Here is a 139,576-nt window from a genome sequence, read left to right on the forward strand (position 1 = left end):
CTGCCCCCGCTCACCTTCCCCTCTTCTTCCCCCTCCTCCCCCTGTTTTTCCCTGGTGACGATGGCGGCGTGGCTTCACGGAGGCGGCCATGGTTATCGGTTTGGCGGCGTGGCCGGTGAGGTCCGGCCTTCTTAGGTGAAGCCAGTGGCCACCCTACCTATGGTATGCCCTAGACGTTTCCTGCGCAGGGCGCGCATTGAGTGTAGGCAGGCTATTATAGCTAAATGATGAAGTACATGGAGGATATACTATACTGGACTGTACTATTCAGGTTATGAAGGGTTCGGGTTGCAGTTTGGGCACTCGGCCTCTGAACGGTTCGCCACCACTGATCTATTGTGTTAGTAAGTCTGGGCCAGCCTCCTTGCTCTCTACATCACTGGTTTCCTTGCAGTCAGAAATCTATTATTAAAAGTATATATGGCAGGTAATCTCCATTCATGTAATTGCTACTCAAGCAATTCCCTGATACAGTCTTCACAGGTGGCTGTACTCTGTGCCCATAAACCGAGGATATAGATAATATGAGAACTGTGGCCTCAGAGTGGAAATCCTTACTGGAGTACAAGCTAGAACCGCAAATTTGAGCAGTAATGCTGTCAGCTTCCCTTATCAAAGATGGCGGCCGTAGCTTCCTGTGTGGGAGGGGCTGCAATCTTCCGGGAAGAGAAGGGGCAGATAGAGTTGTACAGAGGAGGAAGCTTCTGGCAGTGTGAATGGAGGGAAAAGTAAAAGTAAAGCCGCAGCTTCTATCGTCCAGACTCAGGTAAGTGATCTAATTAATGGCGGGCGCTACCATGTAGAGCAGAGGAGGGGGGAGTCCAGTATGTGACTGACAAGGCTGTGTACATTGGATGCCACCTTCCAGGATTTATACTGTAGAGATGCCCAGACTTGTCCCTGCTGTCTCTGTGTATTGTCAGTTTGGCAGGTGTTTTATACCAGCGCTTTGCAAGCTGGCACCCTCCAGTTGTTGTGAAACTACAACTCCCAGCATACCCTAAGCTGCAAATGTCAGTGCATGCTGGGACTTGTAGTTTCACATCAGCTTAAGGGAGGCGGGTTGCAGCCACTGATACGTTATTGTTATCTGTGTATGAAGGACACTAAATTGCAGCTGTGGAGCATCACAGACTTAGGGCTTGTTCACACAAACGTATTTTGCGTTCCGTATACAGGCTGTTTTTTGCGTTCCGCATACGGAACCATTAATTTCAATGGGTCCGCAAAAGATGCGGCAGCACTATGTGTGCTGTCCGCATCCGTTGCTCTGTTCCGTGTTCCGGCAAAAATTATGAGTCCTGTCTTATTCTTGGCCATTTTGCGGACAAGAATAGGCATTTCTATAATGGGCCTCCTGTTCCGTTCTGCAAACTGCGGAAGGCACACGGGTGGCATCTGTTTTTTGTGGATCCGCAATTTGCGGACCGCAAAAAACGTCACGGTCGTAAGAACAAGCCCTTAGGGCTCATGCACACGGCAGTTGTTTCCGCTTCCTTTCCGTTATTCCACGAAACATATCCACCTGGTTTCCGTATTTGATCATTTTTTTTACAAATCGGAAAGAAACATAACTTATTAATCACCAAACACATGAGCAATATGGGCTGGGCATAGCATTTCTACACTATGGGTCCATGAAATACGGATGACATGAAATCAGTTTTTTATTGTGTCCGAGAAAACGGATCCGTCCCCATTGACTTACATTGTGTGTCAGAACGGATCCGTCTTGGTCCGCACCACATTGCGGACAGAAAAACACTGCTTGCAGCGTTATTCTGTCCGTGATGGGGACACAACCAAACAGAACGGAATGCATTCTGGTGCACTCCGTTTTGTTCAGTTTGGTCCCCATTGACAATGAATGGGGACCAAACTGAAGCATTTTCTTCTAGTATTGAGACCCTATGACTAATTTCATACTTGTATTGCGAACAGGCAGAGGATCTCAATACCGGAATTAAACGGATCCGTTTTGATTTTGCACATCTGGATCCATCCGTTCCATTAGTGTGCGGTTGTGTGAAATCAAAACAGGGGAAAAAAAAGGATCCATCACTAAATACATTGAAAGTCAAAGGGCTCTTTCACACGAGCGGATGCCGTGCGTGGAATCTGCTGCGTGAAAGACACCCAAGCCCCGCTCCGGACAGCAGAGACATGACTGATAATGCTCCGTGCCTCTCTGTGATCTTTTTACTACAAAATCAAGGTGACAACTTTTATCTTACTGTAATTTTGTAGTAAAAAGGTCACAGAGAGACAAGGGAGCATTATCAGTCATGTTAATGCTCGGTGTCTCTACTGTCCGGAACGGGGCTTGGCTGTCTTTCACGCAGCGGATTCCACGCACGGGATCCAGTTGTGTGAAAAAGCCCAAAGTGTGACGGATCCGTTTTTTTATTTTTTTTCAATAGCCGGAAAGTAGCAGCCATCCAAAAATAGGACATGTTCTATTTTGGGACGTTTTAACGAACCAGGCGGACACCATTCAACGGGACCGCTTTTAACGGCCGCTTAGACAGGAGTGCACCCATCTAGCGGCTGTTAATAACGTGTACACTAGTGCAATATGGTCTTTTGGGGGTTGAGTAAAAAAATTTCCTCATCCGCTTGCGCAAGCACAGGCAGTCGCTCCTCTCTTGATTGCGAAGAACCTGCCGAAGGACCTGCACTCAGCGTGAAGGCCTAAGGCCTCTTCACACGAACCAAACGGATTGTGTCAGGATCTGTTCAGTCTTGGCCGCCATTGATTCAGTGTTTAAGTTTTTTCCACGCAAGTGCAGTCAGTTTTTGATGCGTTTTTCACAAATGTGAAAAAACCCCGAAGAATAAACATCTGCATCCCCTAGTAACAATCAGTGAAAAACACATTGCATCCGAATGCAATCCGTTTTTCACTGAAGCCCCATTCACGTCTATGGAGCCAGAGCTGCGTGAAAAATGCTGAATATAGTACATGCTGTGATTTTATATTTAATTTTTTTTTCTGAACGCAGAAATGATACGTGAACACAGATCCATTGAAATCAATGGGTCAGGATTCAGTCCGGATGCTATGCGTTTGCTTTATGCATCGCACCCTGACAGAAAACTCGCTCATGTGAAAGAGGCCCAAGGCTGGGTTCAGAGGTGTCTACCAATCCAGTGGAAAAATCAGCTGCGTTTCTCCAGGAAAAAATGCAACACAACCGCCTGTATTAGGCCTCATGCACACGATTGTTGTTCTGGTCCGCAAAAACTGCGGCTCGGGTGTGGACCCATTCACTTCAATGGGGCCGCCAAAAAAGCGGACAGCATTCTGTGCGCTGTCCGCATCCGTTGCTCCATTCCGTGGCCCCGCAAAAAAAAATATAACGCGTCCTATTCTTGTCCGTTTTACGGACAAGAATAGGCATTTCAACAATGGGCTGCCTGTTCCGTTCCGCAAATTGCGGAAGGCACACGGGCGGCTTCTGTGTTTTGCGGATCTGCAATTTGCAGAAAACGGAACGATCGTGTGCATGAGGCCTTAGGGGGAGTTCACATCACCATTATTTTTCCGTTCTTCTGACCCATCAGAAAAATAAAAATGAATGAAAAAAACGGATCCTGAGCATCAGTTATCAACATTTGGCTGATCTGTTATTTCAGATGGAAAAACGAAGTCCTGCATGCAGGATCTCTGATGGAAATGGCTTTCTGATAACTGTCTATAACTGATGCTCAGGATCCGTTTTTTTTTTCTTCTTTTTTTTTCTGGTCTTCTGATGAATCAAAAGAACAGAAAAATAATGGTGATGTGAACTCCCCCCTTAAAGGGGTTATCCAACTTCTCAAACAGCCCCCCCCCCCCATGTGCCGGGCCACTCACAGGTAATATACTTACCCCGCTCCCTGCGCCGCTCCTTGTCCCCCCATACTAGGGAGGCTTGTCCCCCCCCCCCCATTGGCTGCCCCCCCGACACCAGATGTGGCGGTGTGGGGACCAGGAGCGGCGCTGGGAGCAGATGTTTTCATCCATGTACAGGGAGTAGCAGTGGCGCAGGGTGAGTATATTACCTGTGAGGAGCCCGGCACATGGAGGGGGGCTGTTTGAGAACTTGGATAACCCCTTTAAATGCCTTGGAAAAGCCAGCAGACCTCTCCCTCTCCAGCAGCATAAATTGACATGCTCTAGTTTGCAAATCTGCACTGCAGGTCAATTTACACTGCACCGGTAACTCCACAGGTAATCAGTCATGTGTGAACCCAGCCCAAGGAAATTTGATACACTTTTAGGCTACATTCACACTACTAGTGTTTTGTGGATCCGCAGAACACGGATATCGGCCCTGTGCGTTCCACAATTTGCGTACTGCATATGGCCGCAACCATAATAGAAAATGCCTATTCTTGTCCACAATTGTGGACAAGAATAAGACGAGCTCTATTTTTTGCGGGGCCGCGGAACGGAACTACGGATGCAGACAGCACATGGTGTGCTGTCCACATCTTTTGCGGCCCCATTGAAAAGGGATGCGGACTCGTTCATACAGTCGTGCGAATGCAGCCTTACAACAACTTGCACGTTATAAAATGTTCATATTATCTAATTCACACAGTGAATGACGTAAAGAATCAATATAAACAACCGTTGCGGGATCGCTCTGTGTCTCCGTGGATCTGAATTACTGCACTAAAAAAACAGAATAAAATGCAATCAAAAAGTTGTGTGTGTTCTAAAATGGTAACAATGAAAACATGAAGGCAATAAGCCACAACAGCAAAAAAAAATTATTTCAGAATAAGGCCTCATGCACACGACCGTTTTTTTTTAAGGTCAGGAAAAACGGGGTCCGTAGGTCCGTGATCCGTGACCGTTTTTTCGTCCGTGGGTCTTCCTTGTTTTTTGGAGGATCCACGGACATGAAAAATGAAAAAAAAAATCAAGTCAAGTTTGCCATTGAAATGATAGGAAAAAACGGACACGGATCACGGACACGGATGACAATCTTGTGTGGGTCCGTGAACCGTTGGCCGTGAAAAAAATAGGACAGGTCCTATTTTTTTCACGGCCAGGAAACACGGATCACGGATGCGGCTGCCAAACGGTGCATTTTCCGATTTTTCCACGAACCCATTGAAAGTCAATGGGTCCGTGAAAAAAAACGGAAAACGGCACAACGGCCACGGATGCACACAACGGTCGTGTGCATGAGGCCTAAGAGAAAATATAAAAGTTATTCGGATATTGAATTTTTGTGTGTGAAAAACATAAAAAAAAGTACACATATTTGACATCTCATGATCATACTGATTCACACAGTAAGGTTACCGTGCTTGATAATGTACAGTGAATTCCTCCAATTAATTTCAATGGGACTTCTGAGACCAGCCGAGCCCACTCGCACACCCATAGAAATGAGTGGAGACCACGCCGTACTTTGCTGTTCTATGGATAGGAGCAGGCACCAGAGGTGGGACCCGCACCTTTCTGACATTGGTGGCATATCTTAGAGATCTGCCACCAATGTCTGAGGTGACACAACCCCTTTAATAAATAAATTCTATTTACCTCAAAATGATGCCATAAAAATGCAGCTCATCCCACAGAAAGCAGGCCCTTATACAGCTATATGACGGGAGAAATAAGGCTATTGGAATGCGATGGTGAAAATCTGGATAAGTTCATTCCTTGCGACAACCTCTTAAGAGGAGTTGTCTGACAATTTTTAACCCCTTCAAGACACTGGGTTTTTCCTTTTTTGTGTTTTCATGTTTTTACTCTCTACCTTCCCGGAGCCACAACTTTTTTTATTTTTCTGTTCACATAGGGCTTGTTTTTTGCAGAAGTTGTACATTCTAATGGCACCATTTAATATTGCATATGATATAGTGGGAAGCTGGGAAAAAATTCTAAATGGAGTGGATTAAAACTGACGATTAGTCAGTACGATTACAGTGATACCAAATTTATATAATTTTTCTTGTGTTTTAATTCTAAAAAATATAAAAACTTTAAAAAAAGTTTTTTTTCTTTGCATCGCCATATCCTGACTCCCATAACTTTGTAGAGTTTCTGCGTGAGAGTTCATTGATCTGAAATTTTTATTGATAAAATTTTGGAATGTGTATGACCTTTTTTATTCTTATTTTTGAGCAGACGAGAAACGATTGTAAAATCAGTCATTTTAATTATTATATTTTTTGTCATTTCTGCGTCCACCATAGGGGATTAATACACTTATGCATTTATATTTTAAGAAAATCTGTGATCTGAATTTTTATATATTTTTAAGAATTCCTAGGGGACTTGAACATGCTAGATTGTTTGTCCCATAGACCATTACCATTGCAGCCAATTGGAGTTCCGTTACTGTGACAGGGCTCCATAACAACTATAAGGCCTCTTACACATGGGCGAGTTTTCCACGCGGGTGCATTGCACCTGCACTGAATCCGGACCCATTCATTTCTATAGGGCTGTGCACATGAGCAGTGATTTTCACGCATCACTTGTGCGTTGCGTGAAAATCGCAGCAAACTCTATATTGTGTGTTTTTCACGCAACACAGGCCCCATAGAAGTGAATGGGGCTGCGTGAAAATCGCAAGCAAGTGCAGATGCGGTGCGATTTTCGCGCATGGTTGCTAGGTGATAATCGGGATGGGGACCCAATCTTTATTATTTTCCCTTATGGTTATAAGGGAAAATAATTGCATTCTTAATACAGAATGTTAAGTATATTAGGGATAAAAAAATAAAATTAAAATAATAAAACTCACCTTATCCACTTGTTTGCGCTGCCCGGCTCGTCTTCATTCTTCTTCTTTGAGGACCTGGGAGGAAAAGGAACTTTTGGTGACGTCACTGCGCTCATCACCATGGTCCCTCACCATGGTGATGGACCATGGTGATGAGCGCAGTGACGTCACCAAAAGTTCCTTTTCCTCCCAGGTCCTCAAAGAAAAAGAATGAAGACGAGCCGGGCAGCGCAAACAAGTGGATAAGGTGAGTTTTTTATTATTTTAATTTTATTTTTTTAACCCCTCCATCCCTAATTTACTTAGGGCTCTTTCACACCTGCGTTCTTTTCTTCCGGCATAGAGTTCCGTCGTCGGGGCTCTATGCCGGAAGAATCCTGGTCAGTTTTATCCTAATGCATTCTGAATGGAGTGAAATCCGTTCAGGATGCATCAGGATGTCTTCAGTTCAGGACCGGAACGTTTTTTGGCCGGAGAAAATACTGCAGCATGCTGCGCTTTTTGCTCCAGCCAAAAATCCTGAACACTTGCCGCAAGGCCGGATCCGGAATTAATGCCCATTGAAAGGCATTGATCCGGATCCGGCCTTAAGCTAAACGTCGTTTCGGCGCATTGCCGGATCCAACGTTTAGCTCCTTCTGAATGGTTACCATGGCTGCCAGGACGCTAAAGTCCTGGCAGCCATGGTAAAGTGTAGTGGGAAGCGGGGAGCAGCATACTTACCGTCCGTGCGGCTCCCGGGGCGCTCCAGAGGGACGTCAGGGCGCCCCAAGCGCATGGATCACGTGATCACATGGCACGTCATCCATGCGCATGGGGCGCTTTGACGTCATTCTGGAGCGCCCCGGGAGCTGCACGGACTGTAAGTATACCGCTCCCCACTACTACTATGGCAACCAGGACTTTAATAGCGTCCTGGCTGCCATAGTGACACTAAAAGCATTTTGAAGACGGATCCGTCTTCAAATGCTTTCAGTTCACTTGCGTTTTTCTGTATCCGGCGTGTAATTCCGGCAAGTGGAGTACACGCCGGATCCGGACAACGCAAGTGTGAAAGAGGCCTTAGCATTCTGTATTAAGAATGCTATTATTTTCCCTTATAACTATGTTATAAGGGAAAATAATAAAATTTACACAACACCTAACCGAAACCCAAACTTCTGTGAAGAAGTTCGGGTCTGGGTACCAAACATGCCGGTTTTTCTCTCACCCGTGCAAAACGCATTAAAACACTCTACACTCGCGTGGAAAAATCGTGCATTTTCCCGCGACGCACCCGCATACTATCCAGCCCTCACACGCGACGCCCGTGTGAAAGAGGCCTTACTGTGTAGCCTTGGATCCTTCAGAGAGACCGAGGCTACCACAGCAAATAAAGGGCTTCCCTGATCTCAGCCGGGGAAGCCATTCTGGACCCGTGAGCACAGTGCTCGCAAGAAAAACCGTCTCGGACACTGTGGTCATAATTGAGCGGTTAAATGTATGTTATTGGCGTTATCGCTGATCACAGACATTAGCCCTGGGTGTCGGATATTTAAAACAGGAGAAAACCAGCTGCTATGACTGCTTTTGCGCTTTGGAGAGGTGTCCTCTTTGAAGACTCGACTTCCTCCATACATGTATGGTAGCGGTCAGGAAGTGGTTAAAATTGTCAGTGTCGCAGACAGGTTTAAAAAAATAAAAAAAAGTTATCTGCTAAAGGTCCCTCCCTTCCAGAGTAAGCGGTGATGTCACTCCTATCATTCATGTGACTGCTCAGCCACTCCCTGACATCATCGTTTATGTGCCCTTGACTGCTGAGGCCAGTGATTGGCTGAGCAGTCATGTGAACAATTGACATGACCTCATCTGCTTCGACATGGCTGCTTCCATTTCAGGTCTGTCAGGGAGGGGGCAAACCCTTTTATAAATGATCAGTAACTTCTTGCACAACTTTCCATATTCCATAAATCAATAGCACAAACAACCTCAAGAAGCAGTTGTAAAATATGTCTTATCAGTGAAGAATGTCTTGTTCTCAGGTTATCAGCTGTTTACCTCCCCCACCTTGCTAAGTGCTTTTCCCTTTGAAAAATTCCTTAAAGGGAATGTCTCACTTCAGCAAATGGCATTTATTATGTAGAGAAAGTTACTACAAGGTACTTACTAATGTATTATGATTGCCCATATTTCCTCCTTTGCGGGCACATTTTCCATCACATTATGCACTGCTCATATCCAGGGGTTACCACCACAACTGCAGCCAGGAGGGAGCTGCCGCTCATGCGTGCCTATGTGCACTCCCACGGTCCCGGCAAACAGAGAGGCCAGCTCCTTTTCCTATAGTGTGTAAGCACGGCCACTGCTGCTGGATTGCAGGTCAGAAGCCCTGGATATGAACAGTGTATTCTTTGATGGAAAAATGACACAAGCCAGCAAAGGAGGCAATATAGACAATCACAATACATTAGTACGTGCCTTGTATTAACTTTTCATGATAAATGCTATTTGCTGAAGTGAGACAACCCTCTTTAAACTGGTCCAGGACAGGAGCAGTTCACTGAAGGATCAGATTACACATGTCAAGACAAGTCTATGGGGGGAGGAGTGAGCAGGAACAGAGTGAAACAGGACTCCAAGAGAAAAAACAGAGACTGCTGCAGCAACCTAGGGAGTTTATATCTCAGCACAAGTGCTTTATACACAGCCATATAGGTCAGTACTTCTCTGTAATGTTCTCCATGATCCCAGGGCTGCTTCTCTGTGAGTAAGAGGTTAGAAGCAGATTCTCCTCTAGTTTCTATGTGCACTGAATGGCAGCTAGTCTCCACCCATCGGATCTAGGAGAACTGAAACTAGACGCATCCACAGGGGAAAACAACTAAAAGAATGCCAGATAGAAGTCATAAAGTGACCAGAAATTGTGTTCTTCCTCATGTAGAAGGATAAGGGAGTGATTCTACATGAAAGCTGGTTGATGGACTATATTTTGAATCCACACCTCTGGATATTATATTATCTGTATTACAAACCGGATTCCAAAAAAGTTGGGACACTATACAAATCGTGAATAAAAACTGAATGCAATGATGTGGAGGTGCCAACTTCTAATATTGTATTCAGAATAGAACATAAATCACGGAACAAAAGTTTAAACTGAGAAAATGTACCATTTTAAGGGAAAAATATGTTGAATCAGAATTTCATGGTGTCAACAAATCCCCAAAAAGTTGGGACAAGGCCATTTTCACCACTGTGTGGCATCTCCCCTTCTTCTTGCAACACTCAACAGACGTCTGGGGACCGAGGAGACCAGTTTCTCAAGTTTAGAAATAGGAATGCTCTCCCATTCTTGTCTAATACAAGCCTCTAACTGTTCAATCGTCTTGGGCCTTCTTTGTTGCACCTTCCCCTTTATGATGCGCCAAATGTTCTCTATAGGTGAAAGATCTGGACTGCAGACCGGCCATTTCAGTACCCGGATCCTTCTCCTACGCAGCCATGATGTTGTGATTGATGCAGAATGTGGTCTGGCATTATCTTGTTGAAAAATGCAGGGTCTTCCCTGAAAGAGATGACGTCTGGATGGGAGCATATGTTGTTCTAGAACCTGAATATATTTTTATGCATTGATGGTGCCTTTCCAGACATGCAAGCTGCCCATGCCACACGCACTCATGCAACCCCATACCATCAGAGATGCAGGCTTCTGAACTGGTCGTTGATAACAACTTGGGTTGTCCTTGTCCTCTTTGGTCCGGATGACATGGCGTCCCAGATTTCCAAAAAGAACTTCGAATCGTGACTCGTCTGACCACAGAACAGTCTTCCATTTTGCCACACTCCATTTTAAATGATCCCTGGCCAGTGAAAACGACTGAGCTTGTGGATCTTGCTTAGAAATGGCTTCTTCTTTGCACTGTAGAGTTTCAGCTGGCAACGGCGGATGGCACGGTGGATTGTGTTCACTGACAATGGTTTCTGGAAGTATTCCTGAGCCCATTCTGTGATTTCCTTTACAGTAGCATTCCTGTTTGTGGTGCAGTGTCGTTTAAGGGCCCGGAGATCACGGGCTTCCAGTATGGTTTTACGGCCTTGACCCTTACGCACAGAGATTGTTCCAGATTCTCTGAATCTTCGGATGATGATAGATGCAAAGTCTTTGCAATTTTTCGCTGGGTAACACCTTTCTGATATTGCTCCACTATCTTTCTGCGCAACATTGTGGGAATTGGTGATCCTCTACCCATCTTGGCTTCTGAGAGACACTGCCACTCTGAGAAGCTCTTTTTATACCCAATCATGTTGCCAATTGACCTAATTAGTGTTAATTGGTCTTCCAGCTCTTCGTTATGCTCAAATTTACTTTTTCCAGCCTCTTATTGCTACTTGTCCCAACTTTTTTGGGATTTGTTGACACAGTGAAAATTTGAATCAACGTATTTTTCCTTTTAAAAAGATACATTTACTCTGATTAAACGTTTGATCTGTCATCTACGTTCTATTACAAATAAAATATTGACATTTGCCATCTCCACATCATTGCATTCAGTTTTTATTCACAATTTGTTTAGTGTCCCAACTTTTTGGGAATCCGGTTTGTCTTTGCATTGTTTACTGCAGTGGTCCCCATCTTCAGTACTGTCACCTTTTTCAATATATGATGATGTTACATACTTACTTACCCTCACTACTACTTTTATGCATACCCATAATTAAATATTTGTTCATTTTATCATTTTTTTCTGACCTTGAGACACATTGGTATTCTTGTTTTTATATGAATTATATTCATTACCCTCATGTATATCCCTTGTATATTATAATTGTGTGTGTGTGTGTGTGTGTGTGTGTGTACAGTACAGACCAAAAGTTTGGACACACCTTCTCATTCAAAGAGTTTTCTTTATTTTCATGACTATGAAAATTGTAGATTCACACTGAAGGCATCAAAACTATGAATTAACACATGTGGAATTATATACATAACAAAGTGTGAAACAACTGAAAATATGTCACATTCTAGGTTCTTCAAAGTAGCCACCTTTTGCTTTGATTACTGCTTTGCACACTCTTGGCATTCTCTTGATGAGCTTCAAGAGGTAGTCATCTAAAATGGTCTTCCAACAGTCTTGAAGGAGTTCCCAGAGATGCTTAGCACTTGTTGGCCCTTTTGCCTTCACTCTGTGGTCCAGCTCACCCCAAACCATCTCGATTGGGTTTAGGTCCGGTGACTGTGGAGGCCAGGTCATCTGGCGCAGCACCCCATCACTCTCCTTCATGGTCAAATAGCCCTTACACAGCCTGGAGGTGTGTTTGGGGTCATTGTCCTGTTAAAAAATAAATGATGGTCCAACTAAACGCAAACCGGGTGGAATAGTATGCCGCTGCAAGATGCTGTGGTAGCCATGCTGGTTCAGTATGCCTTCAATTTTGAATAAATCCCCAACAGTGTCACCAGCAAAGCACCCCCACACCATCGCACCTCCTCCTCCATGCTTCACGGTGGGAACCAGGCATGTAGAGTCCATCCGTTCACCTTTTCTGCGTCGCACAAAGACACGGTGGTTGGAACCAAAGCTCTCAAATTTGGACTCATCAGACCAAAGCACAGATTTCCACTGGTCTAATGTCCATTCCTTGTGTTCTTTAGCCCAAACAAGTCTCTTCTGCTTGTTGCCTGTCCTTAGCAGTGGTTTCCTAGCAGATATTCTACCATGAAGGCCTGATTCACACAGTCTCCTCTTAACAGTTGTTCTAGAGATGTGTCTGCTGCTAGAACTCTGTGTGGCATTGACCTGGTCTCTAATCTGAGCTGCTGTTAACCTGCGATTTCTGAGGCTGGTGATTCGAATGAACTTATCCTCCGCAGCAGAGGTGACTCTTGGTCTTCCTTTCCTGGGGCGGTCCGCATGTGAGCCAGTTTCCCAATTTTTCGGACTGACCGACCTTCATTTCTTAAAGTAATGATGGCCACTCGTTTTTCTTTACTTAGCTGCTTTTTTCTTGCCATAATACAAATTCTAACAGTCTATTCAGTAGGACTATCAGCTGTGTATCCACCTGACTTCTCCACAACGCAACCTGATGGTCCCAACCCCATTTATAAGGCAATAAATCCCACTTATTAAACCTGACAGGGCACACCTGTGAAGTGAAAACCATTTCAGGTGACTACCTCTTGAAGCTCATCAAGAGAATGCCAAGAGTGTGCAAAGCAGTAATCAAAGCAAAAGATGGCTACTTTGAAGAACCTAGAATATGACATATTTTCAGTTGTTTCACACTTTTTTGTTATGTATCTAATTCCATATGTGTTAATTCATAGTTTTGATGCCTTCAGTGTGAATCTACAATTTTCATAGTCATGAAAATAAAGAAAACTCTTTGAATGAGAAGGTGTGTCCAAACAAAACACCGAAGGATCAGGCACTACTCAGGAAACAGACAGAGGTCTGGGCAGAAGAGTATGTGCGAATCCATAAAACAGTCCAGAGGTCCGAGCAGGTAGCATAGGACAGAACGGAAAACGGGCATGGGTTAGGTCAGGTGGTGACTAGTCAGAAGCCAGGAATCGGACAAAAGTTGGTACATAGGCAGACAATCGTATTATAGCTCTTTTGCACGGCCTAGCAAGCTAGAGAAACCTAAGGAATTCCTCTGGCAAAGTTTGGGACAAACAGACCAGCATATGTAGGAGAGCTGATTAGCTCATTAGACAAGCAAATGTATAAAATAAAAACTTTCCAGTTATCTTTGTTCCTTATGTATAGTGTCTTTTTGTGAAGCCTTTTCCCTCAGAGTTTAGGTATTGGTGCTACAGACCCCTCCTTCCTAATTCACTATTAGTAAATTGTTACAGATATAGTGGAGCAGCTGCCCGATCACGGTCCATCTACCTGCTCCACCAGCTAAGGCTAGTTTCACACTTGCGGCAGGACAGATCCTGCAGGCTGGTCCTAAGGCTACTTTCACACAGGCGTTTTGGTTTCCGTTTGTGAGATCCGTTTCGGGGCTCTCACAAGCGGTCCAAAATGGATCAGTTTTGTATGCATTCTGAATGGATAAGGATTCGTTCAGAATGCATCAGTTCACATCAGTTCAGTCTCCATTCCGCCTGACGATGCGGAGGCAAACGGATCCGTCCTGACACACAATGTAAGTCAATGGGGACGGATCCATTTTAGAGTCAATAATTTTTATTAAGATATTTCAATAAATGTCAAACAATGCAGCTACTACATAGTCGCAAGTGGTTACAATCAAGTGTGAGTCATAGATGTACATGGACAGCCCCCAAACAGGGGGACTTAAAATATAAATCAACAACATGTATAACAAAAGAGGTAAAATTGTCAACAATTCCTCACGGTGTACCAATAGGAGGGAGAGGAAGGAAGGGAACATGTGAATAGAGGGTTCTGCCGCTACTCAGCGGGGGAAATTAGGAGGACATATATTTTGAGGTCTTCCACACTCGCCAGGCCATAATTTGTTCATAAAGACAGGTCTTATTTACCCTTTTGGGTTACATCGAGCAGTGTGTGCGGGGTGGGGGGTGCAGAGATTTCCACTTTGAAATAATAGCTAATTTAGCTGAGAAAAGGATATGGCAGACTATCCCCCTGTAGACCAGGGGTATATCTGTGATTCCAATCATCAGCAATGCCATTGAGGGGGAGGGAATAAACAAAACGGACATTAAATCCAAGATCAGGGAAAACACCTCAGACCAAAATGGTTTAACGATCGGGCAGTTCCATAATACGTGAAACAACGGGCCTCTGTGGCCACAATTCCGCCAGCATAGGGGGGAGACAGACGGATATATCATGTGGAGCCTTTCAGGGGTGAAATACCACCTTAGGGTGGTTTTAATAAATGACTCATATTGGGTCACACAGGTGATGTACTTAGAGATATGCCTAAAAGCTGATTGCCATTGTGAAGGCGTGTATTTAGACTTTAAATCTCGCTCCCATGATATAAGTGGCGCGGACTTAACAAAAGTGTCCTTGCAATTGAGCAGGGAATATAAGGGATGAAGGGTTTTTGAAGGAGGCCTAGGTAGTGACCATAGTGCTAACATCTGTTTGTTAGCAACTGGCAGAGTGGGGTTTTCAGCTAGAAAATGCCTCATTGGGGACCTTAAAGGTGCGGTGTAGATACTCAAAGGGGGATAGGCGATCTCCTTGAGATAACTGGAGAATCTCTGTTATACCACATTTACTCCAATTTTCCACTCCTAGATCAGGGATAAGATAGTCAAGAATGGCTAGCGGGAGAGGACCTGAAATGGGGTGAGATTCTTTGGAGGTGAGAGTGTGGTAGCTAATCCAGCAATCTAAGGCAGTTGAGGCAAGGAAGGACAAGTTGGGTCTTATGCAGGACTTAGATAACGAGGCTATCAGTAAAGCTTTCAAATTGCCCCCGGGGACCCCTGTGGAATCAATATGGGCCCACTGTTTAGTGAAGTCCATCTTCCACCAGCTCTCCAATTGGGCTATTTGCGTTGCTAGATAGTAATCATGAATATTAGGTAAACTGATGCCACCAAATTGTCTTCTAGTGTGCAATATTTTTGATGCTATTCTGGGTTTCCTGCCATGCCACAAGAAGGCATTTAATAACTTATTACACTGTGTGAAAAAGGATGCGGGAAGTTTTATGGGAAGAACCCTAAAGAGGTAGAGGAGTTTAGGTAAGGCAAACATTTGGAATGTGGCCAGCCTACCCAACCAGGATATTTCAAATTTGCTATATTGCTGTAGGTCCTTTTTTAGTCCAGATAGAAGGGAGGGGTAATTGGCCGGGTATAGACGGTGGATTGAGGAGGTGAGATTGATGCCCAAATATTGAATTTGGTCAGGTTGCCAATCTAGGTTAAACTTTTCTTTAAGGGTTTTGACCGTTTGAGAGTCCAGATTGAGGGGTAGGGCCTGAGATTTGGATGAGTTCAATTTGTAAAAGGAAAGTCTGCCGAAGTGGGAAATAATATCTAGGGCTGAGGATAAGGAGGATTCAGGATCAGTAAGCGTGAGTATCACATCATCTGCGTATAAACTCAGCGTATGAGTGCGGTCTTTGATCTGGACCTCTGACACTTTAGTTTCCATCCTCAGCTCTTGGGCAAGGGGTTCTATAGATAGGATAAACATGAGAGGGGAGAAGGGGCAGCCCTGTCTGGTCCCATTGGAAATAACGAAGGGTCTGGAAAGGGATGGGGACGGATCCGTTTTCTATGACACAATCTGGCACAATAAAAAACGTTTTGGCTATGTTACAGGTAATACAAACGGATCTGTTCTGAACGGATGAATGCGGTTGTATTATTGTAACTGAAGCGTTTGTGCAGATCCATGACGGATCCACAGTAAATGCGAGTGTGGAAGTAGCCTAACCTCAGCAGATAGGAAGTAAAAGGCTGATGTAATTCATAGCTATAGCAAACCTCATGGGGCAGTAAGAACTTGTGTTTACACACTGATGTCCATATTCTAAGTGGTTTTTTAAGTACATCATTGAAGGTATGCTTTAAATACTTTTACTGTGTTGACCTGTACCAATTGTTCATATAAGAAGCAGAATTGAAAAATGATACAGCTGAAGTTATTGTTGCTGAATTGCTTGTGATATTCTATTACTAAATCATTGAATTGTCTTGCCGCACTTTGATCTGTATTGATGGTTTTGGTCCATCATTAATATTATTGGAATCCAGCCTCATTCACAAGCCCTTTTCCTGTAAAGACTTATAGACATCTAACTGAAAACGTATAGATTTACTATCAAGATTTTAGCAATGCTGGAAGAAGCTTCCGGCAGTGGTCTAGTCATGTTTAAAAGTAGAAACTAAATATCATTAGAGTCTAGAGACACATTGTAGCTGCAAAATATTTAGTTTGACTTTTTACCAGGCATTTGAAAATAGAAATAAGGGCAACCATTAAAAAAATAAAAAAATAAATCCAATCCCATAGATAAATGTTAAAGAGCATCTGTCACCATGATGGGGTTATCCCATGATTGATGTAAAAAATGAAAACCAGACATCACATAGTACATGTCAGTCTCTATGTAACAAATCTAGAACCAGCCCCGTACCTCACATAGATCCAGAGATCTCCCCAATGGCTCCAATTGTTCTCTTAGATTTATTTCAGTGTGTCTTTTCTCAAGGTACATTCCCTTTCTGCTGCAGCTTTTGCCCTGTAAATGCCACAACTTCTAAAAGAACATAAGACTGGTGACGGTTAAAGATTTAAACTGAGCGCGAGCGGCCACCTCACTGGGGTGGACAAGAAAAAGGGAAAAGAACCAACAGCAGGTGGCGCTATACAGATACGCTTTACTGAATAGCTCAGTGGCTACACTAAATTTGAAATTACATGCAATTGCCAAACTATTCAGATTCATGTGCTGGTTTGAGAAGTGTTGAATATTTTTTTGCGGTACAACCCCTTTAAACCAAGCGTAGTGCCTGGTAGGTTTGCATAAAATGAGCCCTGTATTGCTGCAAATAAATGGTTTATAGCAGGGGTACTCAACTGGCGGACCGCGGTCCAAATCCGGACTCGGTTGCCAGCTGTCCGGACCCCTACACAGTGGCATGCTAAGTGGAAGGTGGTCTGCCCCGGGTGATGGCTCTCACCGGGTGCCAGAGCCCAGAAGCAATGAGCGCTTTCATCAATACAGATGTAAGCGCTCACTGCTGGAGCGCAGGGAGCTAGGTCCTGTCACTCACCGCTCTTCTCCCCGTGCTTCTCCCCCTCCTTCAGGCCGGCAGGGCTCTGGTGAAGCAGCAAGACCTCTCCCTGCTCCACAATTCAGCCTGCAGGCACGGATCGCGCTGCCGGACTGTGTGGGCAGAGCCTGCAGCCCAGAAATCTGCATAAGCTCCGCCCACACAGTGCTGCAGCGCGATCTGTTTCCTGCAGGGGTGAGAGGACTGTGAGCTTCAGGAATGGGACAAGGTGAGTAGTTACTGAGTTTTTGGGCATTTGTACTCTGGAGGGGTCACAATGGGGAGTATTACTGTGAAGGGGGCACAATGGGGATTATTACTGTGAAGGGGGCACAATGGGGATTATTACTGTGAAGGGTGCGCAATGGGGATTATTACTGTGAAGGGTGCGCAATGGGGTTTAATACTACTGTGAAGGGTGCGCAATGGGGTTTAATACTACTGTGAAGGGTGCGCAATGGGGTTTAATACTACTGTGAAGGGTGCGCAATGGGGTTTAATACTACTGTGAAGGGTGCGCAATGGGGTTTAATACTACTGTGAAGGGTGCGCAATGGGGTTTAATACTACTGTGAAGGGTGCGCAATGGGGTTTAATACTACTGTGAAGGGTGCGCAATGGGGTTTAATACTACTGTGAAGGGTGCGCAATGGGGTTTAATACTACTGTGAAGGGTGCGCAATGGGGTTTAATACTACTGTGAAGGGTGCGCAATGGGGTTTAATACTACTGTGAAGGGTGCGCAATGGGGTTTAATACTACTGTGAAGGGTGCGCAATGGGGTTTAATACTACTGTGAAGGGTGCGCAATGGGGTTTAATACTACTGTGAAGGGTGCGCAATGGGGTTTAATACTACTGTGAAGGGTGCGCAATGGGGTTTAATACTACTGTGAAGGGGGCGCAATGGGGTTTAATACTACTGTGAAGGGTGCGCAATGGGGTTTAATACTACTGTGAAGGGGGCGCAATGGGGTTTAATACTACTGTGAAGGGGGCGCAATGGGGTTTAATACTACTGTGAAGGGGGCGCAATGGGGTTTAATACTACTGTGAAGGGGGCGCAATGGGGTTTAATACTACTGTGAAGGGGGCGCAATTGTGCCTCCAGTAGTCCACAGCAGGCTTTAGGGGGCCTGTTTCCCCAGCATGTGGCTCTCAGCCCTCCAGCACGGAACAAAGCCTCAGATACCAAAAACAGAGACATCTCTGCTGAGCCCAGCTGCCTATTTAAGGACAGCCAGGTGTTGCCAAAACCCGGGCCAGCACTTAAACTCCGGTCCAGTATTTGACCTCACCTGGCTGGAAACCAGCCCAGCCGCACATGCTGGGAGGAAAATGCCTGCCTTGCCAGACACAACCCCTCACTGTGTCACACAACTTGCATGTAATGTATATGGCACCTTCATGTTCCGTACAGATTACATTCAGGAGATCTGCTTTCCTGTAGATTTTGAGGATTAGATTTAGACATAAGTGAAAAGTAAAAGATTACCAAAGGATGCAACCGTGTAACATGTGTGCCTCAAGTGACCGCCATCACTATACCAAACAAACTCTCCTTTCAAAACACCCTTCATTCCAGCTCCATGGTTCCCAGAAATTTGCATTGAGCTGTTCTTGGTCATGAAACCGCTGCAGCCGTTCAGTGGTCACTTGTGCAAGAACGGCACATCGCTCTCAAATGTTGCCGTCATTTTAGTCAGTTTATTTTTAAACACGATCCTTCCGGCCCATAATTTTTTTTTATTGGAATGGACAACCCCTTTAATTACTTTTTGTGCAAAGGGGCATTTCTCTTTTGGATAACAGGAAAGAGTAACACGGTAGTTTGGAGTGGTTATTTGCTTTTTAGTAAATGGATGGTCTGAAACTCTTGAATTTTAAGTTGACCATTAATCTTCTAGAACTATTCATGGGCATAATGTGTATTAAAAATTTCTACTAAATACTAAATGAGCACTTCCAGTTTCAGCTAATATCGACATCTGGTATGGTACTCATTGCTATGGTAATATTCTTAAGGTTAAAGGGCATCGGTCAGCCGATTTGTACCTGTTGCATGTGCACTTGGCAACTGAAGGGATCTGTGTTGGTCCCATGTTCATATGTGTCCGCATTGCTGAGAAAAATGTTTTAATGTATGCAAATGATCCTCTAGGTACAAATCTGTTGACAGATGCCCGTTATAGGTAAGATATTAGGTTTTTGTTTAAAAAAATAAAATTGATTTCTTATTTAAATCCTGTGTCAAGATAAAGTGCGGAAAAATTAATACTTTAAAATGAGGGGGGGGGGGGGGGTGCTTTTGTGCTTATCGCCATCCCCGGCTGAATACTCCGTATGAAGACGAACAGGGGAAGGAAATCGCTGTTGCTCTCAGGACATGTTGGAGGAGGGATTGTCACTTGTATTGATATATGTGACATTTGGCCCAGAGAGAACCGCTTGGCAGTAGCAGTGCACAGCGCTGGAGCTGGTGATGTGTAGGATGTGCCCCAAAACCCCTTCATCAGACATAGACACATTTCGGACATGATGTAGTCTGTCCCATCCAAAACATCTTGGGCACCATGTACTTGTAGATCACTTTTAAGTTCCCCCTCTCTGTCCGATAAGAGCCTCGGTCAGCCTTGGCGTGATCTGCTGTATCGCCAGGGTAGCATGTTTTTTTTTTGACCAGAGAGTTGGATCACTTTCATGGTTTTTTATCCTTCTGTTTGAGTTTCTGAGATAAACATTGTCATGTATTTTGATATTTCATCTCATGCTCCAAAAAAGCCTCCAAGGCCGGAGTTCATGGAGTCAGGCAGAGCTCCTGTAGGAGTAGAGTCACTTTCCTGGCATTGAAACATAGGATATGTCTGTTTACTAAAACGCGTAGGGAAGCACTTACCACGAACGGATTGTTTAAATCTCCTGCTCAGGTTGGCTTTTCTTCAACTAGATATTTTATGGCTTTGTTTTTGTGTAGTGACTCAGGAATCCTATTTTTGTGATTTGTCTTTGGTTCCCATCTGTTATTTAGTGCCTAACCTTGTGTGCATTCTCCTTTACATGTCTATGGAACACTTATAAGCTATTTCTGTAGATACCTGCTACATTCCATTCTTGATCTGGTGTTGTGATCAGGGCCCGCTTTGAAGTTAAAGGGAAACAGGTTGTGAAAACTGGAATCTTTCAGTCCCTTAAAGGGAGTGTGCAAGAATGGGGGGGGTTCAGGCCCTACTACCCACTACCTGGGTGTTACAGAATAGCTTAGGCCAAGTAGGGACAATTAGAGTAGGACACCTGGCTCTGTGGTTTGGGACCCCCAAGTACTGTGTATCATTGAGGTAGTAAGACCATTTCCCTTTATTGAGGGTAGGTTTGCATGGAGGGTTTTGGGCACAAGTTTCAGCATGGATTCGGTGCCAAAAATCACTCTGAATCTGCTTTGAAACCACCTCCCATTGTTTGCAAGGGGAGGCAGCGACACAGTTCATGGGATTTTGCTACACGGTTTTTAAGACCGGGTTAAGAGTGTAAGAGGTCTATTCTTGATGTGGTTACCGCGTGGACCCCTCGCAAAGCCGCAGCTGGAGCATGCTCGCGGGTTAGCTACACATAATGGAGCTAAACCAAGAGCGGGTCCACATAAAAACCCACCTTTAGAAACCAAACCAAACCACGGCACTTTTTGCCGTGGGGTACGCGGAGGTTTTTGTGGCGGGCAAAATTCTCCTTGTGATCCTACTCCTAAACCACAAGCAGGCTCCATCTGTGGCTTTGCAAGGCTGGAGAGCCACATCAAAAATGTATAAACTGCAAATTTCAAATCTGCACAGCTGGTTCATTTACGCTGCAGAGTTGTTGGTGGTACTGTGCCATTCTGTGGATTTAGCGCCTGAAAATCCGCAGCGTCTGTCGTGTGATTGTGGGGAGGTTCCAGTACTGAATCAATTATCTCCTGGGTTTTTCAACAGTCCTGTGTTGAAGGTTAGCAGAGAACTTTGTGACATAACAGTGGTCTGACCTTAGGCTCTTTTCACATTTGCATTTGTGACAACCCTTCATTGGAAATTCTGTGAGATTGAATGGGAAGAATAGTATTGCAGAATGCTGGACTCCACAACAGACCCCATGGACCTCATTTGAAGTCAGTGGGGGTCATTTACTGTGACGCCCTACATCGGGATCTGGTGTTTACAAAGTCACAAACCATGATTTAGTGACTTTAAATGCCATTGCACCTAAATGTAGATGCTGGTGGCATTTCTATGATGCTCTTGCCACTTTCCAAAAAGTGAGCAAATGACTGAAAACTATGCAGTTGATAGTTAGCATGGATTTTAGTAAGGTGCACACCGTGCTGGCTAATTGGTTTAATTTATGACTAGGCTAGAGACACATCATAAATTGAAGCTTACCTGAGTTAAAAAAAAATTGGCATATTGGCTGTGCTTCTTTGTACAATCATAATTGTGAAGGAACAGTTATGTTTATGTTTCCCTAAAGTCTTGTTCAGCCATATTATTTCCTGTTTCTGTAACAGCGCTGTTCTCCTGCCTGCCTCCGCGGTCCTGGGCGTTGTGTTCAGTGGTAATCTGCTGCCTGTGCTTCCCCATTCACTGCTGCAGTCCTGAACTCTGTCCTTGCAGGTACTGTTTGTTCTGGGATCCGCTCCACGGTTTTCTCTCAGCCCTGGCGACTGCATGCTTGCTGCTTCTTCCTTAAGGGACGGCGCGCGTCACTTCCTGTGCTTTATGGGTTAGATCATGTGACCTCACTGACCAATCCTAGCCCTCCTGCATGTATAGAAGTGGCTCAGCCCACTTCTCAGATGCCTGAGTGTCAAGGTCTTTGTGTCCTACAAAGGTTGCTGATTTCGCTGCTTGTGTTTCTGGACACTGCTACCTGTTTTATCCCTGCTTGCTTGCTTTGAGACTCCTGTTGCCGATCCGGACTGCCTGACCTGTACCTGTGCCGCCTGCCCTGACCTATTGCTTGTTTGAATTCGCCTCTGGCTCATCCTTTGGTCTTGCACTGTTGCTCCTGGTTACGACTGTATCTATGGTACCTTGCTCTGGTACCCCCTGGTCTGCCTGGACCAGCTGCCTTGTGTGCCAATTCTTCTCAAGAGGTAGTGACCTGGTGTTCCTTTCGGGAAAAGCCTATACCCGCCATCAGAGGTACTGTGAAGAACGAGGGGTTCACTTAGACAACGCCCTTAGAGGAGGTAGGATGCGTGGCACAGTGGGTTCACACCCGCTGGTTCATGACAGTTTCAGTTGCACAGCTAGATGCATTTTACTCAGAAGCAAGGGCGTATCCCTTCTGAGAAATCTGCCAAAGCTGTTCTGTTGTGACTATCTTTCCCTTACTTCCCACTATGTTTGGTTTCAACTCAGGGGCTCACAGAACAGATAAAGAGAGGGAGATCAGACTTACAGACACACGGATGGTACATTACCCTCAGTAACCATTGATGGAAAGTATGAGCATCTCCTCCTTGCCACAGTCTCTTGGTTGAGGAAATCGGGGGACTAGGATCTTCGGTTCTAGCAGTGGGCGGAAGTCCAGTGTTCGGACCTCACTGATCTAGCATTTATCACCTCTCCCAGGTAAATAATGTCTTTTTTTCTGGGATGCCCCTTTAAATAATAAATCCTCTTTGACCCACTGAGCCGTCGTCTCCTAAGGCTCACAAGGCTTTATAGTCTGTCACGGGATGGCCCGGCTAAGATTCTTATCACTACAGTATTATTATACTGTTATTATGTACGTGGAGATCAGATTAAAGGATATTATCAATTCAAGGCTATGAGATACATAGATACATGGAATATTGGGATTGAAAAAATATACAGTATATAATAGCGCCATTAAATGGATAATTCATACTGCGCTCAGTCTTGTTTCTCAAAGATTGCCTGCCTGATGCCTGTTAAAAACGTGATAGCATATGGCATGCCAAGGGATCAAGGTATGCACTGCTGCAATGTAGTAAAAAATTTTTTTTGCCTTTTAGTAACTTTGCATTCCCCATATCATAATAATTAGGGAGCATCTATTATGACTTTACCTTATGACTATTATCTATTACGCCTGCTAGAAGTTAAGAATAAAATGCAAGCAGTTGGCAGTGAAGCTCCAGATGGGTGTTATCAGCTGGTGTGTGTGTGTGTCTGCACAGTCTGAGGCCTCTTGCACACGGCTGTTGTGGTTCCATTCTTTGCATTGGGGACTGCAATTTGCGGCAATTTCCATGCGTCGGCCGGGATGGATCCAGGCCCATTCAACTTGAATGGGTCCGTGATCCGTCTATCCTGCTGCAAAAATAACAAGTTCTATTTTTTTTGCAGAACGGAAGCACGGATCGGAACCCCACCGAAGCACTCCGTGGGGTTCCGTTACGTGCTTCCGCACCGCATCCTCGGATTTGCGGACCCATTCAAGTGAATGGGTCCGCATCCGTGATGCGGAATGCACACAACCGGTGCCCCGTGTATTGCGGAACCGCTGCATGCAGCCCACAATACGGCCACGGGAGAACAACAGCCGTGTGCAAGAGGCCTGACACTATCCAATTAGTGATGCCAGTGTCAGACTGTGCAGGGACACCACCCCTCAACTGGTAACACCCATCTGGACCGTCATAGTAAACTGCTAACACTTCATTCATAACTTCTAGCAGGAATAATAAAGGAATGGCGCAACATGGGGGCATAAGGATAGATGCTCCAGAATTGTTATTACAAGGACAATGCAAGTAGCTGTAAAAACGGTCATGTCAGGAAGTGTTGCGTGAACTTGTGTTTTTAAGTTCGATGTACCAGGTTCGGGTTATCTTAGAATTCCGTTATGGATTCCGCTACCACGAACCATATAAGTTATGGTCTGTGGTAGCAGAATCCATTACGGAATTCTTAGATAACCTGAACCTTGTACACCGAACTTGAAAACACAAGTTCGCTCAACACTAGTAAGAAGGTCTTTTTGAGGGTACTTTCACACTAGCGTTTTGTTTTCCGGTATTGAGTTCTGTCACAGAAGCTCAATACCGGAAAAAAAACCTGATCAGTTTTATCCTAATGCATTCTGAATAGAGAGCAGCGTGGATTTCATTCTAGGTGCACGGAGTGCCGGAGGATGCCCTTAATTTTTGACAAGTTATCGTCCCCATTGACTTCTGTTAGTGCCATGTGACACTCCTCAAGATTGACTCTGCAACATCAAGAGGGAAAGGTGGTGGAATTATGGAAATCACAGGATCGATAGACATGCTAATGATATGCAAATGATATAGAAAAAATGTATATAAAATATTCAATGCTCAATAAAGCAGGACACGTAGACATACATGCACTTAAATGCTTGGCATGCTATCAATAAGGTTATTAATGGTTGTCTGAGCAGTGTTCTGCCACGCTAAATGCACTTTGCACGCAAATCGTCAAGATCCACTGCTGGAAGGTTCCTTTACATTTACCGACCAATGACTTCTTCAATGGAGGACAAGTCTGGGGACACTGTAGCATGGTAGCTTATTTAGGCTACACGGGCTGCTCACAGTAGCTCAAGCAACATTCTGCATTGGTTGAAAAACAGCTTCTGGGACACTTAGGAGTAATGGCCATACCACTGGTTTCATGACCAAATCAATGTAATACTGAGCTGTTAGTGTACTGGAAATAAAGACTTGGGTGGGGGTCTGGCTGCAGAACAGAGTATTATGTCAGCTCACACCCTGATCTATGGAGTAGGACTAGTGTGACCTTCCCTTGTGAAGGCCTCTTCATGGCTTTGCCCACGTGGTCTGCAGACCAATCCCCGGATATCATTGCGTCTGAGACAAAAGCACGACTCATGACTGAAGAGGATAGACCTCCATTGCCATCTTGCTCTGCACCATGATAGCCTTTGAGAGCGGCGGTGTGAGATTAATGGAGCACCTGAGGCTGGACGTCTGGCTCGTAACTCAGTGTTGTGCCAATGCCTTCTGATGGTTTGTGTAGAAACTGTTTGCCATCCTAGGCAATTTCACTGAATGGATCACTACACGTCATTCTCCTAATAGGATGATCCGTCCGTGCAGAGGTTAGCCTCTGTGCACATCTTGCTGTCATTCCAGATGTTCCATGTCGTCGTTCTCCCAACCACTAGGACACACAACATTGAACAGTGCTGACATCTCTGGCTAGGCTCATAATGATCTTCTGGGGTGATAAACCAAGGCCTGTCAGTTCAAGGATTCTGTCCCTCTCCATTTGAGACGATAAGTGGCACCTATCAAACAGGAGGCATTGCACAATCATCCCATGATTTGATCCAATTTTTAAGGTTTTATACAGCTAAAAAACCTTTGCTTTCAATCTCTCTTTTATGCCCGTACCACTTGCCACAGATTGGAGCTAGGTGCTTGAACTTTTGATCATCTGCAGATCTTAGTGACACCTGCTACTTCCTCGATTTGCTTAACCTTACGGCTTGTCCTTCTTTGTGTTACACGCCTCAACATTGAAATTGCATTTCAGCTCCATACAACTAGGCGCTGTGTGCATTAACCCCTGTCAATCCCTATCCTTTTTTTTTATAGTTTTACAGTTTTTTAACGTAAACTTTGATGTATGGTCCTAGGAGGTAGTCCCCCACCTGGGAACCACTTAATTTGTCAGAGTGGAGAAGCGCTCTACAAGAGTGTCATCTTACTCTGGCAGATTCAAAGACAACCCCTTGTTCATTTTATAGACTTGACATTTTTAATGATGTTTATAAACAATGTCTAATAAATATCTATTATTTGAACACTAGTATCTTATCTAAATCACTTTGTGTTTTACTATTGACTCTTTTTTTGGGGTTTTATGAATTGTCGTCCCTTTGTGCTGTAAATTTGCTCTTCGGTGATTACAAGCTTCGAGGAAGCGAATTAACTACCTGTCAATAGGTATCATCTTAAATCTTTTTTCTTGGTGCTTTAAAATGATCTTTTTTCTGGATGCTGACTTGGGGAATGCTGGGGTGGGGTTAGACTTTATTGTGCTTATTTGTCTTTTCTTCACGGATGAGGGCTATGTATATAAGATGACAATTCACTAGACGTAAGTAATCGCCTTCCTGCCCCCATCCTATTCTGTAGCCCCTGAGATCTCTGCTCTGGTGGTGAAATATTACAGATATTAGTCTTATCTTTAGTTGTTTGTATGTCTTTAAGGAAAATATTACCTGTTCCTAGAATACTGACCGTATAGCTGCCATCATGTACTAAAACTCAGCTCCAGGGAAGATTTTATCTCATAATAGGAGGTTTGTGTGGGGTTAATGGAAGGCTGAGAAATAACCTATTACTATAATGAGCTATTGAAACAATCAGGAGCTTGGTGGTGACCGCCTCAGGACAGGCCTCTCCATGTAATTGATATTATACTCCATGTAGTTACAATATCTTAATTTACGATCAGGACTGGACAAATCTTAGGAGTTAAGGCGGCTGTGCACGTTCAGTAACGGCTATCTCTCCTGACTCTTCCATACACGTACACCTTTGGTTTGGCTGAACATGCATGTGTAGTCAATGAGGAAAGAGGAGAAGGCTGCTGTCCGACACCTCTGGTGGTGGCTTATCTCCCATGAGAACAAAAGGGATCAGGATTCACTTCGCCCAAACCTTCTCTCCCCCAACATCTTTTCTCAGGGGAGAGTCGGGAGCTCCCCACCCACATTAGACTGACTGCCGATCCCATACTTATCAACGTTTAGGTTGGTAAAATCAGGGCACCTGAAACCCTGCCCCTGGGAACGCTAGACTCCGCCCGGAAATGACCACTTATGGGCGAGATTATAATTGACCCTGCCTATTTTTGGTACTGGGACAGCCAGAATTTGCCGGGACTGTTTCTGAAAATCGGCGGCAGTCCCTGCAAATTTGGGACAGTTGGCAATTGTGCGTTACCGCCGTTGTCAGCGAGTTTAGCTGATTCACAGGGTAGGTTTGCGGACGACAGCACACGTTGGTGAAAAATGGAAATGAGAACGAGGCCTAAGTTGGTATGTTGTGCAACCTACATATTGTAGGTGGCACTGGGTACATTATCTATCCCGAATGTGAGGTCCCTTCATTAATTAAGATACAATTTTCATTTCACTGTTAGGGTCCATTCACACGTCCGTTGTTTCTTTCCTGATCTGTTCCGTTTTTTGCGGAACAGATCTGGGCCAGATCTGGACCCATTCATTTTCAATGGGTCCTGAAAAAAATCGGACAGCACAATGTCAGATTTTTTTTTCAGGACCCATTGAAAATGAATGGGTCCAGATCTGTTCCGCAAAAAACGGAACAGATCAGGAAAGAAACAACGGACGTGTGAATGGACCCTTACTGGTGGCAGCCAACTTGTTGCCAGTAGCAATATAAGGACAGGTTTTACACCTTTTAGCAATGAAATGTAATGGGGTGGTGCTACCATATTACCTAAAGATAAGCTTTTTTTGCCACATATTGACAGCCCTAGTTAAATGAGCCATCACATGATTGATTTAAAAAAATGAAAATCAAACATCATATAGTACATGGCAATCTCTTTCTAACAAAACCCTGTACTTCACATGGATCCAGAGATCTCCACATTCATTGCTTCAATTACTCTGCTAGATTTATATAAAGCTTGGAGCTCAAGGGGAGTGTCCTTTCTGCTGCAGCTAAGTGTGTCCATTCTGCTGGTGCTCTGTCCCTATTGCAGCTCAGGAGGCAGTTGAAAGATGAAACGGAGCATGTGCGGCCATCTCAGTGAGCCCGACAAAGAAATAAGAAAGAAACAAACAGCAGGTGGCGCTATACTGAATAACTCGATGGCTATACTAAATGTTTAATTACATGCAATTACAAAAGTATTTAGATTCAGGTGCTGGTTTGAAAACTGTAATATATTTTTAGTGGGACAACCCCATTAAAGGGGTTTTGTCACAGCAACAAAATAGCATTTATTATGTAGAGGAAGTTAATATAAGCCACTTACTATTGTATTGTGATTATCCATATTGCTTCTTTTGCTGGCTAGATACATTTTTCCATCACATTATACAGCACTCGTTTCCATGGTTATGACCACCCTGCAACCCATCAGCGGTGGTCGAGCTTGAACACTATAGAAAAAAGCACCAGCCTATGTGAGTTCCAACGGTCCTGGCCACCAGAGACTCCTATAGTGTGCAAGCATGACCACCGCTGATGGATTGCGGGGTGGTTGTAACCCCTGGATATAAGCAGTGTATAATGTGATGGAAAAATAAATCCAACCAGTAAAAGAAGCAATATGGACAATCACAATACATTAGTAAGTGCCTTGTATTAACTTCCTCTACATAATAAATGCCACTTGCTGAAGTGAGACGACCACTTTAAGGATCTGTTTAAGTATGTGATCTTGGTTCAAAAGAGGAAGATATTCCAATATTTTAATTATTTTACTGATCTCGTGATATTCCAGAGAGAATTGTATAGAAAAATAACAGTCTGAGTAAATTGTGACCTAAAAACAATGGAACATCTGGAGATCCATTCTGTTATTAGTAAGTACTTTAGTCCTGGCTTTTCTGTTTAAATTAGCATTGTACCCTTGTTGTCTTAATCTGGCATCTAAACCTAGGCCCTCAATTTCAAAGTCCAGGGACTTAGAGCAGGTATGAAGGACCTCAGTAAGCAACAGAGATGCTATTTGGTGTATGATGGGGATGACAGCTTGTGGCGTGGAGTATGGTATTTTTTTGCAGATAAGGTGCAATACAGTGTAGTGGAGATAATTATAATTTTTTTAATCAACATTACCCCCCATCGGTCAGAGAACACCGCACTCCTGTGAGCGCTGCGTTCTCTTCACAGTCAACCTCTGACGAGCAGTATAATTACAACTCGCCTTTAGCCCATTCACTTGAATGGTACAGAGTATAGCTACAAATGCTCCTTCCTATTCAAGTGAATGGGGCGGAGGAGCTGTAACTACACATGAAATACACTGTACTATGAAAAAACGTGAAGTGCAAATTTCAAGGATTAGCACTCAAATATTCCACAAAGAGTGGTATGGCAGCCACATCACCCTTCCAGATAATCAGGAGGTCGTCGATGTAGCGTCTAAGCTGGTCCCCATTATAGTTAATGGAGCCGGGACAGCATTCATACAGATCCAGCAGGTTGTTCCCTCCCAGATCTCCCAAACACTAGTGCGAAACTAGCCTAAGGTTTCCGACAATGCTCTCTAAAACACTGACTGTTTTTCATGGCCATTGACACGAATGTGTGAATAAGACCTCACTTTTAGGGGGTCATTTACTATGTTGAAATATGCCTAAATTAGGCGTATTTCAGGTGCAGATAGCGGCGCAGTGGTTAGTTGCGCCGCTATCTGCGTCTTTGTCCTGCTCTCGCCAGGCCTAAAATTGTGGGTGGGGAAGGGGACAGGCCGATAGACCCATCTCATTCACCATGTTCTTCGCCTGTTTTAGACATAGAAACAGGTCTGAAAGTAAGGCTCAGAAGCTGTCTTACATTTAGAACTGGTGGATCCACCGCCAGTTTAGGGCTTTAAGACTGGCGTCTAAAACCCCGGTCTTAATAAATGTGCCCCTTAGTCCTTTAATATGACATGTGTACATAGATCAAAAAAAAAGTTCAGGAGTGGCTTTTCCCATTGATGTATATGGAATAGGGGTAGCTAAGTTAGGAGGAGAGACATATCTGGAGTCTATTTGGTGGCATTTACGCTGCCAAGAATGACCTGTTTTCAGCTGCTGATTTCGTTACTGATCTGTCACAGATTTTTCTGCTGTGTGAACATAGCCTCATACCACACATGCAGTTTCCTAAAACTCTTCTCCATCATCGCCTTTGTCCTGTATGTGAGAGGCCTATCTGCTCGGATTATATAAGCATGTTATACACGTCCGTTATTTTTTTGTCTTTTTCTTTTTTCCCTATACGTGCTCACTAATTGTTAAACCGATTATGTTGATTGGAATAAATCGAATTATCTGATTGTTATCATGGTTAATACTAAAATGAAGATAACCTGCAAGTATATAAATAGCTGGGACCTTTAGGAAATCACGCTTCTGCTTCTTAAGCAGTATAATCTCCCTGTTACATATTATCTTAGTCGTCGTTGGCACCAGACTGTCTAAACACTAAACCCAGAATTGACTATTTAGTTTTAATATAATCTAGGAATGACTTGTCCTCAATTATGAAGGTCTTGTAAAGGACTCCTCTAAATCAAGACTATTATGGCTTCAGACATACAACCAGGTGGACCCGTCACCTCTCCTGACATTTCTGTTGCACCAACTACTTGCATTAACAATTCTAGAGCATCTATTCTTATGACTGTGTTGTGCCATTCCTCTGTTATTCCTAGTAAAAGTTATGAATGAATTGCCTGCAGTGAAGGTCTAGCTGGGTGTTACCAATTGTGGGTGTGTCCCTGCACAGTCTGCCACAGACAGCACTGATTGAATAGTGTCAGACGGTGCAGGAACCTCCCCCCCCCCCCCCTCTTCAACCTTGCTAGCAATTCATTCATACATTTCAAGTAAGAATAATAGAGAAATGACCTAGCAAAGAGTTATATGAAAAGTTGCTTCAGAATTGTTGCTCCTCTTGGGCCGAGACTGTGACATCCCCTCCGTGGTCCCATGCACTGCTACAGCCGTTCACTGGCCTCAGCAGTGATGTGTTCCCAAGCATCATGTGATCCAGTATATGGCCAAACCCACCACCAGACATCTGAGAAGCTCTGTCAGACGTTCTTCGTAACCTCCTGCTTGAGGTTCCTTTTTGTTTTGCTTTCGTTTTCTCATCTCGTTAGCCTCTCTCAGCTGTCATGTAGTTGCACTGATTGCATCCCTTTAAATCCCTTCCCATACTGCATCACTTTGCGGTTTATACAACTTCCTGGAGTGTGTGCATGCTGGATGCTACTACTGAGTCTTCTACAGATAAGTTTTGTTCATTCATTTGTGTTTTCCTGTTTGCTGGATCCCAGGTGACCCTGACTCCCTCCGTATCAAGTGTAGGGAGCCGGTGGTCGTGTCCCCTTACTATTATAGGGTGTTCAGGTGTCATACAGTCGAGGAACGAGGATATGCGATCATCTACCATTGAGATTTTTGCATAGGCTGAGCAGTTAGGGAGAGAGCCAGGTCTGTTGCAGGGCTTTCCCTTTGGTTCCTTAGTTTTGGATCCAGTCAGTCGGATCTTCATCTTGTGCCTTCTAGTTTTCTGTACACCTTCCGTGACATTATAAACCGCCGAAACCATCTTAAGCATGAATCCGGTTTCAACCTTGATTGACCGCATGCAGGGTCTTTCACTTGAGGTAGCAGATCTACGGAAAACTGTCTCTCAGTTTGAGGTGACCGTTTCTGCTTACGTTCATGGAATTTGTTCTGAGCCTAAAATCTCGCTTCCGGATACTTTCTCCGGGGGTAGTGAGAATTTTGTTTGTTTTAGAGAGGCTTGCAAACTCAATTTTCGCCTACTTCCCCATTCCTCTGGTGATGAGGAGCGGAGGGTGGGGATCATCATCTCGCTGCTCAGGGATAACGCTCAGTCCTGGGCCTTTTCGCTGCCGGTGGGGGCACGGCCCCTCTGTTCAGTGGATGAATTTTTTTTAGCCCTGGGTCAGATATATGATCTGGATCGTATTGCTCTGGCTGAGTCTAGACTACGTCTTTTATGCCAGGGTAAACAGTCCGCAGAGATATACTGTTCAGAATTTCGGAGTTGGGCAGCTGATACTGATACAATTTTGCCATGGTCTTTCAGAGGGATTGAAAGATGCATTTGCCTTTCATGAGAGACCTACCTCCTTGGACACTGCCATGTCTCGGGCCGTTCGTATTGACAGGCGTCTTAGAGAGAGAGGAGAGATCACTCCTTCCTGTCATACTCAGTCCAAGGACAGTGCGGCGGTCTCATTCAGTGCACAGGGGTCTCAGTCGCTCTCAATCCCTTCTGAGCAGGAGCCCATGCAGCTGGGTTTGCTTGCCTCTGACAATAGAAGATTCAGCTCTCATAGGAAGGTTTGTTTCTGTTGTGGAGGTATAAATCATTTGGCAAATGTTTGTCCCTCTAGGAGATTCAGGCAGTTTTTTGAGAGTAATAAAGAAACAAAAAGAAAAAAAATCCTCTAAAAACGTTCCATCTGTTATTATTGGCAAGGTTGATGCGGAAATTGAAGGTTTTCCGTTTGCTTGTAGTTCCCGTTTTGTCCTACCTGCCAGGGTGGCGCTAGAGAGCAAGAACATTTTTTTGTGAGATTTTTATAGATGGTGGAGCAGCTGTCAATCTCATTGATAATCAATTTGCTATAACTTATGGTTTCCAGGTCTGCATTTTGGGAAAGGATATACCTGTTTTTGCTATTGATTCCGTTCCACTTTCTCAGAAATCGTTAAAGGGCGTAGTTCACAATATCCGTTTGAGTTAGTGATACTCATGTTGAGGATGTCATGTTTCGTCCTAAGCGGGTTGCCTACTCTTCTGGTGTTGGGGCTACCATGGCTCACTAAACATAACCCCACCATTGATTGGCAAGCGAGGCAAATAAATGGTTGGAGTGACTTTTGCAGAGAGAATTGCCTCACGACATCTGTTTCTGAGGTTGCTACTAAGACTGTACCATCTTTTCTCTCTGAATTTTCGGATGTGTTTTCTGAGAGTGGTGTTCAAGGATTGCCCTATTAATCTCGCCCCAGGCGCCAAGCTGCCTAAATCTCGTTTATACAATCTCTCCCAACCTGAAAGGGTCGCTATGCGTGCTTATATCTCTGAGAGTCTGAGAAAGGGACACATACGACCCTCAAAGTCACCTGTTGCTGTTGGTTTTTTCTTTAAGAAAAAAGATGGTTCTTTAAGACCATGTCTGGATTTCAGGGAGCTGAACAGTATCACTATTCGTGACCCTTATCCGCTTCCTCTGATCCCGGACCTGTTTAAGCAGATTGTTGGGGCTAAAGTTTTTTCCAAGTTGGATCTAAGAGGGGCATACAACCTGGTCAGGGTCAGAGAAGGAAACGAATGGAAGACGGCCTTCAATACCCCTGAGGGCCATTTGGAGAATTTGGTTATGCCTTTTGGTTTGATGAATGCTCCAGCCGTCTTTCAGCATTTTGTGAACAGCATTTTTTATCATTTAATGGGGAAATTTGTATTAGTGTATCTAGATGACATTTAGATTTTTTTTCTCCTGATTTCAAAACTCATAAGGAACACTTACGTCAGGTCTTGCTCATCCTGCGGGAGAATAAATTGTACGCTAAACTGGAAAAATGTGTGTTTGCTGTTCCAGAAATTCAATTTCTGGGGTTTCTTCTCTCCGCTTCTGGTTTTCGCATGGATCCCGAGAAGGTCCGCGCTGTGCTTGAGTGGGAGCTTCCTGAGAATCAGAAGGCGCTGATGCGTTTTTGGGGTTTTGCCAATTACAGGAAGTTTATTTTGAATTATTCCTCTGTTGTTAAACCACTCACTGATATGACTAGAAAGGGGGTAGATTTTTCCTCCTGGTCGGTAGAGGCGCGCAAGGCCTTTTCTAGTATCAAGGAGAGTTTTGCTTCCGCTCCCATCTTGGTACAACCTGATATTTCTCTGTCCTTCATAGTTGAGGTGGACACTTCTGAGGTGGGTGTGGGTGCGGTCTTGTCTCAGGGTCCCTCTCCTGCCAAATGGCGACAGTGTGCCTTTTTCTCGAAGAAACTCTCCTCTGCAGAGAGAAATTACGATGTGGGAGATAGGGAGTTGTTGGCCATCAAGTCTGCTTTTGAGGAATGGCGCGATCGGCTAGAGGGAGCCAGACACCCTATTACCGTGTTTACTGACCATAAGAATCTGGCCTACTTGGAGTCAGCCAAGCGTCTGAACCCGAGACAGGCCAGATGGTCTTTGTTCTTTTCAAGGTTTAATTTTGTTGTTACGTTCCGCCCTGGGGTTAAGAATGTGAAGGCGGATGCCCTGTCACGTTGTTTTCCGGGAGGTGGGAATTTTGAAGACCCGGGTCCCATTTTGGCTGAAGGGGTGGTGGTCTCTGCTCTTTATCCTGAATTGGAGGCAGAGGTTCAGGTAGCCCAGTCAGAGGCTCCTGATCTTTGTCCTCCTGGGAGGTTGTTTGTGCCTCTCGCTTTAAGACACACAAGATTTTTAAGGAGCACCACGATACTGTCCTTGCTGGGCACCCGGGGGCAAGAGCCACAGTGGATCTCATCGCTCGGAGATTCTGGTGGCCGGCGCTTTGTAAGTCGGTTGAGGGTTTTGTGGCAGCCTGCGAGACCTGCGCTCGTGCCAAAGTCCCTCATTCACGGCCATCAGGTCCTCTCCTTCCGTTACCCATTCCTTCCCGTCCTTGGACACATCTGTCCATGGACTTCATTACGGACCTGTCTCGTTCCTTGGGGAAGACTGTGATTCTGGTGGTGGTGGACCGTTTTAGCAAAATGGTGCATTTCATTCCTTTTCCTGGCTTGCCCAATGCTAAGACGCTGGTGCAGGCATTTATTGATCACATTGTCAAATTGCATGGTATTCCTTCAGACATAGTCTCTGATAGGGGCACGCAGGTTGTTTTCAGATTCTGAAATGCTTTCTGTTCTCGCTTGGGGGTTCGGTTGTCATTCTCTTCTGCTTTCCACCCGCAGTCGAATGGCCAGACAGAGCGCATCAATCAGAATCTGGAGACATACCTGCGCTGTTTTGTGGCGGAGAATCAGGAGGATTGGTGTTCTTTTTTTGTCCCTTGCTGAGTTTGCTTTAAATAACAGTCGTCAGGAGTCCTCTGATAAGTCACCATTTTTTGGTGCATATGGGTTTCATCCGCAGTTTGGGACATTCTCTGGAGAGGGGTCTTCTTGTTTACCTGATGAGGACAGATTCTCCTCGTCTTTGTCATCTATTTGGCAAAAGATTCAGGATAATCTAAAGAGCATGAGTGAGAGATATAAGCGTGTGGCGGATAAGAGACGTGTGCCTGGTCCGGACCTGAATGTTGGTGATCTGGTGTGGTTGTCTACTGAGAATATCAAATGGAAGTTGGGTCCTAAGTTTATTGGGCCTTACAAAATCTTGTCTGTCATCAATCCTGTTGCCTACCGTCTTGATCTTCCTCAGACTTGGAAGATCCATAATGTTTTTCATAAGTCCTTATTAAAACCTTATGTCCAACCCATTGTACCCTCGTCTTTGCCTCCTCCTCCGATTGTGGTTTATGGTAATCTTGAATTTCAGGTCTCTAGGATTGTGGATTCTCGTGTTGTCCGCGGTTCTCTCCAGTACCTCGTTCATTGGGAGGGTTATGGTCCTAAGGGGAGAGGATGTGGGTCCCAGTGACGGACATTAAGGCCACTCGTCTCATCAGGGTTTTCCATAGGTCCCATCCTGAGCGGGTGGGCTCTGAGTGTCCGGAGTCCACTCGTAGAAGGAGGGGTACTGTCCCCACCAGACATCTGAGAAGCTCTGTCAGATGTTTTTCAGAACCTCCTGCTTTAGGTTCCTTTTTGTTTTGCTTTCGTTTTCTCATCTCGTTAGCCTCTCTCAGCTGTCATGTAGTTGCACTGATTGCATCCCTTTAAATCCCTTCCTATACTGCATCACTTTGCGGTTTATACAACTTCCTGGAGTGTGTGCATGCTGGATGCTACTACTGAGTCTTCTACAGATAAGTTTTGTTCATTCATTTGTGTTTTCCTGTTTGCTGGATCCCAGGTGACCCTGACTCCCTCCGTATCAAGTGTAGGGAGCCGGTGGTTGTGTCCCCTCACTATTATAGGGTGTTCAGGTGTCATACAGTCGAGGAACGAGGATATGCGATCATCTACCATTGAGATTTTTGCATAGGCTGGGCAGTTGGGGAGAGAGCCAGGTCTGTTGCAGGGCTTTCCCTTTGGTTCCTTAGTTTTGGATCCAGTCAGTCGGATCTTCATTTTCTGCCTTCTAGTTTTCTGTACACCTTCCGTATGTGTGTGTGTATATATATAGCTGTGCCCCCAGCTGTGTTAAAAGCCTACACCAATTAGCTGCATGGAACAGCTGATTGGTGTATGTTAGGGATGAGCGAATCGACTTCGGATGAAACATAGTCGGAGCTGAAACTTTGTTTCAATACTGTACAGAGCGAGCGCTTCATACAGTATTAGAATGTATTGGCTCCAATGAGACAAAGTTATTACTTTGCGAAGACTCGTGAGACTTTGCGTAATAACTTCATAAATTTGATTTCTACTGTAGAAAAAAAAAAATATCCTGAATTCGGGTTCAATTCCAAGTAGTTTTACTCCGCAGCTGGAGTTCCGAAGGTTAGCCATCACAGCCCTATGGTAATCTATATTGGGTTCCATAGATCTGGGGGTAAAGACAGAGTTGTTCATGTGCCGTGGCCGTAATACCAGTGGCGTAGCGTGGGTTGCCAGCACCCGGGGCAAAACAAGTATTGCCCCCCCCCCCCCCCCCCAACCTGTGGCCACACTCCTCCTTTTTACAAATAATGTAGTAGATATCACTTGCAGTCATACATAACGCCACAGATAACACAGTGGTAACTCTCTGAGTAAAGGTAATGTAGTAGATGGGTGTGAGCCCCCAGAATTCAGAACACGCACAGTGTGACCTGAAGTCTGGGGCCAGGCTGCTGCAGTGTGGGCCAAATTCTATATCCAACCTCCCATCCCTACAGAACATACAGGGTAATACAGCGCCCCATACCTCTTACATCCAGTGACTTCTCCTTTGATGTAGATCTTTCCTCCTCTTCTCCTTTCTGAACAGACCACCATTTTTCAGCCATTTCTCGTCTCTGCAGTTTGACAAAAAAAATAAAAAATCTTAGTTTACTACTTTTCCATCATCATCTTCTGGACAAATCATCCTACCACCCCCAATACTGTGCCACTGTGCTTTCTATTATTATACTGCAGAAACAGATAAACCCCCTGATAATACTAGTACCATGCAGATAATGCCCCATCAATAATTATTGGCACACAGTGCCCTAAAATAACTGCGCCCAGCAAATAGTGCCCCTGACACTAATAGTGTAAAAATTACGTCCCCCAAAAATAATTGCGGTAAGCTGATACTGTGCCAAGGTGCCGCCACAGTAATAGTCCTCCCAAAAGTCCCACTAATAGTAATAATTCTCTGTTAAAGCACACATGGTAGTAATAGTGCTCCTACAGTGCCCCAACATATCCCCACTGTGCCCCAGAAGTAATAATGCTCTCATAGTGCCCATAATAGTAATCATGTGCCCCATAGACCCCCAGTAGTAATAAAGCCCACCATAATGCCCCCCAGTAGTAATAATTCTCCTTATAATGTGACAGTACAAAAAATGCCCGCTTATAATGTGTGCCAGTGCCAAAAATACCCCCTTTTAATGCCCCCAGTTTAGCTAATGTCCCAATAATGTGACAGTATAAAATACCCCTATATAGTGCCCCCAGTAAATGCCCCTATAGCGCTTCTCTCCTGCCTTCCTCCTAGTGCCCCCCATAATGTACCAGTATAAAAAATCCCCTATATTTAGTGCCCCAGTAGATGCCCTCAGTGTCCCCCATAATTTGCAAGTATAAAATACTCCTAAGATTCCCCCCAATAATGTGCCAGTAAGTGCTCCCATAGATGCCCCATAGTGCCACCCAATAATGTGCCAGTAAGAAGTGTCCCCATAGATGCCCCCCAATCATGTGCCAGTAACAAGTGTCCCCCCCCGTAGATGCCCCCCCAATCATGTGCCAGTAACAAGTGTCCCCACAGCGCTCCTCTCCTGTATTGTACCACATAAAAAAAATAAACACTTATACTTACCTCCATCAGGCTGGCAGCGATGCAATGCAGGCCTCTTTCGGCCTGTGTCCTGCGCTGTACGGCTCAGGTGCCGCGATAATGTCATTGCGCTGCCTGCATCGGCCTCTATTAGGTTGCAGGCACTAGTGCCTGCAGCCTGTCAGAGGAACAGGGAAGGGAGACGCCTCTCCCCTGCCTCGCAGCATCCATCTATATCGCTGTCCTGAGGGCGGCGATACAGATGACTATGGATATGAGCGCTTCCACAATGGAAGAGCTCATCTCCCTGTGCCCTGCCACTGCTGCGCCCCACTTGTTACCAGGTGCGGCTTTGCTTGCGCTCCCTGCAATTTTGCCCCCGGAGCAATGCCCCCCCTGCCCCATGCTACGCCACTGCGTAATACAGACACTAAAATGTGAGGTTTTCCGGCTCTTTCAATTGGACCTCACTATTTAACTACTTTTATGCAGCAGATTTCTAAAATACTCCATAAAATATTATAAAATTAAATATGGCACCCACATTAAGAAATAAGTTTTGTACGTAAAATCTGACTAAGATAGGACTTGATTGCTAAGTTTCGGTTTGCTGACAGTCTCCTCTTGAGAAGTGCATCTTGTGTGGAGGATGAAGTGTGTCTAAATTGTTCTCGACATGTAACTCTGCTGCGAAGACTCGTTCCCCGCAGTGCCGAGACAGGTTTCAGACAAATCTCTTCCCTCATTCAAAGAGCAATCGTTGACAGACACATGAATACCCCCTAGAGACAATATGGAACATTCATTTTTATCAAGTCACTGCTAAAAACTTGATTCAACTTTTCGATAAATCCGGAAAAACAGATCCAGTATTTTTTCCTTTTCCAAAATCATAAATCAAGCTGTAAAGCTGGCCATAAACCTAAGTAAATAAGTTTTTAAAATGGATCTCCTCATGGCATAAAGCTAGAATGTACCTTAAAGGGGTTGCCCAGCTGATCTTATATTTATATAGCCTTTTTTAAGGATTAGGGGGAGATTTATCAAAGCTGGTGTAAAGGAAAACTGGCTTAGTTGTCCATAGCAACCATTCAGATTCCACCTTTCATTTTCCAAAGGAGCTCTGAAAAATGGAAGGTGGAATCTGATTGGTTGCTAGGGGCAACTGAGACAGTTCTACTTTACACTAGCTTTCATACATCTTCCCTTTAGAGCAGCATCACAAAATAAAGTCCTACTCAGCTCCGATCATTCCCTGTTGCACCCATTCCGATTCCCTGTGTATCCCCATTGGAGGTTACTTCCCTGACACCACAGGAAATACTGCTCAGCCAATCGCTGGCCTCGGTGGCAATCTGGCAGCCATTGATTGGCCAAGTGGACATTTCCTGTACTTCAAGGAACACCAGGAAGCAGAGACTAGCAGGGACTGGGGGACATCGAAACAGGAATGGTGGCGGGAGGATTGGTGGTGATTTTGATTGTTTTTTATTTTTATGCCACTCTGAGCCATTAGAAAAGATCATCCAGACAACCCCTTTAACATTAAAATTTAAGGGTTCAAAACAGGCAATCCCTTTTAAATCTTTCTATATCTGCTCTGTAGAAGTGTGATTACAGGCAATCTGTGTTCTCCACTGACAGATATTTACTGGGATATTCCCACAGGATATACAGTTAGTGTCTGATAGACGTGGGCCCCATGCTGGCTTGGCTGTTTCCTTACAGGGATTTTCCGAGATTTTGATATCTATGATCTATCGTCAGGATAGATGTGATGACGTCTACGTTGCCTAGACCTGTCAAAGTGGAGAGGGCACGGCAATTAGAAAAAGAGCTGAGCCTCCAGGTGTAATGGCAACGCCCCTGTTGCTCCTAGAGGCTCATTTGCATATATTATGCGGGCAGATATGAACATGGAACCAACACAGATGTCTTCAGCTGCCAAGCACACATGTAACAGGTCAGCCAGCTTCATAGGTACAAATCTGCTGACAGATGCCTTTTAAAATATTAGAGTTAGATTTTTTATTAAAGCGTGGTCCATCCAAAAAATAGGGTTTTCTGCTCTGAATTGCTTGTACCTGTACTGTATGTACGTGCATATTCAGGGTCTGATGATCGAAATGGGGAGACAGATTTATCTCAATGTTTAGATGTAATGGAAACGAGTAGAATATTTAACCAGGATTTAATTTGGAGATGGCAATCAGCTGGCGAAGGCCATAAAACCCTGCAGTGCTTGGGCAGATCCTGCTGAGGTGCTGAATGAGGCAGTTTATTCCTCGGGCTGTATTGTGGAGTAATAATGGAGGACAAATGATTATAAGCTTTTAATATGCTAGTAATGTAGCAGGATAACAGCGTTCTCCTCCTGGAGATAAAGGAAGAGAACTGAGTGCTCTGGACAACCTGCTTTGCCCAGACTTTTGGACATCGCGTGGAGTCGTAACCCAGCACCCATAGTAGTCTTTGTGGCAAGGTGTACCCCGTATGCCTATCATAAATGGAGTCCTACAAAGGTTTTTATGGCATTGTATAACGGGGAAAGATTGGCAACTGGTGACAGAGACGTTGGTCCAGTCGTTTTCTTAACGGGGCATTCCAGGATTTTGTTGTTGATCGTCTGTTCTCAGTATAGGCCATCAATGTATGATCAGTGGGGATCTAATCCACGAACCCCTTCAGATTTGCTGTTTTGTGTATCTCCAAAGTCAGAACTCGGCACAGGAAGTTCACAGCTCCTTCTATGGTGTAGTGGACAGTCGATCACTGCTGCACTGCTCCACAGACTTCAATGGGAGCAGCGCTGCAGTAATTAGCTCAGTATATTTCCCTGCTGGAGCTAGACTGAGACAGCTGATCGGTAGGGGTATGGAGGGTCGGAAACAAACCGATTTTAGATGTTGATGGCTTATCCAATAGCAAATTTCTGTTGAGAACTTCCAGCACAAGCTGAGCACTGGTGTCCAGATATTCATGAAATGCAGCTGCCACTGCTGTCCTGCGGATGATTGACAGATCTCCTCCCATGCTGTGTATAAGAGAAAAGCTTCCATTCAATGGTAGGGGCGAGGTGAGGCAGGAGCGCATGAATATGAGGACTAGAGCTAGAGCTACTAGCGCAGTAGACAGTTTAATAAAATGGGTCAAATAATAAAAAAAAGTGACCCAGTTTTTTTATCTATACTGCCCTCAAAGCAATATAAAACTGGTGACTGATTCTGAAAAATATTCAACATTTTTCAAACTAGCACCTGGATCTGAATTGTTCTGTAATTAAAAATTTAGCATAGCCAGTGCGTTATTCAATAAAATGTTTCTGTATAGCGCCACCTGCTGTTTATTTTTTCTTATTTCTTTGTCCGGCTCACTAAGATGGCCACACATGCTCAGTTTCATCCTTTAACTGCCTCCTAAGCTGTGATAGGGAGAGCTGAGACACGCCCCTTTTAGCTAGAGCAGAATAGACACTCCCCTTCAGCTTTCAGCGTGATATAAATCTAGCAGATCAATAAATGGGGAGATCTCTGGATCCATGTGAGGGCCAGGGCTGCTTCTAACTTTTTTACAAAGGGATTGTTATGGACTACATGATGTCTGGTATTCATTTTTACATTAGTCATGGGATAACCCCTTTAACAAATGTTATGAGTGGTAATTAGGGTTTATCACTTTTTTTTTTTTTTCTTTTGCACCAACTGTCCTGTTTACTCTTTTATCATTCTAGATAAAACTTTGCCCATTTTCTTCTTTTTTATTTTTTATTTTTTTTCCTGCTAGACTCACATGCTAGACTATTCTTGCCATCAAATCTGACTGAGCTTCTGACGGGTGTGCCCATGTTTTGTGGTATGGAGTTGGTAGTCTGAATGATCACTTTTTATTTTTTCGCCAGTGTTTAGCATTTTATTTTTATTTTACACTTGAAAAATTTGCTCTTTCTATTTTAAAACTAAACTGGTGTAATATGCTATTTTTTTGTTTCCTACCTCCATTTCAGGTAGTGAAATAAACAAACAAAAATTCTAAGAATGGATCATCAAGAAGAACAAGAGATTGCACCAAGCAATGAGGGCTTTCAATTCAGAATGGGCCTTAACGACAACAAAGCTGGAATGGAAGGTCTGGATAAGGAGAAGATCAATAAGATCATAATGGAAGCCACAAAAGTGAGTGAAAATGCATGTTGTACATTGTTAATTATCACTTTACAGCAGCATCCTGTAATTGGTTTCACATAGGCTTCTCCGGTAAACATGCCAACTTTTAATCGCATTCTCTACAGGACTGTGAGATGGAAAGTGTTTCAAAAATGAGAAGCACATTTCCTTTCTTTGCAATTACTCTAATGTACTATCATATTGTGTACTACTAGCATTATATGTAATATGTAACTTCATGGGTGCACAAATTACTGGAGGCCCTAGGAGCCACTTTAATTTTTTGTTTTGTTTTCTGGCCACGCCATAAGGCTAATTTCAAACGAGCATGTTCAGTCTGGGAAACACGTTCCATGTGATGGCTGAATTTCCTGGACTGAACACTACTCTAACCCAAACTCGCATAGTGATCCATGATGCTGTGAGTTTGGTCAAAACTTCCAGCCATGGGTTATAGATGTAAAGCTCCTTGTTCTATTATAAGCAGCAAGCCTAAAAAAATTTTTCCATAGTATCATCACGACGGCATACAAGGAGATTGACCCATGACCTCTGTAGGGGCAGGAACAGAGAAAGGTTAAATACCCCCCTCCCACCACCAACACCAGTGTTTCCTGTCCCTACAGAGGACAGGGCAGAGAAAGGTCTCCATGTATGCAGGGAGATGAAACTAAGGAAACTGGATTCCTCTCTATTTTATTTATTTTCAGTTACCTTGGGAAAATCGCCGGCATCTTGCAGGCGTCCCCCTGCCCTCCCACGGTCCAGTACTAACGCTGGGCAGGGGGTGTGGGGTTTTGTCTCGTCCCGGTAAATCCGGGGCCTGTTCCCTCGGCGTCGACTCCCTCCTGGCCTACTGAAGCTCCAGCTGGGTTGCGCGCCGGCATAGTGATGACGTCACGGCCGGCGTCCCGGAAGTGACGTGGGAAAGTGGCCCTGTCCTGGATGCTTCTGAGGATCGGCAACGGAACCCTTACCTGCCGGGAAAAGGACGAAGCATCCGGCTACAATGTCTGGGACAGAGCGGTCCCCTAGAGAGCCTGAACCGACGCTGCCTCCATCCGTGTCTAAAGAAACCCCAAAAATGATCAAGAGATCCCTCAAATGTATCTCCTGTAGTGGCAGACTTCCTGACAACTATCCCAAGAAATTGCGCAAACATTGTATATCAAATATTGTACGGGACGAAGCACCCTCTCTAAAAGAGGAATTAAAATCTATGATACAGGAAGAGATCCGTTCATCTTTGGCCCACCTGTCAACTAATCCCCCTGATTTGCCGCAACCTAAGAGAAAGCGGGTTAGATCACCGTCCCCTTCTGACTTGGAGGCTATAGCAGACGAGAGTGTCCACTCCGCCAGATCATGGGAAGAGGGGGAAAGAGTCTCTGATTCGGACTCAGTGGATAGTGGTCGTAGATATTATTTTTCTACTGAGGATATGTCCGACCTATTAAGGGTGGTCAGGTCTACCATGGGAGTGGAGGAGGTACAACGAACCCATTCCGTACAAGAGGAAATGTTTGGGGGTTTGAGAGTTAAAAAAACGTGTTTCCCATAAACAAGAGTATTAAGAATATGGTCCTTGATGAATGGGCAGACCCGGAAAGACGACTGGGAGTCTCAGCTTCGTTTAAAAATAGATTATTTGATTCTGAAGAGTCCAAAATTTTCAATGAGATCCCCAAAATTGATGTTCAAGTTGCTAAAGTGAACAAATAAACATCCCTTCCTTTTGAGGATGCCTCCCAACTCAAGGATTCTATGGATCGTAAAGCTGACAGCCTTCTCAGGAAGTCTTGGGAAGCTGCCATGTTTAATATTAAAACCAATATTGCGGCTACCTCAGTCGCCAGATCCATGTATCTTTGGTTGGGAGAATTAGAAGCCCATATAAAGGATAAAACATCTAGAGAAGAGATCCTCAATTCTCTCCCTCTTTTAAAATCTGCCACGGCCTTTCTGGCAGATGCATCGGCCGAGTCGGTCAGATTCTCCGCCAGAGATGCAGCACTTTCCAATTCGGCCAGACGAGCCCTTTGGATGAAGTGCTGGTCTGGGGACTCCTTTTCTGGAGAATATGTGTTTCGCCCGGTCCTAGATAAAATTCTAGAGAAGGCCGCAGACAAAAAGAAGGGGTTTCCAGAAGATCGTCCCTTCAGGCGCCGGTTTCCTTTTCGCTCCTCCTCGAATCAAGAGAAATGCTACAGGGGGAGAGGGAAATCGGGGCGCTGGAGTTATCCAAAAGGCGGAAGAGGCCAATCCTCCTCCCACCAAAAATCCTCCGATAAGCAATGACGCCGGAGTGGGGGGAAGACTCTCAGAATTCCTGGGGACATGAGAATCTATTTGCCAAAATCCCTGGATCTCCAAAGTAGTCGGCTCAGGCTATCAAATAGAGTGGTCTTCAAAACCCCCAAAAAAATTTTCACTGACACGGTTCCAAACCAACCTTTGGCAGGGAGTCCAGAAACTTCATCAGATGAATGTAATCTCCCCAGTTCCACCTCCAGAAAGAGGCAGGGGCTACTATTTAACATTATTTCTAATAAAGAAAAAAGAAGGCACGTTTCGAACTATCATAAACCTGAAACCATTAAACAAGTTTATTCGTTATCAGAAATTCAGGATGGAATCCCTGGCATCAGGATGGAATCCCTGGCATCTACAATCCCACTTCTAAGCAAAAACGTCTTCATGTGTACAATAGACCTGCGAGACGCTTACTACCACATTCCCATTCACAGTGATTGACAGAGTTTTCTCCGGTTTGCAATCCAGGACATATCGGGGAAGATCCATCACTACCAGTTCAGAGCCCTTCCCTTCAGGATTTCATCAGCCCCGAGAATATTTACCAAGGTAGTGGTAGAGATGGTCGCCTTCGTCCGGAGGAAGGGACTTATGGTAATTCCCTATTTGGACGACTTCCTTCTGATCAGCGAAGACCTCAGTCAAATCAACTCAGGTATTTTCTCTCCATCCTAGACGACCTCGGGTGGATCGTAAATGAAAAAAAGTCCGTCCTCATCCCCTCGAGGAAAGTTTGTTTTTTAGGCATGATTCTGGACTCCCGAAAGCAAGTGGTATTCCTACCCCTAGACCAAATATTGGTTCTTCAACAGAAAATCAGATCCTTTCAGAGAAGAAGATCTTGCTCTATCAGAGAGGCGATGAGTATGCTAGGTCTATTAACATCCTGTATTCCGGCGGTTCCCTGGTGTCAAATCCACTTCAGATCTCTTCAGTCTTGGATCCTGAGTGTCTGGAACAGGTGCCAATCCTCCCTAGATCGTCAAGTGATCCCAGCAACCCGGATACTGCAGTCTCTAAATTGGTGGAAAAACCACGAAAACTTATCTTGGGGAACTCCCTGGCAGAAAACTCCCCTATTACAAGTAGTAACAGACGCAAGTCTGTCCGGCTGGGGCGCAAAGGTGGGGGATCATCTATTTCAGGGCACTTGGCCACAATCAATCAGATCCCAGTCATCAAATTTCAGGGAACTGAGAGCAGTCTGGGAAGCATTGAAGGTAGCAGAAAGAATACTGTGTCATCATCATATAAAAGTCCTATCAGACAACACTACGGCCATTGCCTACCTTTCCCATCAAGGGGGAACACGGTCAACAACCCTTCAAGTACTGACAACAAAAATCTTTGCATGGGCAGAGCAGAAGGTGGCCTCTATATCTGCAGTCCATCTGAAAGGAATACTGAATCGGGAGGCGGATTTTCTCAGCCGCCACAGGATCGATCATACGGAATGGTCCCTAAACCCAGAAACACTCAGGCTAGTGGTAGGAAATTGGGGGATGCCCGACGTGGACCTATTTGCCACCAGGGCAAACTCAAAGGTGGAGACATTCTGTTCTTTAAACCCCAGGGACAGACCTCATGCATTGAACGCCTTCGCCATCCGTTGGCATTGGAAACTGTGCTATGCCTTCCCTCCACTTCCCTTAATTCCGAAGGTGATACAAAAAATTCACCAGGACAAGGCCACGGTAATTGTGATCTCTCCCCTATGGCCGAAGAGGAGTTGGTTCTCATCTCTCCAGAAATACTCCCTCCAGGATCCTTGGCACCTTCCTGTGCGGGGGGATCTACTCCAGCAGGGTCCGGTTCTGCACCCAAACCCGCAGTTTTTGAAATTAGCAGCATGGATCCTGAGTCCCAAACCCTGAAACTTCAGGGCCTGTCTGACAAAGTTATTACTACCTTGAAAGCCTCCAGAAAGAATATAACTTCAGCAATCTACCTTAAAATCTGGAAACGCTTCTGTTCCTGGAGTGGGGACAAGTCTCCACATTTACATAGACCCAACATCCAAAGAATTCTGGATTTCCTACAACAGGGCTTAGACCCTCTACCCTGAAGGTCCAAATCTCAGCCCTAAGTTGTTTTTTTGTACCAAGATATAGCTAGTCATCGTTGGATCAAAAGATTCATTAGGGCAGCTACCAGGCTCTGCCCAACAATCACCGCCCATGTCCCTTCCTGGGATTTGAACATTGTTTTTACAGGTCTCACTCTACCACCTTTTGAGCCCATGACTGATTGTCCAATAAAATTGTCCCTAAAGACTGCCTTCCTAATTGCAATAACTTCGGCCCGCAGAATAGGCGAGTTGCAAGCTCTTTCGATCAGGGAACTCTACCTCCGTGTTCTAGATGATAGAATCATTCTCTGACTGGACCCCGGTTTTCTCCCTAAAGTTGTATCCAATTTTCATCTGAGCCAGGAAATTACCCTACCTTCCTTTTGTAAACAGCCCTCTAATGACAAAGAATCCTCCTTCCACTCTCTGGATGTTAGATGGGCAGTCCTAAACTATACTGCTGTGACTGAAAAGTTTAGAAAATCCGACAACTTGCTAGTTCTCTTTGGAGGAAGGTTTAAGGGCCAAAAAGCCTTCCGGTCCTCTATAGCTAGATGGCTAAAAGAAACCATTGCTCAGTGTTACCAAATACAAGATCTTGCATGTCCAGTCAACATTAGGGCCCATTCCACTAGGGCCATGTCTTCCTCTCAGGCAGAGAGAGCTGGGGCTTCCCTGGAAGAAATCTGTCGTGCTGCCACTTGGTCCAGCACCCATGCGTTTTTAAAACACTATCGCCTGGATCTTTCCAGATCCTCTAATCTGTCCTTCGGACAGAAAGTCCTCCAGGCTGTAGCCCCCCCCTTAACTGATATATTTTTTATATCTTCTTGTATGCCGTCGTGATGATGCTATGGAAAAACTGCTGATCTCATGGAAACAGAATTACCAGTAAGACTAATTCCGGTTTTTCGCGCCCATACATACATGTATTTTCAGTGAGGATGGAGGAGCAAGGCTATGTTTGGCATAAATACCAGAAAGCGCGCTGATCACCGATGGATCTCATAGTCAATAGGCATCCAATGGTGATCTGTTGAATCCGGTGAACGCCGGCAGACTGTTCTCTGCCGAAAAAGCCTGCTAGAAACGTTCAACTGAGATTTGACAGTGGCCTAACCCATTGCCAAACTCAAGAGCAGAAGATTATCCCCATGCAGGAACAAGATGGCTGATCCTTCCTTCTTTCTCTCAATATCTGCCATTGGGGGAGAGTCAGGACACCCCCAGTAAAGTGGCAGCATGTTGTTCAGCCATTTTGGAAGTCACTTTTTTTTACTTTTTGTTAGCATTTCTAAAATTTAAAATATCTGATAACATTAGTCCATAGAATTCAGCGTGAAGGTCATCATAGGCTTGAAGTTACGGGAAATAACAATAAGTTTCTGTGACTAGTGGAGAAACCAGTACACCTCTGAACCCTATGTGTTCAGTGACGACTTCCTTTTGTGTATTACAGGGCTCAAAATTTTATGACAATGAACTGAAAAAAGACCAACAAGTCAATCAACGCATTGAGAAAATGTTGCAACAGAAATCACACTTGACCATTTCTCAAATAAAGAAGGCTCAGGTTCAGGTACAGTGATGCTTCCTCTTCATCATCCTTTTAAACTTGTATTTTTATTACTCCTTTGCCAACAGACCTCCGTTTTGGCCATTTTGACTCCTCTTTGGCTCTGTTCATGCTGTTGGTCGAGTTGGCACCTCCATTGAAGGTTCAGACACATTTGATGACCAGAATTGCTCAGTAATGTTCTTGCTTTCAATGGAAACTGACTAAAAGTCAGTGGGGTCTGTAGGGCACAGTTTGGATCCATCGTATGAAGGGTCTGTCACAGTGTAATTGTTCTATTATGAATGTAAGCAATGACCCCAAACAAGCTGGTCACCAGATGCAGTGCTCTAGTTCAGAGCTGGTGACATATACTTGGCCAGATTGACCTACATTGCCGTACATTAGACAAATGTTCTGGGTGCACATGATGGCACCTCTTCTCATTCTTGAGGCATTAGGACTATGTAGACAAGGGATGCCAAACGTGTGGCCCTCCAACTGTCGCAAAACTACAACTCCCATCATGCCTGCACATCCTACAGCTATCAGGGCATGCTGGGAGTTGTAATTTTTCAACAGCCTGAGGGCCATGAGTTTGACATCTGGGATGTAGACCTGTTGACTGATTCACCAATTAGAAAGTGCTCCTGTGCTTATTAACTAAATGCTATACATTTTTATCCCATGAGAAGAGGGTTGCATTGACAATCCAACACAATGGGCAGCACATTGAACACATTTTATAAGTGGTCAGAAACTTCTAAATAACTCATGAAAGAATAAAGTTATGTTAAAACCAAGCACACCATTGTTTTTCTTGTGAAATTCCCAATAAGTGTGATGTGTCACATGACCCTCTTCCTATTGAAAAAACAAAAGTTGGATTCAAAATGGCCGACTTCAAAACGGCCGTGATGGTCACCACCCATCTTGAAAAGTTTCCCCCCTCACATATACTAATGTGCCACAAACAGGAAGTTAATATCACCAACCATTTCCATTTTATTAAAGGGAATCTGTCACTAGCAATTTAGCAACATTTTTTTTATGAATCCATGTGTAATAAAGTACCTTATTTCCAGATGTCTTGTTCTTTTTATTGTGAGTCTTGTCATTTCTTCCAAAAAACGCTTCTTCTGAAATGCAAATGCGGCTGTAAGGAGCGTTATTCTTTCTCCACGGTGCCCAGGAACTGCCGGCACTGCGCCTGCGCGGGATTTCGGATGCGGGCGAGCGGAGGATCGTGGTGTTTGCCGCAGAGCGCAGCGCTTGGGGGGGGGGGGGGGGGGGTGTTGAGCACTTAGCCGCGCCTCTGGGAGGCGATTTAGCTGAACTTGGAGGCGTTATTAGTTTTCAAATTTAGGCGGGCACTTCAGAGGGGCGTTCCTGGGCACCGTGGAGAAAGAATAACGCCCCTCTGGGCTCCTTATAGCTTCATTTGCATATCAGAAGAAGCGGTTTTTGGAAGAAATGACAAGACTCACAATAAAAAGAACAAGACATCTGGAAATAAGGTACTTTATTACACATGGATTCAAATACATAATACAAAATTTTTTATTGCATGTAATTACAAACATCTTCACATCCAGGTGATTGCTTGAAAAATGTAGAGTATTTTTCATGGGACAACCCCTTAACAGATTTGAAATGATGTGAAGTTTTATGTACCGCTATATCACGCTATATAAATATGAATAAACATTTTAACAACTCTTATTTTGAAAGCAACAAAGTCCTCTACACAGGCGACGCTTTCACACTTGGTAACACAGGGACTGGATTGTACTTTGTTTCCGACCTCAATTCATCCTGTGATTATTTCTTGCCCAGCTTGCTAAAAATGGTAAAGGTCAAGGTTTACCAGTGCTTGAGCGCATGCCATCAAATAGATCTCTTATTGTTCTTCTGATGAGCGTGCTATAAGCCAGTCATAGGTTCTAGTCACGCCTGGATCAAGGGTTTTATGAGTTTTGGAAATCATAAGACAAAACTGGAATGCACACCATCATCCATACCAGTGTGAAGAAGTTCTCAAAAACAAGTCTTAAACAAGCAGCACGCCCTGGGCTGGTTAAGAAAAAGCAGTAGAATTTGTAAAAATGTTTGTTTATTGTCCTATAGTGATGCATTTTTTTTATTTGGTGTTACACGAGCATTGATGAAGTACATAGGTGCCATGATTTGGCTCAGAAGCCACATGTGACCCTGGACCTCTTTCATGTGGCTCCTTACTACCCAACCTCAGACCAAACAAGGGTCCAGGAATCCTGATATTATGTAAGGATGTGATCTTAATTGACTTGAGGTAGGCACAGGATATTATGGCTGCATTTAAAGTGGGTGAGCAGCCACTAATATTGACAACCTATGCTCAGGATAGGTCTTCAATATCTAATCGATGATTGTCTGACTCCCGCCTGTTTGACGAGAAGATGGCACTGTATAATTCTAAGTGCTTGTAATTTTTTTTTATTGCGCCACAGAGACTTCCGACAGGACGCACAGTGTAATCTTGAAGAAGAAGTAGCACTTGCACGAGCGCCGCCTCCTCTTTCAGCAGCTGATTGGCGGGTTGCTGGGAGTCAGACCCTCACAGATCAGATATTGAGCAGCCATTAATATTGACGACCTATGCTCAGGATAGGTCTTCAATATCTAATCGATGATCGTCTGACTCCCGCCTGTTTGACGAGAAGATGGCACTATGCGTAGTCTCTCTTGCAGCGGCGGTGCTGTATAATTCTAAGTGCTTGTAATTTTTTATTGCGCCACAGAGACTTCCGACAGGACGCACAGTGTAATCTTGAAGAAGAAGTAGCACTTGCACGAGCGCCGCCTCCTCTTTCAGCAGCTGATTGGCGGGGTGCTGGGAGTCGGACCCTCACAGATCAGATATTGAGGAGGAAAGAGCAGTGTCGGCAGTGTGGGAGAAAACCGCAGTACCCGGAGGAAACCCACAAATTTCATCCTAGGACTCGAGCGTTGCAAAACACCAGTGCCTAACGCCTGTTAAGGAAATGATCCAGCTTTTCTGAAAGTGGATATAAAATATTCATAGATGTTTTTCATTTCTCTGTGTACGTGATAGAATGTGATAGAACAATTGGAAAAAAACAAGAATATGACAATGACATAAGCTAAAAACTATAGGAGTTAGCCATGTGTGTTAAGATAAGGTTTGTACGTGCTAAGTAGCAAATATGCATTTCTTGCTAAAAAACAAACTGAAGCAGTTAACTACATTCTTGGAAAAGGGAAAATTTGCAAAATACTAACCAATCAATAGATGGATTCAGTTCTAACCAATCAGAAGTATTATTTGTGTACCAATCAAAAGCCATTATTGAAATATTTGTAAACCAATCATGTTTTACTTTGAGAAGTTACACCCTTTTGAATCGGGTATAAATAAATGGCCTGGGACACTACCTCTTTGGGTTCTTGGCAGAATTTTTAACTATACTCAGACTTCTGTCATTTTCCTCCGTCGACGTCATTCACCTGAACATGAGGCAACGATCATCACGTGACTGACCCTTGGTCTGCCACAACACCCCTGAGCCACCGTGCTACCCGTGCTGTGAATTTGGCTATTCAAACATGGCCCTGTCATAGGATGCCACCACAAGTCAGTTTGTGTCATTCCCAATTGGTTTGGTCTGCCCTGGTCAATTAGAAGTGCTACCATTGTGAAGTGGAAGGGTCTAGGATTAACAACAGCTCCACCATGCAGATTTATGAAGGCGGGTCTGCTAAGTGCTGAAACGCATGGCGCTTAAAATTCATCTGTCCCCCGTTGCACCTTTTGCTAAACGTCCTCTTCAGATGACATCAGCACAGGAACTGTGCATTGGAAGCCTCTTGAAAGGAGTTACCATGGCTGAGCAGCTTCACACAAGCCTTAGATCAACATGCAGAATGCCAGGCATTAGCCGCAGTGATGTAAAGCCTGCTGGTCTAGGCCTCTGGAGTAGAGAAAATGTTTTATTTGGAGTGATGAATCATATTTTGTTTGTCTGATCATCAGATCGGGGATTGGCAGATGCTCGCAGCTACCTAATGGCATGCATAGTGCTTACCAGGCCCAGACTAGCAATCTGCTCTACTGGGCAGATTCCCGGTGGGCCGCTCTAAGTGGTCACACAATGGGCTGTCTGTGGTCAGCTCTCCCCTGTCAAATTCTATATATATGGTTTCGGATGACGGACCACCTCAGCCAGCCAAACGAGGTCCCGATTAGGGCTGCAACGATTAATCGATGTAATCGATTATATTCGATAACTGGATTCGTTGTCGACGAATCCAGTTATCGAATAATCGCCGATTCGTTGCTATGCGGGCGGTCGCTGCATCTTTATTTTACCTTTTTACAATGACGCTCCTGTAACAGCCAGGCAGAGCGGACGGCGGCGTAACGTCACTCACTCACGTGACACGCCTGCTCCGCCTCCTTCATTCATGAGGTGGGCGGAGCAGGTGCGTCACGTGAGTGAGTGACGTTACGCCGCCGTCCGCTCTGCCTGGCTGTTACAGGAGCGTCATTGTAAAAAGGTAAAATAAAGATGCAGACGTGATTAGTCCGACTTATAAGCATCGGGGCCGGGGCTGTTATGGGGAGGGGGGAGGATCTGTCTATGGCACTGCTATGGGGAGGGGGGTCTGTGTATAGCACTGCTATGGGGAGGAGGGGGGGGTCTGTGTATGGCACTGCTATGGAGAGGAGGGGGGGTCTGTGTATGGCACTGCTATGGGGAGGGGGGAGGATCTGTCTATGGCACTGCTATGGGGAGGGGGGTCTGTGTATAGCACTGCTATGGGGAGGAGGGGGGGTCTGTGTATGGCACTGCTATGGAGAGGAGGGGGGGTCTGTGTATGGCACTGCTATGGGGAGGGGGCAGGATCTGTCTATGGCACTGCTATGGGGAGGGGGGGTCTGTGTATAGCACTGCTATGGGGAGGAGGGGGGGGGGTCTGTGTATGGCACTGCTATGGAGAGGAGGGGGGGTCTGTGTATGGCACTGCTATGGGGAGGGGGGAGGATCTGTCTATGGCACTGCTATGGGGAGGGGGGTCTGTGTATAGCACTGCTATGGGGAGGAGGGGGGATCTGTGCACTGTTATGAGGAAAGGGATCTGTGCACTGTTATGCCCATAACAGTGCACATATCCCCCTCTCCATAACAGCGCCACCCACAGATCCCCCTTTCCATAACTGCGCCACCCACAGATCCCCCTCTCCATAACTGCGCCGCCCACAGATCCCCCTCTCCATAACTACGCCACCCACAGATCCCCCCTCTCCATAACTGCGCCACCCACAGATCCCCCTCTCCATAACTACGCCGTCCACAGATCCCCCTCTCCATAACTGCGCCGCCCACAGATCCCCCTCTCCATAACTACGCCATCCACAGATCCCCCATAATAGTGTCGTCCACAGATCCCCCATAATAGTGTCGTCCACAGATCCCCCATAAGTGTCGTCCACAGATCCCCCATAAGTGTCGTCCACAGATCCCCCATAATAGTGTCGTCCACAATTTGTTTTAATATGGCCTTTGAACATATTTTTTCAAGTAAGATCATATAAACCTCTCTGTTTTGTAATTTTGTCGTTTTTGCCGATTAATCGATTAATCGTAGAAATTAATCGGCAACTAATCGATTATTCAAATAATCGTTAGCTGCAGCCCTAGTCCCGATGTTACCTAGCATCAGGACCCTGTGCACAGTGACACAAGCAGGATGAGCAACTTTACTAAGTTGACAGCGGAGGAACTTTAATGCTTCCCTTTGGTCCAGGCTGGCAGCAATTCAAGTTTAACAACAGCAACTGAGAACCCCCGCAGGACCCGGATACCATGGGCACCCGTTGGATAGGTGGGAGGATGGGTGCAGGGGTTGGTACAGTAGCTGGCATCCTCTGTCTGCTTTATGTAAGGCCTGTATTACACTGATAGATTATCTGACAGATTTTCTGACCAGTCATTGGTCAGATGGCCATTTACACACACACATCAACTATTGGTCTGATTGGACAGATATTGGTCAGATCTGTTGGTGTAATACAGCCCTAACTGTGCACTGGTGTAATACAGGCCTAACTCCCCCATTCTGTGTGCACTAAGTATATGTATATCGCACAGAATGGCGGAAGGGAGTGACCACTACTGGCATTGAAGTAGTTAATAGGAGAAGAGGGTCTTTACTGCAGGCCTCAGTTCAATGCACAGTTACATAAAGCAGACAGTGGATGTCGGCTAATACCAACCCCTGCTCCCAAATTCCAATATAATCTATAAACCTTGAAATTTGCTTCCTGTCCGTTATGGTGAATTTTTCCAAAAATTAGATATATATTTTTTTTTGCCTGTATGATATATAATTGACATTTTGTTGTAATTGGTAATTATTTGAGATTGGAGTAAAAATTTCTGACTGCTACTGCTGTCCGAGCTCAATTTACATGGATCTAGTAGTCCGGACATGGACATTACCCATAAGATAACAATTTCTTGATGTTCTTCTGTTATTCCGCCTGGAAATATATGACTAAAATCTGGCCTAATCTGGCTAAAAGCAATCCTTAGCTCTGCAGAAAGTCTCAGTGTAGCCCAGGATTAATTGACAGCTGGGTGTTCTCATTCCCTACACAATGTATTGGACACTGTCCTTTGATAAGTGAAAGGTAACAGCCAGTTGTTAATTTATTCATACATTTCCAGGAGGAATTACAGATGCAAAGTTCTAAGAAGAAATACTCCGGAATTGTTATTTCATGAGAGATACAGGTATTTACTAAAATGGATATGACAGGAGAGGCGACCGATAATCTAATTGTTGTGTTCTGCCGCCATTTGTATAGTCTGCATTATGATGACATTCTACAGAGAGCCTGGTATATATCAACTATAGGGTCACTATTTGGCAGCATTATGGGTTATATTGGTGTTTGTATAGCGGTAGCATACGCCTGACCAGATGATTGGGTGTTTCGGTGTTCCCCTTTTATTTTCCTTCTTGTTGTATTGTATTTAGGGAAGTGGGAATGTGCAAATAAAGCAAAATTTGCTGCAGTACACATTGCGCAATGCTTTTTTCCCCATAATATATGAGGGGTGATATTGTATATGGGCTGGTAGGGTTTGTATGCCAGAGCTGCTTGGTGTTCTCACACCCTGCTCTAGCTGGAGAGGAAGATTCAGAAGCGTGGCGCTGTTAGGCACCCTTCCGGTTTGTTGCATTCCAATGCCAGACACGAAACCGCTGCAAGCTGCCTTTTTTGTGTGCGGCATGGGACACGAAAAACCGGTTACGGCATGTTAATTTTCGATATAATACAACCGTATCCGTTCTGAAAGGATGCAGCTGGTTGTGTCATTCAAACGGATGCCTTTTGCTGTGGTTTTGAGATCCCATGCTAGATCTCAAAATGGGACAGCAATAACGCATATGTGAAAGTAGCCTATATCAGAATAAAATGTTTTTCATGCACACAACCATATTTATTTTGCGGTCCGCAAAACATGTATCCGAAAACAAACAGATGACATCCGTGTGACGTCCGTGTTGCATCCGTTTTTAACCAAGCCTGTCCTTGTCCGCAAAACTGACAAAAATAGGACCTGTTCCATTTCCATTTTTTTCCAAGCCCCATTGAAATTAATGGTTCTGTATACGTACCTGTAAAAAAACTAAACGGAAGAAAAATACATGTATTAAATATAAAATCAAAGTGCATGAGCCCTTAGCAGTAGAGCAATGGATGACAGAGTAAAAGGTAATCTTACGTTATTCTTACCAAGCCCTACCCTGCGTGATACTTGTTTTCACACTGAATTCCTTGGTGACAGATGCTCTTGAAGAAAAGGAGCTTGAAGTCAACCTGAACAACAGTGGTGGAAACTTAATCTTTTTTCTCCAATGTAAATTTTGAATAGGTGGACAAACTGGCTCTAGAGCTTGAGCGGAGACGTGACCTTAGCCGCGTTATTGTACACGTGGACATGGACGCGTTTTACGCAGCAGTGGAAATGAGAGACAATCCTGAACTGAAGGACAAACCCATGGCTGTGGGCTCCATGAGCATGCTGGTGAGTCTGAAGCCTTTAGCCCTATAGCCATGTTCCTGCTCGTGCTTCAGCTATGTCTGTATGGAGGGTAATACATCAATTGTATTTATGGTGTTTTTAGTCTTTTCAGATCATTGGTAAAACCATTACAATTCCCCTATTATTTTATAGTGATGATTCAGAGCAGTGGTAGACCATGGTGTATTACAGTTTAATATGGGGCATCCCCTGTCTATATGCTCACAAGACATTGCCCCTGCTCAAGACTATTTTCTTTAGGGGGTTGCAGCCGTCCCTGCGGACCTTACCTGCCGTGTAATACATGGACGGCCTTTCATTATATCGGCGGCCATATCATACTACCTTTTCTCTTTAGCGTCCAGTGTACAACCTATCACCATGATTTATTTACAGTAGGGGTTATTATGATATTTCAGTATTTTTCAATGTCCTCTTAAATGGCCGTACTGAGTGTGCCACCTTTCCCCGTGGGCTTTCTCTGCTATTGCAACACAGTCCCTTTCATTTGAATCGGACAAAATCGAAACAGGGGGAAAAAAGCTGAAAACAATTCAATGATGTCTCTTAAATGTTTTTTGTTTTTTTTTCCAGTCCACCTCCAACTATTTAGCCAGAAGGTTTGGTGTACGGGCGGCTATGCCAGGATTCATTGCAAAGAGGTTGTGTCCAAATTTGCATATTGTCCCTTTGAACTTTGACAAATATCGGGCAGTAAGTAAAGAGGTATGTGAACTCTTGCGGGCTTGTTCCTGCTCTTTCAAAAATCTGATGTTACAAGGCGTGATTGCACAATAGCTGCAGAACCACGTTTTGGAGACCACATGTCTAATTAGGTTTTTATTCCGCCCACTTCCCCCACAGGTTCGAGAAATATTTTCTGAGTATGATCCCAACTTTTTACCTTTGAGCCTTGATGAGGCCTATCTGGATATTACTGATCATTTAGAAGAACGACTGACTTGGCCGGAGGAAAGGAGAAGATTTCTTGTTGGAACTGGAAATTCTGGAAATGTAAACCCTCCAGCAGGTATCAAGTCCTACAATTCTATCTGGTGATACTGACCTGATTGGATGCCTTGCCTGATTTTGTTAGGAATTAGGCTTCTATTACACAAGTAGATCAGGCAGGCGGTTGTTCCTTCCCAGCAATTGCTTGCTTGTCAGCGGAGGAGACCGCTGCTATTACATGTAGCGGTCTCCTCCTCAGTATGGCTAATGCCATCACTCGTCCTCATACTGAATCTCTGTTTGCCAGCAGCAAATTGTTTTGTTGAGTTGCATAGTGTCTTCTTCTAAATCGGGGACACCAAACTGAATGTGGCCTTTTAAATGACTGAAGTGCAGCTTTGGGGTTGGGGTGGGGCAAAATCTTCTGGCGTAGCTGCCTTATTCAGCATCATGGTCATGAGTGCTCCTGTATGATGAGTACTCAACCCAACTCTCTTATGGGGGAGCTGCGGTATCGTTCTCCCAAAGTTGTGTGGTATGTATGTGTAGTGAGGAGCGGCAGAAGAATGATGATGATCCTTGATGGTCTGTATAAGACCCTGCAGAATGAATGGATATGTTAGTGCCACATTCACTAACTTAGGGTCCCATAGGTCAGACCTCCACCGATCAAACATTGGTAGCCTATCCTTAGGAGAAGCCATCAGTGTTATTGTGCTACAGAGTCCCTTTCATGTTTCTTCCATATTTTGCATTCATTAACCATTCCTTAAATGATATGTTTTTTTATCTGTTGATGCGCCTAGATGTGGAGAATAGTACGGCCAAGTGTGAACCAGAAGAAACGCAGTGCACGTCACCGGTACTTTTTGAAGACATTCCTACCTTTTTGCCAGACCAATGTCATGACGGCTCCAGACAAGATACTGAGCGTGAGAATAAAGAACGGACACAGGAAAATGTTTTGGTCTTTGGAACATCAGCAGAGGAAGCAGTAAGGGAAATGAGGTTTCATATAGAACAGAAAACCACCCTGACAGCCAGTGCAGGTAAGGGTTACCGCAGCCATGTTCTGACTTCCGGCCTCGGGACAACTCTAGAACAGTTGCAGCTGATTGTCCTGGTGTCAGACCCCCACCAATTAGATATCGGTAGCCTAACCTGAGGATAGGCCATCAATATTAAAATCCTGGACAACCCCTTAATAGGAAATGTGTCACCAAAAATGTAATCTGCCAGTTTTTATTCTATCGCCTGAACATGATTATGGGGGCGTCCATCTTGCCTGAGCTGTTCTTAACAGCATTTAAAAAGCATTGGGAAAATTGCTTTATGGCAGCCCCATGGTCCATAGACACAATGGACAGTTTTCTAATCATGCTCTGTGACGTGGGGAAAGGTAATTGTACAGGGAAATAATCTGTAAGATGTGACAACCACCTGTTGTGAATGGTGGCTACTGTCTTATCTATACACAGAGGTGATATCATAAAGGCCCTATTACCCTGAGCGAATATCGTACAGAATTGTGTGATGTGAAGTATGAACGATTCAAAGACGAGCGATAAATTGCTTGTTTCTCGTTCCTCGTGATCTTTCAGCATGCTAAAAAATGATCACTCCTCATTAAGAGATCTGTTTGTGTAATATGGAGTCATCTCCTCACTAATGGTCTCATAAATGACTTTTGACCAAGCATCTGTCCCCCATCTTTACATGTAATAACAAAGAATTATATAAAAGCGAACGAGTAACGACCGCAAGTACGAACAATTATCTATGTGAAATTTTCATAGTTAACGAGTCGCTACATCCTTGTTCGTTTATTGTGATCTGTATGACATCTGCTGGTGTAATAGTACCTTTACAGGCAGGATTAAAGTGACAGATAAGCAGATAACTGCAGTAAAGTTATCTGTAAGGACCAAGAAAGTGTTGCCTTTTAGGATTAGTGACCAGTGATTGCCAGTTCGCAGTGTTTGCCAGCGAACACATGCTGGCTGCCATCTTATCTCACAAGTCCGGCGATGCACAGGTAGGCCCTTACCTGTGCCGGGAGCCGGTCTGAAACAAATGCGGTCACTAGGAGCAGGCAGTTGCGAGAACAACCGCCGGGGGCCTTCATCGGGCTGTTCTCGGAACTGCCTTCTCCCGGTGACCGCATTTGTTTCAGACCGGCTCGCGGCACAGGTAAGTGCTTACCTGTGAATCGCTGGACTTGTGAGTTAAGATGGCAGCCCGCATGTGTTCGCTGGCCATCACTGTAAGTGACCAGTGCAAAAACTGCTGGATTTTATGTTTTTTGTTTGAATATAGATAATGATATGGAAAATTTTAAATAACATCTCCAAATATTCTTTTAAAATATCTTAAACATAAACACATGATTTAAACATTAGGTCATGACACATTTCCTTTAAGCCCCTTTAATAAGTACTCTGATGTCTCTACAGCACATCTGAAACCTGGAATTGCCTGTTTTCTCTCCACTGCTGCACTGTGCTTCATGGAGAATATGCAATCATGATCAGGGTTAGGACTGGAATATACTATTAGGTTTTTATTGGTTAATGCCTTTACATAACACAGGGACATAAGTAAGAGCTATGTACATATAGCTATGGGCTGCTGAGATTATGGGTACGGCACACTGGATTGCTGCCGACCATGCACCGTGTGTAGCCTTGGCTCCCTCTGTCGCCCTAAATCTGTCCATGAGCTGAGAAAGTGAGCAGCGACACAAGTGTCTGTCTTATATTACCTGGAAATGAGTGCATGGCATGTTATGTTTTAGTGTCTTAGCCGCTTGCCAACCCATTTCACCACTTACTTAATGAATGGCCTGGCTGCACCTTATAAGCGAATTATTGAAACTGTCATCTTCTAGATTACATTTCCATCGGTTTATTCCCATGTGTATGAGATCTCGTGCAGTACGCTTACTCACTTCAGGCTTCAGTCCTGGCTTTATTTTTTTATCCAATCTACAGTGTACATTATCATATAGATTATCATCTAGATATGAAGACTGTATGTGTGTGTGTGTATGTGTATATATATATATATATATATATATATCCATAAAGAGATTCAGGCAGCACTCCCTTCAGTGCAAATATAATGATGCAGGTGCACGCGGTGGTCCCTCGATATGGGACAAATTCAGTAGAAAAGGAAAGTCCGCAGCACTCCTTTAAGTGAAAAAGTGAAATTTATTCACACATGTCAGACATGTGTGAATAAATTTCACTTTTTCACTTAAAGGAGTGCTGCGGACTTTCCTTTTCTCCTATATATATATATATATATATATATATATATATATATATAATAATTTTTTTGGGATGACTATGCAAATGGTGGCAAACGCTGGCCAATAGAAAGTCGATCTTTGTTGTTACCCTAAGGCTGCTTTCACTCTAGCGTTTTTTTGGCGGATCTATCATGGATCTGCAAAAACGCTTACAATAATGCAACCGCATGTATCCGTCATAAATGGATCTGGTTGTATTATGTCTTCTATTGCCGGATGACGGATCCGACTTGAACACCATTAAAAGTCAATGGGGGACGGATCCGTTTTCTATTGTGCCAGATTGTGTTAGAAAAAATGGATCCGTCCTGGCACACAATGTAGGTCAATGGGGACGTATCTAGGCATTTTTTTGGTTCAGCTGGTGAGCAGGTCCAGTGGGACCTGACATTCATCAGGTGCATCTGCCCTTCCTCTCCCATGGATGATTGACAGCTTTCTTTCTCTATACAATGTATAGGGAGAAAGCTGTCTATCAGTGTTGGGTTAGAAGAGACGGCTGAAGCTCATGAATATGAAACAAAACCTAAAAGTTTGGGTCTCTTTCACCTCAAATAGAGCATAATAAATCTGCTGACAGATTTACTTTGAAGGAGTTGTCGGGTTTCAGAGGAGACTTAACAACTGTCACGCTCGTTTGTGGGAGAAAAACACCACACCGAGCATAGGAGGGAAAGGATACCGGAATAAGGCCTGGAAACTAGGGAAGGAAGATGGACACCTCCTAGAGAAAACCCTAAGGCCTCTTTCACACGGGCGTCATGTTTTTTGCCCGGATAAGAGGCGGGTGCGTTGCGGGAAAATGCGCGATTTTTCTGCGCGAGTGCAAAACATTGTCATGCGTTTTGCACTTGCGTGAGAAAAATCGTGCATGTTTGGTACCCAAACCTGAACTTCTTCACAGAAGTTCGGGCTTGGGATTGATGTTCTGAAGATTGTATTATTTTCCCTTATAACATGGTTATAAGGGAAAATAATAGCATTCTGACTACAGAATGCTTTGTATAATAGTGCTGGAAGGGTTAAAAATAATAAAAAAGTTAACTCACCTTCTCCTCTTGTTCGCGCAGATGCCACTCTGTTCTTTAGCTGTGGACTGAATGACCTGAGGTGACGTCAGATCACATGCTCCAATCACATGGTCCATCACCATGGTGATGGAGCATGTGATCTGACGTCATCAAAGGTCCTTTAGCCCACAGATAAAGAACAGACCGGCATCTGCGCTAACAAGAGGAGAAGGTGAGTTAACTTTTTTATTATTTTTAACCCTTCCAGCACTATTATACTAAGCATTCTGTATTCAGAATGCTATTATTTTCCCTTATAACCATGTTATAAGGGAAAATAATACAGTGAATAGACTGTCACCTAGAACCCATGCGTGAAAATCGCACCGCATCCGCACTTGCTTGCGGATGCATGCGATTTTCACGCAACCCCATTCATTTCTATAGGGCCTGCGTTACGTGAAAAACGCACAAAGAGGAGCATGCTGCGATTTTCACGCAACGCACAAGTGATGCGTGAAAATCACCGCTCGTGTGCACAGTCTCATAGAAATGAATGGGTCAGGATTCAGTGCGGGTGCAATGCGTTCACCGCACGCATCGCACCCGCACGGAAAACTCGCCCGTGTGAAAGGGGCCTATCTCCAGTCCTGACAGACTACTAGTAATTGAGGGTAGCGCCTCTTTTAGACTGAGCAACGCCCATCTGCCTGGGGCTTCTGAGCAAAGTACAAATGTTGCTGGGTCCTACACTGCCCTGAAAATGTAGACTTGGGTAAGTCCAAGAGAGGCGGTATATTAGTGTTAGGTACCCGTCTGCGGAAGCCACCTTGACGCCTGGTAGATGGGCCTGACACAAGTTTGATCAAAATGTGCGCAAAGAACTTCCATTTTTCCATTTATAGTAGGTATAATACCACTTTCATTTAGAATGATCCCCATTTCTCAGCTTTATTGTTTGTATGTGTAAAGTTGTGCAGCCATTATTATTGTTTTGTATGAACAGGCCCCAAAGGTAGGCAAGTTCATACACCGGATACCTAGAATCCTATCTTACCCTATAGGACCCTGGAACTAATGTCAGGACTGAGTCTACCTGTTCCTCCAAAGGGAAGAACGAACAGGCGTCTCCCACAGGCCTAATGACAAACAGGGAAAGACAACACACATATATAAAAGGAAACGCTTATCTTCAATGAAGCTTTGGTAGCACCAGGAACTTAGCCGAGAACCAAGCACAAGCTAACCACAAGTCAAACAGAAGCTATAAACCGCATAGGATAGTGGGAGAAACAACAATAAATAGAGAAGGTTAAATGACCACAATAGCCACACCTGGGGAAAGAAGGTGTAGCAAGCACCAGAAACAACACAGACGTCATTTGATCCAAAAGGAAAACATGTCAGATCAAACCACGTGTTGCCAGTCTCACAGATCTCCTGCCACCTGTCGCGGGAATGTCCGTATGTCTCGGTACGTCCGTGACAACACCACCTGTGGTCCATCTAAAGAAAGAATAGATCTTTAGTTACTTGACCGCTCCCATGCTGCTGCCCTGGTTCTTTCAGTAGGGCTCTGTTTACCCAACTGCAGCTCTGACATCATGTGGACAGCATGTGACTGCTGCAGCCAGTCACTGGCCTCAGCAGTGCACCAAAGAGGCCAGTGATTGGCTGCAATGGTCACATGTTGACAACATGATGTCAGAGCTGCAGTTGGGTAAACAGAGCCCTGCTGGGAAAACCTAAGCAGTGGTGAAGGATCTGTTGGGTAAGTAATGATCTTCCACAAGTGTTGTCACGTTTCACCCTGAAAGAGGACAACCCCTTTAAAGGGGTACTCTGGAAATTAATAAAATGAAAATACTTAAATATGACTTTTTTTAAATAAATATATTCCCAAATACCTTTCATTAGTTATAATGTCTTGTTTTGTCTAGGGAGCAATCTTCAGGAGAAATAAAATGGCCGTCATCCTATTAATACACACAAAACCTGTCCTAATCACACAGGAGGACAAGTAGCTTCACAACTCTGAGCTAAAGAGCTACCTCATCCTCTTATGATCCTGAATACAGCTGTTAAGATCTTTAGCTGAATCTCTGTGGTAACGGAGTCCATTAGGAGACATGAAGTACACAGAGGACGTACAGGACAGACTGTGGTAATGGAGACTGCACACAAGTGCTGCTGCTCATTACCCCCCACCTCCTCTCTGTACTTCGTCTCCTCGTGAACTCCATTCCTACAGAGATTCAGCTGAAGATCTTTTCAGCTGTATTCAGGGTCATAATCCAGGACAAACAGAGCAGAGAGGAGGCTGAGGCAGCTCTTTACCTCAGTGTTGTGAAGTTACTTGTTCTGCTGTGTGATTAGGACAGGTTTTGTGTCATGATTTTAGCTCCGTTTTTATTTACATTCATAAATCAATATGCATTAAAAAATCAGTGGTGGCTTATAAAACGCTCATGTGTCCTCTGTCTTAAATGCTTCCTGAGCCAGCCATTAAAACATTAAGGCGGTCATTTACTGTCAGATATACGCCAGCTTTCTGGCGTGTTTCTGTCGCAGATTTCGGCGCAAAGGTTATTTGCACTGCAATCTGTGACTTTTCACCCTTCGGGCCATGTGTAAAAAAGGGAGCATGGCGTGGAAGGGAACGGGCCAGGAGGCCGGTCTTATTCATCATTTTCTACGCCTGGTTTAGGTGTATAAAATGGTCTAAATTTAGGCAAGGAAGCTGTTTTAGGCTACTTTCACATCTGCATTTTTTCTGGATCCGTCATGGATCAGCAAAAACGCTTCCGTCGTGATAATACAACCGTCTGCATCTATTATGAACGGATCCGGTTGTATTATCTTTAACATAGCCAAGACAGATCCGTCTTGAAAACTATTGTAAGTCAATGGAGGACGGATCCGTTTTCTTTTCTGGCGAAGAAAACTGATCCGTCATCATTGACTTACATTGTGAGTCATGACGGATCCGTCTTGCTCCTCATCCCAGGACGCACTCTGAAACACTTTTGTGTGCGTCATGGGAACGCAATGAAACGTAACGGAATGCATTCTGGTGCATTCCGTTCAGTTCAGTTTTGTCCCTATTGACAATGAATGAGGACAAAACTGAAGCGTTTTCCTCCGCTTTTGAGACCCTATAACGGATCTCAATAGCGGAAAGGGAAACCGGTAGTGTGAAAGTAGCCTGACATTTAGATCGTCGGTGTGCCGAAGTTATGTAGAGGCCGGCACCTCTACGTAACTTCGGCGGATCCACCGCCAGCGCAGGGGTTACTAATGCTGGCATCTAAAACACTGGTCTTAATAAATGACCCCCTGAGCCTCTACTGGACTCGTAGGAGCAATAAAACCAAACAAAACCGCCAACAGTTGTGTTTGTTAATTAGCAAGTACACCACATCAGAAAAACACTGGAAACCAGTGTCACTGTTTTTGCCTATTGGGAAAGAGTATGACCATATTAAGTATGGTATATAAAGAAAGGCCTTTGGCAACAAATCCTACAGCTAAACCTACAAAAATTGCCAGTCCGCATAATTATCATCAAAAATACTTTATTAAACAATACAAGGAAATAATTAGAGAGGTTTAAAAACAGCAGCGCAGGTAGGGGTCCGCAAAACACGAACATTGGTGATGTGCGTTCCGCATTTTGCGGTCCGCACATCACCGGCATTTAATAGAAAATGCCTGATCTTGTCCGCAATTGCGGACAAGAATAGCACATGTTCTATTTTTTTTCAGGACCGGAATTGCGGACCCGGAAGTGCGGATCCGCAATTCTGGAATTGGGCAGCACATTGTGCGGCTCCATAGAAATTAATGGGTCCGCAATTCCGCTCTGCAAAATGCAGAACAGAATTGCGGATGGACCCGAAGATGACGACATGACTGGAGGGGACCACGTGGGCAATAAAGTATATCGGTAAATTATGGACGGAGACGCACTATGGGTAACTGTACAGTTTTTTTCACTGTTACTGTAGCCGGTACTTGCACTTTACTTCTGGCGTTTTGAGAATTCATGTCGCCATCTTGCCTGCACTGCTGTTTTTGAACCTTTCTAATGATATTTCCTTGTATTGTTTAATGAAGCGTTTTTGATGCTAATTATGCGGACTGGCAATTTTTGTAGGTTTAAGTGGACTCGTAGGAGATGACGGTCGTTCCTAATGGCTTTGTGTTTTCAGGCATTGCTCCAAACATGATGTTGGCCAAAGTTTGCAGTGACAAGAACAAGCCTAATGGACAGTATAGAATTCCACATGACAGACAGGCGGTAATGGACTTCATCAAAGACTTGCCTATCAGGAAGGTAAAATGCAGCTTATTAGCCACCCTGTAAGATATTCATAGGGGAATGGATAGTAGAGAAATGGCGGAGCTGCTCGATTCTGTGGCACCAGAAGATCGTGGAGACCATTTTATTGTACAAACATTGTGAGGGTCGTGCCTCTTTCTGGAGCAGATTGCGGCGCAAAGGTTATTTAAAAGTGGACGTCTCCTTTATCATTTTCTATACCTGTTTTAGGCGTAGAAAATGGTCTAAATGTAAGACGGCTCGGAAGCCGTGCTGCATCTAGACTGGCACTGGATGCACCAAAGTTACGGAGAGGCCTGCGCCTCTTCATAACCTTGGCGGATCCTCGCCAGGTATAAAGGTTCTGAAGACCGGCGTCTAAAAAAAAATCCCCTCCCCCCCCCCCCTTTTTTTTTTTTTTTTTAGTCACGTTTTTCATAAAAAAAAATGTTTCTCCATCAAAAAGGAACCAAACTCACGGAAATGTATGCCCATCTGTTTAAATGTATACTTTAAAATACAGACGTATCTCTGAAATTGCAGTTGCACAGTCTACCGTGCCTTTGTGTTCAACAAATGATTATTTTTATTTATTTTTTGTTAGCATTGAAGTCTATTTAACACACCTGGCCTTCCGTTTGGATCCGTTTTTTGGGTATCTGTTTAACAGATCTGCTAAGCCAGGCATCCTCAAACTGCGGCCCTCCAGCTGTTGCAAAACTACAACTCCCAGCATGCCCAAACAGCCTACAGGTATCAGACTACAGCAGGGCATTGTGGGAGTTGTAGTTTTACAACAGCTGGAGGGCCACAGTTTGAGGATGCCTGTGCTAAGCAGATGACAAAAAGAGATGCCAGCCTAAAGGGCATCTGTCAGCAGATTCGTTCCTATGATACTGCATGTGCGCTGGGGTTAACTTTATACACCAAAAAGAAGGGGGCAAAGGGAATTAAAACTTAACTTTTTACTCGTGCTACAATAAAAATCATGCTACACCGCATAGACATACAAATCGCAGTCATGTAAATAATCACCTAAGGCTGCTTTCACACTTGCAGCAGAGTGATCCGGCAAGCGGTTCTGTCGCCAGAACTGCCTGCTGGATCCGGCAAAACGTATGCCAACTGGTGGCATTAGTAAGACTGATCAGGATCCTGATCAGTCTGAAAAATGCCTGATCAGTCAGAAAAATGCATTGCAATACCGGATCCGTCTTTCTGGTGACATCCGGAAAAACGGATCTGGCATTTATTTATTTTTTTTCACCTTTTTTTTGGTCTGCGCATGCACAGACCGTAAGGACTGATCCGGCATTCCGGTATTTTGAATGCCAGATCCGGCATTAATACATTCCTTTGGAAAAAAATGCCGGATCCGGCATTTAGGCAAATGTTCAGTTTTTTTGGCCGGAGATAAAACCGTAGCATGCTGCGGTTTTATCTTTTGCCTGATCAGTCAAAAAGACTGAACTGAAGACATCCTGATGCATCCTGGACGGATTGCTCTTCATTCAGAATGCATTGGGATATGCCTGATAAGTTCTTTTCCGGTATAGAGCCCCTAGGACGGAACTCTATGCCGGAATAGAAAAGCGCTAGTGTGAAAGTACCCAAATCAAACAAAAAATGCAAGAGAGATGCAAGAAAAATGAGCGCTCAGTCATGCAATCCCTACCCACTGGCAGGCTAGTTGTTATACTGTATACTTGTAGCCCCCTTTCACTGCAGGGCTACAAGGGCTTTCACTTGTTACCTACCATGTGGCTCTACTGAACCATCGGATTATTGTGGGATCATTTTTCCCATTTATCCCCATAAGTTTTGTTTGTATCTTTTTCCGTATTTTTGGGCCCCATTTTTTGTTTGATGTACTCAGCAGTTTGGTGTATTCAGCGTACACAGCATATTTTTGCACTCTGCATATATTTGTGTATCCAGCATTTTTGTGTATTTAGCATATCATGTACTTGGCATATCCTGAGATTGTCCGTTTCCCCTGAAGAGTTTTCCAAACGAAATGTGGCACGTCGGGAACTTTCATTTACGGTACATTAGGTATTTTGCCCGGGTTTAGGGACAGGTATCCGGACTGGGTTGCCCCTTTCGGGGCGAGTGCTCAGTATAGATAGGTAGGGCACTTCTAGTCCCCTCCCCTTATTGCAGGGTGATATAGGGCTAGTTGTTCCTGTTGCCATCTTGCTTGCCTGTTTTAGAATATCTGAACCGCCCAGCTGTATACAGACAACGTACCCAAGTGAGCACACCAGGGCCCCACTATATTTGTTGGGGTTTGTGAATGATCCACATCTCCCTATGGACCTACTACGTCTGGACTGGTGAGATTGTTCCCTTTTTCACCCTTCCATTGTTTTCTATGGGCCCGCTAATACTGTGTAGTGTGCTATAATCTGTTACAGTTTAGGGGATTATGTACATAACTGTGATTTGTATGTCTATGTGGTGTAGCATGAGTAAAAGTTAAGTTTTCATTCCCTTTGCCCCCTTCTTTTTGGGGTTTCTTTTTGATTCGGGAGTACATTGGAGAGACACTATTGGTCTCCCTCTTATTTACTGATCATGCTGGTTGACTTTATAGCAGCACAACTGGCTTTTTGTAGATGGCGTCCAAAACCGGAGATTTCCTGGCACCATGGAAGCCTCTGTATTAACGATTTATCGGAGGTTCACTTTGTTTTATTTCTTCATATGCTGAAAAAGACCCCAATGCCCGGTCATCCACATTCTGTCATTCACTTGGAAATTCAACTTCCTAACATCCCTATGTATCTTCACGTATATTGGAAGGTAGATCATGTGATTGGGCAGATTGTCATAATGCATTGTACATTTTTCTGACCACCGGTCATCCTGTGTTCCTGGCGCACATAGTGATGAAATAGTAATAAAACCAAAACTATTCTTCATGCCTGGTAAGAAAACACAGCAGACTGTAACAAAATCAGCTCTTGGAAGGTATTGTGCCCGTCAGAAGTATCGGTTGTGCTACACCCTGTGTAATGCTGCCAGCTCTCCGACAATTGTGTTTATTGCTGCAGGTTCCAGGCATAGGGAAAGTCACGGAGAAAATGTTACGAGCACTTGGAATTACCACATGTACTGACCTTTACCAGCAGAGGGCGCTGCTTTCACTGCTGTTCTCTGATACATCCTGGCATAACTTTCTACATATTTCCCTGGGCCTCGGATCAACGCGTATAGAAAGGTGAGTCCATGTTCGCGTGCATTCATTTTCTACATTACAGCGATATTCTATCTTGGAGACATAAATGACAGCTTGTAATATAAGGCTACTTTCACACTCGCGTTTGGTGCGGATCCATCATGGATCTGCACAGACGGATCCGTTCAGATAGAACAAACGTCTGCATCCATTTAGAACAAATCCGTTTCTATTATCCTTAACGTAGACATGACGTATCCATCTTGAACACGATTGAAAGTCAATGGGGGACGGATCCGTTTTCTATTGTGCCAGATTGTGTCATAATAAACTGATCCGTCCCCATTGACTTACATTGTGTGTCAGAACGGACCCGTTTGGCTCAGTTTCGTCAGACTGACACCAAAACACTGCAAACAGCATTTTGGTGTCTGCTTCCAAAGCGGAATGGAGACTGAACTGATGCATTCTGAGCGGATCCTTTTCCTATCAGAATGCATTAGGGAAAAACTGATCCGTTTGTAACAGCACTACAAACGGAAAGCCAAAACGCGAGGGTGAAAGTAGCCTAATGCTATTATTATATTCTCAGTTAGCAGCAGAAGCAGTCAGATATGCATCATGGCGGTCGGACAGCCTCGGCAGTAGACACAGTTTATTTCCACACATTGTTGTTTTTATAATGCCAACATATTCTGCAGCGCTGTGCAGAGATTGCCATCACTCATATTGGTACCCATTGGAGCTCACCATCTAAATTCTAAATTAGCCCAGCAATATGTGTGGAAACTGGAGTATGCGGAGAAAACACATGCAAGTGGGGACAAACTGCAGATGTTGCCCTTGGTCAGAATCAATGGCGTATAATCGCTGCCAATATGAAACCCTTAAGGTACCTCAATGGAGCAGACAATTGTCAGGAAGGAAGCACATTCCTTTCCGGGAATAGACTGCTTATCATTGCATTGCATTTACATGTAGCGATCCCCTCCACAGTATGGGGAGGAGCGATCACTAATGCCATCGCTTGTCCTCATACAGAATCATTGTTTGCAGATCATACTGTCTAAACGGCATCTGCTGCTGGCAAACGGCGAATAGAGAGCGAGCACTGCTCATGTTCGGACACCTCTCTATTGATTCTCAGCTTGTATCCACTGGCCAGCACCCTGTGGATGTGCCATAAATGTCAGAGTTGGGAATACCCCATTAAGGAGGTGAGATGTCTGACTGTCAGTGTATGCCATCTGCTTATAACCACCTGTAGACTCCTTCTTGATATCATCCTAAGAGTCCTTAAAGGGGTATTCCCATCACAGACAATGGGGGCATATCACTAGGATATGCCCCCATTGTCTGAACGGGAGCGCGGCCCCTGCTCCCATTCATTTCTGTGGGGCAGATGGAAATAGCCGAGCCAGCGCTTAGCTATCTTCGGAGGCCCTATAGAAATGAATGGAGGGCGGCTGCGCATGCACAGTGCGCCTTCCGTTCATTTTCCTGCTCAGTTCTCGTTGTAGGTGCAGGTCCCAGAGGTGGGACCCGCACCTATCAGACAGTGGGGGCATATCCTAGCGATATGCCCCCATTGTCTGAGATGGCAAAACCCCTTTAAGTGAATGCCCATCCTGAAACAAGATTTAAAATTTGTTTTGGTAATCTAAATAAGTAAAAAAATTCTCTGCTGATGAGCTACTACATATATTGGATTGGAGCTCCATTGTTCTGATGCACAGCTCCAAATTCCCTTCAGAGACATTTATAAGCTTCCTGCCTCCACCACTAGATGGCGCTTACTGCATACTGTTATACATTTATATCAACAATAAGAAAGTGTACCATAGAGCTCCTGGCTGTAGGTTTGACTTGAGTTTTGAAGCACTGTATCAGAGAACCCCTCTTAGACCAGATCAGTGTGGTCCGGCAACAATAGTATGTGTGTTGGCCACATTTTCCCGATCATTAACAAGTCATCTGACTCAAACTCACAGTATCATTATAGTTTATGATGCTATCAGTTCCTCTCTGACTGCTGGTCTGCTGCAAAGTGCCAGTGGACTGGCCTTTGAAACAGAAGATTCATACTCACCTGCTCCCCGCCGCTCCGGTCCCCGGCACTGCCTCTGCTGTGTCCACATTCCAGTCCCTGGCTTGTTTTCTTTCAGCTGTGCATGGACATGGTCACATGATCTGCTTCGGCCAATGACAAGCTTCCGCAGTGATGAACTGGAAGGTGGACACAGCGGAGGCACGATGAACTGGTATCTTCTGTTTACAGAGGCAGGCTGAGCTGTACAATTATACATGTACTTACTGTCTATTTGTATCATGCATTGCTGACTTTTTGTTCTCTTGCTTTGTCAGAGATGGAGAAAGAAAAAGCATGAGCACAGAAAGGTATGTTTTCTATATGACTCATGTTAAAGGGATTGTCCAGGATAGGCAACGGTTGTAATTGGTCAAACCATACGCAGTATTGAGACAAGTGACACCTTTAGGCCCCTTGCAATGTGTTTTGCACGCGCGTGATAAAAAACTGACTGTGGTACCCAGACCTTAACTTCTTCACAGAAGTTCAGGTTTGGGATCGGTGTTCTGTAGATTGTAGTATTTCCCCTTATAACATGCTTATAAGGGAAAATAATAGCATTCTGAATACAGAATGCATAGTACAATAGCGCTGGAGGGGTTAAAAAATATATAATTTAACTCACCTTAATCCACTTGTTCGCGCAGCCGGCATCAAAGGTCCTATTGCTCACAGATGAAGACAGAAGGAGATGCCGGCTGCGCGAACAAGTGGATTAAGGTGAGTTAAATTATATTTTTTTTAACCCCTCCAGCCCTATTGTACTATGCATTCTGTATTCAGAATGCTATTATTTTCCCTTATAACCATGTTATAAGGGAAAATAATAATGATCGGGACCCCATCCCTATCGTCTCCTAGCAACCGTGCGTGAAAATCGCACACCGCATCCGCACTTACTTGCGGATGCTTACGATTTTCACGCAACCCCATTCATTTCTATGGGGCCTGCGTTACGTGAAAAACACACAAAGAGGAGCATGCTGCGATTTTCACACAACGCACAAGTGATGCGTAAAAATCACCGCTCGTGTGCACAACCCCATAGAAATGAATGGGTCCGGATTCAGTGCGGGTGCAATGCGTTCACCTCACACATCGCACCCGTGCGGAATACTCGCAGTGTGAAAGGGCCCAAGAGTTTCTTTGCCATTTCTGACAAATATATTTACGAAACACACTCTTTATTCTTATTGTTTTTTATTTTCTGATATTATTTTATCTCCTTTATGTGAATATATGGCCGCTATCTTGCCTGAGCAGCCCCGAACAGCAGCTGCAGAGAGTTGCAGGTGCCTGGACATAAGAGAACTGTGCGTGCTCAGTGCCCAGTGTGAAAACCAATTGCAGGAATCTTTTTTTTTTTTTTTTTTACTATAGATAGACCATTTTTACACGGTCAGTATTTTCCATTAGTATTTGTAAGCCAAAACCAAGAGTAGGTTCTCAGAAGAGATGTCACTCTTTCCATTGTATTTTTTCTATGTAGGTTTCACCACTGGTTTTGGCTTACAAATACTCATGGAAAATACTGATCAAAGTGGCCGTAATGATATGGAAATGGGAAGAAACTTGATTTAAACTTTGTCATTTTGGATTCAGGGGTTACCCAAGACCATAACAGACCTCACAGAGTGGCTGACCCACGCGGTGACCATACTTACCACTCGGTTCCACCTCCATTACTCCACGGCCGGCTCTTCATCTTCTTGCTGCGTTGAAACCATCATCCTGTTGACATGGGTCTGCTATAGTCTTGGTTAACCCCTTTAGGTTTTTCTTCATAGAACAAATCATATCAGTTTCTGAAAATGAACTGGTCACTATAAGGGGAAGTCTTTCTTACTAGATAGGGGAGAGGGGGAATGCAGCTGCAGGCTTTCTTCTTGAATCTTTGTGATAGGGAGAGCAGTCTGGAGGCACATAGCACAGGTCTTCCATCATATCAGAGTAATCCCACCCAATGAGCAGGTGTGGATAGAGGAAATGTGCATTAACAGTAACCTTTTGAAAACTCCAAAATATTATTCATAGATGTTCATGTGGAGCACTGGCTATTTTTTTTATATCTTGTATAAATTAATCTTATGATAATAAGTGACCTTCTTTACTGTGATCAACTTCAGGACCTTCAGTGAAATGAGCTCCGCTGAGGAACAGTATGAGCTGTGTCAGCAGCTGTGCAAGGATCTGGCAGAAGACCTTCATAAGGAAGGATTAAAGGTTTGTGAAACTTTAAGACAATTTCCTAAAGCCTTGGTTCTCCTACATTGAATCTTTGTCTCCTATATTGTAACCATTTTCTATCTACGATATGTTTGTGGGAAGCCTGGTGAATGTCTTTCTATGTACTATTATCTAAATAATCTGGCTCCTATCTTTTCATCTATGTTAGGCCTCATGCACACGACCGTTGTTTTATTCTGTGTCCGTTTTTTGTGATTTTCTGCGGACCCATTGATTCTCAATGGGTCCGTTGAAAACTCGGCTAATGCACCGTTTGCCATCCGCGTCCGTGATCCGTGATTTCAGTCCGTCAAAAAAATATAACCTGTCCTATTTTTTTTGCGGAAAATGGTTTGCGGACCCATTCAAGTCAATGGGACCTCTAAAAAACGCAGAGGCACACAAGATTGTCATCCGCATCCGTTTGTTTCCTATCATTTGCATGGCAAACCTGTCTTAGACTTTTTTTTTTACTTTCCTTTATGTCTGGTGGTCCTCCAAAAATAAAGGAAGACACACGGAAACGGAACAACGGAACCCCATTTTGCGGAACGGAACACAACAACGGTCGTGTGCACGAGGCCTTAGTCCAAAATGTCATGTGTGAAAACTCGAGAGTTCCTTACACTCCCTTTTCTTACTAGTTAAGGCCCTATTAGACTGAGTGATTTGTCAGGCCAGTTATCAGGAACAAGTGTTCATAGGAACGCTCATTCCCAATAAATGGCCTGTGTTAATCATGCTGCCGATCATTCGATAAATCAACAGTTGTTTTTCATCCGATTGACCTCTTTCGTCAGAATAAGAGATGCACAATTATGAGCAGCACATCTTCCTGTGTAAACAGGTATATAGTGCCGATAATCATTACAACTATATGGGTGAAGAGCGACTGCAGTAGCAATCGTTCCTCCCGGCAGTAGCAATCGTTCCTCCCGGCAGTAGCAATCGTTCCTCCCGGCAGTAGCAATCGTTCCTCCCGGCAATAGCAATCGTTTCTCAGCCTGTGCAACGCACCGATTCAAACGAGCGCTGATTAACACTTTTAGGCCTTATGCACACGGCCGTTGTGCGGCCGTTCCGTGCATTAGGGACCGCAATTTGCGATCCCCAATGCACGGCAACATCTGTGCAGCGGCCGGGACGGATCAAGACCCATTCATCTTGAACATGTTCTATTTTTTGGCGGTGCAGAGGCACAGACTGAAACACCACGGAAGCCATCTATGATGACTGCATAGCTGAGACAGGAGATTGTGCATACAATAATTGTTCCTTGGATGCTTCACTAGGTGCAGCTTTATGGGAGAGGTCATCACGAAAGCCAGTGTTTGAGGCACAAATATAACTATTTGCTAGATTTAAAAAAAAAAATTGAATATTTTCCCATGTGGTTAAAGACTATGTACACCTTTTGGGGGGAATTTTTTTTTATTATTGCATTTTACTCATTTTTAGCTAAAAATTATTTTTTAAATTGGTCTTTATTACTTTTTTTTTTTCTGTACAGGGCTGAGATGCTCTAATCTGAATTATCTCTGTGGTCCGTCACCCAGCTAATCTGACGGGCTCCTTCTCTCTGCTCCCTGACATTATAAACACTCATTATCGCTCAGTAAGAAAGTAAAAAGTAGGATTCACACCGCTAGACAAACAGTTAACTTAACAGAACTTAATATTTTTTAATGAAGACCAATTGAAAAATTATTTTTAGCCCAAAATGAGTAATTGATGCAACCATACATTTTTATTTGCCTCCGAAGGTGTACATAGCCTTTAAGGCCATAAGACCTGACAAACCAAAACTTTGCCCTTTATGACCCTCCAAAAATTCAGTTTGGCAAAACATTACTAAAACACACCATCCCAACCATAAAGCATGGTCGTGGCATCATTATGCTGTGAGAAAGGAATCTATTCATAATGAGTGCTCTGAGTTGTTTATTAGCTTCATTCATTTCAGCACTGGGCAGAGGAGACTTGAATTACCTCGGCCCTTTACTTTCTCCCTTCTGGTGTCATCTGCAGAGAGACATGGCTACTAATGTCCTGTGATTTTAGCAGCCTCAGCACTGGATCAAGTAGATAGCCTCTGTTCTGTGAGAGTAGTGTGACTTCAGGAGCATGCTAACAGAGGAAGAGGAAAGGCAAGAGCAATGTGAGCTGTCAGGCCTGCCCAGCTGAGCTGTATCTGTATCATGGCAGATAATTCTAACTTTCTATCAGTGAATTAGAAGCAAATGGAGGTCTTGTGCACAAACCGCAAAGGTTCAAGCAAGAGGTTTCACAAAGGTTCTGATCTAATAGCTCTGGTGGTATGTTTTAAGGCTTCAGAGGAGCAGTATGGGTGATTTTCTTTAGGGTACACACATTGCTGCACAACATCGATACATGACAAACTCCTATCTCAATGTAGCTGTGTTGCTCAGCTTGGAGGCATCAGCAGAAGGGTTTGAGGTTTGTGTTACAGGGATGCTGCATTGATGTGCCCAACATTAGCAACCAGTAATGAGGCAGACATGAATTGCTCTACAATGACCCTCGAAATCTCTAATGACAGACTGTCCGACTTACTGACTGTAATATTCAATTCTGACTGCCAGCTTGTCCCTGGGGTTCCCTGTATGAAGTCAATGCTAGGTTACTCATATACAGAATAAAGTGTCTGTCTATCTCAGTTGCTTGCTTAAACAGGCAATCAATGCATCTGCAGCTCAGTCTGGCTGACTAACTCGGTTATGTATAGTTAACTGCGTGTCTCAGACCCCTGCTTGTTTTGTCACGGCGTGATTTATCATGGGCCAACAGCATAATTGCCAAGAGATGGAAGGAGATGAAAACTGGACATTTTTTACTTTTTCATCACATTATACGCTTCTCATTTCTAGGGGTTATGACCGCCTCTGCAGCACAGATATGAGGTGGCTGGGACGGGAGCTGTTGCGCATGTGCGCTCCCATGGTCCTGCCCACCATAGAGGTTGGTGCTTTTTCCTATAGTGTGCAAGCACGACCACCGCTGCTGGATTTATCTCTAGCAAGACATGGCACATGATTTATTATTTCTGTATAAAGGTGTTTACAAAAGACCAGGAGACATTCATTATGTGCGGAGGTAAAGAGATTTACACATAGAGAAGTGAAATTATGGAAGGCCCTACCCCAAGAGGTAGTAATGGCAGATACGATGTCAGCATGTAGAACAGCGCTAGATGCTTATCTAATAGCAATGGCATTGAGGGTTATAATGGATGATATATAATTGATCTGAGAAAGCTTGTACCTGTGTCTTCTTTTCAACCCGTGTAACCTCTGTTAGCGGACGCTCTGGGAAAAATCTAAGATAAAATACTTCTGCAAGCTGCAGTAGTTCTTCCCACAAAATGCCTGTATTCACACCGGAACCCATTATGGTGAATGGGATCCAGCGGGCGCCAGCAGTGTCCCTCATGTGCTCTATTTGGCAATTCTGGTATTCTGGATATTGCAGCACAGATGTGAACCCAGCCTAAGGCGCTTTCAGTTGCTTTATTGAATAGTTTAGTTGGTTCCTACACCCACCCGATTCCTCCATCCTTTCAAACTGCTATCCTCGTTCCCACACTTGGAGAATATTTCCTAGGTTCTTCTCCGCGATTTTGTTTAGGTCTCCCTTGTCTTTGTGCTTCCTCCTTCAGTTGTTTTATAGATGTCCTTGTCCAGCTATTTCCTGCTTTGCACTTCGAGGCTGAAAAGATTAGATTTTCTAAGCATTTATTAAAGTTAAGTAATAACACTGTGGCATCTGATCGGAGTCGTAAAAGTTCAGTCAATGGGTGGAACTCCCAGCTTCCATTATAGGGGAACTTCCTATCCTGTAGGTGAACTTTCACTCTGCGGCCAAAAGAAACACTAGAGCCTTTAAAGGGTTATAACTGGACTTCTTCCTTTATTATAGGGAAGAACTGTTACATTGAAACTAAAAAATATCAAGTTTGAAGTCAAGACCAGAGCATCAACCGTGTCCTATGCAGTTTCTACAGAGGAGGAAATCTTTTCTGTTGCCAAGGAAATTCTCAAGGCGGAAATGGACTTGGCTTCACCAGAACCTCTGTGGCTCAGATTGATGGGTAATTCAAGACTATGAAGCTCACTTAGAACAGATGTAATAGAGTACATATTAAGAATGAAACCTACTGTCTATAGAGAATACACACATAGTTATACTTGCTGCATGTTTAATAGACTTGTAAACTGAGACTGGAACTGAGACTCCTAAAGATGCAGGTGATATTTCAACAAGTTCCATCTCGCCATTACTAAGGCTAGATGAGATTAATCCCCAATCGGGAAACAGCGAAGCGAGCTGGCGCTTGCTATTTTCGTAGGTCCCATTGTAGTCCACAGGGGCGAGTAAAACAGAATAACAAAGCAAACAATACTGTTTCCGAGATGGGAAAACAGGATTGCTTCTCCGTAGCTCTAAAGCGCTGCAATGGGAGCTACAGAAACTGAGTGCCAGCCCGCTGTGATATTTCCCAGCCAGTTTGTGCTTGGGACTTAGTCTCATCTAGCCTTAACGGCAAGATGGGCAACCTCTTTAATTTATCCTTCTTCCCCGGTTTGTAACGATTGTGTTGACCTTTGCTGTTTGAAATCACAATTTTTTACATTCACGCTTTGCATCTTATGGCTGTAATTGTCTGCGTCGGACACTGGTTCCTTGGGCCCACCTGAGATGCCGCCCCTCTATGCAGAACAGGTAAATCCTTAATTTAAATTTGAATCAACCCATGGTAAGTGATTGTTCTAAATAGGGTAGGCTTTCGGGGCCCATTTTTGTGTCAGGATATGCACCAAACGGAGGATCCTCTGTTACGCCAATGTGTTAATGCAAACCTATTGACTGTTTTTAACTGGTTCAAACAACTAAACAAAGAAAAACAAAAAAGGCTTCACACCACCAAGTAAAAAAAATACTTATTTTATTGGGCAACACACAAAAAAGTTAAAAACATTGGGCCAGATTTATCATTAGCTCAGGTCAGAATAATGGAGTGAAAAAGTCCCAAAAAAAGTCCCAAACGCTAAAACTGCGCACAAATTTGCGACTTTTTTCTGCTCTGCACTATGCACGCCAGTTTTCTGAAAGTGGGCGTGTTTTCTTATGTAAATGAATCTCTAGACAGATTTACTATTGGGACTATTTAAAAAGTTGCAAAAAAGTCTAAATTTCACTCCAGTAAGGACCATGCTTATCTTATGAGACTTTTGAAAAGAACATGCGACTTTTTCATAAAGATGTGCGACTTTTGTAAAGCTGCTTACTGACGGATAAACTGCTACTGTCAAACCACATTTATTACAGTCTTAAAGGGGCGATCATAAATCTGACTTGGCTAAAACTGACTTTAGCCATATGTGAAAGTGGAGTGAGCTGTCAGAGTCATGATAAATCTGGCCCATTGTATACAATAAAGACCTTGTGCAGGACAAAAATGATAGAACCAATGCACAACATGTGCACGCCCAGTCCTACATATGGATAAATGTACAGTAATTGTACAGGTAATTTAATGGTTAATTGTGCTATGCTTTGTCTGCACTGCATATCACTAGACTAGCTTAGTGTTCTTCTCCAGGATTGGTGCACATAATCCCCTAACCTACTCTACGAATCTAGTGGCTTCAAGTGCTATAACAAAATGGCCTCTATGTCTGTCTTCATAAAATCACCAGAACTGAAGAGATCGTAAATCTCCATGACCCCAATGCTGGTAAACACAGAATAGACAAATTGCCGGATTAGATATGCAACTGCTCATCTTTTCACTCTATTAGTAGAAAAAGAACCCTTCCCCCCTCCCCATGTGACAATCGCTTGCCCAAACCGATAAGATGGGCGATAACATGAATAAAAGTCCACGAATCCCTTCCTGGAGTGTCTGGAGGCTGTACAGTAGTGCTGCATTCACATCTGCCTTGTGAACTTTGGCAATTTGTTCCAACAGAACAGTGTGCACCATTGGATCACCATTGCCTATGGGTTCTGGAGGGGAACCATCCGCTTTCCGGCATATATGACGGCTTTCCGTCAGACAAAAAAATGCTGCGTGTAGTATAATGGGATCTGGCTGCTTTCTGGCATATATGTATGTTTTTTGTCCAGCTGAAAGCCGACATACATGCCGGATACAGTGTCCGGAACAGAGGGCTGGATTTCACAACGCGGATGTGAACCCAGTAGGGATGAGCGACTCATCCGAAGTCGATTCACATAAAACTTCATTTCAATACTGTACGGAGCGAGCACCAACTTGCAACCGAAACAGAGTTCAAATATTTTTTTAAAGTAGAAATCAATTTATTAAGTTAGTACGCGAAGTCTTGCGACACTTCGCAAAGTAATAACTCATCGGAGCCAATACATTCTAATACTGTACGGAGCGCTCGCCAAATACCGTAAAAGTGACTGAACTGAAGACATCCTGATGCATACTGAACGGAATGCTTTCCATTCAGAATGCATTAGGACAAAACTGAAGCATGTTTTTCTGGTATTGAGCCCCTAGGACAGAACTCAATACCTGAAAACTTTAACACTAGTGTGAAAGTAGCCTTACAGATGTTCTTTTACTAGATTATTATTAATTTTACTATTGTTATTAGGCGTAAGAATTTCTGGATTTCTATCTGAGAATGAGCGAAAACATCAGAAAAGTATCACTAGTTTCCTGAGCTTAAGCAAAGATATGAAGAGTAAATGCTCAGAAATGGCAGACAAATCTGACCAAGCAACTCCGGCTCCGGCCCCACAGAGAGAAAGTTTCTTCAATCAGAAACGTGCTGCTAGACAACAAGGACTGGAGCAAGGTTCCACAAGCAACGCAAGCACAAGCAGTGAGCAGAATGGGACGAGTGCTCCAATTGAACAGCAGAAGGACGTTACTGAGGTTGACCAGATTTGTGAAGAACCTGATTTCACGTGTCCTATTTGCATGATGAAACAGAGCGATTGGGATCTGGAGGCATTTAATAAACATATTGATCAATGTTTGTGCAAATCTCCTCCTTCTGATAACCTTGAAATGACGAAATGTGAGGACGTACTTGCTGCAAGTAACAATAAAGCCCAAAAAAATGATGAAGGCTTCTCTGATGACCTCAGGAAAGATGTCCATATAAAGAATCTTAAAAACAAAATGGTGACTGTCCCACCATGTGATGACTTGGATGACTTTGTCATTGATAAAAACACAATGCGTGCTATCCATGACCAAGAAGTACCGATAAACCCCTGCAAAGATAAAATTGTTTGTAAGAACCCTATGGAAAATCATCAAATAGAAAGTGATGTAGGCCTTAAAACCACTGATGAGAGTAAAGCCCCATCAGCACCAAGTTCATCAGTGTGTCATGAGGAAACCATATTCATCTGCCCAGTATGCAACATACGGCAAGATACCTCAAACCTAGCTGTGTTTAATAGACATGTTGATGTGTGCCTCAATAAAGGGATTCTAGAGGAGCTCCGGGAACATACCCCCAACCAGGATCCAAGACGTCCCATCAAAACCAATCTTCAAAATGGTGAGTGCATTAAGTTGACTGCTCGTGGTGTTTAACTTTATTATGTGCCAATGTGAGCCAGTAGTCCTTGCACTCTGAAGCCATGTGCCCCCCCTTCTCTCCTATCACTGATTGACAGATTTCTCATTATTACTGTGCATAGGGAGAAAGCTGTCAATCAGTGACAGCTCAGTGGGGTCTGGAAGTTTAGAAAAACAAAGGTCTCCCAAGCAGATCACTGAAAGGACTACTGGCTCACACAGCGCTTAGCTCACGTGGCACCTGATAAACTATGATTTTATGAAAACTACTGCAAGAAAACAAGTGGCACGCTGCCACAATCTGGGTGTCTGTCACTACTCTATGCTGTCCTGAGGTAGAGCAGTATAAAACCTGGCGACAGATTCCCTCTGAGGCTCAAATGCATTGAAATAGAAATTCAAGAATAGACACCAGCATCGCCATCACTGGAACATAGAAGTTGATTTTCAGATTGCTCGTGGTGCATGTGCCCCCTTTAAAATGGGAGCTACATATTAAAGGGGTTGTCCGAGATTTTGATGTTGATGGAAAATCCTCAGGATAGGTTATCAATATTTGATTGGCTAAGTATGACTCATGGAACCCCCACCGATCAGCTGTTTGAAGAGACCACGGTGTTCCGGTGAGTGCTTCAACCTCCTTCCTAAGCCAGTGACCTCATTCATTGGTTACGTCACCTAGCCACAGCTCAAGTGCAATGCCAAGCACAGCTTCTATACAGTGGACAGTGCTGTGCTCGGTAAGCTGTGGGAGCACTGCGGCCTCTTGAAACTGCTGATCAGTGGGGGTGCCAGGAGTTGGACCCCCACCAATTAGATATTGAGGACTTATCCTGAGGATAGACCATCAATATCAAAGTCTTTAGATTAATCCACCACTGGCTGGATCCAGAAATCTGCTCTGAGGGATTGCCCCCTGTCATGGCTGTGGATGGGGAAAATACTGTAGTTCTCCTAGATTAGGTGGATTATAACCAGAAGCTCATAGGGCCCATGGGCCCAAATATTGAGTTGCATTCAATGTACTGCTCTGACACTATTAGCATTTTAGAATATCCATGCTCCTGTAATCTATTAGCTCGCGGTCCACATTACACTACTGTTATTCATGGTTTTTTGCTCCGCCATCAGGAGTCACCTCAGTATTAGGCTTTGTGAGCAGATCCTGAAAGTCTCGGAAGCCTTCGGTGACCTTTGGCTGCTCCTTTTCTGCTGTAGGTGAATGATCCATTAGGAGCACTAGCTGTAAACATGGCACGGCGCCCGGCATACACAGACAAAGGTTGTGTGGAAAAATAACAAATCCTGCCAGGACTTTTCTCCTTAAATAAAACTTTTACTGACGGCTAGAAGTTTACTGCACAGCTAGTAAGTTTCACATTCTGCAGTCAGGGGTAGGAAAGACGGCGTTATTCTCAGCATATATTACGTATATTGTCCGACTTGGGTTTATATGTACTGTACATATACACAGTGTAGCCACGTGTAATTTACATTAGTGGGCACATTATTTGTGTTACATGAAGAAGGAAGTCCATTACCTTCTACCAGCTGGTTTATCATTCAGAAAACTTTACTCAACAAGTGTCCCCTGCTTGATTATAAAGTATAGTACACAATGCCAGTCTGCATAAAACCGGATCATTTAGCTTCTTTTATAAACTACTGGGGCAGCATTAGCTGCAAAATGTGAACCTGTATGGCAGTGATCAATCGCATTATCCATTGTTTGTGCCCATACTGATGGAATCCTATCTACATGTAAATGCTCCACAGTATCACCTCCGCTCAGCAATCGGGTAATTATTGGAAATGAAGAGTTTGTTCCCGATAATTGCCTTTGCATTTACCTGTGTAAGGCTATTTTCACACTTGGTTTTATTGGAGTAAACCCTATTGAGTATAATGGGATCTGGCCAGTCTCCAGCACGAGTGCTGGGTTTCAGCTGGTCCAGTGCAAGTATAAAACTAGCCTAAAAGGGCCTCAAAGGGGTTCGACAGCCTGCAACCCTGCTGATCAGTGATGTCGAGGTAGATCTGCCGCCAAAATTACGCCAATCTCTTTATTGTGTAGTGGACAGACCTGGTTACTGCAGCGCTGCTCCCATTTGCTTTGCTGGTCCTGTAGCTCTGTTGCAGTTACCAGCTCTGTCCACTACACCATGAACGGCGCTGTGTAGTTCCAGGGCAAGAGCTACTGCTGAATGGCTGAGGGCTGTCAAACCCCTGCCGGTCACATATTGAGTATAGGCCATCAATAGTAAAATCCTTCACATCCTCTTCTTATCCTTTATGCAGCAATGTTGAACAGCCCCCATATTGTGTTTTATTTTTTTTATTTTATTTTTTTAGTTTTTATTTTCTTGCTGCAGTTTAGGTGCCCACGTCTGTAGAACATTTCATTACATTTCAGCAGCACATCTTCCTCTACACATCATATAGTAAAAGACATGACTGCGTTGTAAGAAAGGACACAATGGATGTTCAGAGTCAGGAAGAACGCATGGATATAAAGCTTAGCCACCGCTTTTTGTCATTAACTGCCATCTTCCTGTAAATGGAAATTGCTGCCGTGTCTTGGTCAATAATTGTCTGAACGGTTACCTTTCAGCTGGCCTTTGGTTCACAGACAAATGCTTTTCAACGAATATTTGTCCTTTGTAGAGCAGCAGTTTGCTTTAGTTGTGCTTTTACTGTGTTGTCCCTCCTAGAAACTTGTGAATCAGGGACAGCTGGGTGTCAGCTGGGTGTCGGTAGTCCTCTTGTCGGAACGGCGTGTCAGCTGGGTGTCGGTAGTCCTCTTGTCGGACCGGCGTGTCAGCTGGGTGTCGGTAGTCCTCTTGTCGGAGCAGCGTGTCAGCTGGGTGTCGGTAGTCCTCTTGTCGGAGCGGCGTGTCAGCTGGGTGTCCGTAGTCCTCTTGTCGGACCGGCGTGTCAGCTGGGTGTCGGTAGTCCTCTTGTCGGACCGGCGTTTCAGCTGGGTGTCGGTAGTCCTCTTGTCGGAGCGGCGTGTCAGCTGGGTGTCGGTAGTCCTCTTGTCGGAGCGGCGTGTCAGCTGGGTGTCGGTAGTCCTCTTGTCGGAGCGGCGTGTCAGCTGGGTGTCGGTAGTCCTCTTGTCGGAGCGGCGTGTCAGCTGGGTGTCGGTAGTCCTCTTGTCGGAGCGGCGTGTCAGCTGGGTGTCCGTAGTCCTCTTGTCGGACCGGCGTGTCAGCTGGGTGTCCGTAGTCCTCTTGTCGGACCGGCGTGTCCCTATACAGTCTGACTCTGGCAGCACTGATTGAACAATGTCAGACTGAGACTATTTATTGATAATTTGCCAGGAGGAATAACAGAGTAAAGCTGCTCCACAATTGTTATTTAATAAGAAATGGACATGGTGACAGGGATACATCATCTGTAAACCTAAAGGAAATCTACTATCTCTACTTTATAACTACATTCCTCAGATATAATCTGCGCAAATGGTTAAATAACTTTATATAAAAAATGACTTGTGCTGATCCGGGGTGACACGACTTTCTTACTCATTCATGTTTAACGGAGAATACGTTTCATTTTTGGAGCCACTGAAGGTAGAACTGTCGTATGTTCAAATCGGACCCTCCGCATGGAGTTTGTATGTTCTCCCCATGTTTGCGTGGTTTTGCTCCGGGTACTCCACATAAATAATAAAGATGATAATGTTGATTTGGCCATCATGTAGGAGCAAAATTTGGCATCTGTATCACATTATCCCAAATACACTAGGACTGATTAAAAATACAGTGGTATATGCAAAGAAAATGCAGCGCGTTCCATTGGATCGCGCATATCGCGAATACAGGGGCCAAGCCAGCACAGCTTGGCTATTTCCGTAACTCCAGAATGCTGGAATCTGTGTGGATACAGCAGATAGGTCATCCCACCAGGCAATCAGAGGTCAGGGGCCCTGTGTTCTCAGAAAAGGTAGGTGTCCACACCACATGAAACTGGTGTCATGCCATACATGTATTTGGTGGAAAAACCCCTTTAAGGCTCTTCTGACACTTGTAATGTTTGCACTGTGGCAACTGTGATACACGCTGCTTCACAGATATGTTCTTTAAAGAGGACCTGTCACTGCTCCTGACATGCCTGTAACAGCTACATGCATTTCCCATGTAATAACCATTCTGAATCATTTATTCTTATGTCTGTATGTTGTGCCGTTCCTTTATTATTTCTACTAAAAGTTATGAATGAATTTCTAGCAGTCTGCAGTAAGGGTACAGAGGGGAGGTAACCGGTTGGGGGGTGTACCTGCAGAGTCTCACTCTATCCAATCAGTGCTGCCATTGTCAGTCTGTGCAGGTACACCCCCCAACTGGTTACCACCCCTCTGTACCCTTACTACAGACTGCTAGCAATTCATTTATAACTTCTAGTAGAAATAATAAAGGAATGGCACAACATAGAGACATAAGAATAGATGCTCCAGAATGGTTATACGGGGAATGCATGAAGCTATTAAAACAGGCATGTCAGGAGTGGTGAGAGGTCCTCTTTAAAGGCTGACCTCATAAACACACATTTAAGCCATATTCTTATCAGTTTGACAAGAGTTTAGCGTTAAAGAGGACCTTTCACCGGTCTGGACATTATTATATAAATAGCTGGCTGTGTAGGGCATGCTGAAGTCATGTTACAGCACTTAATATTTTTTCTATGCGTCGCTCACCTGCTGTGCCCCCCCATTCTTGTTTCCCACCTGGTATGTAAATTCATACCATCGGTATAGGGAGGAGGAGACTGCTCTGCGGAACAGCGCATAGGGAAAATAGTAAGTGCTGTAACATGCCATCAGTATGCCCTACCCTGTTAGCTATTCACATGATGTCTGGACCGGTGAAAGGTCCTCTTTAATGAGTGTTTATGAAGTCAGGAGTATCACAAAAACTGCTGAAACTTTTTAATAACGACGAATTGAAAAAAACATATTTTTAGCCCAAAATACAATTGTGAAAAACTGCCCCGAAGGTATCCATAGCCTTTAAGGACTAATTATTCCATTTTATACACTCTTTTCTTGTTAACAGGGACCACGGTCAGGGGGAATGCTGGGAATAAATCCACTGCTCGAACTAAACGGTAGGTTTCATCATTATTAGGTTGGAGCATGAACAGCCTGTTACTGTGTTCGCCCCAGGAATGTAATACATAAACTTTTCCTTATGTTATCTCCATCAATCATAAGTCCTCTCTGATTGTCAGATTCAGAAGTAAAAAAATGTGATGCTGCACATATATTAGTTTCCTGCACTCATTAGTCGACATTGAGATGGGGATGTTTACTTGCATCTGGATCACATACAGTTTTGTCTGAAGATACGAGCGTGTATGCATTCTGCACATGTTAATGGGGTTGTCCGAGACCCATAGAAAGTAAGATACTACTGAGAGAGGTTTTAGAACAGTAGAAGAAAAGGACAACTATAGAGACTCACACTGTTGAAGTGCCTTCGCTCCCGTCCCCATCGCCCTGCACATGTCTCCGCTGAGGCAGCGGTCATAGAAATGTATGCAGGATGTTATTACATGCCGTCCGGTGGAGACGGGAGCCATGGCAATGGAATCAAAAGGTGAGTCCTTGTGTTTTGTTGTTTTAAAAGCCTGTTTGTGACCCAACTGTATGTAATTTGTGGCTCTCACCCTGTGACCCAGCAGTATGTCATTTTTTTTTATGGGACTCAGACATCCCCTTTAAATTTCATTTTCAGGAGGCGTACATGTATGACTATTTGGGTCAGACTGTTGACCACATTTTTTTTTATACTAAACATTAATGATGCAGAATTTCATGAAGGTGTCATAAATGTAAAGTGCCAGGTGGTGGTTTCGTGCCAGTGGTCTACTTTAGAAAATATATGGGCTTGTGAGTATATGGTTTGGTTTTATTTTAGAATAATTGTTTTTAAGTTGTCTCTTTTTTTATTAAAGTTTTTAAAGTGTTTTATAACAAAAAAAACAAAAAAACTTTCAATGGGTCCGTTGAAAACTCGGAAAATGCACCGTTATTCATCAGAGGCCGTGATCCGTGTTTCCTGTCTGTCAAAAAAATAAGACCTGTCCTATTTTTTTGACGGACAACGGTTCACGGACCCATTCAAGTCAATGGGTCAGTGAAAAAACACGGATGCACACAAGATTGTCGTCCGTGTCTGTAGGCTACTTTCATACAGACTGATGAAAACTCAGATCCGACAGTATATTCTAACACAGAGGCGTTCCCATAGTGATGGGGACGCTTCAAGTTAGAATATACTACGAACTGTGGACATGACTGCCCCCTGCTGCCTGGCAGCACCCGATCTCTTACAGGGGGCTGTGATCCGCACAATTAACCCCTCAGGTGCCGCACCTGAGGGGTTAATTGTGCTTATCATAGCCCCCTGTAAGAGATCAGGGGCTGCCAGGCAGCAGGGGGCAGACCCCCCCTCCCTCCCCAGTTTTAATTTCATTGGTGGCCAGTGCGCCCCCCCGGCCCCCCTCCCTCCCTCTATTGAATTAATTTCATTGGTGGCCAGTGTGCGGCCTCCCCCTCCCTCCCTCTATTGTATTAATTTCATTGGTGGCCAGTGTGCGGCCTCCCCCTCCCTCCCTCTATTGTATTAATTTCATTGGTGGCCAGTGTGCGGCCTCCCCCTCCCTCCCTCTATTGTATTAATTTCATTGGTGGCCAGTGTGCGGCCCCCCCTCCCTCCCTCTATTGTATTAATTTCATTGGTGGCCAGTGTGCAGCCTCCCCCCCATCATTGTTGGCAGTGGAGAGTTCCGATCGGAGTCCCAGTTTAATCGCTGGTGCTCCGATTGGTAACCATGGCAACCAGGACGCTACTGCAGTCCTGGATGCCATGGTTACTTAGCAATATTAGAAGCATCATACTTATCTGCTGCGCTGTCTGTGACCGGCCGGGAGCTCCTCCTACTGGTAAGTGACAGATCATTAAGCAATGCGCCGCACAGACCTGTCACTTACCAGTAGGAGGAGCTCCCGGCCGGTCACAGACGGCGCAGCAGGTAAGTATGATGCTTCTAATATTGTTAAGTAACCATGGCAACCAGAACTGCAGTAGCGTCCTGGTTGCCATGGTTACCGATAGGAGCCCCAGCGATTAAACTGGGACTCCGATCGGAACTCTCTGCTGCCACCAATGATTGGGGGGGGGGGCGCACACTGGCCACCAATGAAATTAATACACTAGAGGGAGGGAGGGGGGGCCGCACTGGCCACCAATGAAATTAAAACTGGGGAGGGAGGGGGTCTGCCCCCTGCTGCCTGGCAGCCCCTGATCTCTTACAGGGGGCTATGATACGGATCACAGCCCCCTGTAAGAGATCGGATGCTGCCACGCAGCATGGAGCAATCATGTACACAGTTTGTAGTATATTCTAACTTGAAATGTCCCCATGACTATGGGAACACCTCTGTGTTAGAATATACTGTCTGATCTGAGTTTCCACGATCTAACTCAAATCCGATGGTATATTCTAACATAGAGGCGTTCCCATGGTGATGGGGACGCTTCAAGTTAAAATATACCATCGGATTGGAGAAAAGTCCGATCCGATGGTATAATAGGGACTCCTGACTTTACATTGAAAGTCAATGGGGGACGGATCAGTTTGCAATTGCACCATATTGTGTCAACGTCAAACGGATCCGTCCCTATTGACTTGCATTGTAAGTCAGGATGGATCCGTTTGGCTCCGCACGGCCAGGCGGACACCAAAACGATTTTTTTTTTTACTTTCCTTCATGTCCGTGGATCCTCCAAAAATCAAGGAAGACCCACGGAAGAAAAACGGACACGGATCACGGAACTACGGGACCCATTTTTGCGGACCGCAAAAAAAAAACGTTCGTGTGCATGAGGAAGGTGCACAAAATCTGTCCAAAAAGTCCATCTAGTTCCACTCCCATCCCCGTTATCTTAGAATAATATGTGAAACTTGCCCCAAAACCCCAAGGGTTAAAGGTTTTGTGGTTTTCAAGTTCAGGGCTACTGCTGTTCTGCTGCCCTCAATTTCTGGATCCTTACGGGAGCAGGGCTTTGTATCTTGATTGATAGCACAAGGAAGAGGTGCTCTGATGACAACATTGTGTCACTTGCCTGTGTGTAAGTACTAGCGACTTCGGGGCAGACAGACGCTGCTGCGAGGAGCCAGTGAAAGAGCAATGTGGTGCGCATTCCCTAGAGCTCTTCCAATCAGATGGAAGTGAGGTTGCTGGAATGGGAACTGGCATATACTGATGTGTACTTTGGCAATCCGGTTTATTACAGGATGCAGGATCTCTTACTTGCGTTGTGAAAGTGCAGCCATCGCTGGTAGTTTGCAGTAGGGGCTGCAGCGTCTGACAACAGGCAGCGTATAAACATGTAGAAGCATGGAATTTTACCATATATTATACATGCTGTGACCTATTGAAGGGTGAAACTGAGCATGTGCGGCCATCTCAATGAGCCGGGAAAAGAAATAAGAAAACAAAACAGCAGGTGGCGCTATACAGATAGTTATTCAATAAAATCTATGTGGCTATACTGCATTTTTAATTACATGCAATTACAAAAAAATTCAGATCCAGGTGCTGGTTTCAAAACCAATCAAATATTTTTTTAGGGAAAACCCCTTTAAATACATTTTTATGGACCGCTGCTACAGCAGATGTAGAGGCAGAAGTCTTTAATGCCATCCTCAAGTATGAATGTAGATATATGTTTACTCACTTTTTTTCCCCAACAGACCAAGAGCAATGCAGCAGAACCCAGCTTCTAAGAAACCCAAGACTAACCGCTCCAGTCTTACCATCGATGCCTTTTTTAAATAATATTGGACAATTGGACATCCGCAGCACAATGAATATCACGTGGTTGGATCATTAAAATAAAGAAGACCCATTGTCCATTATATTGGTTCCACAGATGGTTTACCTACCTCAGGATGGGACTGTTGCACTGCCGATGCCCAAGACTGTGGGAGTTGGTTTGTGGGATATAATGGTGCACATCGGTGTAAACGAATCTGTTCTGGCATCAGAAAGACCATTCCAGTCTTCTGGTTCCTATGCGGACGCCTAATAGAATCATTATTTATTTGCATTTTCTTTCTTATATAAGTTATTTTAATTGTGGAAGTTTTTGTAATTTTTGATATTGTATTTTTGATAATTAAGAAAAAATAATATTTTTACGTGCAATGTTTGACCATGGCTATATTTGTCTGCCTGTAGCAAAATAATTTTATTCTACTTTCTTTTCTTTTTTTTTTTTGAGGGTGGAATTTACAAATTTAGAAGATGACCCTAGAGAGGATGACTCTTTAGTTTCACCAGAGCTTGTGAAGGAACATTTTACAAAGTAATTCTTCAGTCTTACTAAAGCTCTGGTCTTCTAAACAGCTTGTGGACAGTTGTGACGTTGTTATAGGGAACAAAAGCAGCATTTTTTTTTTCGAATCCAGGAATCGTGTATATTCTATGATAGTTATGATCACGCGTCTTTTGGGTTGCACTTGAAGTTATTTATTTTTTTCAGCTGCACAAGGTACCCCTTTAATAACCGCACCTAGATCTCCATAGATTATTTATTTATTTGCGGTCATATTTTAATGCTATGTATTTATCATATTTATAGAATAAAACAAAATGTGAGTTTATCTGTTTGTGCAAATTTGATGATATTTGTTAATTTTATTTTAAATTGCCAAGTTTCACAATATGTATTGTTGTGGTGATTTTTCTGGTTGGCTTCAGGCTTTGGATTATTTGGTCCAGCTTTAAAGTTCTCTGCTGCAGGTCAATATACACTACTCACAAAAAGTTAGGGATGTTTGGCTTTCGGGTGAAATTTATGGAAAACGTAAAACGTTCATGCAACAGTGATATTATATCATGAAAGTAGAAGCATGCAATGGTGATTTCCTCATCTCAAACAATTTATTGAAACAAAAGCCAACACCAGGGGTGTGTATACAACCACAAAAATATCAGTGTCTCAATAACTTGTCATGTGGCCTCATGCGGTTCACAAGTCGAATTATTGTCTGCTGAGGCATGGCATCCCACTCTTCTTGAACGGCGACCCTCAGGTCATATAGGTTCTGGAGTGCAGAGTTATAAGCTTCTGTACCCCAGTGACTCAGCTGATCCCATAGGTTTTTAGTGTGATTCAGGTCTGGAGAAAGTGCAGGCCACTCCATTTGAGGTACCCCAGTCTCCAGCTGCCATTCCCTAATGATGCGACCTCGATGAGTTGGCGCATTGTCGTCCATGAAGATGAAATTAGGCCTGTGTTGTTCACGCAAAGGCACAATGACTGGATTGATGTTATTCAAGTAGTATTGGCTTGTCATTGTACCATTCACAAAGTGTAGGGCAGTTCTGTATTGACTAGACACACTGGAACACCACCCAAGCAAACCGTGGCTGATGCATAGTGCTCTTCTTGACGTCTCCAACATCGTTGGCGGCCGTCATTTCTGCTCAGCGTGAATCTACTTTCATCAGTGAACTGAGGCCCACTGGTCCCTGGTCCAGCGTAGATGCTTCCTGGCCCATGCAAGACTATGACTCCTGTGCTTGGTGGTGTGGTCAGGTTCTTGCATCTGCAGGGCATTATTCACAATGAAGCGGTCATCAGTGTGGGATGTGGCCAAAGGACGTCCACTTCTATGCCTTTCTGTGACTCTTCCAGTCTCTCTCTAGCTCTGTTGCAACCTGCTAATGACACTCTAAGCCAGTGGTCGGCAAAGTGCGGCTTGCGAGCCACAAGCGGCTCTTTAGAACCTTCTATGCGGCGACCCATCCTGCACACTACAGAGGAATCTTGCCTGTGGGACGCATTTGCGTCCCACAAAGCAAGAGAGGGCGTGTTCGCTAACTAGTATTAGCGCACGCGCATCATGACAGTGGCAGTACGCACCTCCTTCCAGAGTAGACGTCGGAACGAGGAGGAAGTGACTATGGGTATTGAAAACTTCCCGGGCAGTGAAATCTGCCAGAGACAGAACACCGCTGCAAGCGGACTACAAGTCAGTGTACCTCCTTTCAGAGTCAGTGTACCTCCTTCTACAGGTGACTTAATTACTTGGCATGTGTTTAAACAGCAAAAGTAATGTCTGCAGACAAGTTTAATAAAAGTAAAAAATGATCAAGATAAAATGAAATAATAATTAAGATCCAAATAAAAGAAAGTACATATAAAAGTATGTAAAAACAAACTCTGGGCTCATGCCCACGAATGTAAGGGCGCCGTGCCTGTGCTGCGGACCGCAAATAGCGGTCCGCAATGCATGGACACAGACCAATGGGGCAGCTGCATGAGGATCGCGGACCCATTCACCCAGTGCCCTGCGCATGCGCCGGATCTTGTGAAGTCGGGGACAGTAAGCGCCGCCCAGCGAAGTGAATATTGATGAGCTGGGCGGCGCTTACTGTACCGGACTTCACAAGATCCGGCGCATGCGCCGGGCACTGTTAAGCGCAGCGCTTCAGAGCGGGGACCGCAGAAGCCGCCCAGCAAACTGAATATTCATGAGCTGGGCGGCGCTTCAAAGCGGCAGTTGGGGGAGGCTGGCTGGGCGCAAGAGAGGTGAAACGCCGCCCCTTGGGCAGATTGAAGACCGTTGGAGCAGGTTATAAAACTTAAAACTTAAAGTTTACTGTATGTATAATGTGGACAGGGGGGATACTTATATGATTGTAATACCCATTATAAGACCTGTAGTGCCATATATATACCTCAATATGCTTATTGGCCCTGTCAGTGTCCCTTTAAGCTCTGTGTTAGAGAACAGCAAGTTGTGCAAAAAGTACTGAAACATTGAACAGTTGGACATGTGCATTCAAAAGTTTAGAGAAGGTCACATTAAGTTCACCTGTAAAGGTTAGAGTGCATTTTAGGTTCACCCTGAAATTTCAACCACAAGCCAAATATCCCTAACATTTTGTGAGTAGTGTATATCATGAGTATAAATGTATATTCAGTAATATTTGGGCAGCACAGTGGCTCTGTGGTTAGCACTGGTTCCTTGCAGGGTATGGTCCTAAGTTCCAGCACATCCAAGGACAACATCTGCATGGAGTTTGGATCTTCTCCCCATGTTTGTATGAGTTTCCTCCGGGTACTCGTGTTTCCTCCCACACTCCAAAGACATACTGATAGGAAATTTAGATTTCTGGAGACAGTGAGTAATGATGATGTCTGTAAAGTGCTGCAGAATACAGGTGCATCTCAATAAATTATAATATCATTGTAAATGTTAATTTATTTCAGTAATTCAATTCATAAAGTGAAACTCATATATTATATAGATTCGTTACACACCAGAGCGATCTATTTAAAGCGTTTTTTATTTTTATTTGAATGGCTTATTTCATTGGCTTACAGCTAATGAAAAACCAAAAGTCAGTATCTCAGAAAATTTGAATATTATACAAGACCAATAAAAAATTATTTTTAATACTTTTCAGTAATCCAACATCTCTGTATGTCCAGTATATGCACTTAATACTTGGTTGGAGGTGATCAGCTTGTGGCACTGCTGAGGGGTTATGGAAGCCCAGGTTGCTTTGATAGCGACCTTCAGCTCGCCTGCATTGTTGGGTCTGGTGTCTCTTATCTTCCTCTTGACAATACTCCATAGATTCTCCATGTGGTTTAGGTCAGGTGAATTTGCCGGCCAATCAAGCACAGTGATACCGTGGGTTATTACCCCAGGAAATGGTACTTGACAATCCTTTCAAGGCTGTGGTTATCCCTGTTGCTTGCATTTTGAAATGCTGTCTCATATTTAGGTTATTTTGCTTTGAAATGGGAGGACTTTTTTTTGTATGCAGGTGCAGCTAGCAATTGTGTTTTTGTAATAGATATATGGAGAACATAACCTGATCGGCATTTCTGCTAGCAAATCAAATCTGCTAGCAATAAAAAGTGGTATATAGGAAAACTGATTTAGTTGCCCATAGCAACCAATCAGATTCCACCTTTCATTTTCCAAATGAGCTCTAAAAAATAAAAGATGGAATCTGGTTGCTATGGGAAGCTAAATCAGTTTTCCTTTACACAAGTTTTGATAAATCTCCCCCATTGACTATATGCACTGTATAATCAAAGGTCTTATTTCTTTCCTGTTCTCGCTGTTGAGTGAAGAATAAAATACTGAGGAGACTGGAGCATTCCTGTAAGCGCCGCTGCCTCTGCACAGCGCTGTACATTGTATAGCGGCTGTGCTTGGTATTGCGCTCAGTCCCTTTCACTTCAATGGGACTGAGCTGCAGCCAGGTCACATGACAGATGAACCTGACGTCACTGGCCTAGGGTAAGCTGCAAGAAGGCTTTCTCAAACAGCTGGGGTCGGACCCCCACCGATCACATACTGATGACTTATGCACAGGAGAGTTGCAAGAAAATTTAGACTAAAACCTTCAGAATCATAGGTGCATATCTATGAAACAAACATAATTACAAAAAAACAAAATGGCTGCACACTATTGTATATGCAAACAATAGAGCTAAGGAATGGGGGTCATTCTAGTTAAAAGTGGTACAATACCGACTATAAATGAGTAATGGAAGCTCTTAGCGAACATACGTGTCGGGCCCATCTACCAGGCGTCAAGGTGGCTTCCACAGATGGGTCCCTATCACTAAAGATACTGCTTCACTTTGGATTTACCCGAGCCTACAATATTCAGGGCAGTGTAGGAACCAGCTACAAACGTACTCTGCTCAGAAGTCCCAGGTAGATGGGCGTGTCCAGTCTAAAAGGGGTGCGCTAAGAGCTTCCATTACTCATTTATTGTCGGTATTGTACCACTTTTATCTAGAATGACCCCCATTCCTTAGCTCTATTGTTTGCATATACAATGGTGTGCAGCCATTTTGTTTTTTTGTAATTATGTTTGCTTCATGGATATGCACCTGTGATTCTGAAGGTTTTTGTTCATTATTTAAAAGTTAAAAAGTCTATGTATATGCCTTGTACAATTGACCATAACACACTGTAATGGCGGTCACTGTTGACCTTTTATTATTGTTTCAAGCATATTATATTCTTTTCATGCGCTTAATGAACAGACGGACTCTGTGATGATATTTGTAACCGCTTTATTCTTTACTACCAATAAATTGTACAAGCATTCTTTATTCTTTGGAATATTGTCAATAAAAACTATTTGATTTAAAAAAAATATACTACCTACAACTCATTGGGGGAAGATTTATCAAAACTGGTGTAAAGGAAAACGGGCTCAGTTGCCCATAGCAACCAATCAGATTCCACCTTTCATTTTTCAGAGCTCCATTGGTTGGTTGCTATGGGCAACTAAGCCAGTTTTCTTTTACACAAGTTTTGATAAATCTCCCCCATTGACTTCAATGGGGAAAAATGCAACATAGTCAGATTTTTTGATGCAGCTGTTTAAAAAAACTATTGAGAAGTAGCATGTTACTTTTTCCAAGCATATTTTAGTTGCATTTACTATTAAAGTCAATGAAGGAGGGCTAAAATAATTAGAGGTTTTTTGCATGTTTTTGTTTTTTCTGCTATCAAAAACATGCTGCTTTCAACAGTCATGCCTAACCATGTATGTCAGCTAATGTCAGTATCCGTAATTGGGGAAGAGTTGTTAAAATTGGTGTAAAGTAGAACTGGCTTAAGTTGCTCATAGCAACCAATCAGATTCCTCCTTTCATGTTCCAAAGGAGCTATGAAAAATGATGGGTAGAATTTGATGGGTTGCTACGGGCAACTAAGCCAGTTCTACTTAACACCAGTTTGATAAACCTCCCCCAAAGGATATATTAAACAGATCAGTTCTACAGTTCCATTCTAAAAATAAAAAAAGTCCATTTAACGTATATTTCTTTTAGTTTTGTAATATACCTCACTTTTGCATATTATTTTTTTTAATTCCCAATGTATATATGTGGGACCAAAACATGATATGAACACAGCCTTAGGCTACATTCATACGACCGTAGTGTTTTGCAGATCCGCAAAACACTGATATCGGCCCATGTGCATTGTGCAATTTGAGGACAGCATATGGCCGCCGCTATCATAGAAAATGCCTATTCTTGTCTGCAATTGCGGATAAGAATAGGACATGTTCTATATTTTTGGGGGCCCTGGAACGGAACTACGGATGCGGATAGCACACACTGTGCTGTCTGCATCTTTTGTGGCCCCATTGAAATGAATAGATCCACACCTGTTCCGCAAAATTTCGGAATGGATGCAGATTCATTCATACGGTCGTGTGAATGCACCCTTATCGGCATACAGTCATTGCTTCCCCTCAGGTGAAGCTCCAACCAGGCTGTCCATGTCCTCATATCAGGTGGCAACCATAGAAGATGCTTGATGTATAGCTGCCTCACATTCTGTGGGGACACTTTCACAGAAAATGGTTCCCTGCTGGTCTCAGCAGGTTCTGTAGGAAGGGGAGGAATAGAAGCAGAGCACAGGCCAGGCCATATGACAATCTCTCTCAGCTCAGACTATGAGGAGAGTGGACCAGGAAAGATGTGCCATATGGAGCAATTTTCCCACACAAAGGGCTCATTCAGACGGCCATTCAGATGGAAGAAAAGTGCCCCATAGATGTGAATGGGACAGCATCTTATCCTCAAAAAAACGGATCCGCATTTCTGCGGATAAGATGCTGTCCCATTCATATCTATGGGTCACTTTTCTTCCATTGCACAGCTCAGCAAAAAAATGAAACCTGTCCTATACTTGTCCATGAAAATCAGGACGTGGCCCTATTGAAGTCTATGGATCAGCAAAAAAAAGGAATGCAATCCGTTTTTTTGCGGACATGCTGAACTGTCCGCCAAAAAAATCTGCATTTCTGCGGACAGCATACGGCTGTCTGAATGAGCCCAAAGGCAGAGATTTATTAAAATTGAAGTAAAGGGAAACTGGCTTAGTTGCCCATAGCAACCAATCAAATTCCAACTTTGCTCTTTTGGAAAAATAAAAGGTGGAATCTGGTTGCTATGGACAACTAAGTCTGTTTTCCTTTACGTCAGTTTTAATAAATCTACCCTAAAGCCCTGAAACAGCTACACAGCCCTGTCTCTCCTCTTCTGGGAGTCAGACAGAGACCCAGATTCACTATCGACTCTGTGTCTCGGTTTTGTCTAGAATTTTGTTGCGTATTTTTTCGGATTTTGGTGAAAACCGTAGCATCTAGGAGAGAAATTAATTAAGAGGGATTCAAAGGTAAATTGGTTTAGTTGCCCATAGCAAACCAATTAGATTTTACCTTTCATCTTTCAGAGCGCCTTTAGAAAATGAAAGGATCAATCGGATTGGTTGCTATGGCAACTAAACCAATTTTGCTTTACACTGCTTTTGATCAATCTCCCTTAGTGTGCCTGCATTAAGTCTGAACATGACCAGAGCAGAGGCAGGAAGCATTGTCAAAAGAGCAGAGGAGCTGAGCAGTTCAGGCATTCTTTTCGGCATGCTTGACAAGGCAGTGTCACCTAAAATTTTCTAAATTTTATGGCATAAAAGTCTGAAAGAAAGTAAGACATTTAAACTTTTAGACAGACAGTCTATAGAGTCACCATACAACCAGAGCCAGTGTGGTAATTATGGCACAGTTAAAGGGTAACTAAACCTTTGATGAAAAAACTAAGGGGCAGCGGTTCTGCTCCAGAGGGTCTGCACAGCTTTTATGGTGTGTGCAGTAGAGATTCCATCTATGTCTGTCCTGACTATGGCCTCATGCATATGATCATATCAGGTTTGCAGTTCACAAATCACGGATCTGCAAAATACGGGCCCCATTATAAAACATGGACATGTTTTATATTGTTTTGTTGCGGGACGGACATACGGATATGGACAGCACATGGTTTGCTGTCCGCATTTTTCACAACTCCATTGAAATCAATGAGTCCACATCCAATAAGCAAAAATGCAGGTGAGATGTGAAAAAATACAGTTGTGTGCCTTATTCCTAGTAAATCTGGGCGAATGGTCCCAGATTTACAGTCTTGTCTGGGAGTCTGAAATAAATGGATGAGAATAATAAAATAAATGATTGGTGTAGGCTGTGTGGAAAGGTTCCCTTTTCAAAACCATTTTTCCTAGAGGTGAGCAAAGAAAAGCGTGTTCGGGAAAATAACAGGTTGGAAAGAGTTAAAAATAAAGAAACTTTACTCCCCACCACTGATCCCCTGCCATTGCTGACCCGACACAGCGCCGGTCCCCACCGCTTTCCATTTCTGTTCCAGTTCGATATGGCAGAAAAAGCGTGTTAAGGCAATTACTGGAGCCCTTTTCTAGTGAGGTGGAAAAAGGGTCTAAAATAGATGAAATATGTTGTACAAGGCATGTATGTGAGGTTTTTTTGGTGCAAATTCAGACAGAATATTGGCGGATTTTCGCTTGGCTAATCTCCCTCACTCTTTTTTTTAACACAGTTGTGACTTTGTGAGTTCAAGATATCACCATGGATTCCTGACCTCTGAAACGGGAGAAATTTACCCTAGTGCATGTCGTAGATAAGATTTTCTCATAGGTCTACTGTAGTAAAATAATACATGTGGATGCATTTTAGGCATCTTATGAATCAAACTTACAGTATCACAGGTGTAACTGCCTGTTGGATCCGGCAATCCTTATGCAAATGAATACCATTTGTAGACGGATGCGGATCCGTCTCACAAATGCATTGCAATACCGGATCCGTCTCTCCGGTTGTCATCTGAAAAAAAGGATCTGATATTTATCTTTTTCACATTTTTAAAGGTCTGCGCATGCGCAGACTGCAAAAGTGGATGTTTTTTTCCGGAACACTTGGTGCCGGATCCGACATTAATGCATTTTAATGGAAAATAATGTTCCGGAATTTGCTGTGGTATTTTTTTCCGTCCAAAAAACGTACAGTGACTGAACTGAAGACCTCCTGATGCATACTAAATGGATGGCTCTCCATTCAGAATACATTAGGATAAAACTGATCATTCTTTTTCCGGTATTGAGCCCCTAGGATGGAACTCAATACCGGAAAAGTTTAACGCAAGTGTGAAAGTACCCTAAAGCTGCAGGCAGCCAGGATTTGTGGCCATAATGCAGATGCTAAAATGCACTCGTATTACAGCCGTCTACGTATTACTGATATATAACACAACCTCCTAAATCCTGTTTATCAGGGTGATCTAGATGTCACATTAAATGGGTTAAAAGAATTAAATTACAAACTAGGGTATGCACAAATATTTTTGGGGGGGTGGGTTGGGGTGGGGGAAGTCGTTCTTTAGAAGAAATTACAGGGGAGGGAAATTTTTATATACAGTTGCAAGAAAAAGTATGTGAACCCTTTGGAATGATATGGATTACTGCACAAATTGGTCATAAAATGGGATCTGATCTTCATCTAAGTCACAACAATAGACAATCAGTCTGCTTAAACTAATAACACACAAATAATTAAATGTTACCATGTTTTTATTGAACACACCATGTAAACATTCACAGTGCAGGTGGAAAAAGTATGTGAACTCTTGGATTTAATAACTGGTTGAACCTCCTTTGGCAGCAATAACTTCAACCAAACGTTTCCTGTAGTTGCAGATCAGATGTGCACAACGGTCAGGAGTAATTCTTGACCATTCCTCTTTACAGAACTGTTTTAGTTCAGCAATATTCTTGGGATGTCTGGTGTGAATCGCTTTCTTGAGGTCATGTCACAGCATCTCAATCGGGTTGAGGTCAGGACTCTGACAAGGCCAATCCAGAAGGTGTATTTTCTTCTGTTTAAGCCATTCTGTTGTTGATTTACTTCTATACTTTGGGTCGTTGTCCTGTTGCAACACCCATCTTCTGTTGATCTTCAGCTGGTGGTCAGATGGCCTTAAGTTTTCCTGAAAAATGTCTTGATAAACTTGGGAATTAATTTTTCCTTCGATGATATCAATCTGTCGAGGCCCTGACGCAGTAAAGCAGCCCCAAACCATGATGCCCCCACCATACTTCACAGTTGGGATGAGGTTTTGATATTGGTGTGCTGTGCCTCTTTTTCTACACACATAGTGTTGTGTGTTTCTGCCAAACAACTCAACTTTGGTTTCATCTGTCCACAGAATATTTTGCCAGTACTGCTGTGGAACATCCAGGTGCTCTTGTGCAAACTGTAAATGTGCAGCAATGTTTTTATTTTGGACAGCAGTGGCTTCCTCTGTGGTATCCTCCCATGAAATCCATTCTTGTTTAGTGTTTTACGTATTGTGGAGTCGCTAACAGGGATGTTGGCATATGCCAGATACTTTTGTAAGTCTTTAGCTGTCACTCTAGGATTCTTCTTCACCTCATTGAGCAGTCTGCGCCGTGCTATTGCAGTCATCTTTACAGTACGGCCACTCCTAGGGAGAGTAGCAGCAGTGCTGAACTTTCTCCATTTATAGACAATTTGTCTTACCGTGGACTGATGAACAGCAAGGCTTTTGGAGATACTTTTATAACCCTTTCCAGCTTTATGCAAGTCAACAATTCTTAATCATAGGTCTTCTGAGAGCTCTTTTGTGCGAGGCATCATTCACATCAGGCAATGCTTCTTGTGAAAAGCAAACCCAGAACTTGTTTGTTTTTTATAGAGCAGGGCAGCTGTAACCAACACCTCCAATCTCATCTCATTGATTGGACTCCAGTTGGCTGACACTTCACTGCAATTAGCTCTTGGAGATGTCATTAGTCTAGGGGTTCACATACTTTTTCCACCTGCACTGTGAACGTTTACATGGTGTGTTCAATAAAAACATGGTAACATTTACTTCTTTGTGTGTTTATTAGTTTAAGTAGACTGTGATTGTCTATTGTTGTGACTTAGATGAAGATCAGATCACATTTTATGACCAATTTGTGCAGAAATCCATATAATTCCAAAGGGTTCACATACTTTTTCTTGCAACTGTATATGGCTTGACAAAGGCTCCATGGAGTGAGCTGAAACGTTGCTGTTACCACATGGGTGAATAAAATACCCTTTTTTTGAGTTCTGCCTTGGCCTTTTTTGTATATATATATATATATATATATATATATATATATATATATATATATACAGTACAGACCAAAAGTTTGGACACACCTTCTCATTCAAAGAGTTTTCTTTATTTTCATGACTATGAAAATTGTAGATTCACACTGAAGACATCAAAACTATGAATTAACACATGTGGAATTATATACATAACAAAAAAGTGTGAAACAACTGAAAATATGTCCTATTCTAGGTTCTTCAAAGTAGCTACCTTTTGCTTTGATTACTGCTTTGCACACTCTTGGCATTCTCTTGATGAGCTTCAAGAGGTAGTCACCTGAAATGGTCTTGCAACAGTCTTGAAGGAGTTCCCAGAGATGCTTAGCACTTGTTGGCCCTTTTGCCTTCACTCTGCGGTCCAGCTCACCCCAAACCATCTCGATTGGGTTCAGGTTCGGTGACTGTGGAGGCAAGGTCATCTGGCGCAGCACCCCATCACTCTCCTTCATGGTCAAATAGCCCTTACACAGCCTGGAGGTGTGTTTGGGGTAATTGTCCTGTTGAAAAATAAATGATGGTCCAACTAAACGCAAACCGGATGGAATAGCATGCCGCTGCAAGATGCTGTGGTAGCCATGCTGGTTCAGTATGCCTTCAAGTTTGAATAAATCCCCAACAGAGTCACCAGCAAAGCACCATCACACCTCCTCCTCCATGCTTCACGGTGGGAACCAGGCATGTAGAGTCCATCCGTTAACCTTTTCTGCATCGCACAAAGACACGGTGGTTGGAACCAAAGATCTCAAATTTACACTCATCAGACCAAAGCACAGATTTCCACTGGTCTAATGTCCATTCCTTGTGTTCTTTAGCCCAAACAAGTCTCTTCTGCTTGTTGCCTGTCCTTAACAGTGGTTTCCTAGCAGATATTCTACCATGAAGGCCTGATTCACACAGTCTCCACTTAACAGTTGTTCTAGAGATGTGTCTGCTGCTAGAACTCTGTGTGGCATTGACCTGGTCTCTAATCTGAGCTGCTGTTAACCTGCGATTTCTGAGGCTGGTGACTCGGATGAACTTATCCTCTGCAACAGAGGTGACTCTTGGTCTTCCTTTCCTGGGGTGGTCCACATATGAGCCAGTTTCTTTGTAGCGCTTGATGGTTTTTGTGACTGCACTTGGGGACACTTTCAAAGTTTTCCCAATTTTTCGGACTGGCTGACCTTCATTTCTTAAAGTAATGATGGCCACTTGTTTTTCTTTACTTAGCTGCTTTTTTCTTGCCATAATGCAAATTCTAACAGTCTATTCAGTAGGACTATCAGCTGTGTATCCACCTGACTTCTCCACAATGCAACTGATGGTCCCAACCCCATTTATAAGGCAAGAAATCCCACTTATTAAACCTGACAGGGCACACCTGTGAAGTGAAAACCATTTCAGGTGACTACCTCTTGAAGCTCATCAAGAGAATGCCAAGAGTGTGCAAAGCAGAAATCAAAGCAAAAGGTGGCTACTTTGAAGAACCTAGAATATGACATCTTTTCAGTTGTTTCACACTTTTTTGTTATGTATATAATTCCACATGTGTTAATTCATAGTTTTGATGCCTTCAGTGTGAATCTACAATTTTCATAGTCATGAAAATAAAGAAAACTCTTTGAATGAGAAGGTGTGTCCAAACTTTTGGTCTGTACTGTACATTACTCTGATTCTGCAGTTTACAGAAATACCCCATATGTGGTGGTAAACTGCTCTATGGACACATGGCCATGGTCAGAAGGAAAGGAGCGCTATATGATTTTGGAGGCAGATTTTGCTAGAATGGTTTTAGGCACCAAGTTGTATTTGAAGAGACCCTGATGTAACCCTACAGTGGAAACCCTCAAAAAGTTACCCCATTTTGGAAACTACACCCCATAAAGACTATATTAACGGGGGTACTGAGCACGTTTTTTGGAATTTGGAAACACTTGGCTGTGAAAATGAAAAGTTTAATTTCTTACAATAAAATGTTGCTTTAGCCTTATTAAATGTTTCATTTTCACAGGGGGTAACAGGAGAAAAAGCACCCCATAATTTGTTACCCATTTTCTCCTGAATATGGCAATACCCCATATGTGGTGGTAAATTGCTGTGGGGGCACATGGCAGGACACAGAACGGAACGAGTGCCATATGGCTTTTGAAGCAGATTTTGATGGATTGGTTTACAGGTGCCATTGGTTTTTAATTTTTTTTGTGATAGTCTTATGTGGAGGTTCATTTTTTGCAGGATGAGGTGACATTTGGGGTACATAAGACTTTTTGATCACTTAGTATTACACTTTGTAAGGAAAGGTGACAAAAAAAAATGGATAGTTTGAAAAAATTTTTTTTTACAGCATTCACTTGAAGGGGCATATCATGTGATATTTTTATAGAACAGGTTGTTACAGACGCGGCAATACCCAATGTGTCTATTATTTTCATTTTCGTTAAGTTTAACACAGTGAAATCCTTTTTGAACAAAATAAAATCTTTTGAGACATATTTTGGTCTAGTTCCTTGTCTGAAGGTGTTTTGTAGTTCTACTTTTCTGTGTACCAGACCCTGCTTCTTGATTTAACGGACTTTTCTTGATTGCTGCCTACCTCTGACCTTGAACTTAGTTTATGGACTTTGCTTGATTGCCGCCTGCCCTGACGCCGGAGTTCCTGACTGCGTCATTCCTCTCGGTGCTTTTCATCGGTATTGCTGACTCGGGGACTGTTCTGGAGTGGCACCTATTGACTCCCTAATGGCCCAAGCATATCCTCACCATCAGAGGCTCTATTGAAGACCATTTAGTCATGCCCCTCCTGGGTATAGCAGGTCAGTGGCACAGTGGGTCCACACCCACTGGCATAACATCTATAATGCCGTACAACCAGCCAATCCACCGATAGCCACCCTTTGTGATGTCCCAGCCCTATAAAAGCCTCATCCTGTGCGGTCTCCGCCATTTCACTGTGAGCTGAGCATAGGGAGAGAAGTGGCAAGCGCTAGGGACAGTGTTTCAGAAAGCTTTTAATTGTAGAATATTGGATAGGGAGAGAGCAGGGACAGTGTATAGAAATCTTAGGGTGTGCTTTTACACACTGTAGGGAGATGATCGGGAGAGTTTTTTTACACTGTAGAAGGGGCATAGGGAGAGTTTTTAGACTCTGTAGGGAGAGCATAGGAAGACTGCAGGGACGATGCAGGCTGAGTGTAATTTCCATGTGCATCTTGTTCAACTGCTGCACCATTCATACTTAATCTGTTCTGCTATACATAGACTTACTGTGCATCAGTCTCAGTGTCAACAAGCGGTGTAATATATAGGCACGTTCATCTAGTTTACCTGCTGCTCCATTCATACTTATCTGTTCTGTTATACATAGACTTACTGTGTGTCAGACTCAGGCGGTCTAATATATAGGCTCATTTATCTGGTTCACCTGCTAGTGATTACACATGGTAGCCTGGTGAAGAGGGCTCATCATCATCAGAAGGTTAGGGTGGCAGCATGCTTATGAGCCAGCAGGGTGGAAGCAATGGGAGATCTGGAGCCAAACGCGCCTGGGTAGACTTTGCTTCTCAGGAGCCTACCTGTCAGGAAACAACTAGCGGTTCACAGGTTCATAAAGGCAGCAGCAGGCAGTCATCACAGAGTGGTGGGTTTAAAATGCCATACTCTGCAGTGTGTACATTTTTAATCAAGTCGCTGGAGGACGTTAGTGTGGCAGTATGCAGCATGTGTGGGCAGAAGGTGAAGCATGGTAAGGGTGCTAATGTTGGTTACCATGGCCAAGAGTCAACACATTGAGCATCACCATATAGTGGCCTGGGAAAACCGTGGCACTAATGTAGTGGTACAGCCTGACTGCATTTCCCAGCAGCCTGCACCCCTTCTCCAGCAGTCAGGGCTCCTTCACCTCAGAAGAAGGAAGCTGTCATTCCTTCCCTTCGCATATTGCTTCTGACGCTCCTCCTCATCATGTGTTTCGCCAGCAATCGATCACCAAGGCAATTACAGAGAGACAACATTATGTGTGCACTCATCGGTGTCTGGTATAGTTTATGCCATCGCTGACTTGTGGAGCTGTAACTATGGCCAAGGACAATATACAGGGAGTGCAGAATTATTAGGCAAATTAGTATTTTGACCACATCATCCTCTTTATGCATGTTGTCTTACTCCAAGCTGTATAGGCTCGAAAGCCTACTACCAATTAAGCATATTAGGTGATGTGCATCTCTGTAATGAGAAGGGGTGTGGTCTAATGACATCAACACCCTATATCAGGTGTGCATAATCATTAGGCAACTTCCTTTCCTTTGGCAAAATGGGTCAAAAGAAGGACTTGACAGGCTCAGAAAAGTCAAAAATAGTGAGATACCTTGCAGAGGGATGCAGCACTCTTAAAATTGCAAAGCTTCTGAAGCGTGATCATCGAACAATCAAGCGTTTCATTCAAAATAGTCAACAGGGTCGCAAGAAGCATGTGGAAAAACCAAGGCGCAAAATAACTGCCCATGAACTGAGAAAAGTCAAGCGTGCAGCTGCCAAGATGCCACTTGCCACCAGTTTGGCCATATTTCAGAGCTGCAACATCACTGGAGTGCCCAAAAGCACAAGGTGTGCAATACTCAGAGACATGGCCAAGGTAAGAAAGGCTGAAAGACGACCACCACTGAACAAGACACACAAGCTGAAACGTCCAGACTGGGCCAAGAAATATCTCAAGACTGATTTTTCTAAGGTTTTATGGACTGATGAAATGAGAGTGAGTCTTGATGGGCCAGATGGATGGGCCCGTGGCTGGATTGGTAAAGGGCAGAGAGCTCCAGTCCGACTCAGACGCCAGCAAGGTGGAGGTGGAGTACTGGTTTGGGCTGGTATCATCAAAGATGAGCTTGTGGGGCCTTTTTCGGGTTAAGGATGGAGTCAAGCTCAACTCCCAGTCCTACTGCCAGTTTCTGGAAGACACCTTCTTCAAGCAGTGGTACAGGAAGAAGTCTGCATCCTTCAAGAAAAGCATGATTTTCATGCAGGACAATGCTCCATCACACGCGTCCAAGTACTCCACAGCGTGGCTGGCAAGAAAGGGTATAAAAGAAGAAAATCTAATGACATGGCCTCCTTGTTCACCTGATCTGAACCCCATTGAGAACCTGTGGTCCATCATCAAATGTGAGATTTACAAGGAGGGAAAACAGTACACCTCTCTGAACAGTGTCTGGGAGGCTGTGGTTGCTGCTGCACGCAATGTTGATGGTGAACAGATCAAAACACTGACAGAATCCATGGATGGCAGGCTTTTGAGTGTCCTTGCAAAGAAAGGTGGCTATATTGGTCACTGATTTGTTTTTGCTTTGTTTTTGAATGTCAGAAATGTATATTTGTGAATGTTGAGATGTTATATTGGTTTCACTGGTAAAAATAACTAATTGAAATGGGTATATATTTGTTTTTTGTTAAGTTGCCTAATAATTATGCACAGTAATAGTCACCTGCACACACAGATATCCCCCTAAAATAGCTAAAACTAAAAACAAACTAAAAACTACTTCCAAAAATATTCAGCTTTGATATTAATGAGTTTTTGGGGTTCATTGAGAATATGGTTGTTCAATAATAAAATTAATCCTCAAAAATACAACTTGCCTAATAATTCTGCACTCCCTGTATGTCCTTTACAGCCCACTGGGTAAATGTGGTTCCAGCCCATGCACACAAGCACCTTGGTCAGGTGATGGCAATGCCGCCTCCGCGTTGTAATTTACCCCAATATCCTCCTTTGCTTCCTCATCCTTCACCTTGTCCTCAGCCTCCACTGTAGGCACAGTTCAGAGTGGTCCTTCAGAATACCACCTATACAGAGCACGGCATTGTCACGTGATTCTGCACCTGGTCAGCCTGGGTGAATGGATTCACACTGGAGAGAAATGCACATAAATCCATAAGGAACTTATGTGCATTCAACCGCACACGTGTGCAGGTGGCTGAAGGGTGCAGTCAGCCGTAACAGCTGCCGCATGGCTTTGGCGCAGCCGCCCCATACTCGTGCTGCGGCTTACATGTGCAAATGTGCAAAGCTCCTTGCTATTTCTTAAGGGTCAAGTTGTTTTTCAGGAAATCATTAAAACGCCTTCAAGACCTTGTGATTTTCTAATTTTGCATTTTTACTTGCAATCTTTACTCCCTGCCTTGCCGGGGCCCTATGTTTTAAATTTTCCATTCACATAACCATATGGGGGCTTGTTTTTACGGGACAACTTGTACTTTCTAATTGCATAATTTTAATAATGCAAATGATGTAGTGGAAGCTGGAAAAAAATCCAAATGTGGTGGAATTGGAAATAAAAAGCAATTCCACCACAATTTTATGGGTTTTGCTTCTATGATGTTTTCTACAGTATATGGTAAAACTAACCTGTTGCCTACATTCTCCAGGTCAGTATGATTATGGAAATACCACATTATATGTTTTTCTTGTGTTTTAATACAAAAAAATAAAACTTTGTAAAAAATATTTCTTTGCATTGCTATATTCTGACTTCCAGTTTTTTTTATGTTTATGTCCATGTGAGGGCTCATTGTTTGCAGGATAATCTGTAGTTTTTATTGATACCATTTCAGAGTATGTATTCCTTTTCAATTACTTTTCAATACATTGATCAAGTGAAACAATGAAAAAACTGAAAATCGCCCACTTTTTTTTTTCTTTTCTGTTACTGTGTTCACTGTACGGGATAAATACACTTATATTTTAATTGTACAGGAATTGCACACCAAATAAACTGATTTTCAGAAGATAGAAAACCTCTATTGCTGAAACTAAGGCACATCTAGAAATAAGGCCCTAAGTGCTATTAGGCTATGGCTTAACTTCAATAGCTATTATCCTGGTGACAGATATCCTTTAACCTCTTAAGGACACAGGGCATACAGGTACACCCTGATGTCCTGGTACTTAAGGACACAGGGCGTACCTGTACGCCCTGTGTTTTTCCAATCACCGCCACACGGCGGGCGGCGATTGGAACTGAGTGCCTGCTGAAATCAATTAGCAGGCACACTGGGTCAATGCCGAGGGGGGTCCTGTGACCCCCCCGAGTATCAGCGATCGCTGCGGGTTAACCTCTTCTATGCCGCTACAGCAGCATAGAAGGTGTTTGTGTTTGAGGGAGCCCATGGAGTCCCCGCGCTGCTGTGGTGGGGACTCGATGTCTCAGAAGGCAGCCCGATGCCGTACAGAGGCTGCACAATGCCTTGCGCGGCATTGGGAACTAGCTTCTACGGGAGCCAAGGAGATCCAGCCTCAGGCTGGGTTTCCTAGGCAACCTGTTTGTGTACTACTCACTGTAGTACACGAACAAGCAATGCATTACAATACAAATGTATTGTAATGCATTGCAGAGGGGATTAGACCCCCAAAAGTGAACATCAGAAATAAAGTAAAGAAAAAAAAAGTTTAAAAAATGTTTTTAATAAAATTAATAAACAAAAATGCCCCTTTCCCCTTATTGTATAATATAAAACAGAAGAAAAACAAAAAATACACATATTAGGTATCGCCGCGTCCGTAATGATCGGCTCTATAAATATATCACATGATATACCCTGTCAGATAAATACCATAAAAAAATAAAATAAAAACGGTGTAAAAAAAGCAATTTTTGTAACCTTACATCACAAAAAGTGCAACACCAAGTGATCAAAAAGGCGTATGCCCCCCAAAATAGTACCAATCTAACCATCACTTCATCCCACAAAAAATTCGCCCCTACCTAAGCCAATCGCCCAAAAAAATAAAAAACTATGGCTCAGAATATGGAGACACTAAAACATCATTTTTTCTGTTTAAAAAATGCTGGTATTGTGTAAAACTAAAAAAAATAAAAGTAATAGCCTGCTCTAAAAAAAAATCACATGACATAACCCTTCAGGTAAATACCGTAAAAAAAAAAAACGGTGTAAAAAAAAGCAATTTTTTGTCACCTTACATCACAAAAAGTGTAATAGCAAGCGATCAAAAAGTCATACGCACCCCAAAATAGTGCCAATCAAACCGTCATCTCATCCCGTAAAAATCATACCCTACCCAGGATAATCGCCAAAAACTTAAAAAACTATGGCTCTCAGACTATGGAGACATTAAAACATGATTTTTTTTGTTTCAAAAATGAAATCCTTGTGTAAAACTTACATAAATAAAAACATATTAGGTATCGCCGCGTCCGTAATAAGCTGCTTTATAAAAATATCACATGACCTAACCCCTCAGGTGAATACCGTAAAAATAAAAATCTCCAGGTCATAAACTTCTCCGCATGGAACTAAAATGCCCTGGAGATCTCTGTATTGAAAAAAGGACTATCATTTGTCCCTACAACTGAGTTTAAGATTTTCACTTGGCTCAAGGACCTCAACCTATTTTGTAGGAAGCTTAGGTGGAGGAAGTACTTTGTGTGACGGTCACACACAGGGGGGAGGATAGTGACCACTGCGCTCCACCCTCACCCCTGGCCCTGCCTACTTGCCTCACAAGTCCTAATGACAGGGGACAACTAGACGGCAGTCTCTAACTTAGAATACGTGCTGGGAAGACAGACTAGACAAATAACGGAATGTGAACGGACCGGGTCAATACCTAGAGAGCTACGCAGTACTAAGGAATGAGCAGAGAATAGTCAGGAAAAGCCGAGGTCAAATACCAGGAGAGAAACGAAGTACCAGAGGAGTCCGCAAAGAATCGACAGGTGGAAGCCGGGGTCAGGATACCAGGAGAGATTCGCAGTACAGGAGGAGCAGGCAAAGGATCGTCAGGGAACAGGATCAGGTAGTATTCAGTAGTCCAACAAAATGCCAGGAACCTAGAATTAACAGGCAACCTTGGCGCCCCGTGACACTTTGATATAACAGATCAACAATCATATGACAGACTACAATACAAGAAAGTGACCTAGCAGATCTTGCGACCCTGATGGATTTATGGGATTTTTTGTCACCTTACATCACAAAAAGTGTAATAGCAAGTGATCAAAAAGTCATACGCACCGCAATATAGTGCCAATCAAACCGTAATCTCATCCCGAATAAAATGAGCCCCTACACAAGACAGTCGCCCAAAAAATAAATACGGTAAAAATATGGCTTTCAGAATGTGGAGACACTAAAGAATCATTTATTTTTTTAACTGCTTTGATATGTAATACTGAAACAAATAACCAAAAAAAGTAGTCATATTTGGTATTGTTACGTCCGTGACAACCTGCTCTATAAAAATACCACATGATCTAACATGTCAGATGAATGTTATAAATAACAAAAAATTAAAATGGCGCCAAAACGGTTATTTCTTGTTACCTTGCCTCACAAAAAGTGTAATATAGAGCAACCAAAAATCATATGTACCCTAAAATAGTACCAACAAAACTGCCACCCTATCCCGTAGTTTCCAAAATGGGGTAACTTTTTGGGAGTTTCTACTCTAGGGGTGCATCAGGAGGGCTTCAAATGGGACATGGTGTCAAAAAACCAGTCCAGCAAAATCTGCCTACCAAAAGGCATTCCTTTCCTTCTGCGCCCTGCCGTGTGCCCGTACAGCAGTCTACGACCACATATGGGGTGTTTCTGTAAACTACAGAATCAGGGCCATAAGTATTGAGTTTTGTTTGGCTGTTAACCCTTGCTTTGTAACTGGAAAAAATGGATTTAAATAAAAAATATGCCAAAAATTTGAAATTTTGATATTGTATCTCTATTTTCCATTAATTCTTGTGGAACACCTAAAGGGTTAACAATGTTTGTAAAATCAGTTTGTTTTGGATACCTTGAGGGGTGTAGTTTGTAAAATGGGGTCATTTTTGGGTGGTTTCTATTATGTAAGCCTCACAAAGTGACTTCAGACCAGAACTGGTCGTGAAAAAGTGGGTTTTAGAAATTTTCTGAAAAAATTCAAGATTTGCTTCTAAACTTCTAAGCCTTGTAACGTCCCCAAAAAATAAAATGGCATTCCCAAAATGATCCAAACATGAAGTAGACATATGGGGAATATAAAATAATAACTAATTTTGCAGGTATTATCATCTATTCTAAAAGTAGAGAAATAGAAATTAGCAAATTTGAAAATTGTTCAAAATTTTTGGTAAATTTGGTATTTTTTTATAAATAAAAATGATTTTTTTTTTTACTCCATTTTACCAGTGTCATGAAGTACAATATATGACGAAAACACAGTCCTCAGAATGGCCTGGATAATTAAAAGCGTTTTAAAGTTATTCACACATAAACAATTCACAGGGGTAATTGAATACGTATATTGTAGGTATATATCAACTGTATATCACTGAATAATTAACCTACTTAAAACTTAACTTTTATATTGGTTATTTTCTAAAATAAGTCCCACAAAATTATTGTAGATGACTGTATTTGATTTATCTGGCAAACAAGCAAATGTTCAAAGGTACAAGGCATCACATTCAACATATAATGATGGTTTTTGAAAAAAAAACACTGAGTTTTTGTCACCACTCACGGTTTGATGTATATTTCATTCAGGCTGATTTGGAGGCTTTAAGTCCTAGGCAGGTGGGCATATTCGATGAAAGAAATCCTTTTGGATCCCAGGACCTTGTTTGCTACTTCGTCCGCTGTAAATAGGGTTCAAGAAGGTTTGTTAATATTCCTGCCCCTCTTTGTAAAGACGAAACAGGGTATTGGGAGATATATCCCTAATAATCTATTCGGCCCTGCCTAAAAGCGGAGAGGTCTCCCGCCTATATGCGGAAGAATCGCCCCTAAGGAGCGACCCCACTTATCAATGGCTGACCCTGGTAATCTCACCCTATATTGGTACCTCCCAGTGCTGTCAGATTCATCAGGGGATGAAAAAGATATAGGTACAGCTCAATAGCCGTTAGCCAAATCGCCATATTCGATGATCCAACTGATTAGATGCAGTCCAGGACTGTTGAATCTGACAGCATATCTTGTCAGAGGAAACGCGTCGGGAATACATGGAATATCTGGCTATACAGGCACTGGGAGGTACCAATATAGGGTGAGATTACCAGGGTCAGCCATCGATAAGTGGGGTCGCTCCTTAGGGGGTGATTCTTCCGCATATAGGCGGGAGACCTCTCCGCTTTTAGGCAGGGCCTAATAGATTATTAGGGATATATCTCCCAATACCCTGTTTCGTCTTTACAAAGAGGGGCAGGAATATTAACAAACCTTCTTGGACCCTATTTACAGCGGACGAAGTAGCAAACAAGGTCCAGGGATCCAAAAGGATTTATTTCATCGAATATGCCCACCTGCCTAGGACTTAAAGCCTCCACATCAGCCTGAATGAAATATACATTAAACCGTGAGTGGTGACAAAAACTCAGTTTTTTTTCAAAAACCATCATTATATGTTGAATGTGATGCCTTGTACCTTTGAATATTTGCTTGTTTCCCAGATAAATCAAATGCAGTCATCTACAATAATTTTGTGGGACTTATTTTAGAAAATAACCAATATAAAAGTTAAGTTTTATTCACACATAAAGTGACACTGGTCAGATTTGCAAAAAATGGCCTGGTCCTTAAGGTGAAATATGGCCGTATCCTTAAAGGGTTAAACAATGTTTTAAACTTTTTTTTTTTTTTACACTTTTATTAAGACATTTTGACATGTGATCCTTAGATCAGTTGTTCCTCACACTGCAAGGAATTAATATTGCACTGTAAGGGCTCATGCACACAAACGTGTACCAGCCATGATACCCAGGGGAACAGCTGATCCTTCCTCAACGCTGCCAGCCAGGAAAGTATTGATCTGACGCTCTCAGAGATAGGGCTCATGCTCACAAATGTGTTCCTGCCGTGCCCCTATTGCGTCCCACTTGAATAGTTCTGCAATCGGAGTGCTTCTGTGGCATTTTGGTCCGTGCCTCCACATCGCAGAAATAATAGAACATGCTCTATATTTTTTTGGGGTGCAGATGCATCACGGACCCTTTCCCTGAGTTTCCTGATCTCCACACTTAAGCAGTACAAGAGAATTATATAAGTGATCAAAAGATTGTGTATTAAAGTACCCTAGTGGGACTGTTAAATGGTTTATAAAAAAAACTAAATTCCAAGTTTAAAAAAAAAACTTTTCCATTGAAAAAATGCTTTTCAATAGAAAAAATAGCAAAAGTAAAATCGCCTCCATATATTTGATATCGCCACGCTCATAATGACCCGCACTACACAATTATGTTATTTAACCTGTGAATGTTGTAAAAAAAAGAAAACTAAAGCAATACCAATGAAAACTTCAAGTCATCCTGCAAAAATCAAGCCCTCATACAGCCTTGTAAAAATAAAAAAATAAAATGTTTTGATCTTGGAAGGCGTTGATGTAAAAGCATTTTTTTTTTTTTTTTAAAGGGTTTTATTTGTGCAAAAGTAGTAAAAGGTAAAAAAATAAAATAAACAACTGTCATGTTATTTTTGCCAACAAATGAATGCTGGAAATGTTATAATGTAAAAACATAAAAACATGCATACACGTATTAGTGGGATGGATGAGGCAGTAGATGAACTATCTCATATAACAAGTCAGCAAAGTGCAGGTATATCTGTTAAGTTGGATCAAACCTGCTGTTTTTTTCCCCATCCACCCCAGAAAGAATTAATAAAAGTTATATGTAACCCAAAATGTCACTATTAAACACAACTTGTCCCACAAAGAATATGGCTTAATCGATAGAAAAATAAAAATGTTATAGCTCTTGGAATGTAATGATGAAAAAAATGAAAATAAATTACTCGGTTACTAAGGCCCAAAATGCATACAGGAGAAAGGTGTTGAAACCACTCTATCTAGACAGGATTCAGATATCAAGATTTTTTGTTCTTTTACACTTTTGGAACGTTTTCTGGTGCAGCTGGCGGTCGCTCACGATAAATTAATGAGGCAGACAAGGTCAGAATTTTCAAAACTTGCATCAACAAGAACGTAGTCTATGTCTGTTGTCTAGAAATTCTTATTTTTTCCTCTGTGACACTACTTCACATCTGTTTTATTGCATCACTGCAATGGGAAAGTAGTCAAAATATAAAATAAGGTAGATGATTATTGTCCAAAAAAATCTAAGTAGTCATATGCTAAATACATTTTCTAAATGAATTAGGGTACAGTTTTAGCTTTGTCCATAAATATTCTAATATGAAATGTGTTTTTGTATTGTACACAACATAGTTAGGTCCATATATATTTGGACACTGACACAAATTTTGTTTTTGCTACCTGTTTACTAAAACATATTCACGTTATAGTTATATAATGGACATGGACATAAAGTCCAGACTTTTAGCTTTCATTTAAGGGTATTCACATTAAAATTGGATGAAGGGTTTAGCTCCTTTACATGTGGCACCCTGTTTTTAAAGAGATCAACAGTAATTGGACATTTGACTCAAAGGCTGTTTCATGGGCAGGTGTGGGCAATTTCTTCATTATTTCATTATTAATTAAGCACATAAAATGCCTGGAGTTGATTTGAGGTGTAGTGCTTGCATTTTGAAGATTTTACTGAGAAGTAAACATGCGGTCAAAGGAGCTCTCCATGCAGGTGAAACAAGCCATCATTAATCTGCGAAAACAGAAAAAACCCATCCGAGAAATTGCTACACTATTAGGAGTGGCAAAATCTATAGTTTGGTATATCCTGAGAAAGAAAGAAAGCACTGGTGACCTCGACAATGCAAAAAGACCTGGAAGCCCACGGAAGACAACAGTGGTGTATGATCGCAGAATAATTACCATGGTGAAGAGAAGCCCCTTCACAACAGCCAACCAAGTGAACCACACTCTCCAGGATATATATCACTATCCAAATCTACCATAAAGAGAAGACTGCATGAAAGTAAATACAGAGGGTTCACTGCACGGTGCAAGCCACTCATAAGCCTCAAGAATAAGAAGGCTAGATTGGACTTTCCCAAAAAAAAAAAAGTAAAAAAAAAAGCACACTTCTGGCAGAACATTCTTTGGACAGATGAAACAAAGATCAGCCTCTACCAGAATGATGGAAAGAAAAAAGTATGGCGAAGGCATGGTACAGCTCATGATCCAAAGCATACCACATCATCTGTAAAATACAGTGGAGGCTGTGTGATGGCTTGGGCATGCATGGCAGCCAGTGGCACTGGGTCCCTAGTGTTTATTGATGATGTGACACAGGACAGAAGCAACCGGATGAATTCTGCGGTTTTCAGAGACATACTGTTTTCTCAAATCCAGCCAAACGCAGTTAAACTGATTGGTCTACATTTCTTACTTCAGATGGACAATGACCCAAAACATAAAACCAGAGCAACTCAGGAGTTTATTAAAGCAAAGAAGTGGAATATTCTTGAATGTTATCTTAGAGTATTGGACCCTTTTAAAATATAGTTGAATTTAATTGGACCGGCACTCGAACATAAGGGTTCACGCAGAGGAACAATATAAAGTAAAATAGTGCAATTAATTAAAACATAAAAACATGCATACACGTATTAGTGGGATGGATGAGGCAGTAGATGAACTATCTCATATAACAAGTCCGCAAGGTGCAGGTATATCTGTTAAGTTGGAATAAACCTAGCTGAATGGAAAATGTATAAAGTCCTGTTCTTATGCTAATAATTCCTATTGGGCAAAATCCACAGCAAACAGTCTCATAGCATAATAAGTGGAGTACTCACTATTTGATGTGCAACTCTGTGGCATCCCACATGTAAGAGCGCTTACCTCGGTTCGATTTAATCAAATGCAAACGGCAGAATGTTATTGCTTGCTGACATCATAAATCGGAACTCCGTAAGATCGCTTCTATTCTCGCGAGATGAGCTGTTACCTTTTCTTTCGTATGATACAGACTCTTTAATCGCAGCTTAAAAATCGCAGTGAAGCTTCGATCTTTTGATCATAAATTGCTATCAGTAGCCAGCCGTAAGTAGAATCGACCACGAGTCGGTTTTCTTTCGTTTTTTTCAGAAAATAGTTTCGTAAATATCTTTCAATTTTGCGTGGCCATGCTTAAAATTTCGGACTCTTTATGAATATCCCATCGATCCCAGATAGCAATTTATGATCAAAAGATCGAAGCGATTTTTTATAAACATCACATCCTGGTCTGCTTTAAACCCAGCAACATACTGAGGCAACAACTGGTTCACCCCAAAGACCCAACCTAAACACAAGATGGACAACATTGTGTACGCAGTCCAGTGCAATGAGGAATGCTCAGAACTGTATTTCGGCAAAACAAAACAACAACTACATCAGCGTATGGCTCAGCATAGAAGAGCCAAAACCTCTGGTCAAGATTAGGCCGTGTACTTACATCTAAAAGGAACAGGTCACACCTTTGAAGACAGTCAAGTACGTGTTTTGGATAAGGAGGTCGATTGGTGCAAACGAGGCGTCAAAGAGGCCATCTACGTAAAAATGGAGAAGCCAAGCTTGAATAGAGTTAGATATCTATTGTCTGCCACATACAATGCTGTCTTGACACCTTTTTCTGGGAAGTCTTTATCACCTACTGACTCCAATTAGGATAATGGAATCAACACCTTTGACCCCATGCTGGGTTTAATGACCTCTGACCCCATGCTGGGTATAATTACCAGATGTTGATTCAGTTACATATTTATTCCCAGAATTTTTGTACAGTCACTCAGAATTGAGAAAGCTCGTTGGAAGAACGAGTGAAACGTTTTCAAGAAATCTACAGTAAGTCCAGTTGCCTTGATTTATTCTTTACAGATATACCATGACCTGGATAAATGAGAACCTTCACAGACATATAAAGAGACACCAAGGTTTTAATACTATGCACCAAACTACTACAAATAAAAAAGGACACAGTTACCACAATTGTAGCTCTTCTGATCAGGGGATGTATAATTAAATATTTATAATCATCGCCTGACAGGATGATGAGAATTTCTTGGGTATAATTAATATTCAAACTAGGGTTAATCCCGATATAACTGAAAACCTTTTTTAGTTCATTTTTGAGTGCTTTTTGCACTCAAGGCCTGTTCAAACTGTACTTCTTACAGAAACCAGAGGGTAAGATCAGATAAGAGAGGATTCCTTGGCACCCAGACCTCCCAATTTTACGTCACTATTCAATTAGTGAGGGACAGCGTTTTACTACAAAAAACATGTGCAGGTAAGCCTTTCATGAAGACCAGAGGGTGTTTGTGAGGCTGGTGTGATTTTATTATTTTTTACATCTTTACCATGCTCCCCTATCCTTTTTCTTAGCTCCCTGAAAGTCTTTCCGATGTAATCTTTAGGGCATGGGCACTGGCAGATATAGATTACGCCTCTGCTCTTACAGTTTATAAAGTCCCGAATAGTGAACGTTCTTTGGATGGCTGAGCATGTGACAGTCTTGCATGTGGAGATGAGCTATAATTTCCAAAAGGTTTTTCCTCTACTCAGATAATGTCCAATCTCCCATTAGCAATATGCATCTTTGCTAAGAGGACAACTAGCATTAGGGAGGTGTTTAACGCTATATGTTCCCTCAGTATGGGGACTCTTGACTATATGCCAAGAGGAATATCGTATTAATACCACAATCAGTAAATACAAATATACGTTACCGGGTCAAGGATGAACAGGGTTTCGGGTGTGATCAGTTCTCAAAACTCTTCCAGTAGACAAAAATTGATCCAAGTTTCTTTTTGTTGTTGAAGTAAGTTGTTAGTTGCAGTCAGGGCTGGGACAAGGTCCACCACCAACAGAGGCTGAGCTGCCCAAGTGCGCCCCCCCCCCCCCAACTTGTGGAGTCTTTACTAAATACTTACTGTTGTAATCACACATAAATATGCACAGTTTAATGTACCAATTAACTATAGCTGTAAACAAATGCACAACCTATTTAGATCCATATAAAGATAGAAATAAAGTAAAAAAAACAAGTCGTATAAGACAATAACCACATAATCGTAATATAAATAAACATAATCCTGTCAACAAGACAGAATAAAAACTATCAAGTTTTGCAGGGGTACGGGTAGACGGGGTGGTAGGACAAGGGCTGATGTGGGAAGTGGGGCTGGGTTAGATCATCTAACCCCCCCTCCCCCATCAGCCCTCGACCCCCCCCCATCTACCCCACCAGACATTTAGATGTTATTTATTCCTGCAGCTCTAATGCTCTGATGATCACTGATCAGTAGATGACTCAAGTCAAGCCCCCCCCCCCGCCATTTAGATATGTATGTTTGTTATTAATCATCATCCATCCCCCCCCACCCCCAGGCGTTCCTTGTAATTTTACCCATCCATTATCTTTATTTAAAAACTATCTTACTTCACTTCAGGGCAGACTCTCACACTCTATCCCTGCTGGGGCCTGGGCTGGGTCGTGACACAGTGCTGTGCTGCTGCCCGTGCTGCTCCTGGTCTCCAGAGGGCGCACATGTGACCTGACTGCGTACAGCGCGTCAGGTCAAAGTGTGCGCTGTACGCAGCCAGTCAGGCAAGTGACTGAGCAGAGGCCAGAGCGGCCGAGCCAGGAGGCGGAGCGGGGAGGGAGCACGTAAGTCAGTGCCAAGTGCTCACTACTCCCTCCGTCCTCCAGCGCGGCCGGCAGCCCGGCAGGCGCGGCAGCAGCAACGTGGTCAGTGGCCTGCCTGCTGCCCAGAGGCTGGGGAGCTGGCCTGCGCCCTAAGGCTGGAGCCTCCCCAGCCTCTGTGTCGGCCCGGCCCTTGTTGCAGTTGTTTCAGTTAAAGAGTGTAGATCCTGTCTAACCTTTTACATGCATACTTTATACTCCATGTTATCTAAGAATTCATCCCCTTCTAGATTAGGGATCTCCAATCAGACAAGGTGGGTGTATTCGTATGCAGATAATAATGATGTCATTTTAACCCCCGAAATACTGGTGAAAATGACATACTATTATCCATCCACCTCTAGATGGCACTGTGGTATTGCAGATAAATACCACAACCTTAAAAATTAATTCTAAATACCTAATAATGCATTCACATGACCTTTTTAACCTCTACAATATACATCAGTATTAAGGGTTTCTTCCTGACATTTTACTTATCCATAATCTAGACATGTTGGAGTCACCATCTTCTACCGTCTTTTTAAATTAATGATAATGGACAATGAGCCCTTTTTACTTGACATCCGGGTTCATTAACTTGCCCACATGGCTGGCTAATAATATTCAGCTCTCCTCATGAAACCCAATTAGTAGGAAGATAACTTCAATACTTTCTAAACCTTCTAAGGTTATATCCAGTCAGTGAGCTACACATGGCATAAAATATATATTCTAAATGATACATGGTATGAGACACATATATATATATATATATATATATATATATATATTATATAAGTTATTGGTTAAGATATGTTGCAAATGTAAATATACCACATAGAAATATATAGAATATAATCATGCATACATGAATTGGACAATGCACACCAAATGTTTTCCATAAGGCATGACTTTTTTTTTATGACTTTGTAATGAAGTAAAATAATACATTACTATTTAAATGGTTTGGTTCTCTCTCACAGACACATGTCTGTAGGACCCATCATAGCATTAACAGATATACTACATCTGCTCACAATAATTTTTAAAAGACAATACACTCTATGTCCCTACAAATATTTTACCCAAACTGAACTCAGAATAACCTAATCTCGGCCTGTTTCAATCCTACAGAAAGATATTAGACTCTGGTTCAGTCTGACTTTACACTTAAAGGCAATGAGCATTGATATATAGACTATAATATCTTCAGATAAAACTGTACACTTATGAAGATGCAAGACAGCTTAATAACAATGGAATTGTCTTTTTCCAGTGTCCTCAAGGCTTTTGGTTCTCTTCTGGTCAGGTTTCTATGGTATGAAGGGGAAATTTTCAGTTGTTCCAATTCAGAGGTTACCAACTGCTGAAAGATGTCAATTCGTTCATAGTTAGATAGTGGGGTGTTTTTGTACTTTTTGGGCAAAGTTTTGTGAAGGGGCCTTCTCCTGGTTTTCTTGAGCCCTCCTCCCATAAATCCATCAGGGTCGCAAGATCTGCTAGGTCACTTTCTTGTATTGTAGTCTGTCGTATGATTGTTGATCTGTTATGTCAAAGTACTTCCTCCACCTAAGCTTCCTACAAAATAGGTTGAGGTCCTTGAGCCAAGTGAAAATCTTAAACTCGGTTGTAGGGACAAATGATAGTCCTTTTTTCAATACAGAGATCTCCAGGGCATTTAAGTTCCGTGCGGAGAGGTTTATGACCTGGAGATCTTAACTTTTTTCAGTTGTTATATTCACTTGGGTCTGCCCTGTAATTGGTAGGGCGGTTGTCCATGTCCTAAAAAAAGAGGAGGAGGATGTGGTTGGAGGAATAGGGAGGGGGGGGGGGGGGGAATGCAAAGGCATGGTTGTCAATGTAGACGGTGGCCCAGATGAGGAGGATGCTGCTGAGGAGGTGGCAGTATCTTGATAACCACCACCTCGTGAGCTGTTTGTTTCTCTTCCCCATCTCCTCCATCTATTTCTTTGTTTTTTAGAAGTTGCAGGGCCCTTTTTGGGGCCACCCCTATCTCCTTTCGCAGTGGCCTCGGATGCAGATGGATGAGTCCCTTTTCTTTCGACTTGATAGGCCTTATTATCCCGGAAGTCACTCAAATCTTTTACAAACTGTGTTTCCATTCTTTAATAAGATTTTGGAAACGTTCCAAAGAGGTTTGGAGAGATGCTTCTCTTCTCTTAAAGTCAGGGTCTGATTCGAACGTAAGGACCGATTCTTTAAGGTTATTCAGTTTTTCAGAAGTTCTATCAAACAGCCCCTTTTCTTCCTCCAAAAGAATTCTCATAAGATTGAGTGAACTCTGGGTCAGTTCCTCCTTCCAGCATTTGTTTAGGCTAGGGGAAGAAATGCGCTCAGCTGGAATGATAGTTATGCGTAAACCCCTGGGAACTATTTTATGTAACAAGTTGCTCTCAAGGGATTTAATCTCCCACCACGACTTTATATTATCTTTAACGCCTGTGTAAAGTTAGTTAAAAGCTAATTTACAAGTAACAAGGAGGAAAGGCAAGGAATCTCCTTCTAGCCATATCTCAGTATACGTTAATAAATCTCAGAAAAAATTAGATGTAAAACAGTCATATAGGTGTCCGTAAAGTGAGTATTATCTTAGAGTATTGGACCCTTTTAAAATATAGCTTTTATTAATTCTAATTAAAAAGAGAATAAATCACCCCGTGATATCTGGGTGACCTCAAAAAGGTAAGGACAAAATGCCGCCCAGCTACCACCGTGAAGTGGTGAGTTTGATGCTGTATAGATAGTACAGATTCCACAAGGGCACTTGTGATGTTGGCGATAAGTATAAGTTAGGGCAAGGCTAGGGCACTTGAATAGGTGCTGGGGGTAGCGCTCTCCCTGTACCAGCCCTAGGGTAGCCTTTGCCCAGGGATAATCCCTAATGGTGGGACCTCCCTGTACCCGTACCTGCCCTGTCTGGCCCTGTAAAACCCTATATGTTGGGAATGATGTCAATAGTATTTTTAACCCCGATGCGTTTCCCCACTAGGGTTCATCAGGGGGTGGGTTAGAAATAGATAATTCATATAAATAACATCTTAAATCAAACCAAATAAAAAGATGAAGACTGTACTATGTCCTGGATGAGACAATTAGGCAGACCATGCTTTGGGCTGGATGCATCACACAGGCTCTCCTGTTGTTAGAGAGAAATGTCACCTAGAAATAAATCACAAAGATGTGTGTTTACTTGCTGGATCGCAGATGTCTTAGAGCTACCAGAGGTGATAAAAGCTTACTGGTGATGTGCCCCATCGATGTCTGGACTGCCCCCCGGCTTCTCTGTACTGCCGGTGTTTAAATATGCGCTCCAGCTCGTGTCCTTACTCCCGGAAAGAGGATATCCGGTAAGTGGAACGCACGCTGAGCCGCTACTTTTGGTTCCCTGGAATGCATACACTACTTCCGGTTTTCCGGAACGCAGACGTCACTTCCGGTTTAGTGACGCTGCGGCGCTCCAGACTTTAGCCGGAAGAGTTGTAGTATAAGGGGAGTTGGTGCTTCAGATAATTGCACCAATTCCACCCCTATCTGAAATCATATTTTACGGCAATATACAGAAGGAGAAAGGGGAGGTGTATATGGAAGTCGTTTTAGTCACCTCTGGCATACATCCAGAGGGATAGATATAACCCGATTTGCAGAAAGGAAATTAAACTCTATGTCACAATACGGGCTATTCTATGATGTATATTTCTCACATATAAAGAGACACCAAGGTTTTAATACTATGCCCCAAACTACTACAATTTGTGGTGTGTTAGCCAGCACACCACAAATTGCTACTTTTTACGAGCTTCCCAAGGTCCATAAAGGGACAACCCCCTTAAAAGGCTGCCCAATAGTATTTGGCGTGAATTCCATCGCACAAAATTGTGTACTATACCTTGACCAAATTCTGAAAGAGTTTGTGCTGTCTCTAGCAACATAAACAAGAGACACCATGGATTTTCTGAAGAAAACTGAAACCCTAGTCATTGATTCCTCCTTTCTATTAGCCAGTTTTGACGTGGAGTCCCTGTACAGTAGTATCCCTCATGATAAAGGTCTCCTAGCGGTCTCATACTACTTGAGCACAAGAGGGAATTATTTTTAGTACCACAATCATTTCATTTTGACCTTACTTGACTACACTCTAAGGCACACTTTTTTCCTGTTCAGTGGGCGGTTCTACCACCAGCTCAGGGGGACAGCAATGGGGTGCCCTTGTGCCCCCATGTATGCCAATCTCTTCCTGGGCTGGTGGGAGGACAATATCGTCGTTCCGGGCCATCATACTTGGTGGAACGATAAAATAGCCTTCTGGACAAGGTATATAGACAATGTGTTTGTGCTTTGGAGTGGTAGCAGGAAGGAGTTCATCAAATTTGTAGATGTCCTCAACATCAATGACATAGGTCTCAAGTTCACCTTTGAAATACAGAAAGATTGCATCAACTTCCTTGACGTAACGGTACGTAAAAGGGGTGAAAAACTTACCAACTCGATTTTTTGAAAATCCACAGCCACCAACTCAATCTTGCACTGGGGAAGCCATCACCCCATTCCACAAAAAAGAGGTATCCCTAGGGGACAGTATTTGAGGATACGCAGGAATTGCTCAGGATTAACTGACTTCCATTGCGAATCCAAAAAACTGTACAAAAGAATGAAAGATAGAGGATACCCGAAGGCCACATTAAGAAATACCTTGCAGCATGCATTGACCACGGAGAGGGAGATGCTACTCACCCCTAAAAAACCTGGGGAGGATGGGAGGCTGCAGACTCGCCTAATCTCTACATTTGACGTGGCCAACACGGAAGTGAGAGCTATTCTCAATAAGTACTGGTCCAGCCTACAAATGGACTCTAATGTAGCTAAGAATATCTCACCTCATCCGAGCATAACCTATCGGAGGGGCAGAAGCCTTAGAGATAGATTGGTACATAGTCACTATCTACCCCCAGTGACACCAGGAACATGGCTCGACCGCCGCCCCCTGGGAATGTTCAGGTGCGGGACCTGCAAAACATGTGAGTTCATCTCCACATGCAAGACTGTCACATGCTCAGCCACCCAAAGAATGTTCACTAGTCGGGACTTTATAAACTGTAAGAGCAGAGGCGTAATCTATATCTGCCAGTGCCCATGCCCCAAAGATTACATTGGAAAAACTTTCAGGCAGCTAAGAAAAAGTGTAGGGGAGCATGGTAATGATGTAAAAAATAATAAAATCACACCAGTGGCGAGTCACATGCACCAATATCATGCAGGGGACCCGCGCGCACTGAAGTTTTCAGCCCCTGAACTCGTCCCGATATCCCCTAGGAAGGGAGACTGGGATAACAAACACCCTCTGGTCTTCATGAAAGGCTTATCTACACATGTTTTTTGTAGTAAAACGCTGTCCCTCACTAATGGAATAGTGATGTAAAATCGTGAGGTCTAGGTGCCAAGGAATCCTCTCTTATCTGATCTTACCCTCTGGTTTCCATAAGAAGTGAAGTACAGTTTGGACAGGCCTTGATTTGCAAAAAGCACTAAAAAAAATTGACTAAAAATGGTTTTCAGTTATATCAGGATTAACCCTAGTTTGAATATTAATTATAATCAAGAAATTCTCATGATCCTGTCAGGCGATGATTATAAATATTTAATTATACATCCCCTGATCAGAAGAGCTACAATTGTGGTAACTGTGTCCTTTTTTATTTGTAGTAGTTTGGGGCATAGTATTACAACCTTGGTGTCTCTTTATATGGGAGGAATATGCATCATAGAATAGCCCGTATTGTGACATAGAATTTAATTTCCTTTCTGCAAATCGGGTTATATCTATCCCTCTGGCTGTATGCCAGAGGTGACTAAAACGACCCCCATATACACCTCCCCTTTCTCCTTCTGTATATTGCCGTAAAATATGATTTCAGATAGGGGTGGAATTGGTGCACCAACTCCCCTTATACTACAACTCCTCCGGCTAAAGTCTGGAGCGCCACAGCGTCACTAAACCGGAAGTGACGTCTGCGTTCCAGAAAACCGGAAGTAGTGTATGCGTTCCAAGGAACCAGAAGTAGCGGCTCGACGTGCGTTCCACTCACCGGATATCCTCTTTCCGGGAGTAAGGATGCGCGCTGGAGCGTATATTTAAACACTGGTGCAGCGTTATACTACCCTACCTCGTGAGATTTCCCTACCTCCTGACTTCCTGTCGCACTGCTAATGACGTAAGGAGGCGTTCCTGAGTTTTGACGATCTGCGCATGCGCAAACCGACAGTTTATGGAAAATCTCTGCGGAGTTCAGCTTCACACCGGGACACTGCGCATGCGCCGGCCGGAGTTAGCCGCGCTTGCACACTGGACCGTAATATTTCCCTACTGAGACTCTCCTGCGCATGCGCAGTGTCCCGGTGTAAAGCTGAACTCCGCTGAGATTTTCCATAAACTGTCGGTTTGCGCATGCGCAGATCGTCAAAACTCAGGAACGCCTCCTCACGTCATTAGCAGTGCGACGGGAATTCAGGAGGTAGGGAAATCTCACGAAGTAGGGAAATGTAACACTACACCGGCAGTACAGAGAAGCCCCACTGCTTTACACCACTTGGCAGGGGGCAGTCCAGACATCGATGGGGCACATCACCAGTAAGCTGTTATAACCTCTGGTAGCTCTAAGACATCTGCGATCCAGCAAGTAAACACACATCTTTGTGATTTATTTCTAGGTGACATTTCTCTCTAACAACAGGAGAGCCTGTGTGATGCATCCAGCCCAAAGCATGGTCTGCCTAATTGTCTCATCCAGGACATAGTACAGTCTTCATCTTTTTATTTGGTTTGATTTAAGATGTTATTTATATAAATTATCTATTTCTAACCGACCCCCTGATGAACCCTAGTGGGGAAACGCATCGGGGTTAAAAATACTATTGACATCATTTCCAACATATATGGTTTTACAGGGCCAGACAGGGCAGGTACGGGAACAGGGAGGTCCCACTATTAGGGATTATCCCTGGGCAAAGGCTAACCTAGGGCTGGTACAGGGAGAGCTATGCCCAGCACCTATTCAAGTGCCCTAGCCTTCCCCTAACTTATACTTATTGCCAACGTCACAAGTGCCCTTGTGGAATCTGTACTATCCATACGGCATCAAACTCACCAATTCACTGCGGTAGCTGGGCGGCATCTTGTCCTTACCTTTTTGAGGTCACCCAGATATCACGAGGTGATTTATTCTCTTTTTAATTAGAATGAATAAAAGCTATATTTTAAAAGGGTCCAATACTCTAAGATAATACTCACTTTATGGACACCTATATGACTTGTTAAAGACTAAACTTCAGACCGAAAGGCCACAAACAAACAGCATCTGAAAACCGCTGCAGTAAAGGCCTGGCCGAGCATTAAAAAGGAGGAAACACAGCGTCTGGTGATGTCCATGAGTTCAAGACTTCAGGCAGTCATCGCCAACAAAGGTTTTTCAAGCAAGTATTAGAAAATAACATTTTATTTACAATTATTTAATTTGTCCAATTACTTTTGAGCCCCTGCAAAGAAGAGATTGTGTTTAAAAAATGCTTTAGTTTCTCACATTTTTATGCAATCATTTTGTTCAACCGACTGAATTAAAGCTAAAAGTCGGAACTTCAACTGCATCTGGTTTTGTTTAAAATCCATTGTGGTAATGTACAGAACAAAGATTACAAAAATGTTGTCTCTGTCGAAATATATATGGACCTAACTTTGTAGATCACTTTTATAAAATCTTAAACACTAAGGCTACTTTCACACTAGCGTTAATATTTTCCAGTATTGAGATCCGTCATAGGGTCTTAATACCGGAAAAAAACACTTCAGTTTTGTCCCCATTCATTATCAATGGGGACAAAACGTAACTGAACAGAATGCTCCAAAATGTATGCTGCGGTTTGCTTTCCGTCCTGGGATGCAGAGCAAGACGGATCTCACAATGCAAGTCAAAGGGGACAGATCCGTTTTCTCTGACACAATAGAAAACGGGTCTATCTCCAACTTTCAATGAAGTTCATGTCGGATCCGTCTCGGCTATGTTAAAGATACTACAACCGGATCCGTTCATAACGGATGCAGGCAGTTGTATTATCAGTAACGGAAGCGATTTTGCTAAACCCTGCCGGATCCAGCAAAAATGCTAGTGTGAAAGTAGCCTTATTTGAATTTGATTTTATTTCCATATTCTCGAAAGGCTTGATGGTAAAATGAGCTTCAAACATGGTTAAAATAGTAACCAGATAAATAATTACTATTATGAAAAGAGAAACACGAGAGGTTTAATAACCCCTTAAGGACTCAGCCCTATTTCACCTTAAGGACTTGGCCATTTTTTGCAAATCTGACCAGTGTCAGTTTAAGTGCTCATAACTTTAAAACGCTTTGACTTACCCAGGCTGTTCTGAGATTGTTTTTTTCGTCACATATTGTACTTCATGACACTGCTAAAATTGGGTCAAAAAAGTTAATTTTTTTGCATTAAAAAATAAAAATTTTAATTTTTTTTTAAAAAAATTAGCAAATTTCAAAGTTTCAGTTTCTATACTTCTGTAATACATAGTAATACCCCCAAAAATTGTGATGATTTTACATTCCCCATATGTCTACTTCATGTTTGTAGCATTTTGGGAATGATATTTTATTTTTTGGGGATGTTACAAGGCTTAGAAGTTTAGAAGCAAATTCAGAAATTTTTCAGAAATCTTCAAAATCCCACTTCTTATAGACCAGTTCAGGTTTGAAGTCATATTGTGAGGCTTAGATAATAGAAACCTCCCAACAATGACCCCATTCTAGAAACTACACCCCTCAAGGTATTCAAAACAGTTTTTTTCAAACTTTATTAACCCTTTAGGTGTTCCACAAGAGTTAATGGCAGATGGAGAAACAATTTCGAAATTTCTATTTTTTGGAAAATTTTCCAATATAATCATTTTTTCCAGCAGTAAAACAAGGGTTAACTGCCAAACAAAACTCAAAATGGGTTGCCCTGATTCTGTAGTTTGCAGAAACACCCCATATGTGGTCGTAAACTACTGTTTGGCCGAACAGAAGCACATAGAAGGAGGGGAACACCATATGGGTTTTGGAAGGCAGATTTTGCAGGACTGGTTTTGTTTATACCATGTCCCATTTCAAGCCCCCTGTTGCACCCCTAGAATAGAAATTTCAAAAAAGTGACTCCATCTAAGAAAGTACACCCCTCAAGGTATTCAAAACTGGGTTTACAAACTTTGTTAACCCTTTAGGTGCTCCACAAGAGTTAATGGCAGATGGAGAAACAATTTCAAAATTTCTATTTTTTGGAAAATTTTCCAATATAATCAATTTTTTCCAGGAGTAAAACAAGGGTTAACTGCCAAACAAAACTCAAAATGGGTTGCCCTGATTCTGTAGTTTTGCAGAAACACCCCATATGTGGTTGTAAACTACTGTTTGGCCAAACGGGAGGACATAGAAGGAGGGGAACGCCATATGGGTTTTGGAAGGCAGATTTTGCAGGACTGGTTTTGTTTATACCATGTCCCATTTCAAGCCCCCTGTTGCACCCCTAGAATAGAAATTTCAAAAAAGTGACTCCATCTAAGAAAAGTACACCCCTCAAGGTATTCAAAACTGGGTTTACAAACTTTGTTAACCCTTTAGGTGTTCCACAAGAGTTAATGGCAGATGGAGAAACAATTTCGAAATTTCTTTTTTTTTTTTAAATTTTCCAATATAATCAATTTTTTCCAGGAGTAAAACAAGGGTTAACTGCCAAACAAAACTCAAAATGGGTTGCCCTGATTCTGTAGTTTGCAGAAACACCCCATATGTGGTCGTAAACTACTGTTTGGCCGAACAGGAGCACATAGAAGGAGGGGAACACCATATGGGTTTTGGAAGGCAGATTTTGCAGGACTGGTTTTGTTTATACCATGTCCCATTTCAAGCCTCCTGTTGCACCCCTAGAATAGAAATTTCAAAAAAGTGACTCCATCTAAGAAAGTACACCCCTCAAGGTATTCACAACTGGGTTTACAAACTTTGTTAACCCTTTAGGTGTTCCACAAGAGTTAATGGCAGATGGAGTAACAATTTTTTTTTAAATTTTCCAATTTAACCCTTACTTTATTACTGGAAAAAATGGGTTATCAGCCAAACAAAACTCAAAATGAGTTGCCCTGATTGTGTAGTTTGCAGAAACACCCCATATGTGGTCGTAAACTACTATTTGGCTAAACGGCAGGACATAGAAGAAGAAGAACGTCATATGGTTTTTGGAAGGCAGATTTTGCTGGACTGGTTTATTTACACCATGTACCCTTTCAAGCCCCCTGATGCACCCCTAGAGTTGAAACTCCATAAAAGTGACCCCATCTAGGAAACTACGGGATAAGGGGGTTGTTGTTTTGGGACTATTTTAGGGGTAAATATGATTTTTGGTTGCTCTATATTACTCTTTTTTGAGGCAATGTAACAAAAAAATGTAATTCTAAAATTGTTGATACATTCGCTATTTAGTTTTGTGGAACACCTAAAGGGTTAACATAGTTTGTAAAGTAACTTTTGAATACCATGAGGGGTGTAGTTTCTTAGATAGGGTCACTTTTTTGGAGTTTCTAGTCTAGGCTACAACAGGGGGGGCTTCTAATGGGACATGGTGTAAAAAAAAAAACTGTCCATCAAAATCTGCCTTGCAGAAACCAGATGGAGTTCCCTTCGTTCTATGCCCTGCCGTGCGGCTATATAGCCATTTACGACCACATATGGGGTGTTTCTGCAAACTACAGCATCGGGGCAATAAATATCGAGTTTTGTTTGGCTGTTAACCCTTGCTTTATTACCGGCAAAAAGGATTCAAATGGAAATTTTGCCCAAAAATTGTTGTTTTGGCACAGTTTTTTAAAAATATTTTTAACACCGTTCATCCGAGGCGTTTGGTCAAAAGTTATTTTTATAGTGACGACTTTTACGCACGCGACGATGCCCAATATGTATGGCTCTCAGACTTTGGAGACACTAAGCAGGCATCCTAAAACTGCGGCCCACCAGATGTTGTAAAACTACAATTCCCACCATGCCCTGCTGATGGCTGTAGGTTTTTCTGGGCATGCTGGGAGTTATAGTTTTACAACATCTGGAGGGCCGCAGTTTGAGGATGCCTGCACTAAAACTAATATTTTTTGGGGAAAAAAATTGTTTTCGTGTCTCCAAAGGCTGAGAGCCATAGTTTTTTATGTTCTCTAGTGGACTGTTAGGGATTATAAAAATTTAGTACTCCATGGAAGTGTGATACTCCCTGAAGCAATCGATAACGCAGAGGCCCGGATGATCGGGGCACGTGTCGCACTGAGTGGTGGTGTCCTTCTGTATCCCCCTCCTGCGACACACTCTGCACTTTTTTGGGGTTCGTCCCTTCTTTCCAGTATGGGGGACCACACCTGGAAAGTGTTGGCCAGGGACGATCCGGGCGCCTCCAATTCCCGAGGTACTCCGGCCTGCTTTTTCCGGGTCCGAAAAGATCAGGGCCTTGAGGACTGCCAGCGCTTCGGGATAGTACAAAAGAGTTGTACATGGCAACCTGCACCAAGTAGACCGCAACTTTTTTGTACCATGCCCGGGTTTTGCGCATGGCGTTATATGGCTTGAGGACTTGATCAGAGAGATCAACTCTTCCCATATACCGATTGTAGTCGACGATACAATCAGGCTTGAGGACCGTTGCCGTGGTACCTCGCACAGAGACTGGGGTGGTGCTGTTACCGTGGATTGTGGACAGCATAAGGACATCCCTCTTGTCCTTATACCTGACCAGCAACAGGTTTCCACTGGTAAGTGCACGGGTCTCACCCCTGGGGATAGGTACCTGGAGGGGGTAGGCAGGGAGGCCGCGTTGATTTTTCCGCACGGTCCCACAAGCGAACGTGGATCTGGCGGCAAGGGACCTGAACAAGGGAATGCTGGTATAAAAGTTATCCACGTACAAGTGGTAACCGTTATCCAGCAGTGGGTACATAAGGTCCCACTAACACCCAGAGTGGGGGGACATTCTGGGGGTTGAATACGGGAATCTCGCCCCTCGTACACACGAAATTTGTAAGTGTACCCTGAGGTACTCTCATAAATTTTGTATAGCTTCACGCCATACTTCGCCCGCTTTGTGGGAATATATTGGCGGAAACTGAGTCTCCCCTTGAACGCAACGAGAGACTCATCAACCGCGACCTCCCTTCCAGGTACGTAGGCCTCCATGAATTTGGCCCCAAAGTGATCGATGACCGGCCGTATCTTATACAGCCGGTCATAGGCAGGATCACCTCGGGGTGGACATGCTGCATTATCGGAATAATGCAGACATTTCCGGATGGCCTCAAACCGGGGACGTGTCATGACCATACTGTACAGTGGGGTCTGGTATAGGACGTCCCCACTCCAGTATTGCCTGACACTGGGTTTTTGGACTAGATCCATATGCAGCACGAGGCCCCAAAATGTCCTCATTTCGGCTGCACTGACCGGCGTCCAGCCACCGGGTCTAGCCAAAAATGAGCCTGGGTTTTGAGCGACGAACTGTTGGGCGTACAGATTCGTCTGCTCCACCATCAGATTCACCAGTGGGTTACTGAAAAAAAAACTAAAATAGTCAATTTCAGTAACCCCACTGTGGGAATCTGGATTCCAGGATTGCCAGCAAAATCCGGAATCTCAGGCTCAAAGTCCACTGGGGGACACCAGCTAAGTTCATCGGCAGGGGGCTCCGGTGAACTTATTTGGTGGGCTGGGAAACCAGTACGAACCCCAGGGCGGCTCGTACTAGGGTGGGCCACAGGATCCCTAGCATGTGGGGCCCTTGGCTCCGCCTGGCAGCGTCTCCGCCGCCTTGGTTGCTCATCGTCATCCGATGATGATGAGGAGGATGCGGATGATAAAAGGAATGTGGGGTCATCCTCATCCTCACTGGGGCTCTCAGAGTCGGAGGCAATCTGGGCATATGCCTCCTCGGCCGAGAACATCCGGCGGGCCATGGGTGTGTGTGCGTGTATGTGTGCGTGTGTGGCAAACTTTATTATATGTGCGTGTGTGTGGGGGCAACGGGTGTTCGCATACTAAAAAAGGCAAGAAAAAAAGGGCAAGTGTTAGGAAAAAAAAAAAGTTAAAACTTGCCGATCAGCGGTACAAGGCTGATCAGCGGTGGGGTGGTGGGGCGCTAACAGTGGGGTGGCGGGCGCTAACAGTGGACGGACGCTAAAAAGTGCCGACCAGTCAGTGCACGCAGAAAAAAAATAAAGGTGGTGGTAAGGGGGCTGGTGGTGAAGTGGGGGCTGGGGGGCTGGTAGGGGTGGGGGGCAAGTGGCAGGGGGGAGGCTGGGGTCTGATAGATGGATCAAAGAAAGTTAGGAATAAAAGTGCTTTTTTTTTTTTTTCTAACTAACTTTTCCCTTCTTTCCCTGCCTAACGGTGCCTCTCCCTCACTGACCCTAACCTACCTGGGTGGCGATGGGTGCAGGAGGGTGATGGATGGCGATTAGGGGGACACAGGAGCTGGTGCTGGACGATGCTGCCGGGTGCTCGTGCAGAACAGGAAGAGGAGGAGAGAGAGGAGCGCAGGAAGTTTGAATCTCGTGCCTCTCTCCCCTGCACCAATCAGCACCCTGGACAGCAGTGTTCAGCACCAGGGCCAGCACCGCCTCTCCAAATCCTCGGACTGCGATTGGTGGTGTATAATTACGCCACCGATCGCAGTCTTTTTCCGGTTCATCGGGTCACAGGACACCCGAATGGACCGGAAACGCAGAAAACCGCAGGTCTGAATTGACCTGCGGTTTTCTGCGATCGCCGATACGGGGGGGGTCAAATGACCCCCCCGCGTTGTTACGGGATGCCGGCTGAATGATTTCAGGGGTTAATCTTATAAAAATTGTTCTGTTGCATTTAATAAATTACAAAACAGGCAGGTTACCTATTAACGGTAGTTAAAAAGAAATCTGAAAATGTGTGCAAAGGTCTAAAATGAGAAATTTGATATTCTAAAACTAAAATAAAAAAGTATTATTAACCACGTGATAGCAGCTACAAAACAGTACTGACAGTTTAGGGGAAGTGAATAGAGGCGACTGTCTCCCTTTAAGCAGTGTAAATACATCTATATAACAAAAAGAAGATAATCACAGCACTAACGAATAAAACAAGTCTTAGTGGTCTTTATTCACTTTATAGCAGGAACCAGGGGCGGACTGGCCATAGACCCTACAGGTAAATTTCCTGGTGGGCCGATGCCCTGGGGGGCGCCTGAGGCTTCCTCAACCGCTGGTCAGATTCATAATGATCTGATGCTCTGAACATTAATTAATGTAGGAGCATCAGACACTGATGCACCTGGCCAGAGGCTGCAGATGCCCTCCTAAATTCAGTATTTTATGCTACACTGTGGTATTTTTAGTTTTTTTCCAGGGCCACTTTAGGTTTCCAGTCCACCCCTGGCAGGAACATACATGGGAGGATGCACAAACACATGGACGAGCCTACAGCCGTTTCATGCACACTGATGCTTCTTCAGGACCTCATGGGAGGAAGCTAAGTGCAGCCTTTTAAACCTCCCTCCCATGTCAATTCCGAAATGACGTGACATAAGTAATACAATAAATATATACAAAAAAATTACATACATTAAAACTAAATCTCTAAAATAGAGGTTAGGTCATTATGTTCATTCAAACCTACAGGTCCTTCTAAAAAAATTAGCATATTGTGATAAAGTTCATTATTTTCTGTAATGTACTGATAAACATTAGACTTTCATATATTTTAGATTCATTACACACCAACTGAAGTAGTTCAAGCCTTTTATTCTTTTAATATTGATGATTTTGGCATACAGCTCATGAAAACCCAAAATTCCTATCTCAAAAAATTAGCATATCATGAAAAGGTTCTCTAAACGAGCTATTAACCTAATCATCTGAATCAACTAATTAACTCTAAACACCTGCAAAAGATTCCTGAGGCTTTTAAAAACTCCCAGCCTGGTTCATTACTCAAAACCGCAATCATGGGTGAGACTGCCGACCTGACTGCTGTCCAGAAGGCCATCATTGACACCCTCAAGCAAGAGGGTAAGACACAGAAAGAAATTTCTGAATGAATAGGCTGTTCCCAGAGTGCTGTATCAAGGCACCTCAGTGGGAAGTCTGTGGGAAGGAAAAAGTGTGGCAGAAAACGCTGCACAACGAGAAGAGGTGACCGGACCCTGAGGAAGATTGTGGAGAAAGACCGATTCCAGACCTTGGGGGACCTGCGGAAGCAGTGGACTGAGTCTGGAGTAGAAACATCCAGAGCCACCGTGTACAGACGTGTGCAGGAAATAGGCTACAGGTGCCGCATTCCCCAGAAACAGCGGCAGAAGCGCCTGACCTGGGCTACAGAGAAGCAGCACTGGACTGTTGCTCAGTGGTCCAAAGTACTTTTTTCAGATGAAAGCTAATTTTGCATGTCATTCGGAAATCAAGGTGCCAGAGTCTGGAGGAAGACTGGGGAGAGGGAAATGCCAAAATGCCTGAAGTCCAGTGTCAAGTACCCACAGTCAGTGATGGTCTGGGGTGCCATGTTAGCTGCTTGTGTTGGTCCACTGTGTTTTATCAAGGGCAGGGTCAATGCAGCTAGCTATCAGGAGATTTTGGAGCACTTCATGCTTCCATCTGCTGAAAAGCTTTACGGAGATGAAGATTTCATTTTTCATCACGACCTGGCACCTGCTCACAGTGCCAAAACCACTGGTAAATGGTTTACTGACCATGGTATTACTGTGCTCAATTGGCCTGCCAACTCTCCTGACCTGAACCCCATAGAGAATCTGTGGGATATTGGGAAGAGAAAGTTGAGAGACGCAAGACCCAACACTCTGGATGAGCTTAAGGCCGCTATCAAAGCATCCAGGGCCTCCATAACACCTCAGCAGTGCCACAGGCTGATTGCCTCCATGCCACGCCGCATTGAAGCAGTCATTTCTGCAAAAGGATTCCCGACCAAGTATTGAGTGCATAACTGAACATAATTATTTAAAGGTTGATTTTTTTTGTATTATAAACACTTTTCTTTTATTGGTCGGATGAAATATGCTAATTTTTTTAGATAGGAAATTTGGTTTTCATGAGCTGTATGCCAAAATCATCAATATTAAAACAATAAAAGGCATGAACTACTTCAGTTGTGTGTAATGAATCTAAAATATATAAAAAAAGTCTAATGTTTATCAGTACATTACAGAAAATAATGAACTTTATCACAATATGCTAATTTTTTTAGAAGGACCTGTATATGGCTGGTAGCCCCTAATTTCATAATCCATATAGTCTCACTTTCAAGTAATTTTGTGTGGTGATATAAGCCACTTAAAAAGGTTTTCCAGGTCTTCTATACTGATGACCTATCCTCTAGATAGGTCATCAGTATCTGATCGGTGGTGGTCTAACACCCGGGAACCCTGCCAATAAGCTGTTTGAGAAGGTACCAGTGCTCCTGTAAGCACCACAGCCTTCTTGCAGCTTACCAAGCACAGTGCTGTACATAGTATAGTGGCTGTTCTTGGTATGGCGCTCAGCCCCATTCACTCCTATAGGGCTTAGCTGCTCCTAGGCCATGTAACCAATAAACATATTGTCACTGGCTTAGGAAAAGCTGTGAGAAGGACGTGGCACCCACAGGTGCACTAGTGCCTTCTCAAGCAGGTGATCAGCGGGGGTCCCAGGTGTCGGACCCCCAACCATCAGATACTGATGAAAAATCTCGGAAAACCCCTTTAAGGGTGCAAATACACATCACAAACCTGCAAATTTCAAAACATTTAAATATACTTAAAGGGGTTGTGCCACCATTAACTGTTATTTGAATATAATTCAGCATGAAAAACAAGTTGCTTTTGTAATTTTCTTTCTGTTACAACTCTCCTCCAGTTGTAATATATTCTCTTCACTTCGTTATAATGTTGCTACCTTGTGTTTAATATGTATAGTAATGTGCACGTCCACCTACTGAGGTGGTCGCACATGCTCAGTTCCATCCTTCAACTGCCACCAGCCCTATCTACTGTTATATGCTGTGACAAATATAGAGCTGCAGCAGAAATGCTCCTTAACTACCAGTCCGAAGATAATCTAGCATAGCAATTGGAGCAAAAAATGGAGGAGTTCTGGATCCATGTGGGGTACAAGGATCGTTCTTTCTTTGTTAGACAGAGATTGTCGTGCAGTGACCCAGTGGATCACTGCTAAAGGGTTAATATTGTAGTGGAGAACTGCTGGAGAGTTAATGTTGTAATTCTTTGCTAAAGTATTTAAATGGTTAAAGTACTCTTTTTTTCTTGTGCACTGTATATCCCACTATCTGCATCCCACAGAATGGACATTGCAGACCTATGGTTATTTGGAAAGATGATGCAAATAATTCAGGGAGACTACTACATCATTGCTACTGCCTATATACAGCTATTGGGAAAAATCTACTCTATTGCTGCTATATGTACTGCAACTCCCATCATCTATCCAGTAAAGAGAGACTTTTATTACAACTAACTTGCAGGATAACAGGATGAACTGGATGGACAGATGTCTTTTTGTTGGCCTTATAAACTGTGTTACTATGTTAAACGGGCCTGGTCATTGACTCTATCTCCATCCATTTGTCACCTTCATCTCCTGCCTCGCACCCTGCCAACCATCTACCATCAGGGGCATCCCCGGCCACCGTTAGGAAAGAGACCCCAAAAAAGTTCAGGGTGTTCCCCGAGGTAGGAAAGGATGTGCCCTCCCATTGTTACATGGCCTAGGGAGCACCAGGGTGAGGACTGGCACTGTGAGAGCTACCGCCTCCATCACTGCCTCTACCACAACCCCTCTCTTCTTCTCGTTCTCCCCTTCTGGTCTTGCTGCACATGTATTATTATATGACATCTCATTTTCATTTTTGCATCAGTCATGGCAAAACCCCCTTTAAGTATTACGCATCACTCGGTTATTCACTAATTTCATGCATCAGGGTTCACGTATTAGAAATCATATGAAGAACATCAAATGTAAAGTAACAAGTGCAAAACTCATATACAACATGCATTAATGTCATTTACTTTTAAGAATTAATCTAAACCCTTTTTAAAACTGTCCACTGTTCCTGCTGTGACCACGTCCTGAGGAAGTCTATTCCACAGATTCACCATTCTTACAGTATAGAAGCTTTGATGCTTCCGGAGACTGAACTTTATCTTCTCCAGTCGGAGGCAGTGCCCCCTTGTCTTTTGAGGGCATTTTACATGGAACAGTTTTTCACCCTATTGTTTGTATGGCCCATTTATGTATTTGTATAGGTTAATCATTTACCCCTTAGACTCTTCTCAAGACTAAATACATGTAATTAATTTTAATCTTTCTTCATAACTAAGAGAATGTACAAAAATGCAGACGGTAGACACCAACAAAGCTGTATATTGACAGTTCTTCTGCCCAGGCACTCCATAGACATGCACGATCAGCTCGGCTCAGCATAAATGTGTTCCCAGTGGGAAGAAGGGGGCTGACTTTGTGGTTGCTTGTAAATGAAAACATGCTGAGCGGTATTTCCGGATCTCCTGGATATTTCTCCTTTAGTGTCTTTCACTGACCTGTCGGAAGGTATTTTTTGTCATCTATCGTTTGTAGAAATCTCAACACGTCACAACCGGCTTGAAATATTTCTTTAAAAAATTGAATGGATGCTTGCATCATTATAATCATCATACAGAAGCCGCCATTTTTTTATGCAGAATTGATGGTGATTGAATGGTACATCAATAGGAAAAGTAGTGACTTACATAGAAAAAATTAACTATGGAGAACTGTTTGTGCTGGGAGGTACTACTGTACAAAGGTATCATAGTCAGGAGGAATTAGTCTCCGACACTTCCTACGCTGTGCACACAATGGCCCTGATTTATCATGCCTTCACTCCAGAATTCTAGATTCAAAAGTCGCATAATTAGGCTTTTGCAACTTTTTTGGCCTCAATTGCTCCAAAATTTTGCGCTTTGCAAAAATTGTCACTCTCACTCCAGTTTTGAAAAATGGATGGGTAAGTGGCCATGGTTAGCTATGCCAACGAGTTTCAATCCAGATTTAACATTGAGACTTTTTTTTTTAAGTCGCAAAAAAAGTCGAAACTTCCCTCCAGTAGGAGGATGGAGTAGGAAAACTGGAGTAGATTTTTTTCAGACAAAAATGTTAAGTTTAAGGATAAGGCTATTTTCACATTTGCGTTTTTTGCAGATCCGTCATGGATCGGCAAAAACGCTTCCGTTACAATAATACAACCGCATGCATCTGTCATGAACAGATCCAGTTGTATTATGTCTTCTATAGCCATGACGGATCCATCTTGAACACCATTAAAAGTCAATGGCGGACGGATCAGTTTTCTATTGTGCCAGATTGTGTCAGAGAAAACTGATACATCTCCGTTGACTTACATTGTGTGCCAGGACGGATGCGTTTGGCTCCGCTTCGTCAGGCGATACGCCAGGTCTCAGAAGGGAGGGAGTGGCATCTGGATTTTCTAACATGGTTTTTAAGAGCAATAATTTTTTTTTAATTTTTTTGTTGAATGAGCCGTGTGAGGACTTATTTTGTGTGAGACAAGCTGTTTAGTGTCATTTTTCTTTTTTTCTTTTTTACACCGTTCACTTGATGGGATCGATCATGTGATATTTGCATAGATCCGGTCATTACAGATGCAACGATATCAAATATGTCTGTTTTTATTTTTACATTTTACACAATAAAAACATTTTTATGAAAAAAAAAATCATGTTTTTGTGTTGCCATTTTCTTAGAGCAATTTTTTCTTCATTTTTCTGGCTATAGTCTTGTGTGAGGGCTTGTTTTTTTGCGGGACGAGGTGACGTTTTTATTGCTACCATTTTGGGGTACATACGACTTTTTGATTGATATTATGTTTTTTTTGTGACGAAGGTGACAAAAAAAACTGGTTTGTCATAATTTTTATTAGTTTTTTTTTTTTACACCGTTGACTTGATGGGGTAGATCATATGATATTTTAGATTTTTGTACAGTCAATTGTTACGGACGCGGCAATACTAAATATATCTTTTTATTTTATTTTACACAATAAGAGCATTTTTTTTTAAATCATGTTTTTGTGTTGCAATATTCATAAAGCCATATTTTATTTTATTTTTCTGGCTATGGTCTTGTGTGAGGGCTCATTTTTTGCGTGATGCAGTGGTGTTTTTATTGCTACCATTTTGGAGTACATACGACATTTTGATTGATTAACATTATGTTTTTTGGGAGGTGAGCTCAATGGCGCAATGTTTTTTTTTTTTTTTTTTTTACTGCGTTGACCTGATGGGGTAGATCATATGATATTATTATAGAGCCGGTTGTTGTGGAGGGAGTGATACCAAATATGTCTGTTTTAATTTTTTTTCTTCTATTTTTTAAATAACGGATTTGGGGGGAATTTTTATTTTTATGTGAAACTTTTTTTTTTTTTTAAACACTTTGTTTATTTATTTTTATTTTACACTTCATGTCCCCCATTTCTTCTGTAACTGGGGCTGACATAGTATTTTAGTTGTACATTCTCTTTCTTTTTTTCTTTCTCACATATTTATGTCCCAACAGCAACCACTGAACACATTAATATTAACCCAAAGGGAACCTGTCATGTGGATATTTGATTATAATCTAACTAATTATATACAATCATTAACTACTAAAAAGTGCCTTAGATGTATTCACTTACTGGTGTGACAGATGGTTACCTCATAATATACACACAAA

At 43.3% G+C, this 139,576-nt stretch overlaps 1 protein-coding gene across 2 annotated transcripts; it reads left to right on the top strand.

The window, feature by feature from the left end:
* Nucleotides 1–666: 666 nt before the first annotated feature.
* On the top strand, nucleotides 667–90,781 carry POLK (DNA polymerase kappa). 2 transcript variants are annotated; one of them, XM_044276085.1, is made up of 15 exons: nucleotides 667–766; nucleotides 42,239–42,407; nucleotides 48,239–48,358; nucleotides 56,281–56,433; nucleotides 57,025–57,156; nucleotides 57,295–57,460; nucleotides 58,188–58,430; nucleotides 65,916–66,040; nucleotides 69,082–69,248; nucleotides 71,571–71,603; nucleotides 73,422–73,518; nucleotides 77,458–77,629; nucleotides 80,169–81,089; nucleotides 86,164–86,215; nucleotides 89,870–90,781. In XM_044276085.1, the coding sequence occupies exons 2-15, from the start codon at nucleotides 42,270–42,272 to the stop codon at nucleotides 89,952–89,954; spliced, it is 2,604 nt and encodes an 867-aa protein (XP_044132020.1). In that variant the 5' UTR covers nucleotides 667–766; nucleotides 42,239–42,269; the 3' UTR covers nucleotides 89,955–90,781. The 2 variants fall into 2 exon arrangements, with proteins under 2 accessions (XP_044132020.1, XP_044132022.1); XM_044276087.1 differs by lacking the exon at nucleotides 56,281–56,433.
* The last annotated feature ends 48,795 nt before the right edge of the window (nucleotides 90,782–139,576 follow it).

This window comes from Bufo gargarizans, chromosome 1 (genome assembly GCF_014858855.1).
Source record: "Bufo gargarizans isolate SCDJY-AF-19 chromosome 1, ASM1485885v1, whole genome shotgun sequence".
Classification (NCBI taxonomy): Eukaryota; Metazoa; Chordata; class Amphibia; order Anura; family Bufonidae; genus Bufo; species Bufo gargarizans.

What these genes read in the sequence shown, in the direction of transcription:
- POLK (XM_044276085.1), top strand. Translation starts at nt 42,270, where the DNA reads ATGGATCATCAAGAAGAACAAGAGATTGCACCAAGCAATGAGGGCTTT. An exon ending in TCATAATGGAAGCCACAAAA is followed by an intron (nt 42,408 to 48,238) that starts GTGAGTGAAAAT and finishes TGTGTATTACAG; the next exon opens with GGCTCAAAATTTTATGACAA. An exon ending in AAAAGCATGAGCACAGAAAG is followed by an intron (nt 71,604 to 73,421) that starts GTATGTTTTCTA and finishes GATCAACTTCAG; the next exon opens with GACCTTCAGTGAAATGAGCT.